This window comes from Myotis daubentonii, chromosome 18 (genome assembly GCF_963259705.1).
Source record: "Myotis daubentonii chromosome 18, mMyoDau2.1, whole genome shotgun sequence".
Classification (NCBI taxonomy): domain Eukaryota; kingdom Metazoa; phylum Chordata; class Mammalia; order Chiroptera; family Vespertilionidae; genus Myotis; species Myotis daubentonii.
In genome coordinates this window covers 25562937-25707115 of record NC_081857.1, presented here as the reverse complement: position 1 = coordinate 25707115, position 144179 = coordinate 25562937, and the positions used below count along the sequence as shown (strand labels likewise).

The window sequence follows — 144179 nt, the reverse complement described above, 5'->3', positions numbered from 1 at the left end:
AATGCGAGGATAGTGTAAGGAGCCTCTGGGACAGCTTCAAGCGTACCAACATCCGAATTATAGGGGTGCCAGAAGATGAGAGAGAGCAAGATATTGAAAACCTATTTGAAGAAATAATGACAGAAAACTTCCCCCACCTGGTGAAAGAAATGGACTTACAGGTCCAAGAAGCGCGGAGAACCCCAAACAAAAGGAATCCAAAGAGGACCACACCAAGACACATCATAATTAAAATGCCAAGAGCAAAAGATAAAGAGAGAATCTTAAAAACAGCAAGAGAAAGAAACTCAGTTACCTACAAGGGAATACCCATACGACTGTCAGCTGATTTCTCAACAGAAACTTTGCAGGCCAGAAGGGAGTGGCAAGAAATATTCAAAGTGATGAATACCAAGAACCTACAACCAAGATTACTTTATCCAGCAAAGCTATCATTCAGAATTGATGGTCAGATAAAGAGCTTCACAGATAAGGAAAAGCTAAAGGAGTTCATCACCACCAAACCAGGATTATATGAAATGCTGAAAGGTATCCTTTAAGAAGAGGAAGAGGAAGAAAAAGGTAAAGATACAAATTATGAACAACAAATATGCATCTATCAACAAGTGAATCTAAGAATCAAGTGAATAAATAATCTGATGAACAGGAAAAAAATAAATAAATAAAAAAAAAAAAATACAGATATTGGTTGAAATTTATTTTTACTTTATTTCTAGTAACTATGAGGTTGCAGTTGTTAAAATTTTTCCTCTGGATTAAATTATAATTAAGATTATTAATAGTATACAATTGATCAAGTAATATGTATAAACAAAATTTTATTGGAAAAAGTATGTTTTAATGAGGTGAATGGAGCTTTAAAAAAAACATAGTTTGTAGCCTTGGCCAGTGTGGCTCAGTTCGTTAGTTATATCATCAGCCTGTGCACCAAAAGGTTGTGGATTCAATTCAGGGCACATACCCAGGTTGTGGGCTGGATCCCCAGATGGGATGTGTATGGGAAGCAACTGATTGATATTTCTCTCTCATGTCAATACTCTCTCTCTCTCTCTCTCTCTCTCTCTCTCTCTCTCTCTCTCTCTCCTCTCTAAAATCAATGAAAAGCATATCTCCTGGTGAAAATTATTTTTTAAAAATAATAACAATAATAATCAATTAAAAAACATAGCTTGTTTATCCTTGGACAGATACTTTATACTAAAATGAGACAAGATCCAGCATCATCTTTATTTCTATTTTAGTTTGTATATATTAAACTGAGAAATCTTATTTGTATAAATAATGGGAATTGGAGGACAATGACTTAGCAATTTATTCAATTCTTTGGACTTTTTCTGAGTTACACCTAAAATCAGATAATAATAATTAAAATCAGATATAATTTCATCAGAAGTTATATTTAATATGCATCATCTGACAACTCACTTTGATCTTATTGTAATTTTGTTGAAAGCAAAGAATGGGAAACCACCTAACTCAGTAAAGAATTTGTTGCCCAGCAATTACAGTTACTCACTCAATTTCTGGGAAGTAAACAAAAAAAAAGGCTTTTACCAATGCTTAACAAATGATTGTTAGTGGTAGCTGTTACTCTCTCCTTTAGTTTGAAACTGGAGCCAGGATGGCCTTTCCAAACTGTTCCAATGGAGGCCAGTGGTGGTGCCTTTAGATGCCGGCCTTGGACCTCCCAGAGAACTGTGAGGTGTCATCGCCCTGGCAAGTCAGTACCTTGGTCCTGAAGGGAGAATCCAAGCTGCCCAGCCACCACTGCGATGGCTGATTGTAGGGATGAATTCAACTGGCCACAGGGTGCCGAGATGGAACATTATTTCTGGTTGTACCTATGAGATGTTTCAGATGAGATAGCATTTGAATCCAGGGACTTTGCAAAGCCTATTGCTCCCCCCACCCCCAGGTGGATGGGCATAATCTAGTGCCTGGGGAGCTGGAATCCAACAAAAGGCCCTCTCTCCCTGTCCTTCAAACAAGGACATCTCCTCTCATCTTCTGTCGGAAGATGGGGATTTACACCAGTCTGCAGGCCTTCAGACTTTCCTACGAACACCAGCTGTCCTGGGTCTCCAGCTTACAGGTGGCAGGTCATGGGACTTCTCAGCCTCCAGAATTTCATGAGCCAGTTCCTCATGATAAATCTCCTTTTATTCACATTATATCAGTTCTGTTTCTCTGGAGAACTTTGGTTAACACACACTATAAAAATGTGTGTTTCACATCTAAATATAAACATTTCATGTTATATAAATATTTAAGTTAATTCTACATATAAATATACTTTCTACCAAACCTTGAAGCTGCAGGATTAACAGTGGTTATTTATGCAAAACCTCTGCCATATAAACTAATGCCCAACGCAGGTCTTCATTGCCAAACCTATCAGTCAAATCTGACCTCTTTCTGACATTATTTTTAATTTTAAAAAGTATATTAATACTCACCCCTATAACACCCAGCTCCCTGATGAATTATAATTCTGAGAAAGAGAAAGAAAAAGGAGGTACTGAAACTTGCTCTAGGTTTTACTGAATGAATTAAGGTTGACCTCCCTAGTTCTTTCTAAAATTCTGCTGTTCACACATGACCCTCCGTCAGGGTCCCTCAGGACCATATTCAGTGACATTAGCTGGGGGAGGAAAGAGGAACAAGTTATTGAGTGAAAATTATCATTATTCTACTGCCCCACTCTACCATGAATTTAAATTTCATAACATCACACTATAAGGAAAAATACCTTATTTCTATGACATGCTTTGCCCATAATGGAAATATATGTAAAGAGAAGTATAAATAAATAAATAAATAAACAAACAAACCTTATGGTACCTTGGCCAAGGGCGACTTCTCTGATGCTGATATTTTATTTTTTAAAATATAAAAGAGGAACGGAGAGGGATAGAGAGTTAGCAACATCGATGAGAGAGAAACACCGATCAGCTGCCTCCTGCACACTCCTCACTGGGGATGTGCCTGCAACCAAGGTACATGCCCTTGACCGGAAATCGAACCTGGGACCCTTGAGTCTGCAGGCTGATGCTGTATCTACTGAGCCAAACCAGTTAGGGCTGATGCTGATATTTTAAATGATCCCTTCATTTAGAACTCCCAGAAGTTTTATACACACACACACACACACACACACACACACACACACACACATACATACACACACCAGGGTAATGTAGGGTAGTGAAATTCAGCATGGCTGAAAGGTCGGACTTTTTTTGTAAAAGAGGAAGAGGCCAGTTGTAAAAAGTGCCTGAGCAAGGAGTTCAGAATATTCCTGTACCAGGTGTTGGAATCTCAGGTTAATTTTAAGAAAGAATATTCTGGACTCCTTGGAAGTTGAGGGTCCTTAAAACTACCCATGACCATATACCTCCAAGTAAGGCTTTACTTATCCTCGTGCCCAGTTTCTATACTGCTGGTCTATTAAGTAGAAAATTAGCAGAGACCCATAGAATCAATAGGAACTAACCCATTAAAGGGACGTGGGGAAAGTCCTGGCAGGCTACCTCTTAGAGTCAGAAACAGCAGATAAGGTGTCTGTGGGAACTATGCTGTATCAGAGGCTGTATAAGTGGACAGGAACGTTTAGATAGAAATTACTTTTTTAGTGCCATCAGCCATCATTCCCACACACAAGCATGTGCTCATATTTCCTGCTTCCTATCTGAATGATTGCCCATTCTGTCCCTTCAAATCCTTTCCACTCCCCAAGGGACAACTCATATCTAACCACATAACTTCCTTCTTCATCTAATGGTTCTGGAACCAATTCCAATGTGGTTGGGTGAAGTGTTTCCCCACACCAGGACTAAACAATACTTGAACACCAGCTGCATGTCCTACAATTCAACTCAGTTCTGACACTATCTACTGGGAGATAGCTTCGGATTCCACAAGTTAAGGACTCAGTCCCTCAGGACTGCCCACTCCCTCTCCCAACTTCAGATGCCGGTCAGAAGCACTTTTGACTAACTAGAGATAGGAAGTTCCAACTAACCCTGCCTTTGTGTGATTAATTTGCTAGAGCAGCTCACAAAACTCAGAAAAGTATTTTACTTACTAGACTATCAGTCCACTATGAAAGGATATGACTCAGGAACAGACAGATAGAAGACATGCATGGGGCAAGGTATGTGGGAAGGGGCTTCCATGCCCTCTCCATACGCACCACTCCCAACTCAGTTCTCCAAACCCTGTCCTTTAGGTTTACATGGATGTTTCATTACAGAGGCATGACTGATTAAATCATTGGCCATTGGCAACTGACTCAACCTCCAGCCCCTTCCCCTCCTCAGGGATGGCGGGGGAGAGAGACTGAAAGTTCTCTGGCAAAACAGCCCATCTTTAGGTGTAAGTCAAAAGTCACCTCTTTAATATAACAAAAGAAACTTTTATCACTCTCTGACACTTAGGAAATTGCAAGGGTTTTAGGAGCTCTGTGCCAGAAACAGGGACAAAAGTCAAAGATATATTTCTTATTTTGAATCACAATGTCACAGTCTCCATCTTCTCAAACTCCCTGGCTACCATTTGTGTCACAGAACTGAGCACTGGTTCTGGCCTACAGTGCTGTCTTATAGCTTCTGTACACTCCTGGTTTCTGTAGCTGAATTCTGAGCAACTGAGATGAAGCACCATTCCATATTATTCTTCTGTATTGTACTGTCCAATTATGTATTTGTCTGCCTCACTCCCAGTCCATGAACTCCTACTAGTAAAAGGGAAAGACTTAGGCTCTAGCATTCTTATTCTCAGCACAAGAGCTAGGCACTCAGAAAATATGTGTTGAATGAGTGAGACTTCCACCTGGCTAAGGGGAACATTAATCAGACCCAGATGAATAACAGCTACTATAAATGAATATTTCTCTATCATAGACTGCAGGGCAGAAAGTATTTTCTCTACTTCACAGATGGGAAAACTCAGAGCAATTAATTTACCCCAAGTCACACAGGAAGTGGTGAAGCAGAATTTTATTCCAACGCCATGTCATGCCCCTTTGGCCACATCATACTTCCTTTAATGACTGCTCTTTCATAAATTGTTTTTCATGTTTAGTTGGCAAAAGATTGTTCTTAGTTGGTGAGACTACCAAGGAAGTGCTGGAAGAAAATGATACCAAGTATTTACTTAATGCAGTGAGTTTTAAAGTCTCACTTTGTCATGAATATCTCATACAAGAAGCTGAAGCTGACCATAAATGATTCTTGAGATGACACATAAAACCAATGCCATCTTCATTCCCTACTACATTCTTAATACCTTTGGATCTGTTTCTAAGTTTTGTATTTATTTTTGTTTCTTATGTTATACAAATGACTAGTTGCTTCTGGAAAAAGCCTTCTGTTTCCTAATAGTGTAATAAATCTTCCAAATGTTACAAATTTCAGAATTCAATCCTCCCACAGTTGAAAAATTCTGAATGCTGGACTCAGTCCCAACTGGACTCCTCTTTCCACACTCCTATAACAATAGCCACCATACAATTTTTCTGAGATGGGAAAGGGAAAGTCAGACTTAGATTCATCCCAAAATATAAAGAATAAGCACTCGAAGCCACACTCAGAATATTTTCCTCTACAAGTTCTGCATTTCGTGTTATGCTTAGCAAAGTCTTCAGCCTTCTAAGATTAAACAGATACTTGGTATCATTTTTCTTCTAGCACTTCCATGACTTCAGTTTTTACATGCGCATCTTTAATTCTTCTAGAATATTTTAATTATTTACAAATGGAGTGAAGTAGGGATTAAAATCTATTTTCCCCCTAATGGTTAATTAATTAGCCGCCTCAACAATCTCCATTGATTGGAATTGCCATCTTTATGGCATACTATGTTCTCATACAGGCATGCCCCTTTTTTATGGTGCTTCACTTTATTGCGCTTTGCAAATGTGTTTCTATCAATATCAATGCAACACCCTCAACTAGCAAAAACGATGCCATCTTCAGCCCTAGCTGGTTTGGCTCAGTGGATAGAGTGTTGGCCTGCGGACTGAAAGGTCCCAGGTTTGATTCTGATCAAGGCCTGGGTTGCAAGCTTAGTCCCCAGTGGAGGGTGGGAGGGCAGAGGGGTGCAAGAGGCAGCTGATCAATGATTCTCTCTCATCATTGATGTTTCTATCTCTCTATTCCTCTCCATTCATCTGAAATCAATAAAAAAAAGATGCCAACTTTGTGAAGGCTTAGATAATGGTTAGCATTTTTAACAATAAAGTTGTTTTTACTTAAGGTATATACATTGTATTTTAGACATAATGCTATTGCATATTTAATAGGGTACAGTATAATGTAAACATAACTTTATATGCACTTCACTAGAAGTGGTAAAATATCAACACCAGTAAGCTGAGAGCTACACATGAATACAGAAATACCTAGAACAACCCTAAGGAAAATATACAATGTGATATAATCAAAACATTATCAATAAATCAGAATGAAACTCCTAAAAAGTGTTATCTATGGAAAGGCAAGCAATGAAGAGGAACAAGAGGCAGAGGGAACAAACAGAAAACAAATAGTAAAATGGCAGGCTTACACACCAACAACAGAAAAGAGCAGGAGAGCAGATTTAAAAACATAATCCAGCTTATACTGTCTACAAGAAATCCACACATCAGGTCATAGACAGGTTGAAAGCAAAAAGGTAGAGGGAAAAGTCAGGTAAATTATCAAAAGAAAAAGCAGGAATAGCTATACTAATACCAGATAAAGTGGACTTCAGAGCAAAGAAAATTACTAGGGACAAAAGGGAACATAACATAATGACATTTTGCTGCTAGTGTATTTGAAATCTTGGGTGATAATGATAAAGGCTGCAGTTGTAAATATACAATCTCAAAAAATGTGTTGAGAAGTCATTGTTCATGCCCTCGATGATACGGCTTTCAGCTCAATCAGAATATGTTTACTCTCCTGATTATAAAATCCATTTTTATATATCAATATACATTATGTGCATACAGCTTGCTAAGGTGGAATAAATTAATATTTACGGGTATTTATAATTTCTAGTCTAAAAAGGTAATTTCCAAAAGCATTATTGAAAAATAATAATAATCAAAGGGGTCTGGGGAGTAGGTGGAGGGATAGATGAAAAAAGAATGGCAAAATGTTGTGGTTTGAGTAAAAGGTTGATTTGATCTGCCATGTCTAACAGGGTCACAGTGGCTGCACTGAGGACAGAGTTTAGGGCTGTGAAGGGGTGAAGCAGAGAGACAGGAGGCTAGTGCAGTACAGAGACGCAGTTGAGAATAATGGTGCCTGAAACCTTATGGTGGCAGAGATACTGAGAAGACCTCAAATTCTGGATATATCCTGAAAGATGTGACAGAGACAAGTCAAGAATGCTTCCATGGTTGTTTTGATTTGAAAATTAGAGGTACTCTAGACTGAGATGGGGAAGGCCATGAGCAGAGGAGGGTTAGAGGAAATATTCAGTTGTTTGATGTGGGGCTTGTTAGGTGTGAGATGTCTGCTATCCCTCAAAGGAAAGATAATTAGCAGATGCTCTGGAGTTCAGAGAAGAGAGCAGGGCGAAGACTATAATTCTGGGAATAATTGGCATCCAATGGCATTGAAAGTCATGAGACTGGAAAAGCTCACCTCTGGAAGAACTAACTATAAATGGAAAAGTCCTGGGTTTTCAAGTGCCTAGAAGTCAGGGACTTGGGGAAGTGGGTCTACAACTGAGAGTGAGGATAGGGAAGAGACTTGAAGAGAGAAGAGAATGTACCAACTATCCATTTGGAGAGTGGGAGAGGAAATCGTCTAGGGAATAGATTGTTGGGCAGCCTACTACTTACGATGAGTGTTCATGAATATTAAATGTCAACTGTAATTGAAAAATAAAATAGTATCAGAAAAAAATAATACACCCAGGAATGCTCAATACTACTAATATAAACATTGAACATTTTGTGAACTAATCAGTTCTAAGACAGAATTTAATTTAAAAAACATTTTTTAAAATTATGGTCTTAACTGATCTTTAAAAATACCTTTCAATAGTTTTTTTAAAAGGTGATTGTTCATGAATTTAAAGTGAGACAGGTCAACATGTTGTACATTTTTTCCCAACTACACAGAATTAGATGGGATTGGGATTAAACCAAGCAAATGAGAAAGTACCGAGGGAGTTGAGAGTATATAAAAGAAAACATAAAGCAAAAACTATTAGAAATGCAATCGTAGCAGATAGTACAGCATATTACAAAGCTGCAATATATGTTGTTAAATGTGGTGCCAGTATCAGACTGCAGAGTTACCAATGGAGCAGAATGGAATTTTCAGAAACATATGTAAGAATTTAGTATATATTAAAAAGTGGCATTTCTAATCATTAGTGTGGCTATTTGATGTGTTATTGGTATAATAGTTAACCAATTGGAAAAAAATGTATATGTTGACTAATCCTCATTTAGCACTGTATACCAAAACAAATTCCAAAGGAATTAAAGATTTAAATGTTTTAAAATTAGAGCATAAAGGGCCTACAAAAAATATTCACAAGTGTATATATAATGTAGGATGAAGATGGACTTTATTCTTTGAGGTATTCATGTGATAAAGGTCACATTTCCAAGAAATTTTTACATTAATGATTTGGGGGGTATGTGGACATAGAATATAGCAAACTGTTAACAGGAAATATGTCTGGAAGCCTGGATTTGAGGTAATCGCATGTGCCTCTGGAAACTTCAGTGTATCTTGCAAACTTTCTTCAATGTTCTGTATTACTTTTGCTTAGCTTTTATAATACTTATTATTTTAAATTAAAGAAGTGATGTATACTCATAACAAAGGTAAAAGTTAAGAGATGTGTAAAGATAAAGTTCCTAATTTCCCTATTTATCACCCCATCTAACTCCATTCCTAGCCACTTGAGATAATAAAATTAACAGCATGGTGTTCATCCTTTTCATATTCACACACACGTACAGATGTATATATACCAGTATACATATACTTTATATAGTTTTGTAATTTTCTTTTCAAAATAGGTTCACATTATTAAATATGCATTACTCAACTACTTGCTTCTTTCTCTTTCCAAATCAATAGGTAAAAATCTAAGTTATTCATATGAAGAATGCTGTGGATAAACCATAATTTATTCATGCAGTCTCCTTTCGATGAAGAATGAGTGTCCAATTAGGGAACTTACAAACTGCAATAAACATATTTGGACTTTTATCCTTAAATGTTAATGTGTTTGTTTCTATAAAATGGAGTTCTAGAAGTAGGAATGCAGAATTAAGAGGTGTGTGGATGCTTAATTGCGAAAGATATTGCCAGATTACTTTCCCAAATTATAACAACTGCGGTAGGCAGAATTCTAAGATGACCACACCATCCTCACCACGTACCTACCCTGCGGACTAATCCTCTGTATTCTGGATATTGCAGATTCCTTAATTATGTTCTATGACCTTCAAATAGGGAGCTTATCCAGGTGGACCTGACCTAATCACATCAGCTCCTTATTTATTTATTTTTTAATTATGGTTGACCTACAATTTTAGATTAGTTTCAGGTATACAACGTAGTGATTCAACATTTATCTACCTTATGAAGTGATCAACCCAATACGTCTAGTACTCATCTGTTATAAAGCAGAGTTTTCTCCAGCTGATAACAGAAAAGGAAGTCAGAGATTCATTCAAAGCACAGGAAGAATTTGGCTTAAAGATGGAGAAGGTCACTTAAGGAATCTGGACATCTACTGATTGCTGAGAGTAGCTATGGCTAACACCCGGCAAGGAAATGGGGACCTCAGTTCTACAACTGTAAAAAAATGAATTCTGCCCTTACCAGTTTGACTCAGTGGATAGAGCATTGGCCTGTGGAATGAAGGGTCCTAGGTTCAATTCCAGTCAAGGACACATGCCTGGGTTGCGGGCTCGTTCCCCAGTGGGGAGCATGCAGGAGGCAGCTGATTAATTCTCTCTCATCATTGATGTTTCTATCTCTCTCTCCCTAAAAAAAAAACAAAAAGAAAAGAAAAGAATTCTGCCAACAACTGGTGAGCTAGAAGGGCCCCAGATAAGAGTTGTGGCCCCAGCAAGCACTTTGATTTCAGCACTATAAGATCCTAAGCAGCAACACTGTCCCTGGACCTCAGACCTACAGACACTGTGAGCTAATATGCTTGTGCTGTTTTGAGCCACGAAATGTATGGTGACATAAGAAATAAATATGGTAAGAATTTACCGCCACAATAGTAATGTGCCAGGTACCTATTTTCTTTGTCTTCTTACCAGTATCCAAAGTTACTATATGTGTTTTTTTAATTGAGTCAAATAATCTAAAGATGATTTAAAGTATATGGGGGGATGTGCATAGGTTATATGCAAATACCGCACCATTTTATAGAAGGGACTTGAGCATCCATGAATTTTGGTACCCACAGGGGAGAGGTAGACCTGGAACCTGTCCCCTGTGGATACTGAGGTTGGACTGCACAGGTTTACAGAAAGACAGAGCCAAATCTACCCTGTCTCTATGACTCTGATGTCCAGTGAAGGAAATTTTCCTTAGGAAGACACCTCTGAGCTCCAGGCTCCAGACTCTCTCCCAACTCACCTAACCTCTACCGATAACAGTCCCAGAGTGTACACAGTGGTTTCCGATTTCCCAGGACTGGGAAAGACTCTCAGACACCATGATGCCACTTCAGTTCACATAATCTTGCCCAGGAGTGTAGCAAATGAAGCTGAAAGTGAATGAAACAGCAGAGAATAGGAGCAGAAAGGGAAGAGGGGTTAATGAGTCAGAGCCTTCAGGCCCCAGGAGAGGAGCTGATGTCTCGCACAGCTGCATCCCTGGTTAGCACATGTGATCGTCATTAATCTATGAACTCAACTTGGCAGAGATTTCCTACTTTATATATTAATTTTTTAAAAAATGACTAAGTGGTATTAACAAGAAAAAAGGACACTCACCAGCATTTTGAGAAAAGGAGAATAAAACAGGCCGCTGAGCGGATGACCATGGGGGGGGATGACAGGCTAGGGGAAAGAAGTGCAGATTAGTAGTTACAGAGAGGTAAATAGCAGAATAGGGAATATAGTCAATAATATTGTAATAAGTATGTATGGGGCCAGGTGGGTCCTGGAAATATTGGGGAAGCATTCTGTAAAGTATATGATTGTTTAACCACTATGCTGTATGCCTGAAACTAATACAGAATAATATTGAATGTAAACTGTAATTAAAATTTTTTAAAGGTCATTGGGTGAATCAAAAGCAGAATCACAGGGAGAACTGGCTTATCTTTGGCCCCTTCATCCCCAAAACCAGGCTCCTGTCTCCCTGGGCCTCTGCCAGCACTGAGCTCGAAGCTTTATTTTCTGCAACTGGATGTGAAGTGTGACATCTGACCACAATGCTGGGACAGGAGGTGACTCCTGAAGGCAGCACTTCCCTCCCTTTCACACAAGGACACACAATTACAGGCCCTAAGAAGAAGAGCCCTAGGTGTTCAGAACAAGTCAGCGCAATAATAATAATGCTTCCAACAGTCCAGGTATTGTGAGGCCATCAGTTAGAGCGAGTGATTCTCTTTGAACCCATTCAACCAGAGTGAAACTGTCTGTGGTAAAAAAAAAAAAAAAAAAAAAAGCAGCCCTTGGTTTCATGGTCTTCACCTTGCCACCTTCCACAGTGACGAGACAGAAACCTGTCTGGGCGAACATGGGGGAATTCATAGCAGTTGTGATCTGTCATAAAAGTAGCTGCTCCGGATGTGTTCTGGCCAACCAGCTTCTGGTGTCCTGACCATGAGAATATCAGAAAGGGGCCTAGAGGCAGAGCTGAGGGAAAGTGGTCTGAAACCTGGAGTCCTGCCATTGCAAGTGTCACCTTTCTAGCTGGTATACTCCCATTTCCAGGGAAGGCTCTGTCTGGGACTAAAATGAGGGGTAAAAGGTGACAAGGAAAAGGAGACACCGTCACCTCATGAGTAAGCTATTCGTATAAAGTGGAGACTTTATTAAGTACTTTATAAATGAATCCATGGTGATTTCAATAATGATTAATACTAAGTAATTAAGCAGACGCTATGTTAAAATCTTTGGGTCTTCATTTCATTGAAAGCATCGCAACAATCCTATGAAGAAAGTACTGTTAATGCCCCCCATTTATCAGACAGAAAAGTGAAATTCAGGGACCTTAAGTCCTCTTCAATGACAAAGTTCATCAATGACAAAACTGGAACTGAGCCCTGGTCAGTCTGATTCCAAGACTCATGTTCTTAACCATTGTTTATATGATTGAGCTCTAAGAAAAGGTTCTTAGCAGAAACAGCATGATGAGTGAAAGAGGGAGGATTATACTAGCGGAAGAATGACCACCAAAAATCCCAAGCGGGAGTCCTTCTTGTATCAGACCTAAATGCTGTACCCAAGGAGACTTATCCATTGAAATCCTCTCAGATAATTTAAGTGGGAGACCCCACGTCTCCTTTTCATTTTCTTTAGCCTTTCCAGACAACCTGAAATTGAGAATGTGTTCTTATGTTCTCCCATCACATGGGTCCCATCACATAGGGTCCTTTTTACTATGGCACCAGTACCTTGCACAGTGCTTGCTAGAGAACAGATATTCAGTTAGTTATGAAACTAATGATGGAGTGAATGGATGAATTTTATATCTCTTATACTCTTCTTTCTGATCCTTCAAAATGATGCATTTCTAAGTAAATACATAATAATAGTAGTATATATGTTAATAGGAACATAGATAGAATTAAAATATTCTAGGTCTTTTTATTCAGAAAAGGTAGAAGGTAGACTTTGACAATTATGATGGTAACATTTCAAATATAATCCCTAAGAGTAATAGAAACAAAGAGGGGAAATTGGAAGAAAATAAACAAAAATTCAATTTATATAAAGGCAAGGAAAAGCATAAAAAGGTGGAAGAAATACAAAGCAAAAGTAAGATGTAAGGGGAAAAGTAAATATATAATAACTTTTAAAATATGATGGCTAAAGTTAATTAAAAGACATATTATTTACTTAACATTTTTTAAAATTCAGTTATATCCCATTTACAGAGAACCCATTATAGGCTAGTTATAAAAGAACCATCTAGGACTGTGGGCAAACCATGGCCTACAGGCTGAGTTAGGCTCGCCGTCTATATTTTTAATAAATAAAGTTTTATTGGAATACAAGCATGCCATTTGTTCACACTATCTATGGCTCTTTCACTCTTCAACAACAGAGCAAAGTGAGTAATTGCAGCAGAGAATATATGGCCTGCAAACCTGAAACTATTTACTCCAGCACTTTATAGGGGAAAAAAAACAACTGTGCTGATAACTGATCTAAAATAAAAAGGCATGGAAAGATTAAAAGATTCAGTTGATCTAGAAGATATTTCTTAAAATTAACTTCTTTGCCACTAACAAAGTAGTCCCAGAAAATAACAAAACATTGCCAAGAGAAATCAAAGAAGACAGCAAAATAGAAGAATATACTATTTCTCCTGGTTCAGGTTTATAGTCCTGAAACTTGTTAAGGTATTTCACTGTAAATTATTCCATAGATTCAGTTCAGTCCTGATCTAAACTCCCAGCACATATTTTGTTTTGTTTGTTTTGCTTGGAATTGGACAAACGAATTCTAAAATTTATATGGAATTTTATGGGAATGTCAAAGACCTAGAGTAGCCAAGGCAATCTTGCAGAAGGAAAATAAAGCTGGAGGGCTTACACTATCTGGCATTAAGACATGAAATTGAAGAAATTAAGACACTCTTATATTGGCACAAGAATAAAGCAGTGGTAAAACATAGAGAACCAGTAATATACACACAGTCATCTGATTTGTGTCAAAGATGCCAATTCAGTGGGGAAAGGATAGGCAATTCAATAAATAGTACTGGATCAATTGGATATCCATTTTTAAAATTAATCTTAACTCCAGCTTTATCATACATGCAAAAACCTATTCCAAGTGGATCACAGACCTAAATATGAAAGCTAAAACAATAAAGATCCTAGTAAAACAAAATAGGCGAATATCTTCTTGAACTTGGAGAAGTCAACGATCTCTTAAATAGGATACAAAAAGTACCAACCAGAAAAGAAAAGAGTGATATATTGGACTTCCTTTACATCAAGAACTTTTGTTCATTAAAAGACACTCTTAAAATAATGAAAAGGCAAGCCACACAGAGAGATATATTTTTTAATCATACATCTGACAAAGAGTTATCTAGAATATACTTTTTAAATTCTATAAATCAATAAGGAAAAAAAGCAGGCAACCCAAAGGGGGGAATATAAGCCAAAATTCATATAGTCACTTAATAAGGAAAAAAAACACAAAACATCCAAATGGCCAATAAACATATGAAACTGTGCTCAACATCATTAGTCATCAGAGAAACGCAAATTTAAAGACCACAATCAGATACTACTACACACCCACCAGAATTACCAAAATTAATATACAAAGAATCCCAAGTATTTGCAAGGATATAGAGCATCTGGAATTCTTCTACAGTATGGTATGGGTAGAAGAGTCAATTGTTACAATTATTTTTATTGAAGATACTGTTTGGCAGTATCTACTAAGTTGAACACATATTCTATAACTTATCAATTCTACTCTTGAGCACTTATCAATACACTAGAAGCCTGGTGCGTGAAATTCATGCACTGGGGGAGGGGGTCCCCCAGCCTGGCCTGTGCCCTCTCACAGTGCGGGAGCCCCACAATTGATCGCCCAAAGATGTAGGCCCCACCCACCCATCTGGGGCTCCTCGATGGATTGCCCCAAAGAGGTAGGCCGGAGTCGGGGGTCCCACCTCCACACCACAAGGAGCCGCGGGACCTTCAGGCCTCGCCACACAGAGCCACGGGACCCACCTCCACGCCGCACATGCAGCATCACCCCCCGCCCACCCGTGCACACAGTGTGAGGGTGTCACGGCATGATGACCACATAGGCCTTTATTAGTAGGATGTGAATGCTTATTCCTTCCACCAAAGTCATTTACAAGAATGTTCATAAAAGGGTGATTCTTATGCCTAAAAACTGGAAATGCCCTAAATGATTGTCAATAATAGAATAAAAAAATATTCACACACTGGAGTACTTCAAAACAATAATTTAAAAAAACAACACACACACACAAAGACCCAAGAACCTTAATAAACCACAAGCAGAATAGACAACACAAAGATAGACCCATTCTGTTACCTACATATATGTGGCCAATTATTTCCAACAAAGGTGCCATGATAATTCATTAGGGAAAGTAAATCCAATCAATGGTGTTGGAACAACACACATCCATTTGTAAAAAAAATAAATAAACTTTGATCCTTTCATACCATACGCAAAAAATAACTCAAAATAGATAATAGACCTAAACATAAAAGCTAAAAGTAAAAAACTTCTAGATGAAAACATCTTTGTGACTTTACGGTAGTCAAAGATTTCTTGCATAGAAAGCAAGACCCATAAAATACAAAGTTGATCAATTTAATTTAAATTAAAATCTTATGTTCTTCAAAAGAGCAGGCAGGGAGAAAAGCCAAAGACAAGGAGAAAATTTGCAATACATACAACTGATAAAAACTTTTGTATCCAGAACATAAAGAACTCTTACAACTGAATACTAAAAATATAATCAACCCAATTTTTTAAATGGCTGAAATATTTGAATACACATATCACAAAAATTACACAAATGTCTGATAAACACATGAAAAGATATTCCACATCATTAGTCATCTGGGAAATGTAACATAAAACCACAGCTACATACTACTACACACCCACTAGAATGGCTCAGATTTAAAAGACTGACAATAAAAAGTATTAATGAGGATGTATGAGAAACTGAAACCCTCATATTTTACTGGTAGAAATTGAAATGACACAACCATTAAAAAAATACTTGGGTCATTTATTATAAAGTTAAGTTTACATTCACTATAATACCTAACAATTACACACCTAAGTAATGACCCAAGAAAAATGAAAACATATCTCCACACCAAGACCTGTACATGCATGTGCTTAGCTTGATCCATAATAGCCAAAAGCTGAAAACAACTCATCAAGAAATAAATGGATAGCCCTAACTGATTTGGCTCAGTGGATAGAGCGTCGGCCTGTGGACTGGAGGATCCCAGGTTTGATTCCGGTCAAGGGCATGTGCCTTGGTTGTGGGTACATCCCCAGTAGGGGGTGTACAGGAGGCAGCTGATTGATGTTTCTCTCTCATCGATGTTTCTAACTCTCTATCCCTCTCCCTTCCTCTCTGTAAAAAATTAATAAAATATATATTAAAAATTAAAAAAAGAAATAGATAAACTACCTAAACCACACCCTAGTGGTCATTTACTCGAAGTTACGTCTGATGTGGTGGCCTTTTTAATAGGCAGGAGAGAAGACTGGAAGGGGACTTAGCGTGAAGTAGGGGGACAGAAGAAGGAAAGAATAAAAGCTTGGGAGGAATCTTGACATCATGGACACACTGCTAAGCAACATTTTTCTTTTTTTACTATGTTAATAGACATGGGGAGACACAAGATAAAGGTGTTATTTACCAGCTGCTCTTTAATTCCTCCTGACCACCTTTAGCCATTGCCGGCCAAGCATCTTCCATGGAGAAGACTGTGCTTGATAATTGAAGGAGAAGCAAGGAGGATGGTCTAGAATTATGAACAAAAGTGATGGAGAGGCAAAGTTACATGTGAGAACCCAGCATTCACTTGCTCTCAGCCCTGCCTCTCCAGCGGCCACAGAGCCCTGGGTAGATGGCACCCAGAAAAGCAGATGTTGCTACTTCTGTTCTTTCTTAGGAAACTGGAAGAGGATCCACATGTTTCAAAGTCCAGTTAATTAGTAAACAGACACATATGGACACTGGGTTCCAGGCTCTGGAGACACAATGATGACCAAGAGATTGTGTGTTTGTGTGTGTGTGTGTGTGTGTGTGTGTGTGTGTGTGTGTGTGTGTGGTTTTGTTTTGTTTTTTGGTCTTCATGTCTACCAGAAGAGAAAGATTCAGAGAATGCATGAGAAAGGCCCTAGCCAGTTTACTCAGTGGTTAGAGCGTTGGCCAATGGACTGAAGGGTTGAGGGTTCAATTCCAGTCAAGGGTACATTACTCGGTCACAAGCTGAACCCCTAGCCCCGGTTGGGGCTCGTGTGGGAGGCAACCACTCAATGTGTTTCTCTCAATTGATGTTTCTCTCTCTGCCTCTCCCCCTCCCTTCCATTCTCTAAAAATATACTCAGATGAGGATTAACAAAGAAAAAAATGCAAGAGAAAGTACAATAGAGTGCATAAGAAGGGTACCTCGTCTATCCTTTTGGGGGGAAGAGGTGAGAGCTGATTTTCATGAGAAAAATGCTTCCCTTATATTCATACACTGTCTCATGACATGCGATATCTTGTTTCCTTTAAGAAGATAAAGGATGCAGGAGAGGTAGCAGGGAGGTGCTAGTTACCTGGTTACACAGGAAAAAGAGCATTGGTATGGAGGCCAGATTGGTCACAGTCCAAGTCAGGTTACCCAGGCATTGGTGTGGTCCCCTTCTAAGGTAACTGACAGATTTTTTTTTTAAGTTGGTGACAAAGCCAGGGTTGAGTGCCAGATTCATCCAAACCACAAATCTGGAAATAACAGGAAATGCAAAATAGGCCTGACCCCAATCTACCCTGCTGCTTTGTTGAAATTACCCTAGTCACCCTGTGATGGTAGGACACCCTGAGTTGCTGGGAGAAGCTCTGGCCACCACTAAACTGGAATCAACGGGTTGGAAAATAACGGTTGAACTCATTTTTATTCATTTTTCTTATGTCTATATAACTCACATTTATTTCACATTTATTAATATCAGAAGTATTTGGGGTATTTATTTAGATGTTTGGTGATGTTTTGGTGGCCAAAAATAAAATGTAGGAACTTAACTCTTGTTTACATCATGTAGCCTCTGGCAAAACTGGTTTCATTATGTGTCGTTTTTATTAAAGTCAAAGTTTCCAATATCTTATCCTGGCCAATCACCAGCTCCCAGGGACAGAGCCAAAGCAGAAAAAATGTGGGTCCCAGGAGCAAGGTATTGAAATTGAAGACAGGGTCCATCCATATCTGCCCCAAGCAAGGAGGCTGCAGAAGAGAATATGAAATATGCAATGCAACCTAAATTGCCCCTTAACCAGAAGGGACGGAGGGAGCTGGATGAATAGATAGATTGAGAGAAGGAAGAATAGGGAGAGAAGACAGAAATGTGACAGAAAACATCTGGGGTAGAAGGGAAAACTAGCCACATATGTGCAACCAGTAGGGAAATGCCTCTGGTTATAAATAAGTCAACTACACCTCCCTGGAGGACCACATGAAATTTTTTCTCTAGTTTTCAACCAAAACTATGGTTGTGCCAATCAGGGTTGAAAAAGCTTAAAACTCAAAGGAAACATTTCCGCTGCTGTGGGTAGTCTGGGGAAGTCCATGCTAACTCTACCCTGACCTGAAGGATGTTCACTCACTTTCAGGACAAGGACTAAGAGAGAAAGATTAAAAATGAGACCAAAGCAACCACGACCACAACAAAAAGAGAGAGAGAGAGAGAGAGACAAAGACAGACTTAGAAATGAACACCCACTTGCTTTCGGATGAACAAGTTGAGTCAAAGTGGTGTTGAGGTGATAGATCCTATAGGGTAGCCAAGAATCCCCAGAACTAAACAAATACAGTGGTTTTCTTCTCCTAATAATTTGATTGCTGCAGCCTCTACCTGGTGAGGACAGGAGGGAGAAACAAGTTCTAAGATGCATAAGGATTTATTTAATGCATATAATTCAATCGAGTGATTACCTGCCTCTTCTGTTTGGTTCTGTTTTGTTGAAGAATTCACTTCAGTTGAACTAGCCTGGGTGAAGTAGGAAGAGGTGGTTTGGGGTATAAGAAGAGGTGGTTTGGGGCATCTCTAGAGAACTCTACCTTCCTTCCTCACCCATTCCTTTGCAATCTCCTCCCCACCTTTCTCTCTTTGTGGACCATCCACACTTGTATCTATACTAGCCTCAAAGCCAGGCTCCTCCTGCTAACCAGGACTCTTCAGCCCAAACCGGCCATTTATAAAGGACTTTGATAAGCATCATTTTTGTCATTGTTCACTACAACCATGTGAAAGAGTTGGCCCAAATGTCATTTTTTGCTGTCTTACAGATGAGAAAACTAAAACAAAGAAACAAAATGACTTGTCCAAGAGGAAGGGGCAGAGTTCTGAAAAGAACCCATGTCTTAAGCTCAAGTCTGAGTTTCTTCAAGCAGGTCACACTGGATACATGAAATGAATTTTATGTCAAATCAAATTCATGCTGAAACCTAGCAGCTATAGCATTAGTAACTAAAAGCGATGCTTCCGAACTAACAGCGAGACATGATATATCCCCAGGTTAACATATTCCACTTTACATATGTGAAATCAGAAACACCAGTCCTTGGAGAACTGGCTGGACTCTAATACCACTTATTTAGTAAGACTTTTCGAGTATTGTAGTGCATGCTGTGGGTGCCACCCAGATCCCTGCATTCAGAACCGAAGCCCATTCAGTGTTCCCCCAGCATTGGGAGTAGGGAGCAGTGGACAGCTCTGTCATTCTCTGCAAACTGCCCTGGCCTGTGACAGTGCTTTGCCTGAGGTCTTGCCTCACTGCAGGGGCCAACCTTTATCCAACCACTAGGGCAGTGATAGTGAACCTATGACACACGTGTCAGAGGTGACACGTGAACTCATTTTTTTGGTTGATTTTTCTTTGTTAAATGGCATTTAAATATATAAAATAAGTATCAAAAATATAAATCTTTGTTTTTTACTATGGTTGCAAACACCAAAAAAATTCTATACGTGACACGCACAGCACCAGAGTTAAGTTAGGGTTTTTCAAAATGCTGACACGCTGAGCTCAAAAGGTTTGCCATCACTGCACTAGGGGGATGAGCAATAAAAGTCCAGTTCTCTTGCCTCAAGGTGGAAGGATTCTAAAGGAGTCATCCCAGCTTTAGAGTTATCCAAAGTGTCTATTGGCTCTTATTTGGCCTTTGTTGTAACTGTTTCACATTTCAGCTCTTCCCTCTGCATGATCCTACTGCCTTCATTCCCCTGTCGATGTTGCTCATGAGAATATCCTATCTCCTGTGGGAGTTTTCCAGTGAAATCTTATCTAAGACAAGCACAGTGAGGCAGGCTCTCTTAGCTGCCTTTGAAATACTTGGCCTAATGAGGGAGGCAAAGAAGCAAAGGAGTGGTTACAGAATAGGGTGGTAAATCCACAATGGAGCCACATATCCTGGGGAAGAACTGGGATAGGGATTTTGATGGTTATAGTAATCCATTTGGGAGAGGAATGTTGTGCAGATATTGAAGAGAAAATGCCAAAGGACTTAGCTGGACAGGATTGAGGCTTGACATGATTTCAGGGAACTGAGGATTTTTCTGCCTATTTCCTTAAAATACTTTTCTACTGGTTTAGAACAGCCTACTTCCTAAATTTCACCATGTTTTAGCAGAAGATTCACAGCAGGTAACTCATAAATGCTTTTTGTATTGACGGCTGTATGAGCCTGGAATTAAGGCTTTTTCTGGAACAATGCTACAATGAATTTGCAAAAATAATCTAAATTTATAATCATGAATGCAGAGTTCATTTGTGTTCTCAGACTTGTGATGACTAGATTAATTGGAATTGCAGCATCTCCCCAAAGTGAGTGGGGGTGTGGGGATGGGGGTAGTGTCATGGCTGAGGGTTTCCTCAACTACAAGGACTATGTGATGCTTAAACCCATCCTCAAATGGCTAAAATTACTATTAGGCTGGTTTCTCCCATTTTCAGGAAGGTGTGTTTTACTAATCTGTTTTACAAGATCAAAAAATTCCTAGGCTCAACAGGTTGTTGGTGGCTGCTCATTATAATCCCCAATCTTTTCCAAAATAGATGACAATGATGATAGACAGATAGATAAAATAAAAACTGAAGTTGGTCTTTAAACCCCCTGGGGAAGACCAAGTAGACTCAGAGTCCACCCATATTAAAGGTTTCTTCAACCAGGAACTTCCTATCAGAAAGAGGAGGAGAGAAGAAGAATAAAGGCAGAAAACCTAGTCATTCAGCAGAAGACAAGAAAGATAGTATCTGCCACATGTGTGAAGATTGCACTTTATCAGCCCTTAGAGAATCTCAAAGGTCCCTGGGGCACTTTATTGTCTTGGAGGAATTTTCTTAGTGTAGGGATTTCCCCAAGAGTCTCGGTCAAGTTTCTCACTCTGTAGTTGCGAGAGCCAACTGTCTCACTGTCCAAATGAACTGGACTTTGTGGATCATTGGATGTGCAATGCTATGTGCATGAACTAAAGTATAAGTAACTGGAATTTTTCACTAACCTTTACTTTCAGGTGGAGAGAAGTTTGCTCCCCCATCCTCAATAAATAAAATCAACATAATTTCCAGTGTCCTGGAATGAGTAAGCACTCCATCCAAACTGCTGTAACTTCTGTGATCAATCTCCAAAATATTTTTACCATGTGTTGATCCTCTTTTTACAGTAGCAGCATGTGTATTGGAGAGTATATTTGACCTTGAGTCCCAGGCCTGCCAATTACTGTCAGTCTGACCTTGAGCAAGTTACTTAGGTCCCTGAGCCTCAGGTGCTTTATCAGTAAAGCAGAGGTTCTAATGTCTATGTCGCTACAGTTCTTATAAAGAGCAAATAAACTGTTTGCAAAACACATGATCCGTGGGCTTAACAAATGACAGCCGTTGTTATGAGAGTTTTACTCCATATACTCCAAAATACAGCCTTTAAAGAGGAAAAAAGGTTCATTTAATTACTTGATGTCTAAGTCTTGATATATATGAAACAGTACTGTTGGATTAGTTGAATTATACCATTGCTTTCAACTCAGATTTTCTGATTCAATTATAATTAGTACTAGAGGCCCAGTGCACAAAAATTTGTGCACTCGGGGGGGAGAGGGGGGACCCTCAGCCCGGCCTGTGCCCTCTCGCAGTCTGGGACCCCTCAGGGGATGACCACCTGCTGGCTTAGGCCCGCTCCCCAGGGGATTGGGCCTAAGATGGCAATCAGACATCCCTCTGGCAGCCCGGCAGCCCTCGGGGGATGCCCACTTGCCAGCAGGGAGCAGACCTAAGCTGCAGTCAGACATCCTTAGCATTGCTGAGGAGGCAGGAGAGGCTCCCACCACCACCACTGTACTGGCAGCCATCAGCCTGGCTTGTGGCTGAGCAGAACTCCTCCCATGTGAGAGCGCCCTGACCACCAGGGGGCAGCTCCTGCATTGAGTGTCTGCCCCCTGGTGGTCAGTGTGTGTCATAGTGACCAGTCATTCCCAGTCTTTGCTGTTAGGGTAAGTTTGCATATTACCCTTTTACTATATAGGATAGAAGCCTGGTGCATGGGTGGGGGCCAGCTGGTTTGCCCTGAAGGGTGTCCCAGATCAGGGTGGGGGTCCCGCTTGGGTGCCTGGCCAGCCTGGATGAGGGGATGATGGCTGTTTGCAGCTGATCACACCCCCTTCAGTGTGGGGGTCCTGCTTGGGTGCCTGGCCAGCCTGGATGAGGGGATGATGGCTATTTGCAGCTGGTCACACCCCCTTCAGGGTGGGGGTCCCCACTGGGGTGCCTGGCCAGTCTGGGTGAGGGGCTGAGGGCCGTTTTCATGCTCGTGGGCGACTGAAGCTCCCAACCTCTCCTTTTTTTTCTTTTGTTTTTATTCTGGGATTTATTTACCTTCTATGGCTGTCACTGGAGCTGAGAGCCGGCTTTAGCTCTGAGGCTCGGCTCCAGCTCTGAGACCTCGGCTGCTGAAAGCAGGTATCTGGGTTTGTTTGGGTTCTATAATTGTAACACTGTTGCGGTCCTGCTCACTCCAGCTCTGACAGCTGAAAGCAGGTTTCTGGGGTTTATTTCCCTTCTATAATTGCAACATTGTTTCTATTTATTTATTTATTTATTTATTTATTTTAATTAAATCTTTATTATTCAGATTATTACATTTGTTCCTCTTTTTCCCCCATAACTCCCCTCCTCCCAGTTCCCGCCCCACCCTCCTCCCTCATTCCCCACCCACTATCCTCATCCATAGGTGCATGATATTTGTCCAGTCTCTTTCCGCATCTCCCACACCCCTTCCCCACCCCAAGAATAGTCAGTCCATTCCCTTTCTATGTCCCTGATTCTATTATGATCACCAGATTATTTATTCACTTGATTCTTAGATTCACTTATTGATAGGTGCATGTTTGTTGTTCATAATTTGTATCTTTACCTTTTTCTTCTTCTTCCTCTTCTTCTTTTTTTTTTTCTGTAGGTGTTTTTGGGGAGAGTAGCCTGGTTTTGAGGGCTATACTGCAAGGAAAATTAAGAAAATGTTAATGGCTTAAGTATTGAGGTTTGAGAAAGAGGTAGATGTCCAAAGGTCTTGAGTTTCTGATCTGTATAGGTAGGTAGATAAATGGTAGTGCCATTCCCTGAAATAGGCAAAGAAGTTTGAAGTCGGAGGAATCATAAATCAGGAGACATCTTGTTTGGGCTTTTTTCATGGTTTTGAAACATCCAGATGGAGATATGAAAATACATTAGAAAATATTTTAGCTAGCACTAAAAATGATAATCACCAGATAATACTAGGCAAGAGAAGCCTACAGGGACTGATTTCTTTTCTATAATACTTAAATCCTGAAGTCTTTTTAATATCTCTTTATTCTGGATAGGTCCTGAATTTTTTTCACCTCTCTTTTCAGGTATCCTAGTCTCATCTTTTTAATATATACATATTAAAAAGGGGCTATTCTGGTGGTTTTGGTGGGGTTTTTTGTTGTTGTTGTTGTTTTGCTACAAACTGGGCTTCATTATTTTATTTTTATTGAGCTTATTGGGGTGAAATCCTATATAATAAAAGCATATTATGCAAATCAACTGAGCAGTGAAATGACCGGTGGGTGGGGGGGTGGGGCCAGCAAGCAGGTGGCGCCAGGCCAGCCAAGGAGCATGCCAGAGGGCAGAGGGATGGGACGGTGATAGAGGGTGGTGGCAACCAGCAGCGGCAGAGGGGTGATTGGGGCTGGGGGGCAGGGCCAACTCTGTCCTCTGATCAGCTTGCCTGGTCGCCTCCCGCAGAGGGAGGCCAGACCTCGGCTTAGGCCTGCTACCTGCAGGGAGAAGGCCTAAGCCGTCAGTTGGACATCTCCTGAGGAGTTCTAGACTGCAAGAGGGCACAGGCCGAGCTGAGGGACCTCCCTGAGTACACAAATTTTTGTGCACCGGGTCTCTAGTTGGTTAATAAAATTATATAGGTTTCAGGTGTACAATTTTATAATGCATCATCTGTATATTGGTTTTTGGTTTTTTGTGTTTTTTTAATTTTATTTTTTTTAATTGCTTAAAGTATTACAAAGGGTATTACATATGTGTCCATTTCCCCCCACCCCCGCCCTAGAGAGTCCCCTAGCCTCCCCTATCCCCCAGTGTCTTATGTCCATTGGTTATGCTTATATGCATGCATACAAGTCCTTTGGTTGATCTCTTACCCCCCTACCTCCTGCCCCCCAACCCTCCCCGGCCTTCCCGCTGCAGTTTGACAATCTGTTTGAGGCAGCTCTGCCTCTGTATCTATTATTGTTCAAAAGTTTATAATGGTCTCTATTATCCATGAATGAGTGAGATCATGTGGTATTTTTCCTTCATTGACTGGCTTATTTCACTTAGCATAATGCTCTCCAGTTCCATCCATGCTGTTGCAAATGGTAAGAGTTCCTTCCTTTTTAGAGCAGCATAGTATTCCATCGTGTAGATGTACCACAGTTTTCTAATCCATTCATCTACTGATGGGCACTTAGGCTGTTTACAGATCTTAGCTATGGTGAATTGTGCTGCTATGAACATAGGGGTGCATATATCCTTTCTGATTGGTGTTTCTGGTTTCTTGGGATATATTCCTAGAAGTGGGATCACAGGGTCAAATGGGAGTTCCATTTTCAGTTTTTTGAGGAAACTCCATACTGTCTTCCATAGTGGCTGCACCAGTCTGCATTCCCACCAGCAGTGCACACGTGTTCCTTTTCCTCCACATCCTCTCCAGCACTTGTCGTTTATTGATTTGTTGATGATAGCCAGCCTGACAGGTGTAAGATGGTACCTCATTGTTGTTTTGATTTGCATCTCTCGGATGATTAGTGACTTTGAGCATGTTTTCATATGTCTCTTGGCTTTCTGAATGACCTCTTTTGAAAGGTGTCTATTTAGGTCCTTTGCCCATTTTTTGATTGGATTGTTTATCTTCCTTTTGTTAAGTTGTATGAGTTCCCTATAAATGTTGGAGATTAAACCCTTATCGGTGATAACATTGGCAAATATGTTCTCCCATGCTGTGGGCTTTCTTGTTGTTTTGTTGATGGTTTCTTTTGCTGTGCAGAAGCTTTTTATTTTGATGTAGTCCCATTTGTTTATTTTCTTTTTAGTTTCCAATGCCCTAGGAGCTGTATTGGTGAAGAAATTGCTTCGGCATATGTCTGAGAATTTGTTGCCTTTGGATTCTTCTAGAATTTTTATGGTTTCCCGTCGTACATTTAAGTCCTTTATCCATTTTGAGTTTATTTTTGTGTATGGTGTAAGTTGGTGGTCTAGTTTCATTTTTTTGCATGTATCTGTCCAATTTTCCCAACACCATTTATTGAAGAGACTATCTTGACTCCATTGTATGTTCTTGCCTCCTTTGTCAAATATTAATTGAGCATATTGGTTCGGGCCAATTTCTGGGCTCTCTATTCTATTCCATTGATCTATTTGCCTATTCTTGTGCCAGTACCAGGCAGTTTTGAGAACAGTGGCTTTGTAATACATCTTGATATCTGGTATTGAGATCCCACCTACTTTGTACTTTTTCAGGATTGCTGCAGCTATTCGGGGTCTTTTTTTATTCCAGATGAATTTTTGGAGAGTTCGTTCTAGATCTATGAAGTATGCCGTTGGTATTTTAATGGGAAGTGCGTTGAATTTACAGATTGCTTTGGGTAGTATGGACATTTTGATGATGTTGATTCTACCAATCCATGAACACGGTATGTTCTTCCATCTGTTTATGTCTTCCTCTATATCTTTTTTCAACGTCCTGTAGTTTTCTGAGTACAGGTCTTTTACCTCTTTAGTTAAGTTTATTCCTAGGTAGCTTAATTTTTTTGGTGCGATGGTAAACGGGGTTGTTTTTATAATCTCTCTTTCTGAAAGTTCACTATTGGTGTATAGAAATGCCTCAGATTTCTTGGGGTTAATTTTGTATCCTGCTACATTGCCAAATTCATGTATTAAGTCTAGTAGCTTTTTGATGGAGTCTCAAGGGTTTTGTATGCATAATATTATGTCGTCTGCAAATAAGTACAGTTTTACTTCCTCTTTTCCAATTTGGATGCCTTTTATTTCTTCTTCTTGCCTAATTGCAATGGCTAACACTTCCCGTACTATGTTGAACAGAAGTGGTGAGAGGGGGCATCCCTGTCTTGTTCCTGTTCTTAGGGGAAATGGTGTTAGTTTTTGTCCATTGAGTATGATGCTGGCTGTGGGCCTGTCATATATGGCTTTTATTATATTGAGGTATGATCCTTCTACTCCCGCCTTACTGAGAGTTTTTATCAAAAATGGGTGTTGAATTTTGTCAAATGCTTTTTCTGCATCAATTGATATGACCATGTGGTTTTTTTCTTTCAATTTGTTTATGCGATGTATTGTTTATTGATTTGCGGATATTGTACCATCCTTGCATCCCTGGGATAAATCCTACTTGGTCATGGTGTATGATCTTTCTGATGTACTGCTGGATCCGATTTGCTAAGATTTTGTTGAGGATTTTGGCATCTATGTTCAGGAGGGATATTGGCCTGTAATTCTCTTTCATTGTGTTGTCTTTACCTGGTTTTGGTATTAGTGTGATGCTGGCTTCATAGAACGAGCTTGGAAGTGTTCCTTCCTCTTGAATTTTTTGTAGTAGTCTGAGGAGGATAGGTTTTTTAGTTCTTCCTTGAATGTTTGGTAAAACTCCCCTGTGAAGCCGTCTGGTCCTGGGCTTTTGTTTGATGGAAGCTTTTTGATGACTGCTTCAATTTCTTCCATAGTTATTGGCCTGTTGAGATTTTTAGATTCTTCCTGATTGAGTTTTGGAATGTTGTATTTTTCTATGAATTTGTCCATTTCCTCCAGGTTTTCTAGTTTGTTGGAGTAGAGCTGTCCATAGTATTTTTTAACAATCATTTGTATTTCTGTGGGGTCTGTTGTTATTTCGCCTCTATCGTTTCTGATTTTGTTTATTTGGGTCCTCTCTCTTTGCTTCTTGGTGAGTCTGGCTAGAGGTTTGTCAATCTTGTTTATCCTTTCAAAGAACCAGCTCTTGGTTTCATTGATTTTCTGTATTGTTTTTTTGGTCTCTATGTCATTTATTTCTGCTCTAATCTTTATTATCTCCTTCCTTCTGCTCACTCTGGGGTTTTCTTGTTGCTGTCTTTCTAATTCTTTGAGTTGTAGAGTTAGATGATTTACTACCATTTTTTCTTGTTTTTTGAGATAGGCCAGTAGAGCTATAAACTTCCCTCTCAGGACTGCTTTCATTGTGTCCCATAGGTTTTGGATTGTTGTGTTTTCATTGTCATTAGTTTCCAGGATGTTTTTAATTTCTTCTTTGATCTCATTGGTAACCCAATCAATATTTAATAGCATGCTATTCAGCTTCCAGGTGTTTGAGTATTTTGGGTTGTTTTTATTGTAGTTTATTTCTAATATTATGCAATCGTGGTCTGCGAAGATGCTTTTTATGATTTCAATCTTCTTGAATTTGGGGATACTTTGTGACCCAATATATGGTCTATTTTTGAATATGTCTTATGAGCATTTGAGTAGAATGTATATTCTCTGGCTTTGGGGTGAAGTGTTCTGAAGATGTCTATTAAGTCCATCTGATCTAGTGAGTCATTTAGGATTGCTGTATCTTCGCTGATTGTTTGTCTAGAGGGCTTATCCAGTGCTGTCAGTGGTGTATTAAAGTCCCCTACTATGATTGTATTGTTGTCGATCTCTCCTTTGATATCTTCCAGGAGTTTTTTTATGAATTTGGATGCTCCTGCATTGGGTGCATATATGTTTACCAGGGTTATATCTTCTTGTTGTATTGATCCCTTTAGTATTATGAAGTGGCCTTCCTTATCTCTTGTTATGGCCTTCACTTTGAGGTCTATTTTGTCCGATATAAGTATTGCTACCCCAGCTTTCTTTTCCTTTCCATTTGCCTGAAAGATATTTTTCCATCCTTTCACTTTCAGTCTGTGTGAGTCCCTTCTAATGAGGTGGGTTTCTTGTAGACAGCAGATGTATGGGTCATGTTTTTTTATCCATTCAGCCACTGGATGTCTTTTGATTGGAGCATTTAGTCCGTTTACGTTTAAAGTTATTATTGAAAGGTACTTGTTTGTAGCCATTTCTTTTTTTGTGTGGCTGTTTTCTTTCTGAGCTTTTTATTTCTTCTTTTTATACCAGACCCTTTAGCATTCCTTGCATTGCTGGCTTGGTGGTGATAAACTCCCTTAGCCTTTTTTTGTCTGTGAAGCTTCTTATTTCCCCTTCAATTTTGAATGTGAGCCTTGCTGGATAGAGTATTCTTGGATTCAGTCCTTTGCTTTGCATCACTTTGTAAATTTCCATCCATTCTTTTCTGGCCTGATGTGTTTCTGTTGAGAAATCATTTGATAATCTAATGGGAGATCCCTTGTATGTCACTTTCCGTCTCTCTCTTGCAGCCTGTAAGATTCTCTCTTTGTCCTGAACATTTGCCATGGTAATTATGATGTGTCTTGGTGTGGGTCTTTTCGGGTTCACCTTGTTTGGGACTCTCTGGGCTTGTGTGACTTTTTTCTTCCCCACCTCAGGGAAGTTTTCTGATATTATTTCTTCGAATAGGTTTTCTAATCATTGTTCATCTTTCTGTTGTTCTGGTACCCCTATTATTTGTATGTTGTTTCGTTTCATGTTGTCCCAAAGCTCCCTTAGGCTCTCCCCTGTCTTTTAATTTTTTTCTCCAATTGCAGTACATTTTGGGTGTGTTTTGCTTCCTTGTCTTCTAATTCAGTAATTTGGGCCTCCGCTTCTCCTAGTCTACTGTTGATACTTTCAATGGTGTTTTTCATTGCAGCTATATTACTCTTCATTTCTTCTTGGGTCTTACTTAAGTTGTTGATTTTTTCATCTGTTTCTTCTAGCTTCTTCCATATGTTATTGATTTTTTTATCTGTTTCTTCTTGCTTCTTGCAGAGGTTGTCGATTTTTTCCTCCATCCGGTTTATGCACCCTAGGACCCTTATTCTGAATTCTTTTTCTGTCATGTTGCATGCCTCTGTATTACTTAGCTGCTTTTCTGGAGAGTCCTCCTTCTCTTTCCTTTGGGGGTTTCTTTGTCTACCCATGTTTGATCTCACTGACATATCTAGACATTGAGTCATTCAGTGGCTGCTCCCTGGGTGGCAGTGACTCCTTGGTCTGTGGTTGCTCTTCGGGCGGTTGTGGTAGCAGCTGCTCCTCAGTTGGCAGCAGCTCCTCTGGTGGGTGCTGTTCACATCTGTGGTGGCTCTTCTGGCTGGTGTGGGGAGGTTTCACATACAGCTGCTGTTCCTCAGCAGAGGGTGTGGTGCTCAGGAGGCTGCTGTTGCTTGGATCTGCTGCATTGATTTAAAGGCACAAAATACAACACAACAAGGCACCGCATACCAGGCACTAAACACAAATATATTCACGATATTAATAACCCCAAACAAAGGTGACCACCCGAATTAAGAGAATTGGGGGATAAGGAAGAAGGAAGATAAAAGAGAAAAAAGAAAAGAAAAGTAGGGACCAAAAAAAGGAGTGCAAAAATGAAATTGTGAAAAAGGAGGGGGGAAAATAAAAGCGAGAAAAGAAAAGAAAAAAAAAGAGTGAAAAGAGAGAATGAAGTGGAATAGGGGAAGAGACTTTTTATATGAGGAGAATACTCCTATAGAACCGCCACTAATCCCAACAAATTCCAGCAACAGCTCCCTGGAGATGGATGCAAACTAGAAACAACCAATAATATAACGATGAAAATAGAATGGAGAACACTAATCCCAAAATAAAATAAAGAGAAAATAAAATGGCACTTTAAAAAATGGTAAAATGGTAGCAGTAATAATACTGGTTAAAAATAAGAAGGTAGTAATTAAAAGGGTAAAATCAGGTGATGGAAAAAGAAGAAGAAAGAAAGACAAAGAAAAAAAAGAAGAAAAAAAAGGAAAAAAAATTGGTTTCTTAGTTAAAAGGTGAAAAAAGAAAAAAAATTGCAGTAGTGAAGGTCCTTCAGTTCTTCTATTCTTCAGTCTGGCTCGCCTTTAGTCCTGCCAGGTATTCAGGAGAGTGTTGAGTTTCCCTGTGATACACTGTTCCTCTGTGTTGTAAACCACAGTCATTATTTTAAAGCAGGCCGTATTTGTGTCCCAGACTGCCTTAATTTGTATTTAGCAAAGAGTCAGTTTGTGGCTCAGCCTCTGGGTGGCAGTGTTTTTGGGTTGGCCTCTGAGGCTATATTGAAAATCCCTCTATAGGCCAGACCCAGTTAACTCCCAGGGACTGATCAGATTATTTTAATCCTTGATCTTGTTCAGGGTGGAATCTGGGTGTGGCTGTGCTCCTTGCCTGGGGGCTGGGGGGAGCAGTCTCACTCTCTGGAGAGAATGGCTGTCAGGATCCTGGGCCCAGGGGTGTCTCAGCACTCAATTCGCTGTCACCTCTCCCGGCACCCCCTCTCTCCTCAGTCTCTCCCCAGATTCCACTCGTCCGCACCTTCTCCCTCTCTTCAGCACAGGTGAGTGTCTGTATCCGAAATGTCTTATGAACAGGATTCAGTGAAAACAAACAAACACCGGCCGCGAGAACGGGGAAGGCTTAGTTTCTGTAAGCGCTTCTCTTACCGGCACTGCATGGTCTGGTCAGCTCTTCAGGCTGCCCCCTTTCGGCTCAGTCCTCCGTGATCACAGAACCCAGCTCTCAAATCCCCCGGAGGCGCCAGGAATCCCGCAGATCTCCTTTCCCCAGTCAGGGGCTGTGCCTGTCCCAAGGGACGCGGCTGTCTGCCACGCGGTCTCCCTCCGACCCTCTGGGCTCAGAGGTCTGGCAAACTTTCCTGCCCAAAACCCTTGTGTGTTTTTTTTTACCTTTCCAGGGGAGTTCTGCCCTTCCCGGCTGCAAACCGTCTCACCAGCTGAGCAATTTCGCCAATTCGGGGTGGGTGTTATTAGTTTCAGCTGCTCACGCCATTTCCTCCGGGACAGACCTGGGACGCGTCTGCCTATATCGCCGCCATCTTCTCTCTCTAGAGCCATCTGTATAGTGTATTGTGTGTTTTCCTTCTTCCTCTTCTTAAAGGATACCTTTCAGCATTTCATATAATACTGGTTTGGTGGTGATGAACTCCTTTAGCTTTTCCTTATCTGTGAAGCTCTTTATCTGACCTTCACTTCTGAATGATAGCTTTGCTGGATAAAGTAATCTTGGTTGTAGGTTCTTGCTGTTCATCACGTTGAATATTTCTTGCCACTCTCTTCTGGCCTGCAAAGTTTCTGTTGAGAAATCAGTTGACAGTCATATGGGTACTCCCTTGTAGGTAACTGAGTTTCTTTCTCTTGCTGCTTTTAAGATTCTCTCTTTGTCTTTTGCTCTTGGCATTTTAATTATGATGTGTCTTGGTGTGGTCCTCTTTGGATTCCTTTTGTTTGGGGTTCTCTGCGCTTCCTGGACCTGTAAGTCTATTTCTTTCACCAGGTGGGGGAAGTTTTCTGTCATTATTTCTTCAAATAGGTTTTCAATATCTTGCTCTCTCTCATCATCTGGCACCCCTATAATTCTGACGTTGGTACGCTTGAAGCTGTCCCAGAGGCTCCTTACACTATCTTCGTATTTTCGGATTCTTTTTTCATTTTTCTTTTCTGGTTGGGTGTTTTTTGCTTCTTCGCATTTCAAATCTTTGCCTTGATTCTTGCGCTCCTCTGGTCTGCTGTTGGGAGTCTGTATAGTACTTGTTATTTCAGTCCGTGTATGCTTGATTTCTAGTTGGTTCTTTATCATAACATCGAGGGTCTCATTAGATTTCTTGAGGATCTCACTACATTTATCGGCAGCTTCTAGACAGTTCTTAAGAGACCTTAAAAGTGTGGTTCTGAACTCAATATCCTCCATTGACAGTTTTGTCCTTTTTCTTTGTCTCCGCATTTTTTATGCTTTCTTGGTGCACCCCCTAGTGGTCTTTGTGCGCAGTCTTGTTGTAGTTAACCCTTGATTGTTGTTGGCAATACCAGGGGTGATTTGACCTCCAGGCTAACTGGCTATGAGAGTCTGCTGTGTCTGCAGTGCGAGAGCTTCTGTGCTGGATCTCTAGGGCGGTGCTAATCTAGTGTTTGCCTGAGGCAATCCAGCAAATGGCTCTGCGCAGAGCTTGCGCGGGGCGGGTCCCCAGGGGATCTACAGGATGGGCCGGAGGGAGCAGTTATGGCTGCTCTCAGTTCCGTCCCTAGGGGCTCTGCCTCACAGAGTCCCAGCAACCGCAGCAAACCTCGGAGAGAAAGCTGCCTTCGAGTTCCGACCAAAGCCAGACAGTCCCGCTTCTCCCGTTTGAGTCTGGGTCCCTAGAGACTCGCCCAGATCAGGAGCTCAGAGTCTGAAACTCCCTCCCGATTGAAAACAACAACCGCGCCCTCCGCCTCCAGCCCGCTCCGTGTGCACTCCGCACCTTAGTATTTCACTTCAGCACTGCGCCTCCTCTGAGTCTGGGTATGATATTCTCTTTCCTCCTAGTTGTAGAATTTCCACTCAGCCAGCCTTCCTATGGTTCTGGATGATGTCCATTCCGTCTTTTAGTTGTTTTTTGAAGTGGTTGTTCGAGGCAGCAATCTCACAACATTGTTTCTTAGACTGCTGCTCAGAGGCCGACAGCGGCAGGCGGGGAACCTTGGCTTCCTCCATCACTGGAGCAAGCAAGCCTCCTGTTCGCTTCAGCTGCCTGGCTGCCGGCCGCCATCTTGGCTGGCAGTTAATTTGCCTATCGCCCTGATTAGCCAATGGGAAGGGTAGCAGACGTATGGCTAATTACCATGTTTCTCTTTTATTAGATAGGATATGAACAAAGCAAATAGAGAAACTATTATTTTATATAGAACTTTAATATGTTTTGATAGAAAATTCAGTGAAACAGAACACTCATTTCCCAGCATTTTGACAAATTAAAATCAGTGAGCAATGAGCTTATACTCAGTGCTCACTGATCCAACCCAACTTGAATAGTAAAATACCAGAGAAGAAAATCATTGTGAAACCAGACCCCCAAAAATCAAGTCCATTACTGCCTGTCACTACTGAACCATAAGCAGAGGCAAGGGGGAATCATTTATGAGCATTTACTTCATATCACCAGCAATATGGAGCAAGCAGCAGGCTTCATGCTCCCCCCTTCTCCTGCCAGCTGTATGATTATATAGGGGAAAGGGAAAATAGCTGTGTGCAGTGCAGCAGGGGGTTTTTAGGGTTTTTGGGTCTGCAGTGTGTGTCTGCCTCCAGGAACTTGAAGTCCCATAACAAGGTAGCTAATCTTTTATGGTGATAAAAACAGCTTAGCCCCTTCCTAGGACCAGAGAGAATGGTCAGTGTTCCTGAGGCAAACTCCTGGAGTGGGTCAGGGTCCAGGCACAGCAACCAAGTTAAAGCATGTCCTGTCATGAGTCTGCTCTCAAAATGTATTTTCTTTTTTGAGTAATAGGCCCATCCGGGCTTAAAGATGGTCTTATCTTTGTAGCTCTGTTTTTCTTCTCGCAACACATTCTCCAGTGTCCCATGATCTATAAGAAAACCTCTTGTCTATAATTAGTGAGGTGAATAATCATTAAACAACTGTGGTTCTATTACGTGCCTTTCCCGTATCAATTGAAACAATTAATTTGCTTCTCTTTGTGGGTTATGTTGAGGTGTGGAATTTATGAAGAAAAGCTTAAAAAGTTGAAATTATCAAATCCATGGGAGAGAAATAAAATTTCAAAGTGGTGTTTATTAATCTAGAAACCTGGGTTCTAGTGCTGTGAGACCATGGTGGAGTCACAGCCTTTCCAACCATGTCCTTGTCTGTATAATGGGATGGATGACAAACCCACTTGTAGGGCTACCATGTGGCAAAACACAAATGCAGCTAATGCCAGTACCCTAGGCTTTACCACATGTTGAACTTGCATTTACCCAGCTGAGTCTTACAAAAGTGATGCTTTGAAGGACAGAAGGGTAGAGACTATTTCCATTCTGTTTTATAGAAGAGGACACTGATCCATAGAGTTCTTCCGACTCTGGTAAGAAAAGAAGCAAGGAAAAGAGAGAAAGAAGGAAGAGAAGGGTCAAGCAGCATATTTGCAAGACACTATTGTTAACCACACTCTCACTTTCGTTAGCTCCTGTGATCCTCTTAGGCACTGTCATCCCATTTTGTTGATGAGGAAACTGAAGTTCAGAGAATTTAAGGTAGTGGTTTACCCACAGGTAGTCTACTGGTAAATGAAGACAACAGACATCAAGCCCCACACTATTCATTTTCACCATATTGCTTCCAAGAAGTGATCAAAGACCAAGAAATTCAGAAGGAGAGAAACATGCTACAAAAGAATATTAAAATCAATCTTTTTTTAAAAAAAATCCTTACCCGAGGATATTTTTCCATTGATTTTTAGAGAGAGTAGAAGAGAGAGGGAAAGACAGAGAGAAATATCGATGTGAAAGAAACACATTTATTGGTTGCCTGCTGCACGAGCCCCAACCAGGGCCCGGGCCAGGGAGGAGCCTGCAACTGAGGTACATGCCTTAACCAGAATTGAATCCAGGACCCTTCAGTCCGCAGGTTGACCCTCTATCCACTGAGCAAACCAGCTATGGCTAAAATAAATCATTTTTAAGCAAAACTCTTTTCTCACAGATTTAACTGAACTCTGGGGGAAAATGTATGTAGGGTAGCATGAGGATTAGGATAAGCTTTGAGGAAGGATTTAGCAACAGATTCAGTGTCCTCACGACTTATGAGGTTTGAAGGACACCATCAGAATATGGTTCAAGAGAGCCGAGGATGGGAGAAGAGCCGAGTGTCTGAGCAGCACTCCCAGCTCCCCCCTTCTCCTCTCTGCACCTCGCTCTCACTGCCTGCCCGCTCTGCCCCCCTGCCGCCTGCTCGCTCCCCAGAGCAACTTCCACCATGTCCACCTCAGCGAGTTCCCACTTGAACAAAGGCATCAAGCAGATGTACATGTCCCTGCCTCAGGGTGATAAAGTCCAAGCTGTGTACATATGGATTGACAGTACTGGAGAAGGACTGTGATGCAAGACCCGGACCCTGGACAGTGAGCCCAAGAGTATAGAAGAGTTGCCCGAGTGGAATTTTGATGGCTCTAGTACTATGCAGTTTGAAGGCTCCAACAGTGACATGTATCTTGTTCCTGCTACCCTGTTTCGGGACCCTTTCCGCAAGGACCCCAACAAGCTGGTGTTCTGTGAAGTCTTAAAATACAACCACAAACCTGCAGAGACCAATTTAAGATATACCTGCAAACGGATAATGGACATGGTGAGCAATCAGCATCCCTGGTTTGGAATGGAATAGGAATATACTCTCATGGGCACAGATGGGCACCCTTTTGGCTGGCCTTCCAATGGCTTCCCTGGACCCCAAGGTCCATACTACTGCGGCGTGGGAGCAGACAGAGCCTATGGCAGGGATATTATGGAGGCTCACTACCAGGCCTGCTTGTACGCTGGCATCAAGATCGCAGGGACAGATGCCGAGGTCATGCCCACCCAGTGAGAATTCCAAATAGGACCCTGTGAAGGCATCGACATGGGAGATCATCTCTGAGTGGCCCGTTTCATCTTGCACCGAGTGTGTGAAGACTTCAGAGTGATTGCAACCTTTGATCCCAAGCCCATTCCTGGCAACTGGAATGGTGCAGGCTGCCACACCAACTTCAGCACCAAGGCCATGCGAGAGGAGAACGGTCTGAAGTACATTGAGGAGTCCATTGAGAGGCTGAGCAAGCGGCACCAGTACCACATCCGAGCCTACGATCCCATGGGAGGCCGGGACAATGCCCGGCGCCTCACCGGATTCAACGAAACCTCCAACATCAACGACTTCTCCGCCGGCGTGGCCAACCGTAGCGCCAGCATCCGCATTCCCCGGTCTGTGGGCCAGGAGCAGAAGGGGTACTTTGAAGACCGGCGCCCCTCTGCCAACTGCGACCCCTTTGCAGTGACAGAAGCCCTCATCCGCACGTGTCTTCTCAACAAAACTGGCGATGAGCCCTTCCAGTACAAAAACTAAGTGGACTAGACTTGCAGCCATCCAGCTCCTTCTAATCACTTCTTCATCCCGCACCCACTCTCGCCCCTCAATTGTCATAACAAATGTAACTCAAAGGGCAGAATATCAAGGTCTTTTTTTATTCCTCCTGCTCAGTTAATATCTCTTGCTTTCTTTGGCCAGGTTAGCGGGGTCAAGTTCTTAGTCTCTTCACACACACACACCCTTTTTCCCCCTATCACTGAAGCTTTCTAGTGTGTTAGTGGGGAGGGGGCGGGGAAACATAACCACTGCTTCACTTAATCAGGTGTTTGTCCAACAGGCGTAGCTATCTGGACAGTGAGCATAGTATTTGTGAAGGGAGGGGAGGGACCTTTTTCTTCTTTGAGGTAGCTGAAGGGGGGTAGGAGTGCTGGGCTTGTTCTGTGACTAGGTTAGAAACTCCCTTTGGTTGGGAAGTTCCATAAAATGTTATAAGCAGCTTTCTAATGAAAGTGAGAATTAGGAAAGCGGGGGGTGGGGGGGGGGGTAGCAGGCAGGAAGCCCTCTTACCTGCCAACTGTGACCCCTTCGCAGTGACCTGCTTCCCTGGCCTAGTGCTGAGTGCCCTCACTGGAAGGCATAAAGGGATGGGATGGGTAGGCCTACCTTCGAAGAAAAAGTTCTCGTTGCTTGGTCCTCCGTTTATAACAAATCAGAGTAGTATTTTTATATTTAAATGCAAAAACAAAAAAAAATTATGTATATGGGTATGCAGATATGTGTGCTTTTTCTAAAGGACAAAAACCATTCTGGTCACTGGGAGCCAAAGTTGAGGCGAGAAGTCTGATTAGAAATAAGGCTCACCTTTTGAGGGGAGAGGGTGAGGGTGGCAGTGCTCAAAAAGTTGGCTCTTAGGGGCTGTTAAACCCTCACTACCATTTAAGGGTTTCTCTGTGCCCTGCCTGCTCTTCTGGACATGGGTTGGCTAACAGGAGCAAATAGCAGTCACCCGAGCCCCTTGGCTTTGGATTATAAAGACACATGTATGCACAGGGGTTTAGAATTATCAGTTGGCTGGTCAATTTGAGCACGTATGTTACTGACAAGGGGGGTATTGGGTTATTTTCTGGGGGACTAGCATGTCACTCAAGCAGGCCTTTTGATATATTAAAAAAAAAAATTTTAAAGCAAAACCAGTTTAGATTTTAATCATATTTGTAGGGATTTGAAGTCTCTTACAGAATTGCTTGTTTGCTTCCACTGTCTCCTTCCTGTCTGCTCCTAGAGGGGAGGGGGACAAGACTAGGGTTAAACACTTGTAATTTTGTATCCTGGTATCTGTTCTGAGTGTGAAATATTCCTTTTTATTCATTAAGATACTGAGGAGTTATTTTTTTCTTTTATAATAAAAAACAAACAAACCCCACCTTCACACACACACACTCATACACAAAAAGAATATGGTTCAAGATCAGCGGTTCTCAACCTGTGGGTTGCAACCCCTTTGGGGGTCGAACGACCCTTTCACAGGGGTCACCTAAGACCATCAGAAAACACATATATAGTTAAATATTGTTTTTGTGATTAATCACTATGCTTTAATTATGGTCAATTTGTAGCAGTGAAATACATCCTGCATATCAGCTATTTACATTATGATTCATAACAGTAGCAAAATTACAGTTATGAAGTAGCAACGAAAATAATTTTATGATTGGGGGTCACCACAACATGAGGATTTGTATTAAAGGGTCATGGCATTAGGAAGGTTGAGAACCACTGTTCAAGATCTTGAAGGGGAGAGTGGATGTTGTCGGAAGCCTGAAAATCCCGGGAATCTACAACAACAATGCCAAGTGAACACCTGTGAACCTGGGAACACCAGTCCCCAAGGGGTGCGAGCACACAGATTTGGAGGAGCCCTGCACCACCTCATGGAAAGGAGAGAGAGAACTACATAACCAGACACTTGTAGAAGAGAGATCATGGGGAGACAAAGAAACAGCCCGCATCTGAAAGAAAAACAGGCATCACCAGAAAAGGAAATAAATGAAATGGAGGCAAGCAACCTGTCAGAGAAAGAATTCAGAGAAATGGTCATAAGGTGGATGAAAAGAATGGAAGACAAATTCAACAATATGTGTAAGAACCAAGAGGAAATGAAGAAGAACCAAGAATACATGAAAAATGACATCGTTGCTATAAAGAACTCAATAGAAAACATCAACAGTAGACTAGAAGAAGCAGAGGACCACATCAGTGAGCTAAAAGACAAGGTAGGAAAATATACCCAAGCAGAGCAGCTTCTAGATAACAAAATTAAAAAGCAGGGGAGAGCCTGAGAACTTTGGGATAACATGAAACGAAACAACATCCACATAATAGGGGTGCCAGAAGGAGAGGAAACTGAGCAAGGAATAGAAAACCTGTTTGAAGAAATAATGACAGAAAACTTCCCTAATATAGAGAAGAAAAAACTCACACAAATCCAGGAAGCTCACAGAGTCCCAAACAAAATGAACCCCAAAAGACCAATGCCAAGGCACATTATAATTAAATTGACAAACACCAATGACAAAGTAAGAATCTTAAAAGCAGCCAGAGAGAGACAGAAAGTTACCTACAAAGGATCCCCCATCAGACTAGCGACTGATTTCTCAACAGAAACACATCAGGCAAGAAGGGAATGGAATGAAATATACAAAGTCATGCAAAGGAAGGGTCTGAATACTATACCCAGCAAGGCTATCAATCAAAATTGAGGGTGAAATCAGGAGCTTCACAGACAAAAAAAGACGGAGTTTATTACCACCAAACCAGCAATGCAAGAAATGCTAAATGTTCTGCTGTAAAAAGAAGAAATAGGAAATGAAGAAGGAACACAAGGGTAAAGAATAAAAATGGTGACAAACAAGTACCTATCAATAATAACTTTAAATGTAAATGGATTAAATGCCCCAATCAAAAGACATAGGGTAACTGAGTGGATAAGAAAACATGACCCATATATCTGCTGTCTACAGGAAACCCACTTCAGAAAAAAAGGATGCACACAGACTGATGGTGAAGGGATGGAAAAAGGTTTTTCAGGCGAATGGAAATGAGAAAAAAGCTGAGGTAGCAATACTTATATCTGACAAATTAGATTTCAAAGTGAAGGACATAAAAAAAGATAAGGAAAGCCACTTCATAATACTAAAGGGAGCAATCCAACAAAAAGAAATAACTCTGGTAAACATATACGCACCCAATACAGGAGCACCCAAATACATAAAAAAACTTCTGGAGCATATCAAGAGAGAGATTGACAGCAATACAATCATAGTAGGGGACTTTAGTACCCCACTATCACCATTGGACAAATCCTCTAAACAAAAAATCAGCAAAGAAACATCAATCCTAAATGATGCACTAGATCAGATGGAATTAATTGACATCTTCAGAACATTTCACCCCAAAGCCACAGAATATACATTCTTCTCAAGTGCAGATGGGTCTTTTCAAAGACAGACCATATATTGGGTCACAGGCAAAGTATCTTCAAATTCAAGAAGATAGAAATCATATCAAGCATCTTCTCAGATCACAATGGCATAAAACTGGAAATCAACTACAATAAAAATAATCCAGGAGAGAACCAAGATGGCGGCATAGGTTAACGCCAGAGTTTGCTGCTTTGAACAACTACTTCAAAAGTGAAACCAAAAAACGGAAGGGACATCACGCAGAACCACAGGAACGCTGGCTGAGTGGAAGTCCTACAACTAGGAGGAAAGAGAAACGCATACGGACACTCAGAGGAGGCGCAGTGCTGAAGTCAAATTCTGAGGTGCGGAGCGAGCGGAGCGGGCTGGCGGTGGAAGGCGCGGTTGTTGTTTTCAATCTGGAGGGAGTCGCAGACTCTGAGCTCCAGATCCGGGCGAGTCTTTAGGGACCCAGACTCAAACGGGAGAAGCGGGACTGTCTGGCTTCGGTCAGAGCGAGTGCAGCTTTCTCTCCGAGGTTTGCAGCCATTGCTGGGACTCAGAGAGGCAGAGCCCCTGGGGACAGGACTGAGAGCCGCCATAACTGCTCTCTCCGGCCCACCCGGTTGATCCTGTGCGACCCACCCTGCCCAAGCCCTGCACAGAGGCATTTGCCGGATAGCCTCAGGCAAAGGCTAGATTAGCACCTCCCTAGAGGACAGAAGTTCTCTCACTGCTGACACAGCTGATTCTCATAGCCACTTGGCCTGGAGGTCAAACCCTCCCTGGAATTAGCTACAACAATCAAGATTTAACTATAAGACTGCGAACAAAGACCACTAGAGGGTGCACCAAGGAAGCATAACAAAATGCGGAGACAAAGAAACAGGACAAAATTGTCAAAGGAAGATATAGAGTTCAGAACCACACTTTTAAGGTCTCTCAAGAACTGTTTAGAAGCCGCCGATAAACTTAATGAGATCTACAAGAAAACTAATGAGACCCTCGATCTTATATTGGGGAACCAACTAGAAATTAAGCATACACGGACTGAAATAACGAATATTATACAGACGCCCGACAGCAGACCAGAGGAGCGCAAGAATCAAGTCAATGATTTGAAATGCGAGGAAGCAAAAAACATCCAACCGGAAAAGCAAAATGAAAAAAGAATCCAAAAATGCGAGGATAGTGTAAGGAGCCTCTGGGACAGCTTCAAGCGTACCAACATCAGAATTATAGGGGTGCCAGAAGATGAGAGAGAGCAAGATATTGAAAACCTATTTGAAGAAATAATGACAGAAAACTTCCCCCACCTGGTGAAAGAAATGGACTTACAGGTCCAAGAAGCGCGGAGAACCCCAAACAAAAGGAATCCAAAGAGGACCACACCAAGACACATCATAATTAAAATGCCAAGAGCAAAAGATAAAGAGAGAATCTTAAAAACAGCAAGGGAAAGAAACTCAGTTACCTACAAGGGAATACCCATACGACTGTCAGCTGATTTCTCAACAGAAACTTTGCAGGCCAGAAGGGAGTGGCAAGAAATATTCAAAGTGATGAATACCAAGAACCTACAACCAAGATTACTTTATCCAGCAAAGCTATCATTCAGAATTGAAGGTCAGATAAAGAGCTTCACAGATAAGGAAAAGCTAAAGGAGTTCATCACCACCAAACCAGGATTATATGAAATGCTGAAAGGTATCCTTTAAGAAGAGGAAGAGGAAGAAAAAGGTAAAGATACAAATTATGAACAACAAATATGCATCTATCAACAAGTGAATCTAAGAATCAAGTGAATAAATAATCTGATGAACAGAATGAACTGGTGATTATAATAGAATCAGGGACATAGAAAGGGAATGGACTGACTATTCTTGGGGGGGAAAAGGGTGTGGGAGATGCGGGAAGAGACTGGACAAAAATCGTGCACCTATGGATGAGGACAGTGGGTGGGGAGTGAGGGCGGAGGGTGGGGCGGGAACTGGGCGGAGGGGAGTTATGGGGGGGCGAAAAAGAGGAACAAATATAATAATCTGAACAATAAAGATTTAATTAATTAAAAAAAATAATCCAAAAAAATTAAACATATGGAGACTAAATAGCATGCTATTAAACAATGACTGGGTTACCAGAGAGATTAAAGACGAAATAAAAAACATCATGGCAATAAATGACAATGAAAACACAACAACCCAAAACCCAAAAGCGAAAACAGTCTTGAGAGGGAAGTTCATAGCTCTACAAGCCTACTGCAAAAAAAAACAAGAAACAATGGTAATAAATTACCTAACCCTACAACTCAAAGAGTTAGAAAGAGAGCAACAAGAAAAGCCCAGTGTAAGCAGAAGGAAGGAAATAATAAAGATCAGAGTGGAGATAAATGACATAGAGACAAAAAAAAATACAAAAGATCAACAAAACCAAGAGCTGGTTCTTTGAAAGGATAAACAAGATTGATGAACCTCTAGCCAGGCTCAGCAAGAAGCAAAGAGAAAGGATCCAAATAAACAAAGTCAGAAATGAAAGAGGCAAAATAACAACAGACCCCACAGAAATACAAAGGATTGTTAAAAAAAATACTATGAACAACTCTATTCCAACAAACTGGATAACCTGGAGGAAATGGACATATTCCTAGAAAAATACAACCTTCCAAAACTGACTCAGGAAGAATCTAAAAATCTCAATAGGCCAATAACTATGGAAGAAATTGAAGCAGTAATCTAAAAGCTTCCAGCAAACAAAAGCCCGGGGCCAGACAGCTTCACATGGGAATTATACCAAACATTCAAGGAAGAACTAAAACCTATCCTCCGCAGACTATTCCAAAAAATTCAAGAGGAAGGAACACTTCCAAGCTCATTCTATGAAGCCAGCATCACCCTAATACCAAAACCAGATAAAGAGAACACAATGAAAGAGAATTATAGGCCAATATTCCTAATGAACATAGATGCCAAAATCCTCAACAAAATCCTAGCAAATCGGATCCAGCAGTACATCAGAAAAATCATACACCATGACCAAGTAGGATTTATCCCAGGGATGCAAGGATGGTACAATATCTGCAAATCAATAAATGTGATACATCACATGAACAAATTGAGAGATAAAAACCACATGGTCATATCAACTGATGCAGAAAAAGCATTTGACAAAATCCAACACCCATTTTTGATAAAATCTCTCAGCAAGGTGGGAATAGAAGGATTATACATCAACATAATAAAAGCCATATATGACAGGCCCACAGCCAGCATCATACTCAATGGACAAAAACTAAAACCATTTCCCCTAAGAACAGGAACAAGACAGGGATGCCCACTCTCACCACTCCTGTTTGACATAGTACTGGAAGTATTAGCCATTGCAATTAGACAAAAAGAAGAAATAAAAGGCATCCAAATTGGAAAAGAAGAAGTAAAACTGTCCTTATTCGGATGACATGATATTGTACATAAAAAACCCTAAAGACTCCATCAAAAAACTATTAGACTTAATAAATGAATTCAGCAATGTAGCAGTATACAAAATTAATGCCAAGAAATCTATGGTATTTCTATACACCAATAGTGAACTTACAGAAAGAGAGACTAAAAAAGCAACCCATTTACAATCATACCAAAAAATTAAGATATCTAGGAATAAACTTAACTAAAGAGGTAAAAGACCTCTACTCAGAAAACTACAGGAGGTTGAAAAAAGAGGTAGAGGAAGATATAAACAGATGGAAGAGCAAACCATGTTCATGGGTTGGTAGAATCAATATCATTAAAATGTCCATACTACCCAAAGCAATCTATAAATTCAACACACTCCCCATTAAAATATCAACGGCATATTTCACAGACCTAGAACAAACTCTCCAAAAATTCATCTGGAATAAAAAAAGACCCAGAATAACTGCAGTGATCCTGAGAAAGAACAAAGTAGGTGGGATCTCAATACCAGATATCAAGCTGTATTACAAAGCCACTGTTCTCAAAACTGCCTGGTACAGGCATAAGAACAGACATATAGATCAATGGAATAGAATAGAGAACCCAGAAATCGACCCAAACCAATATGCTCAATTAATATTTGACAAAGGAGGCAAGAACATACAATGGAGTCAAGACAGTCTCTTCAATAAATGGTGTTGGGAAAATTGGACAGATACTTGCAAAAAAAAAATGAAACTAGACTACCAACTTACACCATACACAAAAATAAACTCAAAATGGATAAAGGACTTAAATGTATGACGGGAAACCATAAAAATACTAGAGGAATCCAAAGGCAACAAAATCTCAGACATATGCCGAAGCAATTTCTTCACCGATACAGCTCCTAGGGCATTGGAAACTAAAGAGAAAATAAACAAATGGGACTACATCAAAATAGAACGCTTCTGCACAGCAAAAGAAACCATCAACAAAACAAGAAGGCCCACTGCATGGGCGAACATATTTGCCAATGTTATCACCGATAAGGGTTTAATCTCCAACATTTACAGGGAACTCATACAACTTTAACAAAAGGAAAATAACCCCATCAAAAAATGGGCAAAGAACCTAAATAGACACTTTTCAAAATAGGACATTCAGAAAACCAAGAGACATATCAAAACATGCTCAAAGTCACTAATCATCCAAAAAATGCAAATCAAAACAACAATGAGGTACCATCTCACACCTGTCTGAATAGCTATCATCAACAAAGAAACAAATGACAAGTGCTGGAGAGGATGTGGAGAAAAAGGAACACTCGTGCACTGCTGGTGGGAATGCAGACTGGTGCAGCCACTATGGAAGACAGTATGGAGTTTCCTCAAAAAGTTAAAAATGGAACTCCTATTTGACCCAGTGATCCCACTCCTAGGAATATATCCCAAGAAACCAGAAACACCAATCAGAAAGGATATATGCATCCCTATGTTCATAGCAGCACAATTTACCATGGCTAAGATTTGGAAACAGCCTAAGTGCCCATCAGTAGATGAATGGATTAGAAAACTGTGGTACATCTACACAATGAAATACTATGCTGCTGTAAAAAAAGAAGGAATTCTTACCATTTGCAACAGCATGGATGGAACTGGAGAGCATCATGCTAAGTGAAATAAGCCAATCAATGAAAGAAAAATACCACATGTTCTCACTCATTTATGGATAATAAAGACCATTATAAACTGATGAACAAAAATAGATACAGAGACAGAGCAGCATCGAACAGACTGTCAAACTACAGCGGGAAGGCCAGGAAGGGTTGAGGGGAGCAGTAAGAGATCAACTGAAGGACTTGTATGCATGCATATAAGCATAACCAATGGACACAAGACACTGGGGGGTAGAGGAGGCCGGGGGAGGGTCAAGGGGGAATAAAAAAGGTGGCATATGTACTACTCTTTGTAACACTTTAAGCAATAAAACAAAATTTAAAAAAAAAAATTTAAGGATACATAGGCCAAAAAAATAAAAATAAAATAAAATCACATAGTCTTTTTTAAAAAAAGAAAAAGAATATGGTTCAAGTTTTGATTAAACCCTGACACCAAAGGTTCCATCATTCCAGAAGGATTCGAATGAGAGTCTGTGTGAAAACAAAGGGATGGATGTTAATTTAAAGTTCCCAGTTGTGATCCTTGATCTTTTTTAAATGGAGCTATCTGTTTAAATTATAAAAGGTTATATATTTTACACATTTTTTAAAATTCAGAAGTAATTAATGTAGAAAGTACCCCCACAAACTCCCCTCATAGCCCCTTCCCCAGTGACAATCATTGTTAACAATTTGATATAGTGCCTTCTCTACTGTATTTGTTTATGCATATATCTACTTTTACCTACATGTGTTCATTGTCTACATACTGTTCTCTAATCATTTTTTCCACTTCATATAGTAGACCAGTGATTTTAAATTCTTTTCATCCTATGGCACACATCAACTAATTTAAAATTCTGTGACACACACCAATATAGATAGATATAGATATAGATATAGATATAGATATAGATATAGATATAGATATAGATTAGATATAGATAGATATATCCAATCTGACCCCCAAAAAAACAGGTATAATTTTGATTCATTCATTCTAGATGACTATTGTTATATTGACTGTTATCATTTTTTTATTTGACAATCTAAGGGAAAAGAGGTTAGTGGCCCTGACTAAATAGTTAGGTATTGCATGTTTAAAAAATTCTTGCAGCACACTGGCTGAAAATCACTGCGGTAGACAATGTTCCAGGTCAGTAAGGTAGATCTACCTTTTTCTTTCAATAGCTGCACAGTGGATATACTATAATTACTATTTTCCTTTTCTTTAAGGATTTAATACAGTACTTTTTTCAGAAGAAAGATATATTGCTCAGCTAACTTTTCATTCTCCTGTCCAGTTTCAACTGCCCATAGAGTTTTAGTTGTTCCCACCAAGTAGGTGTGAAAACAGCCATTTCTGTCTTTCCCATAATCTCTGATCACTGGTCCACTAATTCTGTGTATGTGAGAAATATTGATATGAAATAAGAATTCATTTCTAGAACAAAGTAGTGTCAAGTTAAAGGTATAGTATCTTCTGCTTCACACAGAACTTGTGAAAAATAAAAATTTTATTGCATGACATTCAAAATCAATATCCCATGGTCAGAGAAGTGATCACAATCTCACTTCATGGCAGAGGTCTTATACACCAAGTAAAGGAGTTTTGATTTTCTCCTAAAGGCAATGGGAATTGGTGGGGCATGAATGCATTTGATAGCAGGTATTACCTTATTAAGGTATTTGGAGGGCAAACTGACTCTGGGCCTATAATCACTGCTGATGGAAGTACAAATACAAACTCTGGCCTCTTCTTTTAACTGTCCCTTCTCCTCAATAAATTGCCAAAAGAAACCGCCTCACTTCCAAGGTGGTTTCATGATACGGCCTCAGTCCTCACCACGTGGGCCTCTCTCTAGAGAGCTGCTTGAGTGTCCTCATGACATGGAGGCTAGCTTCCTCCAGAGCAGGTGATTCAAGAGAGGCCAAGGAGGAGGCATGGGCTTTAGGACCTAGTGTCAGGGGTCACACAGTGTCATGTCCACATATTCATTTCATTGGAAGTGAGTCCGTCAGTCCATCCCACATTCAAAGGGAGAAGAAGTAAGTGCCATCTCTTGAAGAGTGTCAAAGAATTTGTGGACATATTTCAAAACCATCACTGGAGTCTAGTGTCTAATCCAGATTGATGCACCTTGAGGGCAGAGGGTATGGGGGACTGGGAGACAAAGTTCTCCAGGAATTCACAAAAGCCAAAGGGAGCTCTTCAGCCCTTCACAGACCATAGAATTGGGAGGATTCCATTTAGTTTATCTAGACATCTGAGAAGCAGGGAGGCCAGATGATATTTTCATTATATTGTTAACCTCCACATGTAATCAAATGTGTTAACTTCCATCACTGAGGATCTCTCCCCTACAGATCCTTTGATATACGCTGTGCCTCCTCCAGTGGGTCACTTACAACTTCCCTTGTAGCTACTGGTTTCTTGTGGTCCATTCCTCTATTGTGTTCAGTCCTCTTGGGTGGTGTCCCATTCAAAACAACCCAATACAGTTTCCTCCTGTGAGGCCTTATGGATTCATGGGAAATCCAAGCACCCTTAATCACACCAGAGGCTAGAAGTTGTGGTGGATTCTAAAGGAGCCACTTTCCCTCCGTCTGCTCCAAATAATGGAGCTCAGGCCACTAGCTCTCACTTTTAAAACAAGCCATGTGGAGGGTAGCATGAAGGTGGTGGTATGTTTATTGGTAATAAGTAGGTCTAGGCCCACAAAGTTTCTCAGCCTCAGCACCATTGGCGTTTTGAGCCAGATAATTCTTTGCTGTGAAGAGTTGTTCTGTGCGCTGTAGAATATTTAGCAGCATCCCTAGCATCTACTAACTAAATGCCAGTAGTTCCCTTCCCAAAAATGTCTCCAGACATTGCTGAGTGTCCCTGGGGGACAAGGTGGGTGGGTGAGGTCAAAATTACCCCTTATTGAAAATCACTGGTCTAAGGTATAACCTTGGGAGTGAGTCTAAAGACAGTGATTCTCAAATTTCTGGAATAGTAAGCTAAAGCGGTGCTTAGAATAAAGCATATCTTTAAATGCGTGGAAAAGAAGAAAGACAGAAGATCAATAATCTAAGTACCTATTTCATAAAGCTAAAAAAAAAAAAAAAAGGAGCCCTAATCAGTTTGGCTCAGTGGATAGAGCATTGGCCTGAGGACTCAAGGGTCCCAGGTTCAATTCTGGTCAAGGGCATGTACCCTGGTTGCAGGCACATCCCCAGTAGGGAGTGTGCAGGAGGCAGCTGAATCGATGTTTCTAACTCTTTATCCCTCTCCCTTCCTCTCTGTAAAAAATCAATAAAATATATATTTTTTTTAAAAAGGAGCATATTCAACCCAAATCAAATATAAGAAAAAAATAGTAAAAATAAAAGCAAAGATCAACAAAATATAAATAAGCATACAATAGAGAAAAACCAACAAAGCCAAAACCTATTCTTTGAAAAAAAATTAATAAAATTTAGATACCCCTAGCTAGAATAATAAAAAAAGGCACAAATTATTAGTATCAAACATGTAAAAAGGGTCAGTACTACAAATCCTACAAACATTAACATCATAAAAAAATGTTAGAAACAACTTTTTGCCAATAAATTTGAAAATTTGTATGAAATGCTTAGGTCTTAGAAAAATGCAAAATATCAAAACTGAAACAAAATTAAATAGAAAAGATGAATAGTAATATATATTTAAATAAATTGAATCTATAATTTAAACATCCCCACAAAGAAATCTTTAGGCCTACATACCTACACCAACGAATTCATTCAAGCATTTAAGGAAAAAATAATCAAACTCTTTCAGAGAATAAAGAAAAATAAAAACACTTCTCAATAGGATTTATAAAGCTAGCATATAAGGATATCTTAAAGGTGGGAGGGAGGAATCATAATTTTTTATGAATAGCAATTCTAAAACAAAATAACTAAATTGAATCAAGAGGCATACAAAAGATAATGCATTATTGACAAGTTGGATTTATTCCAGGAATACAGTGTTTAATATTCAAAAATAGCATGATAACATCAATAAATCCATAAAAAGCATGTAATAAAATTAAACACTCATGACTTTTTAAAACTTAAAAACAGAGAACATTAAATGCTTTCTTTTTTTAATGGCATATACTGTACACAAGTTAGGGCAGCTCACATGCCCAGTTCTGGTAATGCTGGCTAAAGACAAAGCAACAGAATCAGTGGTTGGTACTATGAAACACACTGATAAATTCCCCAGCTCTACCTGAGGCCTGAGGATAGGATGAGTGGGTGGGTATCCAAACGTCTCTGTTTTACCTATTCCCCAGGTTCACACTGTTGATCAAGGAACCACGATATTAAGTGACTGAACTAATCAGGAAAAACCGAGGCTATGCAACAACACCACCAAAATCTCAAGAGCTAAACACAACAAAGGCTTATTTCTAACTCAAAGTTTGCTGCGGCCCAAGGGACTTTGGGGCAACTTCCCTCATGCAGCAGCTAAACAACCCAGAATCTCAGTGCTTCTGCCATCTTCCAGCTGCAACATCTGAAAATGGCAGCATCCCTTGGTTGATTCCACAGATAAAGACAATGCTGGAGGTTCTCAGGCTGGCAATTAAAGATGTTAACCTAGAAATAACATGTTCGTTTTGCTCAGAAGTAGTCACCTGGCCCCACCTACCTGCAAAGAGATAGGGAAGTGAAACATTCTCCTGTTCTTGGAAGAAGAGGGCAGGAGAAGAGGGTATGGAAAAGTTCTAAAGGCTACCGAAATGACTCTCCATCTACCTCAACACTAGACATGAAATCCAGTCTGTTGCCTAGCAGCTCGTTAGAAAAGCACGCCTTCTGGGCACTTCCTATGGTTTTGAAAAACAAAGTCCAAAATCTTGACATGAGCTTGATGTGCTCTCAGAGCCCTATGCTATCTGACCTGCCTACCTCCTGGCCTCACCTCCTTCCTGTTTTTCCCACATCCTGAGCATGCTGGTTACACTTGATTTCCTTCCCAGCATACCGTGGTCACTCAGGGTGTTACCTATTCTGGTCTCACTGCGTGGACTCTTCCTGGTCTGTTTACCTGATTACCACCCATCTTTGTTTTGTAGGACCATAGCACTCTGAATTTCTCTGTTGCAGCATTTCTCTCATTTCTGTAATTATTCAACTATTTTTGTAAACATTTATTTAATGTTCTCATTCCCTCCTAAAGTATGTATAGGGAACATGTCTATCTTTTATTCTGAGAAGATAGCACAGTGCCTAGCTCACAACAGATGCTCAATAAATATTGACTTACTGTATAATTTCCTATTCTGCTGCACCCAATTAGCATAAACCTAGTTTCTTAGAATAGCACATGTATTATTAACTTAGAGTTCTGAAGGTCAGATGTCTGACACTGGTCTCACTGGGCTAAAATTCAGGATCAGGCCAGGTTGCATTCCTACAGGAGGCTCTAGGCTCTGCCTCTTGCCTTTTGCACCTTCCAGAGGCTGCCTGCATTCCTTGGCTCATGGCCCCTTCCAGCAATGGCTTCACTCTGACCTCTGCTTCCAGCATCACTTTGCCTTCTCTGACTCTGACTCTCCTGCCTCCCTTATAAGGATCCTTATGATTACATTGGGCCTACTTGGATGGATAAATCAAGATAATCTCCCCAATTCAAACACCCTGGGGAGCTTTCACATTTGGCAGAGGGCGGGGGGAGGAGGGTGCTGTGACAATAGGATGAAGACGGTGTCTGTGTGGAAGAACAGTGAGATGGGGGTTATTAGGTTCTGAGTAGGGTGAAGAGATCTAGCTGTAGGTTTGGGAGCCGGTGATGATGGCAAGGCAGGGTAGCAGATGGAGCAGACAAGGAGGGTGACCACACAGCTCAGTGCAGGCTGTCAAAGGCTGAGTGGGTAAGGGAGCAAAGGTGGTAACAGTGACCCATCACAAAGCCACTGTGGGGTGAACAGGGCCTCTGAGAAGGTGAGGGGAGCAGAAGAGACAGCCTGGCTGGTGGGGCCTAAGCAGGATGAAGAGGATTAGCACAGTCCCGGGTTGGTGTCAGAGCCTGAGCCATATGGACCAAGGAGGCAGTTTATAACAGTCATGAAAAGGAGTTGCAAATACAGAAAGAGAGAAATCTAGAATGACTCTGTGCTATTAAAATTATCACTATTTGGATGGACTTATACTTTTTAAACCTATAGACAGATATAAAAATACATATAGACATAAAGGTGTGTGTGTGTGTGTGTGTGTGTGTGTGTGTTCCCTAACTCTATCCATTGAGAGGACCTGGGAGCAGTGACATCCTAATGCCAATAAACATACCAATGTCCACATTTTCATCCCTAAATACCATTCTCCACTAAAAAGAACCAGGCTTCTCAAAGGAAATGGCTGGGAAATTACAAGGTGAGCTTGGAATATCTGGGCATTCCAGAAAGTTAGAAAGTACTCAAGGAAGATAGGGACACTGCCAAATCAGGGGCAGATTAGAACCCAATGAATCAAGTAGGAATCCATGAGTCCATACTTACATAAATGAATGGATTAGTTAATTAATTGATTGATTGACTAATAGAGATTGGAGAACATTTTTCCTTACAGCAGAATGCCAAATAGTAAATGAAGAATGAATAATGAAATTAAATTAGAAAATCACTGTCTGGCCACCATCATAATACTATTGATTCAGACAAGACTAATCAATGGATGCTAAAACTAATGGGTGAACATTTGATGCAGACTAGGATATTTAAATAGAATCAAATTCCTCCCGCAAAATAGACATTTTAAAGGGAAAAAGAAAGCTTTTACAGTAAAGAAGCCTGACCCATATTCCTAATCAAATGATCAAAGTGAATGTCACCATTAATAAAACAAATTGAAATTGTGCACCACCTACTGGAGGCAGTGAGAAGATCATCACTTCTGTGATTGATACCCAAGGCAAAAATAAAATTAAAAAAGCATTATCTAAATCTAATGATGAAGAGACATCAGACAGATCAAGTTGAAGTCCATTCCACAAAACACCTAAGCCCTGTAATCATATATGGTGTCAACGTCCTGAATGTCAAGGAAAGACTGAGAAAAACTCTCCTGTGAAGACTAGAGAGACATGACAACTTAATGGAATACGTGATTCTGGACTTGGTGAAACTCCAATGGTGTCTGCAGATTACTGGGTAATAATGTACCAGTGCTATTATGTTTTATGATTGTGTTATCACTATGTAGAAGGATGTCCATGTGAGGGAAATCACTCATTAAAATATCTCTGGGGGCAGGATAGGGCAGGACGGGCGGTGCAGTTGGTGACAAAGCATCAATAGTGGTAACTTCATCTTCAATGGTTCAGAAAAAGAAAAAGTTATTATACCATTCTTGCCAGTATTCTTTAAGTTTGAAATTATTTTAAAATAAGAAAACAACATTAAATTGAAAATCTTTCAACTCTTACAGGTAAAGCCAAGGACTACAGAAGATAAAACTAGAACTATTATTCCCTGAATGACATTTGCTTTTGGTGATTTACAATATTATTTAAATCAAGTTTTTTTCTGACATAAAAATATAGCTCCCAACTGCACGATTCATCTATAGAATGAGAAGGAAGGACTCTGGTTACCCTGGTGGGAGGATAAAGGGGAAGCAGCGAGTAGAAGATAGTGGGGAGGAGCTTCTGCAACTCTAGCATTATCTGTTTCCTGTTCTAGGTTCTGGAACTTGGGTGTGTATCCTTTTTGTATTCCCTCAAGGTGCACATGAAAGGTTTATGCTCTTTTCTGAACACATGTCACACTTCAATAAAATTAAAAACTACATAATCCCTAATCTTAAAAAATTTATCATCCACCAAAAATACTAGCTGATGACAGCTCTGTCAGAACTGCATGTCCAACACTCACAAATCAACAGGGAACCATAAAAAGAGCCCACAATGAAGCTCTGATTCAAGGGGATTCAAGGCAGAAGGTCACAGGGACCCAGAAGAGTCATAAAATCCACTCACCAGCTCTCCATGTCACCTTATGCAAACGCGGTAGATGGATGCCAAGATGCTATTTTACTCCCAGGTTGTTACTGCCTTCCTCTAATAAGGTGAAGAAACAGTCACAGATGTTTATTGTAATGGGACTTAGTTTGACGCCTTAACAGTTATGAGCATGTCTAAGTGAGCCCACAGAGCTGGTGGCAGTACGCCAAAGGGTGTGGGTAGAAATAAGGAGCCCTTCTTCCATGTGCTGGATGGAATAGGGATGTACCTTCTCTGTCAACATCTGTCTAAGTGGACCAGCCCTTTTCCTCCTCAGCATGAGTAATTCTTACCTACAAATTTCAAGTCCCACAATCAGAAAACACTACAGCCATCAGAAAACACTACAGCCATCAGAAAACACTACAACCATCAGAAAACACTACAGCCATCAGAAAACACTACAACTGTGTGAGCACTCAGACCCTGCTCCTCAGGTCAGGCTCTTACAGCACACCATGGTTCTGCTCTTTTTTTTTCCCAATTACATTTGACAGTCAATATTATATTAGTTACAGGTATACAGCATAGTGGTTAGGTTAGACGTTTATATAATTTACAAAGTGATTGTCCCAATAAGTCTAGTACCCACCTAACATCATAGTTTTTACAATATTATTAGCTATATTCCCTAGACTGTATTTTACATCCCTGTGACTATTCTGTAACTAACAGTTTGTACTTCTTAATCCCTCCACCTCTTTCACCCAGTCCCCCAGCCCTCCTCCCCTTTGACAACCATCAGTTTGTTCTGTGTCTATGAGTCAGTTTCTGTTTTGCTTGTTCGTTTATTTTGTTTTTTAGATTCCACAAATAAGTGAAATCATATGGTATTTGTCATTCTCTGTCTGACTTACTTCACTTAGTGTAATACCCTCTAGGTCCATCCATGTTGTCCACTTCTGGATATTTTCCAAAGAAATCCAAAACACTAATTCGAAAAGATATATGCACCCCTATGTTCATTGAAGCATTATTTACAATAGTCAAGATATGGAAGCAACCTAAGTGTCCATCAATAGACAACTAGATAAGGAAGATGTGGTCCATATATAAAATGGAATATTACTCAGCCGCAAAAAGGAATGAAATATTACCATATGCAACAACGTGCATGGTTCTGCCTCTGAATGCTTCCCTGGTGACTTTGTTAAAAATGTGGGTTCAGACTGGAGTTGGGCTTCCACTCGAGTAGAGCCAGTCAGCCTCATTTCATCCATCTGCTTCCCGGGGATAGGGAAGGGGGGAGCTGGCAAACCTTTACGTGGACCAGTGAAGTCATTGAGCTTCTTTACAATGACACAGACACTCTCAAAACATAAGCCATGAAGCCTGAGAGAAGACGTGAGTAGTGTCTCCTCCCACTACTGTGGGTGAATGGTTCTCTCCACTTTGCCCTTCTTGGATGCAGAATCCCACAACCCGCATCTAGACCTGGGCTCTGGCATTTACAAGTTCTGTGATTTGGGTCTATCTCCTCAACTATAAATTCAAAATAGTAACATAAACTTCGTTCTGTTGGTATTAAGTAAAATTGAGTCTGGACGGTTTTATATAACTAAGCAATGTTAATGAGTAGTTAGGGCATAAAATGAAGTCACAATGGAGAGGGGAGGTAATGAGATATACAGGCAGCATAATAATTAATAACAACAACAATAGCAGTGAATATTATTATGGCTCACTGGGTGACAACCCTGTCCTTCAGTTTTCCATGCTGACACTTCATACTACCTCACTCTCTGCATCATAACACTGGGAGGCGAGTATTACTATTACCCCCCATTTTACAGGCAAGAAAACTGATGGCTCAAGAGGTTCTTTGTGTGCAAGAAAATACAGTTGATACGTTGGTGAAACAGAGCCAGAATTGAAATCCAGGTCTGTCACAGCCTTACCTCTAAATAGCAAAATGAGTTTCAGAACCATCTGTTTTATTATAATCACCTGAAGGGCTTGTTAATATCACAGATTCCCAGGCCTGAGTCAAGACCCACCAAAGTGATTCTTACCCAACTGGCCCCAGAGCACCCATCTGAATTTAGGAATCACTGCCCCAATGTGCCACCTTCCGTTAATCATGTGAGGGAACATCAAATGTTTATGTAAACAGACATGATCAGCATAAAGACCCTAATGAACAGTGATGAGCATGTCTAAGAGAGCCACGTGGTGTGGTGAAAGTGGGAGGCGGGAAGAGGAGGTCAGAAAGGCCTCCCAGAGTCACTGTCTTCATGCCCATCACTGTCCAAATGCCCATCATGTCCCCCCTGTGGCCAACGAGAAGACCTTGGTGCTCCTGCAGCTGAGTCTTGGCCCAGGACTTGCTTGGAGCTGTGTGAGTCCAGCATTGAACCCCAGGTGCCTGGGACTGACCACGGCAGAATGGAGCCTGGTATCCTGGGGTAGAAGTCAAGGAGTAGCGGAACCAGGAGAGAGACTAGTCTGGACTAGTCCTTGAGGTGTTGTTTTTTCCTTCATGAAGGTCGTTAATGCTTCTGTCTGTGACAGGAAGGACCTGGGGAAGTCCCTCTGACTTCCCCCTGCTGATACTGGTCTGAGTTAGCCCCTCTACTAGTGTTGGCTTCCTGAAGCCTCTGCCACTGCAGACCAGGGGGGTCAAAACCTTCACCCACCCGAAATGGGCTCAGTCTACCCTAAGCCTGAGGCAGGTCACTTATGGTCACCCCGCAGACCCTCCTTCGCTAGACTGGGAGAGGGTTCAACCCAGGACACCAGCGTTTTAGCTGTGGTTCTGGAGTAGTTGTGGTTCTGCCCTAGGTATGATGACAAGAAGATTACCATGTCCTCACCTTGGGTTTCCTAATCTGGAACATAAAGTGTTTTTTTAATAATTTCCAAACCCTCTCAAGTGTAAGCTCCATGAGAGTATCAGGCTACAGAATAAGCACTCCGTCAATACTTTATCGAGGAATACTTAAAAGAATAATTTTCAGAGACCAGTTGCCCTGCCACACCCTCAGTGGACAGCTGTTGATTCCAGCCACAGCTACAGTGGACAGCTCCTGGGAAGCTCAGAATGGCCTGTTCTGACCATCCCTGCCTCATGGCCTTCCTGACAAATTTATGCCTGATTCAATACCCTTTCAATAGTTCCTTTTGGGCCTAAGTCAACCAGAGTTCATTTATGCTGCTTGAAACCAGGATCCCTAACTGATAACAGCATACTTCCCAGAAAAGTCCCCTTTTATGGTTAATACTGGTTTGCTTGCCACATGGAGAAACCAAGCCTGGACCGAAAGAAGTAGTTTCCATGCCGTCATTTGGTCACAAGGAAGGTATTTAGTGGTAAACAAGCCCTTCACCACCCCACAAATTACATGGCAGGGAGGAAAAGGTAATAAGCTCACTAAGATGTTAGTTACTCGTGGGATGAGGTTGTATTGGTTTGCTAGGGCTGCTATAAGAAAATACCAGACACTGGGTGGCTTAAACAACGGGAACTCACAACTCCGGAGGCAAGAAGTCCAAGATCAAGGTGCTGTAAAATGTGGTTTCTGGTGAAATCTGTCTTCCTGGCATACAGCCAGCCACCTTCCTGCTGTGTCCTCGCATGGCCTTTCCTCTGTGTGTGTAAGAGAGAGAAATCCCTGGTGTCACTTCCTCTTCTTATAGGACACCAGGCCTATTAGGTCAGGGCTCCCTCCTATGACCTCACTTAACCGTAATTACCTCCTTAGAGGCCCTACCTCCAAATAGAGTCACACTGGGGGTCAGGGCGTCAATACATGAATTGTGGAGGACAAAATTCAGTCCATAACAGATATCTTCCCAGTATCGCCGAAGAGGAACATGAGGTTAAAACCCAAGGTCTACATAAAGCCTTTGTACTTTCCAGTCCTGCTTGTGGTGGAAAGGATCAAATCCAAGCAATACGAGCTTGCAGAGCACCAGCCAAGAAGCATGTGGATGTCACAGAGCAGTAAGAAATGAACAAACATGGGATGAAGCCAGCATGACTGTCAGCCCTGAGCCTGTGGCTGGAATATCCCAGAGACACCCACTGGTGCCTCTCTGAGGTCCAGCTGTGTCCGTGGCTGGCACACTGCCCAAACCTGACTCTCTGCATTCAGAGGTCTCACATTCAGGTCCTGACTCTACAATACTTGGTGAGTGCTGGCAAAACCCCCTCCCAGACCAAACTTTAGTCAGGCTCCTTAGATCTCTTTTGTCCACCAGGCCTCCCTTGGCCTGCTGAGCCCATTTTTAGCAAAGAATCCTGCAAGCCAGCCAATCGAGAATCCCCCACCCTTGATAGCCAATCAAGCTCCTTTCTCTGTACCCTGATACTTAAACACGTTCCTCTTAGTAATTTTCCATCCACTCCCTCACCCTGCCCGTTGGCTAAAAGTTCCCACTGTTGCATTGAGAGTCGAGTTCTATTTTCTCACCTACTGCAGTAATTTTGAATAGTCTTCCTTGCCATTTTTAACAAGTGTGAGAATAAGCTTATTAGGGGCAGGACCCACATCTGACATTTCTCTTTCCATGTCTCCACAACACTCAGCGTGTGCTTCAGCTGGTACTTTGTCAAGAGGCAAGTGAGTAGGTAGGTGGCTGAGTGACAGCAATGAACCCCAAGGACTAGCTACAGGGGGAAGCCAAAAGCACCCGATGCCTATGAAGAGTAGCAGGGGGCTCAACCTTGAAACCGAAGGACGGAGTAGAGCAAAGGAAAGAAAGAAGGGGAGCCTTGTCCACGTGTCAAAGTCAATTGGAACCACATATACTGTCACTTTGGACCACTCCAGGAGCAAAGGGCCCCAACCTTGATGGTCCCAATGTCTCCTGAGGGTTCCAGGTCCAAGAGGCAGCATTTGGCAGAGGGACAAACTCTGGATGATTGATCGTTCTGGCGCTGGCTCTGCTGCTCTCAGTTGTATGAGATTGAACCTTCTGGTGCTTAGTCTCTCGGTGTGTGAAATGCGATTAACAAGCCTCCCTCTCAGGAGCAAGGAGAGAATTATGTGATTTCCCCCCCTTTTTTAGTAACACTTGATATTTATCGAAAAGAATGCAAATGCTGTTTCCAAGGGGAAGCAAGGCGCTGGGCTGAGTGCCTGTCTTTGTTTTGTTTTCAGTGTGTTTTATCTCAATGCACACACCCACCGGACTGCTGCAATTATAAAAGAAAAATGGCAGCTGTGCAAAGGCGGTGAAGAAGATAAAAGGAATGTGACGCCTTGGCTGCCAGGAGATCTTGGGAGCAGGGAGGGAACTCAGCAGGTTAGAAGAATGGCCCCTTTGGGAGTTTATGAGCCGATAAAACCATCATCTTTATTGTCAACTCATCCAAAGTACTACTTCATTTTATCAAGGACATTACAGATGCTATTTTTCTAAATATACATTTTTATTCATTTCAGAAAGGAAGGGAGAGGGAGAGAGAGATAGAAACATCAATGATGAGAGAGAATCATTGATTGGCTGCCTCATGCATGCCCCACACTGGGGACCGAGCCCAAAATCCAGGCCTGTGGCCTTGACCGGAATCGAACCTGGGACCCCTCAGTCTGCAGGCCGATGCTCTATCCACTGAGCCAAACCAGCCAGGGCACAAATGCTATTTGTAAACCACACAGATTCCTGGTAGAAGGTATTTCATCTCAGCACACATTTTGTAAAATGTGCTTTAACCATCACAACACTAAGATTGTGTCAGTATCTCTATTTTACGAACAGGGCAAAGTGTTTTCTGGGGCAGCATTTCCTAGTGTTCCATGGAATGATAAGAGTCGTGCTGAGACACAAGGGTCGCACAGTTAAAAAACAATTGTGTGTTTGTTTTCCATTTTATATATTTTTTTCTTTATTGATTAAGGTATTACATATATGTCCTTATCCCTTTCATTGTCCCCCACCACTCATGCCCTCACCCCTTACACACGCACTATTCCACTCCTTACACACACACACACACGTGCACATGCTCACACACTACTTCCTTTCAGGAAGAAAGTCACAAGCTCAACTGAGTAGAAATCCTACTAATCAAGTGTTCTTTCTTCCTCTTCACTCCCTAAACTTCTCCTAAAGGAACCTATTTTCATAAACTTTAAATTATTTGCAATGAGATGTATTACCTTTGTAACTCTCTTTTTAAAGCACTTTTAAAAAATGTTGAAGACTTACCTTAGTCATTACGATTTCCAGAAAGTCTTCCCTGACCATCCCAATTAGACGCCCTGTTCTGAGCTCTGCCTCCCACCCATGCTACAGGATGCACCATGATGCACTGAAATTACCCAAGTGTTTGTGTCCCTTGCCTTAACCAGGCGTAAAGCACCAGGCGTGCAGGGGCCGTGACTTCCTCATCCAGGTACTCCCAGCACTTCGGTCCATAGCTGGCAGGCAGTGCCCTGGCACCAATGGATATATGATTGAACCTGGACATCTTCCCAGGAAAATATTGCTTGGCAAGGCAGAAATGCTACCCCCTGCCCTGTAGGGTGGGCACTCAGCTAGTGCCCCTTCCAAGGCTCAGAGAGGTGTTCTTATTGCATCCCGGAAATCCCCTGGTTGGGGGGCTTTTGGGGTGACATCCAGTATGTAAATACACAGGCCAGGTCCCCACAAGCAGTGGCAACAGTGCCATGTGGGAAAGTTCCACCGGCAGCAGAGGGCTCTTTCATTAGTCATTTCGATGTGCACAGCTGGAAGGAATCTGGCGAAGCTCGATTTGGCTGGGGGGTAGTGCATTTTCCACTCGTGGGCGTCTTGAAAATTCACATTAGAGAGAGAGACCAAAATGGGAAGCCAGAAATGGATGGTGGGGACGCTAAGGCAGCAAATATAATGGAGAGAAGCCTGAACTTAGGTCAAAGAGCCAGGTTGCCCTGCCACTTACAGATATGTGATGGCCTTGGGCAAGTCTACCTTCCACCTGCTCTCATGACCCTAACATGCAAACAGAGATATTAATGCAGTGGTTCTCAACCTTGGCTGCACATTAGAATCACCTGGGAATCTTTTTAAAATCCTGATTTCTGGGCCTCATCCTCCGGAAATTCTGTTTCTTTGTTATGGGGTGCGGCCACAACATTAGTCACAAAGAAACAGAATTTCCGGAGGATGAGGCCCAGAAATCAGGATTTTAAAAAGATTCCCAGGTGATTCTAATGTGCAGCCAAGGTTGAGAACCACTGCATTAATGCCTCCGGGAGGCAGGAAAGGTGGACTGAGTTAGTGCGCGTGGAAGCCTGTGCTGACTGCCAGCCAGAAGTCAAAGGTTAGGCATTATTGGGTGGTACACAGGTGGAAGACAGGGGGTTCATAGAGAGGAAAGGCAGGCGGAGGCTGAGGGAAGAGATGCTGATCACACCAGCTTCAGCCCTCCCTGCAGTGCCTGCAAACGAGCCTTGGGAGAAGAAGAGATCAAAAGGAACCAGCTCTTCTTGTCATGGCTGGGTGAGGGTCAGAGGCCCGGAGTCATGCCACTCATGGCCCTGCTAGCATGGACTTAGGGATTTTTAAACACTTTTTTGAAAATACGTTTACTGGAGAACCAAGATGGCGGCATAGGTTAACGCCGGAGTTTGCTGCTTTGAACAACTACTTCAAAAGTGAAACCAAAAAACGGAAGGGACATCACCCAGAACCACAGGAACGCTGGCTGAGTGGAAGTCCTACAACTAGGAGGAAAGAGAAACGCATACAGACACTCAGAGGAGGCGCAGTGCTGAAGTCAAATTCTGAGGTGCGGAGTGCACGGAGCGGGCTGGCGGCAGAGGGCACGGTTGTTGTTTTCAATCGGGAGGGAGTCGCAGACTCTGAGCACCAGATCCGGGCGAGTCTTTAGGGACCCAGACTCAAACGGGAGAAGCGGGACTGTCTGGCTTCGGTCAGAGCGAGTGCAGCTTTCTCTCTGAGCTTTGCAGCGGGTGCTGGGACTCAGAGAGGCAGAGCCCCTTGGGACAGGACTGAGAGCCGCCATAACTGCTCTCTCCGGCCCACCCTGTTGATCCTGTGCGACCCGCCCCGCCCAAGCCCTGCACAGAACCATTTGCCGGATAGCCTCAGGCAAAGGCTAGATTAGCACCTCCCTAGAGGACAGAAGTTCTCTCACTTCTGACACAGCTGATTCTCATAGCCACTTGGCCTGGAGGTCAAACCCTCCCTGGAATTAGCTACAACAATCAAGATTTATCTATAAGACTGCGAACAAAGATCACTAGGGGGTACACCAAGGAAGCATAACAAAATGCGGAGACAAAGAAACAGGACAAAATTGTCAAAGGAAGATATAGAGTTCAGAACCACACTTTTAAGGTCTCTCAAGAACTGTTTAGAAGCCGTCGATAAACTTAATGAGATCTACACGAAAACTAATAAGACCCTCGATCTTATATTGGGGAACCAACTAGAAATTAAGCACACACAGACTGAAATAACGAATATTATACAGACGCCCGACAGCAGACCAGAGGAGCGCAAGAATCAAGTCAATGATTTGAAATGCGAGGAAGCAAAAAACATCCAACCGGAAAAGCAAAATGAAAAAAGAATCCAAAAATGCGAGGATAGTGTAAGGAGCCTCTGGGACAGCTTCAAGCGTACCAACATCAGAATTATAGGGGTGCCAGAAGATGAGAGAGAGCAAGATACTGAAAACCTATTTGAAGAAATAATGACAGAAAACTTCCCCCACCTGGTGAAAGAAATGGACTTACAGGTCCAAGAAGCTCGGAGAACCCCAAACAAAAGGAATCCAAAGAGGACCACACCAAGACACATCATAATTAAAATGCCAAGAGCAAAAGATAAAGAGAGAATCTTAATAACAGCAAGAGAAAGAAACTCAGTTACCTACAAGGGAATACCCATACGACTGTCAGCTGATTTCTCAACAGAAACTTTGCAGGCCAGAAGGGAGTGGCAAGAAATATTCAAAGTGATGAATACCAAGAACCTACAACCAAGATTACTTTATCCAGCAAAGCTATCATTCAGAATTGAAGGTCAGATAAAGAGCTTCACAGATAAGGAAAAGCTAAAGGAGTTCATCACCACCAAACCAGGATTATATGAAATGCTGAAAGGTATCCTTTAAGAAGAGGAAGAGGAAGAAAAAGGTAAAGATACAAATTATGAACAACAAATATGCATCTATCAACAAGTGAATCTAAGAATCAAGTGAATAAATAATCTGATGAACAAAATGAACTGTTGATTATAATAGAATCAGGGACATAGAAAGGGAATGGACTGACTATTCTTGGGGGGGAAAGGGGTGTGGGAGATGTGGGAAGAGACTGGACAAAAATCGTGCACCTATGGATGAGGACAGTGGGTGGGGAGTGAGGGCAGAGGGTGGGGCGGGAACTGGGAGGAGGGGAGTTATGGGGGGGGAAAAAAAGGAACAAATGTAATAATCTGAACAATAAAGATTTAATTAAAATAAATAAATAAATAAATAAAGTAGGCTAAAAAAAAAAAAAAAAAAAAGAAAATACGTTTACTATGAATCCTGGAGCTGACTCCACTGATCACTTTACTCTGGATTGCCTGCCACCTCTCCTGATGTTGACCTCGGTCTGTTCGGTTTATTCCTGTATAAGATGAGAGGCTGGATCTTTGGGGGCCCCACTGTTTTTCTCCTCACGCTACATTTATGCATTGAGACCTGTGTATTGAATGAGCTGCATGCAACAGGATGCAAATAAAATGCACTTTTTTTTTTCTTTTTTCTCTGTCCCTTCAACACTCCTATCTGCATTTGCACTTTCTCTGCCCTTTGGGTGAAAGCTGAGCAATATCATGGACTCTCTAGCCACTCTCAGCTATGAAACAAAGAGGCCCTTTGTCTTGGTCTTTAAAAGGCCCGACCCAGTTCTCCAGTTCTCAATGCAAAGTTTCCCTCAGTGGCCTTTCACTTCGGGCTTGAAACCACAGTGCTAAGGGGAAGGTCATGGACTTCATATTTTCCCTGCTCCGCCTCCCTTATTCTACAACTCATCCTCAACTTCAAACCTTGGCAAAGAGGAGATTTGGGGGAAGGACACAGTTGTTTGTGGCTCTTAATGTCATGACACTGCCTTAATGTCCTCAGGATTTGGCAAAGGTCAAATGCTGACTTTAGGACAGTGCTTAGGCACATTGCAGTAAGAGGGTGTGGCCACCAGGTGGCAGTAAGGCATTTTTTTTTCCTTGCCAGAAGAGCCTACTACCAGGTTTAACGTGGCCAGACTATTTCCTTAGCTAAATATGCTTTCCCTCCTTTTAAGAATGAAATAAAGTAAAGGGAATACCTAAAACCACAAACACATTAACTTGACTAACATAAACTAAATATAATTTTTAAACAAAGATCCTTTGCTTGACCAAACTTTAGTCAGGCCCCTGAATCCTCTCCTAGGCCACCTGTGCATGTCCTTATAAATTCTAGTTTTAGCAAGAACCCTGCTAAGTCGGTTTAACCAGAACTCCCCCCACACACACTCAATATCTAATCACCTTTGATACCTGCTCAGCTTCCTCACGCTCCAGCATCTCTCAGGTGATGTCCAATTGTAGCCAGACAATCCATGGGTCTGGGCTGCCTGTCACTACTTGAGCCAATTTAGCAGAGAAAGGGTCAAATCATATATGAGAACTCACATTAATAAATCATATTGACTTATTCCAATACTGCAGGGAGTATGGGAGAACAGCAGGGCATCCACAAAAATCTGCTCTGCTCCCCACCATAAGCCAGCCTCCTGTTTTGGGTAGAAGGATGAAGATTACATGGAAAGTAGGCAAAAGGGATAAGAATGGGTATGCAAAATGAGCAGTTTACAGGTAATGCGGGCTGGAGGTTTGCAAAGGCCTATGCCTGCGGGTATGCAAAGGACTGGAGGTCTTCAAAGGGCTGGCGCCTCTGGTTTCTGCAACAAGGTTGCTAATCTTTCCATGATAATAGGCAGCTCCTGGTTGTGGAGGATGGGCCATATTTCCTCCCAGGTCTCCCATGCAACTCCCAGCCAGGTTAGACTGTGCTCTTTTCTTTTTTTTTTTTTTGCAATATGAATTTTTTTTTAATTAAATCTTTATTGTTCCCACCATAACTCCCCTACACCCAGTTCCCACCCCACCCTCCGCCTTCACTCCCCACCCACTGTCCTCATCCATAGGTGCACGATTATTGTCCAATCTCTTCCCTCATCCCCACACCCCTTTCCCCCCCCCAAGAATAGTCAGTCCGTTCCCTTTCTATATCCCTGATTCTATTACGATCACCAGTTCATACTGTTCATCAGATTATTTATTCACTTGATTTTTAGATTCACTTGTTGATAGATGTGTATTTGTTGTTCATAATTTGTATCTTTACCTTTTTCTTCTTCTTCCTCTTCTTAAAGAATACCTTTCAGCATTGCATATAATACTGGTTTGGTGGTGATGAACTCCTTTAGCCTTTTCTTATCTGTGAAGCTCTTTATCTGGCCTTCATTTCTGAATGATAGCTTTGCTGGATAAAGTAGTCTTGGTTGTAGGTTCTTGGTATTCTTCACTTTGAATATTTCTTGCCACTCCCTTCTGGCCTGCAAAGTTTCTGTTGAGAAATCAGCTGACAGTGGTATGGGTATTCCCTTGTAGGTAACTGATTTTCTTTCTCTTGCTGTTTTTAAGATTCTCTCTTTGTCTTTTGCTCTTGGCATTTTAATTATGATGTGTCTTGGTGTGGTTCTCTTTGGATTCCTTTTGTTTGGGGTTCTCTGTGCTTCCTGGACTTGGAAGTCTATTTCTTCCACCAGGTAGGGGAAGTTTTCTGTCATTATTTCTTCAAATAGGTTTTCAATATCTTGCTCTCTCTCTTCTTCTGGCACCCCTATAATTCGAATGTTGGTACACTTGAAGCTGTCCCAGAGGCTCCTTACACTATCTTCGTATTTTTGGATTCTTTTTTCATTTTGCTTTTCCGGCTGGGTATTTTTTGCTTCTTCGTATTTCAAATCTTTGACTTGATTCTTGCGATCCTCTGGTCTGCTATTGGGAGTCTGTATAATATTCTTTATTTCAGTCAGTGTATGCTTAATTTCTAGTTGGTTCTTTATCACAACATCGAGGGTTTCACCAATCTTCTTGAGGATCTCACTACATTTATCGGCGGTCTCACCAGTCTTCTTGAAGATCTCACTACATTTATCGGCGGTCTCACCAGTCTTTTCAAGGGCCTTATTAAATTTATCGGTGGCTTCTAGACAGTTCTTTAAAGACCTTAAAAGTGTGGTTTTGAACTCTATATCCAGCAGTTTGCTTTCCTCCAATTCTGTTGTTTGTGTCCTGTTTCTTTGTCTCGGCATTTTTTATGCTTTGCTGTGTTGATAGAGTGCCTTTCTGTGCTAAGTGTCCCAATTACCTGAGGTAGACACTCTTGGTGCACCCCCTTGTAGGCTTTGTGCACAGTCTTGTTGTAATTAAGCCTTGATTGTTGTAGTTATCACTGTGAGGAATTGACCTCCAGGCCAATTGGCTGTGAGAATCAGCTGTGTCTGCAGTGGGAGAACTTCTGTACTGGAGACACCCCTCTGGGGCTAGACTTGCTTCGATGGGGCTTTGGTGCTCACTGAGTCTGCCCCCTGAGTGTGTCTTTTATGGTTCCACGGAGCTGCAAGCTGGATGGTCCCACTCTCACCTCTGGGCTTCCTGGCTCCTGGATCTCTAAGGAGGTGCTAATCTAGCCTTTGCCTGAGGCTATCCAGCAAAAGTCTCCCTGCAGGGCTTGGGCCGGGCGGGTCCCATGGGATCAACAGGGCGGGGTTAGCAATTATGGCCCTCTCAGTCTTGCCCTCAGAGGCTCTGCTTCTCAGTGTCCCAGTAATAGCTGCAAGCCCCACGGAGAGAAAGCTGCCCTAGGGTTCTGAGCGATGCCAGACAGTCCCGCTTCTCCCATATGAGTCTGGGTCCCTAGAGACTCGCCCGGAACTGGAGCTCAGAGCCTGAGACTCCCTCCCGATTGAAAACGACAACCACACCCTCAGCTGCTAGCCCGCTCCACATGCACTCCGCACCTTAGTATTTTACTTCAGCACTGCGCCTCCTCTAAGTCTCGGTATGCTTTTCTTTTTCCTCCTAGTTGTAGAACTTCCACTCAGCCAGCCTTCCTGTGGTTCTGGATGATGTCCGTTCCGTCTTTTAGTTGTATTTTTGAAGTGGTTGTTCGACTCCGGTGTTTACCTATGCTACCATCTTGGTTTCTCCTCTTTTTTCTTTTTAATATATATTTTTATTGATTTCAGAGAGGAAGGAAGAGGGAGAGAGAGATAGAAGCATCCATGATGAGAGAGAATAGTGGATCGGCTGCCTCCTGCAAGTCTCCTACTGGGGATCGAGCCCACAACCCTGGCATGTGCCCTTGACTGGAATCGAACCTGGGACCTTTCAGTTCACAGGCCAATGCTCTGTCCACTGAGCCGAACTGGCTAGAGCTAGACTGTGCTTTATTTAATCTGAACAATGCAATCACAGTTGACAAAGCATCTATACTAATAAAATGGTAATAGGCTAATTAGACCGGGTCAACCAGCCATCTTCCAGACGTCTGACTTCCTTCTAGACAAAACCATGGTGGTGAGGGCTGAGGCAGAGGCAGTTAGGGACAAGATCAGGCTGGCAAGGGAGAGCAGTTAGAGGCGAGATCAGGCTGGCCGGGAGTTAGGGGCAAGATCAGTCCAGCCGGGGGGGGGGGCAGTTGGGAGCGAGATTAAGCTGACAGGAGAGGGCAGTTGGGGATGACCAGGCCTGCAGGGGAGGGCAGTTGGGGGCATTAGGCAGGCAGGCAGGTGAGTGGTTAGGAGCCAGTGGTCCTGGATTGCGAGAGGGATGTCTGACTGCCGGTTTAGGCCCAATCCCACAGTCAGACATCCCCTGAGGGGTCCCAGATTGGAGAGGGTGCAGGCCGGCTGAGGCACACCAACCCCCCTTCCCCCCCACACACAAATTTCATGCACCGGGTCTCTAATGATTAATATTTCTTATAATTATAGTTGATCACCAATATTCTATTTCTGCCCCTAACACAATCACCCTGGCTTGTCTTCAGCAAGAATCCTGTTAGGACAATTTTACCAGCACCTACCTTAACCCTGATATTTCCTCTTAGTGAATTTTCTTTTTTTTTTTTTTTTCTCCTGCTTTTACTTTTAGTCACATTTATTTTATACTGAATTTAATAAGCATAAATTTATGCCAGGCCATAAGTTTTTGTGTGTTTATCCAAAGGAAATGGAAACAGGATACTAACAAGATATCTACACTTCCATGTTCATGTTCATTGTAGCATTATTCACAATAGCCAGGATCCGAAAACAACCGGTGTTGAACAGATAAATAAGAGTGGTGTATAAACACAATGGAATATTATTCCGCCATGAGAAAAGAAAGAAATCCTGCCATTTGCAACTACGTGGATGGACCTTGAGGGCACTATGCTAAGTGAGGTAAGCCAGAGGTAGACAGACAGTACTGCATGGTATCATTTAGATGTGGGTTTTTTTAAGTCTAACTCATAGAAACAGAGAATACAAAGTGGGAAAGGGTGTGGAAGGGTGGAAGAGAAAGGGGGAGAGGGAAGAGAGGTTGGCAAAAGTGTACAAACTTTCAGCTCTCAGAGGAATAAGACCTGAGGATCTAATGTAAAACATGATAACACTGTATTGTATAATTAAAATTTCCTAACACAGTAGAACTTAAAGGTTCTCACAAAAAGGGGAGGGAAGATAAATATGTGAGATGTTAATTAACTAGTTGGGAGGGGGGAATCCTTTCTAGTTAGATCTGTCAAATTGCCAGGATGTAACTTTAAATATCTTACAATTTTATTTGTCAGTTATACCACAATAAAGCAGAATTTTTTTTACTTAAAATAAGTACCTTTATTAGTATTAACTATTCTAGTAATATCCATTTGTTCAGATTTTGACTAATCACCAGTTATGGAGTTAAGACTTAAATGTGGTATAATTTTATCCTCACAACATACCTAAAAGATAATTATGAATGTTACCCCCCTCTCCCCCACTTAGGGTTGCCAGATAAAATATAGGATGTCCAGTTAAATTTGAACTTCAGATATTTACTGTGAGCTTGTCCACACAATATTCAAGGCATCCTTCTTGCATAGGACACAAATATTTCATGGGCCACATTTATATTAAAAGCATGTTGTTTATGAAATTCAAATTTAACTAGGAATTTTTGTTTGGTACTTTTTATTTGGTAAAACTGTCAACGGTTCCTTTTTTTTATTTGATAAAATTGGCTACCTGACCCCTATGTTCATGGATAAGGAAAATGAGCCTCCAGGAAGACAAGTAACTTGACCAAAGCTCACACCTGGTAAGCAGTGTTGCTGAGCTCTGAACCCCAGGCCCACTGAACCCCATTCCCTCATATTATGTTGCCCCCCTCCTTGTCTGTCCTGGAAGTTTTCATCACCTGCCAGCTGCTTCCATCATCTGGTAAGATAATCCGTGTCACCATCCCACCTACCCAGGAGGAAACCTTTCCTGCCCAGCCAAGGATCCCCTGAAAGGGAGCCCCCTCCACTAAGTTTACCAAGTCTACCTTCCTTGCAAGTTTACCTCTTTTTGAAAAACAGTTAAAACTCCCTCATTGTTTCGTGTGTTTCTTCCCCTGGTATTCATGTTTCTGTAACTCTTTCAAGGCTGCCTCTAAGTAACCAACGTTTAAATACAATAGCCCAGCTCTGCACAGTAGCAGTATCTTAGCCAGTGAGGTTTATCTGAGGCGCAATTATTGCTAATTGAAAAGAAAAGAAAAAAAACAATAGCCCATCCCACGTTGTTCTTCAGGCTTAAATTACCTGAAAGGTAATATAGCGATTTAAACCTAAACATAAAGAGGAAGAAAAAAAACTGTCATGTCTAAGCTATCAGGATATCACGCTTAGTATTTCTTTTTGTTATTGTTTTTTTTTCTAGTCATATCTCCCAATATTTGAATAATAGATTTAAGCAACTGGTGTTTCACTGCTGGGTTTACCAGCTAGAGTGGGACTGTAACCAGAGAGAACACCTCCATTATGTTAAAGGTCATCTCTAGCCAAAAACGTTTGCCACAAAGGAGCACTTAAAGTGCTTGAATTGGTGCCAGGCAAGTATTAAGCACCCAGCAGGTGTGAGCTAGAGTTACCCTTATTTTCAATTCCTGAGGATTGTATTGATGGTAAGATCAGGAATTGAGAGTTTTGTAACTAAGAAACCATAAACAATGCAGAAAGAGAGAGTATGGTGGTGCCTAGAGGGAAAAGGGCCTGGGAGAGAATGGATGAAGTCCTTGCCTTCATTCAACAACCACTTTTTAAATAACTGCCAGCCTTGAAGGGTGGAGAGCCTGTGCAACAAAGAATTACCCAGTCCCACATTAGTCACGTTGGGTTTGAGAAGCCTGCCTGACAGGCTCTGACTACATTCAGGAACAGCAGTGACATTATAAAGGTGCCACGATGAAAGGGAGAGAAAGCTTATCTCACCACTTACGAAGTCATTTTAGCAGAAAATGGAACCTGAATCTGATCAAGCCTCTTGAAATGTATATACAGACTAGATGCGTTATGATATTAAAGAAGTGTTGCTAATTTGGTGAATTGTCTTGCAATTACTATTTTAAAAGTAGTTCTTATCTATTAGAACTACATGTTGAAATGTTCACAGATGAAATAATATGTCAAATTTGCGTCAGAATGATTCAGGTGAGGAACTGTGTGAAACCAGATTAGGCCATGAATTGATCATTGTTGAAGCTGGACAGAGGGCACATGGGGAGTTATTATTCTCTCTCCTTTTATACATGTTTAAATTCTCCCATACGAAAACATTTTTTAAAGAAATATTATGCAAATATCTGTTTCTATGAGAATTTCGTATTTTTCAGAAAGAGGGGCCTTCTCCCCTTTCCTATAGTCCCTCATCTTTCCAAATGACCTGGTCACGTGCGACATGCTTAGAAATGTGAGCCCCATCAAACAGAAAAGAAAGCATGCCCAGAATTTGCTCACTGGTTGTTAAGTGCTAAATAAATAGAAACCAACCCTTTGCTTGTGAAGAGAGAGTAGCTGGGAGGGGCCCTTGGTAACGTAGCCCAAGGAGGAATTGATCCCCCTAAGGCTGACCCAGCACTGGGCACAGGGTGAGCCATCGCCTCTGCCACCCATGAGAAAGAGAACACGTGGCTCCCTGACCTTTGGATCCCCAGCACCTGGCACTGTGCCCGGCAAATAGTGGGTACTCTACCAATGTTTTTTAAAGGCTGGGAGGAGGTTGATGTAGTGGGTTTAGATTTTTAAAGAAAATGAATGAAATGGCTTACAGAGCTTTAGCGATGTTTTCCAGTCCTCCTCAGATATCTTTGTTGCGGATCCGCCACAACTAAAAAGTGACATCACCATGTCACCAAGGCAGAGGAAGGGGCTCCCTGAATTAGCAAGAACTTTCAGGCAGGTGCTGGGCTGAAGCTGTCAGCTGCTGCTTTGCCAAAGAAATCTTATACTTAAATAGCTACTCCTCACGAGCCCACTCAAGTGCGACAGGTTACTTTTAACCTTCATCACAGCCCTCAAGTCAGAGCGTGGAGGGCCTCGCCCACAGTGTTGAGTCAAACCCAAGCCCCCTCCACTCTCCCCACCTTACAGCCTACAGATCACCTGTGCAGCATTGATCTTATGCTCAGTGTTCCTATAAAACACACACACAAATAAATAGAGTGAGAGGGAACTTTTGGAGGAGATGAGCATGTTTGTGGTTATATAGAATTTTTAAAGTTGATGTTCTTCCTATAGGTCCAGCAACTTCTTTGATGACCTCAAGGAAATAAGAAATTGTATGGCCCTTAATGCACATTGCTATATTATCTCCAGAAATTTTCCAGTTTTACCAGAATCAGATAAAACTGAAAATGTCCCCTTGCCAATCTGAGCAGGTAAGAGTATTTATGAATTGAATGTGCACTTCTTTGACTTGCCATGAATTTGAATGATTCCTCATATATTTATTGGCTAGTAATATTTCTTTCTTTGTCAACTGCATTTTTTGCCTATTTTCTATATTAAGAATAATAACACTTTAACTTACTAAGTGGAAGTGTTTTTCCCAGCATGTCATTTGCTTCTTAATTTTGCTTATTACATGTTCTGATATATGGAATTTAAAAGTTTTCCATCTATGCAAATCTATTCCTTATGGTTTCTTCATTTACGCTTGGGGAGTCTTCCAACTCAAAGATTGTACAGTAATTGTGTATATTTTCTTCTAGTCATTTTCACGTTCTATTTGCTTTATATCTCACATTTACATTTTAAGTTCCCAATCCGTATTGGATTTATATCAGTTTATGTTCCAAGTAAAGTGAAGATTGGGTTGTGCTTTGCGTTTTAAGGGTTGGCTTTGTATGGTGAACCATGGCCATCTTCATTTTTGAAGTTATTCTGTGTCCAAGAGATTTGATTCCCTTAGTAATTTTTAAGTACAGAATTTTTTGGCACACCCTCTTCAGTGGAGTAATAACATGTTCTCATTATGAAAGGAATTCAAGCAATTACAGCCGAAGCCTTTTTACTAGTGTCTCTGGCCAGGTCCATTTCAGGGTAAAGAGCATTAACTATCCATCAATGGCCAGCTGCTGTCCCCTGGGGCTTCTGTGAGTGAGTCCTTCGAAGGGCTGCAAAGAGTTGAACGTGGTGTTCTACCAGCAGCATCTGTAAAGGCGTGTTGCTACAACTCCCGAGAAAGGTCAATCCCCCAGGGGTGCACAGGTTTGTCCAAGAGCTTAGCATTCGTACAGGAAAGCTGCTCAACCAAAGGAAAGCATGATTCTCTGAGAAGTTAGACATGTTTAGCTGACCTGACCAACGATTTCCAGCAACCTACTGTCTACACAGCAAAGCCACAGAGCAGGAAAAACCCCTCCCCCAACAAGTATGGAACCACTTAAAGAACATCAACTTGAATGTCTGAACACCTGTCCTTCCTCCATCACTGATGGTTCAACCTTGGGTAAATCACTTAATGAGTGTGTTTCCTCTTCTAAAATGGGTGAGCTCAAAGATTTGTTGCAAGAACTAAATGAGAAAATTCATGTGAATGTCCTGTGTAAACTGTAAAGCTCTGGTCAAATATTGGTAGTGATTAATGAGCTTATGCTTGAACTTATAATATTCTACTTTTCTTGCAATGGATGAAAAGGTAGTGCTGGCTGTACTGATCTGGCCAACCTATCTTGGAAGAGCTCTCTCTCTCTCTCTCTCTCTCTCTCTCTCTCTTTCTCCCTTCCACTCTCTATAAAAAACCAATGGAAAAATATTCTCAGTGAAGATTAAAAATAGACAAACACACTCACTCGTGACCGCCCCAGCCCACCCTCCCCAATCATTCTGGGCCATTCCCTTCCTCTCTGCCCTGTCTCCAGGTTCATCAGCCACCTTCCAGTTCGTTGCTTAGAAGACTTGCTTAGCCTCCGGGGTCTTCTCACATATCAGTTCCCTCAGCCCATCACTTCCCTTATCCCAGCCGAATAAAGACCTAAAGGATGAGAGTGTTACATTTCTACAGTAGGTTTCAGCTCACAAAAAGGAGATTCACATTTTCCATGAATTCTTACATTAAAACATAGTGAAATGGGCAGAGCAGAGATCACTATTCTCTGTACAGATGAGAAAGCTGAAAAGTCATCATCTTTCCCAAGCTCATGGGGCTGACAAGTATAAAACCAGATTTAAGTTCAGATCATCTGCCTCCAAGTTCACAGCTCTTTGCACTATTTCCATTTAGCATGTAGTTTTGTGTACCTACTACGTAACAAATAAATGAGATCATGAGGGAGATGTAAAACACAATTCCTGACCTAAGAGAGTCAAACACTTGAACCTATAAAACAATTTGAGACTGTTCCCACCATCAGAACATGCTGAGCTGACAGACTAGGAACTTGGGGTCAGAGGAGAGCGTGTAGGCGTACAGCCAGGAGAAGCTGGTACAGAAGGTGAATTTGAGTTCTGCAGACCAGTCCTGAGACCCTGTCCATGCGGAGGAGGAGACTTGAGTTCACTGTGTCCCCTCTGAGCTCATCTCCTTGACTTTCGCTGATGAAGATGAAGACATTTCAGAACAAATCAACAACAAGCTGTACATGCAAATATCTGACACTGTTACAACTCAAAGAACTCTTCTTACCCAGTTATTCCAGGATGAGTCTGGCGTCCTCTTGTTTCTTTCTACTGCTCTGCCATTTTTTATCTACAGCATTCAGTTCCTATTGACTCAGTGGCACACAACAGTTTTCTTCTCCTTGTGTGGCCTTGGCACCCTTATCAAAGATTATTTGACCATATACAGAGGGTTTATTTCTGGCCTGTCTTTTTTGTTCCATTGTTCTATATGTCTATCTCTATGCCAGTAGCACACCATTTTAATAGCTGAGCTTTGTAATATGTTTTGAAATCAGAAAAATATAAGACTTCCAACTTTGCTCTTCTTTTTTTCAAGATTATTTTGCCTATTTAGGGTGCCTTGAAATTCCAAATGGATTTTAGAATGGATTTTTCTATTTTGGTAAAAAAAAAACAACAATAATAATTGGAATGTTGATAGGGATTGCATTGAATCTGTAGATTACTTTGGGTATTATTGACATCTTACTAATAAGTCTTCCAATCCATGAACATTGGATGACTTTCCATTAATTTGCGTCTTTAGTTATGTTTTATAGTTTTCAGTGTGAACATGTTTTAAATTTTAAACACAAAAATTCCAAGTAGCCACTCACAATAAAATAATTTAAGTTCTGTTACTTTAACTTTATGATCACTGAGCTATTGTTATTTACTTTGAATCTCTGTTTAAATGCAGGGATTATTCCTCAAGAGTTGGAGACAGAAAGTGCTCTAGAAGACAACTTGAACCACAACCAATTCACTCCCAAAATAAATGAGCTCTGCATATATAGAGAATAAGTGGAGAATTCTCCAAATCAACTTCTATGTAGAATACTTTAAAACTAACGAATAATTAAACTGTGCTCATCTGGACTGTATGTGCATGTGATTAAAACTCAACAGTAGGATACAAAATTAACCCCAAGAAATCTGAGGCATTTCTATACACCAATAGTGAACTTTCAGAAAGAGAGATTATAAAAACAATCCCGTTTACCATTGCACCAAAAAAATTAAGCTACCTAGGAATAAACTTAACTAAAGAGGTAAAAGACCTCTACTCAGAAAACTACAGGAGGTTGAAAAAAGACATAGAGGAAGACATAAACTAATGGAAGAACATACCGTGTTCATGGATTGGTAGAATCAACATCATTAAAATGTCCATACTACCCAAAGCAATCTATAAATTCAACGCACTTCCCATTAAAATACCAACGGCATACTTCAGAGATCTAGAACGAATTTTCCAAAAATTCATCTGGAATAAAAAAAGACCCCGAATAGCTGCAGCAATCCTGAAAAAGAACAAAGTAGGTGGGATCTCAATACCAGATATCAAGTTGTTTTACAAAGCCACTGTTCTCAAAACTGCCTGGTACTGGCACAAGAATAGGCATATAGATCAATGGAATAGAATAGAGAGCCCAGAAATCGGCCCGAACCAATATGCTCAATTAATATTTGACAAAGGAGGCAAGAACATACAATGGAGCCAAGATAGTCTCTTCAATAAATGGTGTTGGGAAAATTGGACAGATATATGCAAGAAAATGAAACTAGACCACCAACTTACACCATACACAAAAATTAACTCAAAATGGATAAAGGACTTAAATGTACGACAGGATACCATAAAAATTCTAGAAGAATCCAAAGGCAACAAAATCTCAGACATATGCCGAAGCAATTTCTTCACTGATACAGCTCCTAGGGCACTTGAAACTAAAGAAAAAATGAACAAATGCGACTACATCAAAATAAAAAGCTTCTGCACAGCAAAAGAAACCATCAACAAAACAACGAGAAAACCCACTGTGTGGGAAAACATATTTGCCAATGACATATCTGATAAGGGCCTAATCTCCAAAATTTATAGGGAACTCATACAACTTAACAAAAGGAAGATAAACAATCCAATCAAAAAATGGGCAAAGGACCTAAATAGACACCTTTCAAAAGAGGACATTCAGAAAGCCAAGAGACATATGAAAACGTGCTCAAAGTCACTAATCATCCGAGAGATGCAAATCAAAACAGCAATGAGGTACCATCTCACCCCTGTCAGACTGGCTATCATCAACAAATCAACAAACGACAAGTGCTGGAGAGGATGTGGAGAAAAAGGAACACTTGTGCACTGCTGGTGGGAATGCAGACTTGTGCAGCCACTATGGAAGACAGTATGGAGCTTCCTTAAAAAACTGAAAATGGAACTCCCATTTGACCCTGTGATCCCACTTCTAGGAATATATCCCAAGAAACCAGAAACACCAATCAGAAAGGATATATGCACCCCTATGTTCATAGCAGCACAATTCACCATAGCTAAGATCTGGAAACAGCCTAAGTGCCCATCAGTAGATGAATGGATTAGAAAACTGTGGTACATCTACACGATGGAATACTATGCTGCTGTAAAAAGGAAGGAACTCTTATCATTTGCAACGTCATGGATGGAACTGGAGAGCATTATGCTAAGTGAAATAAGTCAGTCAATAAAGGAAAAATACCACATGATCTCACTCATTCATGGACAATAGAGACCATTATAAACTTTTGAACAATAATAGATACAGAGGCAGAGCTGCCGCAAACAGATTGTCAAACTGCAGCGGGAAGGCCGGGGAGGGTTGGGGGGCAGGAGGTAGGGGGGGTAAGAGATCAACTAAAGGACTTGTATGCATGCATATAAGCATAACCAATGGACATTAAGACACTGGGGGATAGGGGAGGCTAGGGGACTGTCTAGGGCGGGGGGATAAAATGGATACATATGTAATACCCTTTGTAATACTTTAAGCAATAAAAAAAATAATAATAAAATAAAATAAAAATTAAAAAATAAAAAAACTCAACAGTAACTGCAGCAATGGTTCAGAATTTAGACCAGCATCAAGATTTTTCTGGGGGGAGTATTTTATCACTAATTTTGCTTAGTGATCTTTGCAATAACAACAAATAGACTGATATTATTACCATTATTTTTCAATTTTCAGAAAATGCATGGCTTAATTTCCTGTACATGGGGAGGACTTCTCCCACCACCACCTTTAGTTCTCCCCTGGCATTGGGTCTCAAGGAGTTTGAGTTTGGAAGCTCACAGGCTAATTAGCATTAAGGACTTGGTGGGTTATCTTGCACCCTTCAGCATCAGGCTCCTTTGCTTCTACAGCCCCTGCCACTCTCCACTTTCCACTCTCCTGGCTTCTGCTTACCTAGCCTGACCATCTTTCAGTTTCTACCCCTACTATGAACCACTGACTGAATCTATTGTCTTGCCTTCCAGCCACCAAGAGAGGATCCAGTAATAAAGCACTTAGTGCCAGGCCCCATCACAGGCCGTTAGCCAGTCTGTAGGTTCATTGCTACGGTGCCAGTCCCCACTCCTGTGCAATCTCCAAAGGCCAGCAAGTGGCAGGGCCATTTGCTCAGCTCTTCTTGGGGGGAAGGAGGGAGGGAGCCTGGGCCAGGTGGGCATGCAAATTGGTTCCTCTCAAAAACACTTCCTGTGTTTTTTTTTTCTTCCCTTTCCCCATTTTCATCTCTCTGACAGTCTCTGTATAAATACAGAAATGAAGCTTCAGAAATGTATATTCACCGCCTGCTCTGTAAACATAATAAATTCTTTTCTCGATACGATGGGGGCTCTTTTGCTTAACTAAAAGCAGATGAGAGAAGTGGTTAACCTAACTCGCCGTCTTTCAAACCATTTCAGGTTGGCTTTTGGTCTTTATCTAATTATTATATCATGTTTTTAAATCTAATCCTGTAACCATTTATGAAAAATTTTCTGCTCTTCCCCCACCCCCCAAAGTCATTATTTGTGAAACTTACTAAATAGTCTCTTTCAGAGTACACAGTAAACTTGCAGGGTGCTGAATTTTGGGCAAGAAGTGTTGGAATTTACTACTCAAAGCCCCTCTGTGAGTTACTCATCATCTAACATTTTAACAACTGTTGTCTTTTCATTTTTGCTCCCCCATTTTTTACTCTGATTTCTCTCCAGGTTGTGGATGTCCCGCAGCAGATACAGGAGGGAGGAGAGACCATATTCATTAAACACAATAAAGAAGAGCAGTGGGGAGATTGTCTGCCCTTCTCACATAGCAGGTAGATGGCACTGCCTTGATCAGTATATGTTCCAGTCCTCCTTCTATTTTTTTCTGAAAAGAACATCAAATTTAACAAGAAAGTTTATAAGAATTGGTTTTAAAAACATAACCCCACCTCCCTAAGATTAATTTCAAGTTTCATTTATTTCCTCCCACGTGCATAATAATTTTTGCCTAGCTATAATTCTAACCAGGGACACATTGCTCTTTTATTCCCAGCTGCAGGCAGACATGAAATTGCTATCGTGGCTGCAGGAAGATAGCCAAATGCTCCTCTGGTCCTTTGTACAATCTAGCCCCACGCCCACCCTGTCTAACAGGTCACAAATGCTTACCACTAAAGTAGGGCCAAACCTTTAGGAGTTCCCAACCTAAAGAGCAACATCACAATACACAGCCGTTCTCCCAAATGGCCACTGCCCATCCTTTCACCTTTTACTTTAATCTGTCCAAAGCAGTAAGGACAGAAGAGACTCAGTCAGCCAGGAGTCATGGCCCTCTGAAGGTCCTGCACTCCTTCCAATGGAGTCACGCAGGAGGTGGTTCTAAGGACAGAGAGGCTCTCCCTAACTGGGTCAGCTGCATGGAAACTTCTTTTTCTGATCCCAGAGCCTCCACCCACTCTGCAAAGTAAATGTTTTCCTCATTTCTAAATAGTCTCTTTCACAGTACACAGAAAACCCAGCTTTTCCTTTTCCACATTCTGGTCCCTCTCTCCCTGGAATGCCTCCCTCCCCCTTCTCCTTTCCTCCTTTCCCAATACGCCTCCTGCAGCCCTTGGGAGAGCAGCTTATCTTTCCCCTCTAGAAATGGGGTTCTGCGCACAGAGCACCCACCTCCGGTGGAGTGCAGAGGTTAAACCCAACTACCCACAGGGGCCAAGAAGTACAGAGGTTTCTTCCAACTCTGTTTGCATATTAAGTACACAGGATCATTCTTACTTTTACAAAGAAATATGCTCTACCTTGTTCCTCCTGGAAACACATGGCTGTCAGGCAACCTTTCATTTTCACAGTGTTGACAGAGATAGGGACATGTTAGGGTAGGATTCATTTTCCTCCTAATTCCCCTCTAATAAAAGTAACAGTGTGAGAGGGCAGCTAAAATGACAATAGACAATGTCAGTAAATGTTGGAGAACTTTCTGAACAAACAGGGACAGACAGTGCCAAGGTGGCTACTCCCCAGCCAGCATTTGCCAAATAGAACATGGGCCCAGCGTGGGTAGATCTTGACATTTTAGGCAGGTATCCAGATATTTTTGTGAAAAATCATGTTTTTAAAAAATGTTGACAGCTAATTCAAAAGAATTGAAAACGTTTCAAAGATTAAAGTAGACAAGTTTTGCAAGAAGCAAGAGGATTGCGGGGTGCAGTCTGTGGCACTGTAAATTCTAACAGGCTCTTTCTTATTTCATTGTACTTGCTCAATTTACAACTGTCAGTTCCATAACTATGCCCTTTACAGAGATCAGTAACCTGTTCCTGTATTCATTCTCCATATTTGTGGTAATAGCTTTGTCTTCTAGTCTAGCTCCACAATACTGCTAATAGTGCCTCAAGGTCAAATTACTCTCCTTTTCTTCTCCTTCTCCCCTACAAAAGGAGGTAAGACATAGAGTTTTTAGAACCAAAGATTGGAGTCAAATTAATTTAGAGATTAAATTATAGTAGTGTTACAGTTTTCTTGAGTGGTTAAAAATTTTAGCAAGAATCTTACTGCAAGTCCTTGCTCAGAAGAGAGCTGATCAGCATGCACCCACACACATGAAAACATTACTGTGCTGAAAACCGAAATCACAGTGAGTCACTTCTAACACTGCCATGTACCTCCCTTAAGCCTGAGAATTTTCCCCACTTCTGAACTCCAACCATTTGGAGAACTCCCCCTATCAGCAGTTATTCTGCATTTTTATCATTACTGCATGCATGCCGCCTTCGCTGTAAGAGCAGGGACTGTATCTCCATTGCAGCACCAGGCCTGGCACAGTGCCTTGCCTCTAGCTGACAAAGCAAGAGTTATTGTGTAAATTATCATCATCCAGATAATAGCTACCATTTCCAGATCACTTACTATGTGCTAAGTAGTTCACCTAAATCAGTGATTCTCAACCTTCTGGCCCTTTAAATACAGTTCCTCATGTTGTGACCCAACCATAAAATTATTTTTGTTGGTACTTCATAACTGTAATGTTGCTACTGTTATGAATCGTAATGTAAATATCTGATATGCAGGATGGTCTTAGGCGACTCCTGTGAAAGGGTCGTTTGACCTGCAAAGGGGTCGCGACCCACAGGTTGAGAACCACTGACCTAAATGATCCCGGAGGCTTTCCCAGATCAGACTATCCAATCCAAAGCAGCACCAGTCACCACTAGCACACCTTATTTTATTCCTCTGAATAGGATGTCTGCTACCTAATATACTTTTATTTAATTATGTCTCCCCCCACTAGAATGAAAGCTCCAAGAGAACAGTCATCTTGTCTAAGTCGTGCTTGGACAGAAGATCACAATAAGTATGTTTTAAATTTTACATTTAGATTTCAGAATAATTGTATTATTTTATAGTTCGTAATGAGCTCTGGGAACGGGGAGTGGAATAAAAATGAAAACTTTAGTCACATTCCCTCAAGCACTAACATTGGTGCGAGAATTTCTGCTGCAATCAGAAAGCCACTTCCTCTGACCTAAGGTCCTCCACACATCTGGATCTTGCCACACCCTCCGATATGACACTATTCATGATGGCTAGGCGGGCTGAAGCTGCCCGATTCCAGACGCTCACACTGTCAGAGCCGGGAGTGCAGCTCGTCTGTGGTGGGTGGGTGGGCCCTCCTGCGTGGATTCTGCGCCTCCGGGGTCCTGGGGCGGCTGTGGGATTCTCCGGGTTGGGGCCCTCCAAAGCGCACACACACTGCAGGGTCTAATGCTGCGCACCCCGAGCCTGCCTGGGGCGACCTCACCTAAAGGGACACGCACGCCAGCGCCCACTGGCTCCAGGGATGGTAAGAGAGGTGGCGGCGATCTGGCGAACCAGAGCTGGCCTGGCCCGGCCCCGCCCCGCCCCGCCCCCGCCGACTGAGGCCCCGCCCACCCCGCCCCTCCGAGCCCAGCTCATTCCGCAGTAGCACCTCCTCCCGAACCCGCCTGCCGGTGCGTGTCGCTGCTGCGCCTTCTCCTCCGTCACCGCTGCCGCCATGCCCGGAGGTCTCCTTCTCGGGGACGAGGCTCCCAATTTCGAGGCCAATACGACCGTCGGCCGCATCCGTTTCCACGACTTTCTGGGAGACTCGTAAGTGGCCACCCCGTCGCCCTGCCCTGGCCTCGGGCTGCGCTCCCATCTGAAGGTGTCTCCCCTGCGTCTTCTCCCTTCGTCCTCTGGCCGCTCGGTGCCTGCCCGCCGCCACCTCCCCGCACCGGTTCCTGCACGTGCCTCTCACTGTGCGTCCCCTGCCCCGCGGCGGCCACTGGGTTCCCTCCCGCGTCCCGCCCCAGCATGGCCAGCCTGGCTCCGGGCGGGGAAGGGGGAGGGGAAAGAAATTGGGTTTCCGCAGGTCCCGGGACCCAGAGCGCGGTGCGGAGCAGGGTTTGTTGCTGTTTAACTCGGTTTGTAAATTGTGCAAGCAGCACGTCCAGCCAGGCCCGGTGGGGACTGAAACCGGCGGCCTCGGCGGTCACCTCCCGGGACTCCTGCCTGGACTCGGCCCCCTCCCTCCCTCTGTTCTGGAACTTGCTCCCGGGGGAAGGTGGATGTGAGTCCGGGGACTGCTGCTGGCCGAAGGGCTCTGCCTGCTGCCTGGGATTTGCAGGCTTCTTGGCGCAAAATGTAAAGTTTAAAGCCACCAGCTGCCGGATAAGTGGCCGGAAGACTTTTTGGCCACAGCCTCCTTCAGTGGCCAGGATAAGATTTGATAAGAACTTTGGGAGGAACCAAGAACACTCTGTGCATAGGTGTGTCCTTCATTCCAGAGCTTGCAACACTGTGAGGGAAGGGCTTTCTGAGGCTGTCCAGTTGCAGCGACCTCTTCTTGCCAGGACACATGTACCTCTGCTCACTGTGACCCTTTGTTTCCCAGTGGTGTGCCCCTCCCCCCCCCCCCTCGCCTAACTTCCAGCAGCACATGGCCTGGCTAGAGCGATACAAATTGATGACCTGTTATCTGGCAATCATACCATTATGACTAGGAGTAAATTGCTGTCACCCTGGTTTTATAGCTCCTGGATCTGCAGACGTTTAAGTTGCTCAGTTTCAATCAGAAACTTCCCAGACATGTCTAGTTACATGATGGTTCTGGAGTTGAGGAGCCCTGTGGTCTTCTGAGGCTTAACAATTCCTCCCTGGGTATGAATCCTTTTATATGTGGTATCCAGGTATGTATATAGAGAGAGAAGGAAGTTTTTGAGATTAACCAATGATTGGACAGGGCTGTTCAGAGAACCTGGGAGAGGCTCTCTATACCTTAGGCCCGTGGACAGCAAACTGCGGCTCGCGATCCACATGCGGCTCTTTGGCCCCTTGAGTGTGGCTCTTCCTAAGCCTTAGCAGTACCCTAATTAAGTTAATGACAATGTATCTACCTATATAGTTTAAGTTTAAAAAATTTGGCTCTCAAAAGAAATTTCAATCGTTGTACTGTTGACATTTGGCTCTACTGACTAATGAGTTTGCCAACCACTGCTAGACGTAGGAGTTACCCAACCCCTTACAACTCTAAGTCCATTTTCAGCCTCTCATCAAGGGAACAAACAGTTTGTGGAAGAGAGGGCTCAACTAGAAAATGATGAGAAATGGAACATTCGGACCCTGAAGGCAGGAAAAGGCTTCAGAAACACAGACCAAGGCCAGGCTATACTCAGAATCTAGGTATTAGCATTTCTCCAAAACCCTATGGTGTTTTTCAGAGTATGTTCCTTCCCATTCCGCTCTCAGTCCTCACCCCACACACAGCATAGGAATCTTACCAGAACTCTTAGGCTGTATGAATTAAAGATAAATATTAACATAAAGCATAATTACTATAGCAATAAGTAAAAATGCTGTCACTACCTCAGCTAAGTCCACTTTCTTGGGTTTTGTTGTTGTTGTCATCACCATAGTTTATTGGCCTCTAGATCTCTCTTGATTTGATTAAAAATGGTACCATCTCTGGGAACCACCAGTGGGAAGATGAGAAAAATACCCACATCTATAAAAGACTATATAAGCCCTGGCCAGTATGGCTCAGGTGGTTGAGCATCATCCGGTGCACTGAAAGCTGCTGGTTCGATTCCCAGTCATGGTACATACCTGGGTTGCAGGTTCGAGGTTGGGGTGCCACAGGTCAGGGTGCATTCTGAAGGCAACTGATCAGTATTTCTCTCACATTGATGTTTCTCTCCATCTTCCTCTCTCTCTAAAATCAGTAAAAATATGTATTTTTTTTAAAAGGCTGTACAAGTCGGCCCCACCCCCAAATGACATTTGAGCTCTTTATGTCATTATAGTACATGGATTTTTGCCTAATACAATATTTTCCAAACTCCATTCTGTATGCAATCTCAATTCAGACTGTCAATTTTTGTTCTGGGTGTTGTTTTTTTAGGGGGGGAGAAAAAAATTAAAATAACCATAAAATTTCACAGGCATCTACTCCATCCCCCTCTCCACTCCCCCAGACAATGAGCAACTAAGAGGTTTGGGGGCTGTGTTTGGTGAGTTTATTGAGCCTTAATCACTGTTTCTTTACGTATGTGGTGTAAGCAGCTTCACAGCTTTTTCACTAAACAAAAACGTGTGTTTTCCTGAAGTTTTCTGGGGGGTTAGTGAGAAGGGACTGTTCCCTTAAAGGAGGAAACCTATTGTCTTTTGAAAATGAGGAAGGAAGGAAATGGGATCATGTAATTAACTCTCCCCAGCAGCAGTGGGGAGACTCTCAGGGGAAGGCAGGCCACAGTCAGACATGCCAGAGTTCATTCCTATTCCTAGCTGAGTGGTAAACTGGAGTTTGGCTTCTCCGGAAGGAGAGAGGGTGTGAAGTGATTCAGAGAAATGGTCTCTGGACTGGAAATGGAAGGAAAACGCCTGACTTGCCTAATGCATCACCCCGTTAACATTTCTTCTCAAAAGTCTCGTCTGAACCCTAAACAGACAAATCCTTTTCCATAGAATCTAAGGCCTACATTTTACTCAAAGCTACATTATTACAAAAGATATACATCCCCCTTGTTGCCCTTTTAAAAAAGTAAACCTACCACACACCTCCACAGTGTTAAAGATATTACCTTCCTTCCCAGTCTTTCCATGGCCTCCTCCATCCTTTTTGTAAGAAAGTCTTTTCCTTTCCCGAAGCCTTGGAGTTGAGTGACAGATGTGAGTGGAAGGGGGTACCTTCATTTCTGCTTTGTTCTTTGTGCTTCGGGGAACTTGGCAAACTTGGTGAGCTCAGCTTGGCATCTAAGCTAGACCTAGTAATCTAGGTTAGGGTCCTGCTTTAATTTTGTAAGCCCCTGGGAGTGAGGAAAACCGAGTGTTAAATTTCCCTTTTCAGTAGAGAGTAGTTTCCATGGTCACCAAAGAGAAGGAACTGGGACTCCAAAGATTCTTGGTGGCTCAGCTTAAAGCATGCTTAAAATCTCTACAAGTTTAACTTCAGGCAGTGATGCTCGAGATAATAGTATTTACCTAAAAATCTGTAGTTCTAGAATCTACATTGTAGTTTATCAGGTTTCTACCTACTTGGTCTGAAGCAAGAAGAAAAAGAAACCACAAATGAAGAGATAGGTAAAATTCTCTTTGAGACAGCATGGAGGGACCTGGAGAGTATCATGCTAAGCGAAATAAGCCAGTCAGAGAAAGACAAGTATCCTGTGATCTCACTCATATGTGGGATCTAATGAACAAAATAGATCCAGAGACATAGAAGCTTGGAACAGACTGTCAATCTCAGAGGGAAGGCAGGGGTGGGTGGGAAGAGATTAACCAAAGAACTTGTATGCATATATCATAACCCATGGACACAGACAATAGTGTGGTGAAGGCGGGGGGTGGGGGGGTGGATAGTGGGGGGGAGAGTTAGAAGGGGTCAATGGGGGGGAAAGGGAACATATGTAATACTTTCAACAATAAAGTTTTTTTGTTATTTTTGTTTGTTTTTAAAGCTGTGACAGCTAAAAAAAGAGAGAGAGAGATAGGTAAAACTCTGAGAGTGCTGTTTTGTCAAGGTGCAAATATTGGGTATCCTGTAAATCTGTCTTATAAAAGGTTTCATAGCCATTCACTTCAAAGAAGCCACGTGTCAACTTTAATTTTACATATAAATAGAGGATACCAGCCTATTTATTTTAGATTACATAATCTGTTTATTCTTGTAATCAGCTGTTCCTTTGGATTCAGAGACTTTGGGAACACCCATTATTGGAGCTGAATGTTGGGCTGTAGTTAGGAAAAAAAATAAAGAAGAGGGCAAGAAGAAAATAAGTTATTTTAATAAGCTACTTGGTTTGAGTAGCACAGGTTTTATTAGTTGAAAAGGAGTCAGGATGGCTCAAAAGAGGCAACACCCTTAAATTAGTCTTTTAAAATATTTGTCATCTTGATTGTAAGCATTCATTTTTTGAAAGAACATCATTTTTTACCTCAGATTTGTGACTTCCCATTCTGCATGCTGTTGGTGATAACCTTGTCATTCAGTTGTGACCTTTGCCCCCATTGCAGATGGGGTATCCTCTTCTCCCACCCTCGGGACTTTACCCCTGTGTGCACCACGGAGCTTGGCAGAGCTGCAAAGCTGGCACCTGAATTTGCCAAGAGGAACGTTAAGCTGATTGCCCTTTCAATAGACAGTGTTGAAGACCATCTTGCCTGGAGCAAGGTAACGTTTCTATGGCTGTGCTTTGAGGTTATAAATGGTAGAGTAGCAATAAATGAAGTTTTACTGGAGGGGGTGAAAGAGAGGACGGCAAGTACATCCTTGTCCCTTCGTTCAGACTTGAAATGCTTTGTTTTCTATGTAGATTTCACTCTAGTCATTTACCTTTGACTTGTCCTTGAAGTTGGTGTTCAACTCTCCATTCTTATATTTCCTTTGAGTTTTGTGTTCTGTTCTGTTTTGTTTTTGTGTTTTTAATATCTCTCTTCTGGTAGCTTAATGTCTGAGTCAGGGTGTTTTTGAGGCAGGGATCAGATCTATAAAATTGTCTTTGCATGTGGCGTTGTTTCCAGATGTGATGGACTTAAGGAATGCATTATTTCTGATGGTTTTTATATTTGGAAACCCAGAGGTACCTTGGATTGGTATCTGATACTATACTATTCGGCTTTTAAAGAGGTTATTGCTGCTTTCTTAAAGCAGTAAAAACAAGCTGCATTTTAACAGACTTGGGCATGAAAAGAGTCAATGCTTGGCCATGGCCAAGTGGCTCAGCTCATTGGGCGTCATCCCATATATTGAAAGGCTGCAAATTTGATTCCTGGTCAGGGCACATACCTAGATTACAGGTTCAATACCCAGTCAGGGCTTGTGCAGAAAGTAAAGGATTGATGTTTCTCACATCAGAGTTCCCCCCCACCCACCCCCTTTAAAATCACTAAACATATCCTCGGGTGAGGATTTAAAAGGAAGAAAGAAAAGGGGCTATGCTTACAACCTAAATATAGTACCCTATTGTTCTTCCTATCAATGAATAATTGGGATGGGGAGTGTTCGTTCATTTATTAAAATTGCTTAGAGAAATTACTATGATTATGGTCCTCTTCCCTGTCTTGCAATAGGATGGCTTGCAACAGATTGAATTCAGAGGATGTGCCTGGTTTAGATTTCTCTTTCCCCTTTGACCTGCATTTTAGGATATCAATGCTTACAACTGTGAGGAGCCCACAGAAAAGTTACCTTTTCCCATCATCGATGACCGGAATCGGGACCTCGCCATCCTGTTGGGCATGCTGGACCCAGCAGAGAAGGACGAGAAAGGCATGCCTGTGACGGCGCGTGTGGTGAGTTATCGAAGTCCATATGGAGTCCTCATGACTGGCCAGGCTGTATGTCCATGTAACTGCTTGGAGCACCTAGAGCAGCGGTTCTCAACCTGTGGGTCGCGACCCCTTTGGGAGTCGAACGACCCTTTCACAGGGGTCGCCTAAGACCATCGGAAAACACATGTATAATTACATATTGTTTTTGTGATTAATCACTATGCTTTAATTCTGTTCAATTTGTAACAATGAAATTGGGGGTCACCACAACATGAGGAACTGTATTAAAGGGTCGCGGCATTAGGAAGGTTGAGAACCACTGACCTAGAGGAAATAGGCGAATATATGTTAATGTCTACAGATTTCCTCAGGGAAATAACTGTACTGGTAGCAATCTCACTGATTATGTGTAATGCTCATGCTAAATCTTCAGCTAAAATTTTAAACTGGGTAATTCATAGCTTATGGAAACCTACTTCTAGAATTGAGTAATCTTTCCTATATCTCTCCTGACAACCTCTCTTTAATGGGATGGGTCATGTCCTTCGTCCTTGGGCAGCTCTGGTTTTGAATTCTGGTTAGTTCTGTCCTGAAAACAAACTTAGTCCCTCATCTGCAAAAAGTACAGCTACGTGAGGGCCAGTATCCACTCCCTTTAGTATTATTTTTATGATAATCACCCCTATTTAACATAGTACCAGCCGGAGCCCTTTCCTGGATTCAGTTTGCAGGTCAGTTTTTCTTCAACCAGAACCAAATATAATCTCCTTTTAAGTGCAGAAAAATAACATGAACACTGATGTATACCTGAGGCTAATACAATACTATAGGTCATTGTAATCTGAAAGTTAAAAAAAATATATTTTTATAAAAAGGGAAATGACATGGAGAAGAAAAGTGTCTGGGTTCCTGCCCCCCAATGACGTTTGGTGTGCCATTTTAGATATTGGGGAATTTTTTCGTTCGCTTTGTGTTTATACCTTTGAACATTTGTCATGACAGGCAAGCATTCCAAGAGGCTTTCATATCAAAGAACTTGTCCTATTTAAGTGTCTGTGTGTTTACAGGTGTTTGTTTTTGGCCCTGATAAGAAACTGAAGCTGTCCCTCCTCTACCCCGCGACCACCGGCAGGAACTTTGACGAGATTCTCAGAGTAGTTATCTCTCTCCAGCTGACAGCAGAAAAGAGGGTTGCCACCCCGGTTGATTGGAAGGTAAAGATGCTAAAGGGCAGGTCCCCAGCGCACCTGAAAGGCCTGTGTGGCTAATGTCCAGTGGCCACCCTCGGGCTCTCTGTTTCCAGCGCGCAAGTCCACTGGGAGGATTTTTCCTCATGGCTGAGTTTAAGATTTGCTGTTCAAGGTCTTTAACACTTTTATATGAAACACAAACTCCCATGTTGCTTTCTAGCTTTTAGCTTATTTGGGCAGATTAATTGGTCAGAATGATTCCCTTTCCTAATAAAAGGATTTTTTTTAAAAACTTTAATCCTTCCCTGATGGCAAAATATTTACAATAAAACTTAGATTGGCCACTTAAGTCCTGGCTGTAAAACTTTTTGGTGTCTTACTGTCCTGAAGTATTTTCTTCTCTTAAGCTTCATTAAACCTCCGTAGAATTCTGACACTTGTTTTCAAGCTTACAATCTTCTAGGATGTCTGCAATATGTAAGACATGGATAATATCACAAGAATATTTTAACGTCGCTACATTTTTAAAAATATGCTAACCTGAATACCAGTTTTTGTTTTTCTGATAAGTATATCAGATAAAATGCTGTGTCCATTCCCTGAGCATACATTTATTGAGCCCAGATATAGCCATGAACAATAAAGTTCCAGACCTCTTAGACTCACGTTCCAGTGGTAGAGACAGACAATAAACTAGTTTATGGTGTATTAGGTACGCGGAACAATGGGGAGCGGAGGGGAGAAGGGGAGTACCGTGGTGGGAAGGCTGGCTTTCTGCCTGGCTGTCAGGGGGCCTAGTGCAGGAAGCTTTACCTGAGGGTGAGCGTGGCATGTTGGAGGACCATGGTAAGTCAGAGAACCTGGGGATCTAAGTTCATTCTCGCCTTCAGGCTTTACCATTGGATTTCACCATTCTCCATGTCTGTCCGTAGGTTGGAGATAGCGTGATGGTCCTCCCAACAATCCCTGAAGAGGAAGCCAAGAAACTCTTCCCTAAAGGAGTCTTCACCAAAGACCTCCCATCTGGCAAGAAATACCTACGCTACACGCCCCAGCCGTAGGTCTCACCCTGCACAGTGAGACAGCGGGTGCCAGCTGCCAGTCATGTGTCCTACAGCGATTCCATAGAAACATCCCACTATGATCACAGCCACGGCCTCTAGGTTGCTGTCCTCCTGGCTTATTAAATGAAAATGGCACTAAACACCCCGTGGGATTCTTTGCTTCGTGCCTTCACCAGCGTTCTGTTCTGTTCCCATGCCTCAGCCCTCTCTCCTGGCTCTCTGAAATACAGTCTGTATTTGAGACTCACATCATAGCGGATCTCTGCAGGTTTGTGATCAGCAACGTAGGATCCACTGATAGTTGAAAAGCTGCTTTGCTCCAGCCTGGAATGACCATCAGGTTTTTTAGCTGTTCTAATCAAATCCTCTCTTCCATTACACATTTTGGGGAGCAGCAGAACTTGAGGTTCAGTTTCCTCTGTCAATCTGTAAGTATATAACCCTAGCAGTTAAAAGTAACCGGATATTCTTCAGTACTCAGTGTTTTGATCACAACTAAGGGAAAAGATTTCCATTCTGTACTTTTACAGGAGAGAACTGAAATGGGATGAGCAGGGGGAGGGATCTTTACATTTTTAAAAAAATATATTTTATTGATTTTTCACAGAGAGGAAGGGAGAGGGATAGAGAGCCAAAAACATCGATGAGAGAGAAACACCGATCAGCTGCCTCCTGCACACTCCCTACTGGGGATGTGCCCGCAACCAAGGTACATGCCCTTGATCGGAATCGAACCTGGGACCTTTGAGCCAAACCGGTTAGGGCTAAATATTTTGCTAAGAAAAATTTTCAATACATTTCTACCAAAAGAGGGAGAAAAGGCTCCACTTACCTGCTGGAGGTGTGAGCAGAGCAACAGCGCCACCTGCCTCTCACAGCAGGTATTTTCGTGTCAGTGCTCTGCCTTGATAACCCCGAAAAGGCTCGCCCTGGGGAGGAAGGGAGGAGAGGATGACTGAAGTTGTTTGTAGAACTATTCTTGCTGAGGGTGGGGCAGTACTTTCTGAATGTTGCTTTTTGGGGAATCTAGCAAATAAATCCGTTGTTAAAACTAGATCAGAGAATTCTGTTGTCACATTTTGAAATACTTGGTTAGACCCGTGTCCTGAGGGCAGAGGTTTCCTCACTGGGATCGATCGGCATTGATGCTTTTCTCCGGAGACAGATATATAAAATTTCTAATGACCATGGAGGTGCAGCTGGCCTCATGTGACTTCACCACAGCACCTGGCCCACTTTGCTTCTTCGTGGTACCTGCGTGGGTCCTATAGTCCCTTGAGTTTGTGACCCCCAGGTGTAACACACCTAATGCCTTAATGGGATTGCTGAGCTTCACAATTTGAATCTTGAGGATAATGATGCATATAGGTATGCTTTTCTGGAAAGTACTAGTTACTCTGAATTCACAGTCTCTTGGACTTATGCTGTGCTAATAAGGCCTCAGTTTGGGAAAAAGTGTCACACACCTGGTACAGTCTCTTGCACGTAGCCCTCTATATTTTTATTGAGTAAAATATGATCCCTGGTGCCATGTGTCAGAGAAGTCATTAGTTTCCTTTAAAAGGTGGATGACACTAAGAAGGTTGAGAATGAAGGTAAAAATTCCAAGTTTTCACAGTATCCTGGGGAATGCTGGTCTGAAGGAGACCTGTAATGACTGGCATCCTGTTTCTCATCTCTTCTCCAAGTCACAATATATTTTGCCTTCAAAGAACTAATACTATCTGGTACATCTACTCTACCCGTAATGATGACATCAGTATAAAAACGCTTTAAAAGCTCAAAGGAAAGGGGCTCGTGCTGTCCGATTTAGTTCTGGCTCTACCACTAAGCAACCATGAAGTCATGAAATGGAACAAGTTTCTTTCCAAGTCAATGTTACATAATAAATATGCATTTCTAGGTAGAAGTGATCCTAAGCATATTTTTATTTTTGTTTTTTTTTTTAACATTTTATTGATTTTTACAGAGAGGAAGGGAGAGAGATAGAGAGTTAGAAACATCAATGAGAGAGAAACAGCTGCCTCCTGCACATCTCCCACTGGGGATGTGCCCACAACCCAGGTACATGCCCTTGACCGGAATCGAACCTGGGACCCCTCATTCCGCAGGCTGACGCTCTATCCATTGAGCCAAACCGGTTTCGGCAGCCTAAGCATATTTTTAACACCCTTGGGCATGAAGAGTAGGGTTCCCCGATAAAGAACTGTTGCCCTCAATTTTCATTGGAAGAACAGAATAAATTGCATTATGCATCCAAAGATTTAATTGAAAGGTAATATATGACCATGGTGGCTATGAGAGAAGCATAAGGAATTTGAAAGTCCATGCGACTTCAAAGAATAAGCACAGACTAATCTACGTTAGTAAAATGATTAACTTGTGGCTCCTGTGTGGTCTTGCCACACATCTGGTTTCACCTCTAACCTCCACCCTCAGGGTAGGAATTTGCATTGAGAAGCTCAGTGAAGGGTTAAGGAGCCAGAGTGGTCGTGCCTAAATGGCCAGCTCAAGATGCCAATTTGGGTGCAGTGAACTGGTGTTAGTGATTTACTCCATTAAACCATGCCCCTTTGGGGCAATGCAAATTGAGGCAATATAACTGATTCTAGCTTAGTCATGGTGCATGGACTGGGTAAAAGGTCATTACCACCTTCTCGTCAGTGATTGGTCCAAAAATGAGCATGTGACTCAGTTCTTGGGGAGGAGACAAATACAGGATTATCATCATTTCTAGAATAAGTCTCACTATTGGAAGCCATTCTTTTTGGTCTTGTATTGAATATGAACAAGAAAACGTGGAAGCCTGGATTGCTGCTGGGAGAGGGAACCAGCCATGGAGTAAGACAAAAAGTCAGTAGGGTAAAGAGAGAGAAAAAATCTGATATCACCGAGTCTACTGCCCACAAACCATGCTACCTCTTGACTTACTTAAGATATTTCTGTAGTGTTTAAGCCTAATGGATGTGCATGGTGAGGTGCCTCCTAAGTGACCTGGAGGGCAGGCATCTGTTTTCTGCTAGTTTATTCCCTGCACTGTAGATCTCAGGCTTCAAAATGCACTAAATGATATGAGGAACATGTTAAAATCCAGGACCCACCCCAACACTGACTCTATAGGTGACCAGAAGTTCTTCATTAGTAACAACCCAGGTGACTGATGCCGAGGACAGCAGACACCCAACATCCATTTCCCATTCTTTACTAAAAACAGTAGGTTCTGTTAAGGTTGGCAAGGTGAGGTGCCAGTTAAAGTTCATTTAATAGGTGTGGGCATGTGACTGTGCTTCCCTCAGTGGGGTCCCTTCCTGACTAAAAGGCAAGGCCACCTACAGAGAAAGCTCCTTGTCTGACTGAAACGCCCACCGGATACCTGGAGTGACCGATGATTTGCCATCTGAGAAAGTTACTGGCCAAGGATGGAGGAGAAGGCTGCAAGGAGCCTGGGTCCGTGCTTATTCCTCAAGCCGCAGCACCAGCCCTGTGCTGCCTGTTGCCAGGTCTCTGGTTACATCAGAAAAATGAAGCCACGTAGGTTTCTGTAATGTGCGGCTACACCCACAGCTGCTGACGCGAGTGCTCCACAGCCACTCTGAGAAATACTGCCTACGTGCTCGGTGGCCAGAAAGTTCTTCATAAATGGTTACCCTTGACTTTTTCTCTTGTTTCTTTCTGTTATGATTTTCCCTAGAGTCGAGATTCTTACATTCTTTCAAAGTTTTGTTGAAATGAAAAAGACAATGGAATCTAATAAGTACACCATGAAAATCAACTTTATTTGACTTTTAAAAATAAAATGAAAATAGTATCAAACAGTACAATGCAAGGTAAGATTGTTAACTTCTCAACTTTGCTTTCAGTAACTAAGATTATGGAACATAGATCTATTTTTCAAGAGTTACTAAATTGGGGAGGGACAATAACTTTGGAAAATGTTACGGGAGCACTACTTATAGCAATATCACAAATCAGAGTTTAGATTCTGTGCTTTAGATAGTAATATATTGTACAATGCTTTTAATAATTTGTAAGACACTGTAACGTGCTCTCAGCTGGAGCAGGGTTCCGTTTGGTGGGCCATGAGTCTTGAGACAATCTTAACCTGAAAATTTTTTGAACCACTCAGGTTCAAAATGCATCTACTTAAAACTGGAGCTTTTGCAACAGCCCATCAATTGCTTATAAAATCAATGCAGCAATAAATTGTTTCAGCAACTTCTAAGTAAACTTCTCATCAGATGACCCTTCCGCACGTGAGCCAGGGTATTGGCTCAGTCTGAAACCTCACTTCTCATATCGTGTTGGCACCATTAGTGTCCTTTTCTATAATGAGATCCAGTGTCCACCTACAAAAGGAAGTCCAAAGTAAAATATTAGACTTGTGTGCATTTCAGAAAAAAACTAATCAACTTAAGCACAACCAGAAAACTTACAAAAAGTTTCCATTTTATTATCTGGAACCTTCCCTCCAAGGACTTGGAGTGATACATTGTCAGTAAGTACATGTACATCTCTATACCATCCAACCTCAGCTTGTAAAGAGATACTACATTAATTCAATTACAGTAGTCAATCTCTTAAGGAAAAGAGAAATATTAGGAGCATTGAATTCCAATTAACGTGGTGACCGATTATAAGGTAACAGGAAACTTTTTTCCTAAATCAGAATGAGAATTTTTTAAAATAATGGAGGTGGACCAAAACAGTGACAAATGAGGAACCCAATTACTTGGCTCCCGGTTAGGTTTTCGGTTTGTGAAATAGGGTTTCTATAAGAAAGAGGAGAGGATGATGCCAGCCTGACTGCCTAAAAAGAACTACGTTGCTTTGTTTAAAAGGACTATTAACCATAAGTTTTGTCAATGCAACTTTCTGTCCCCAAACACACACTGCAAACCACCTGGGTTGTCAGAAATGGCAATGGCAGGACCAGAACTTCTTAGGGTAGCTGTCTGGTTGGGATATGGTGGGCTTGAAGCTGCATTTGTACAGCTCACCATATTCAAGGGCATGTTTATTTGGCACCATCTTTGACACCATTACTGCCGATTTCTGCATTGGCCGAGTGCCCTATTGTTTTGTCAGAGCAGCCTTCCTCTCCACTCAACAGTGGGCTCGTGCCCAGATGAGCTTTGTTAGGTGCCTAACAGACCCCTTGAGTAATGTGGCTACCCCTCCTCCCCACCAGACTGGCCTCTGTCTGTCCTGGCCCAGTGTGAGCAGCCCTCTCCCTCCCCAACTCTAGGCATGACTTCCAGCACATCTTGGACTTTTCTAAATTAGCCCTGATTGCTGAGGAAAGTAGGAAAAGATGCTGGGGCCAAACGTAAGTGACTCTGTAATAAGATGTTTTGGGGTCTCTTGTTTTATCTTAAAAATTCATGCAAATTTGTCATCCTATTCCAGAATATGTTTGTTTTTATATAAAAATGTTTTAAATAATCTAACAGTGAAATGAGTTAACTTTTTCTTTTAAAAGATCATCAATTAAAATTGACACTCTAGGAAGGTACCCATGATCAGCTGTGGCCCCATGTGTCCCCAGCACAGCATCCACACATCCATGGGAAAGGCACACTCCCAAGGAGGAGCATCAACACTTAGATGTTAATGGCCCTTCCCGCCCCTAATCCCAGAGACCTCTACTTTTGAACTAAATATCAGGGGAAAGGGGTGGAGGGTGGAAAGTGGGAAAGGTGGCGGGGGGGGGGGGGGGGGGGGGCAGGGCAAAATGGCAGCTTCTAAAAATATTCTATAATTTTCATTATTAATTAACTTAGGTGAGCTTGATCCTGTATTTTCCAATTCAGTGAGTTTCCACTAAGAGTCTCTTTTTCACCACCTACATTTTGCTATTTGGCTTCAGCTGTGTAGTTTCATATTCACACTAAGAAAAGTCTGACTCAAGTACCAAGTTTATTACCTCATCTTTTCTCTTCCAGGTTTGATCTCTGCTGGTCACTTGAGGACCATTGTTGACTGAGCCTGTTCAAACACATGCATCAAACAGAAATTAAATCCGGAGTTTAAGGATAAAAGTAGCAGAAGAATATTTTAAAATACCATTTGCTTTCTCCCTCTAGGTCTCCCTTTCCCTTCCCTTTTAAATGGGCTCTTCCTCCCCACAGGGAGATTTGTTAATAGGCTCCCAAAAGTCCAATAGGGGACTGAGAAACTCAAATGACAGCAGGCAGGTCACACACGTGATTAAAGTGGGCTGGATATAAGACAAGAAGGAGTGGTGTGGACAGCACCTGCTTCCCCAGTGGGAGCCAGCTGGTACTCAGCTCTGATTGTTGCCACATACAGAAATGGGGACTGAGTGTTGGCAGATGTTCTGATATTTTCAAGAGAAGCTCAAAATCTGGATTTTTTTTTTTTAATGTGAAATTTCTGGATGTTTGTACTTGGCAACTAATTTTAAAATTGTAAAAGAAAACGTGTGCAGGTCAAATGCAGTGTACCAGCTGCATCAGTCCACGGGTTTAGCATATGTGACTTCTGTCTCAAATTCACTGGGGAATACAGAATGATATATTTCCCTCAGTGTCTCTGGAATCATTCAAGGAAGGAGAGAGGCCTGCAGTCCCCGGAAGGATAGGGACCTACTTCCACGTCATATCTCTGACTCAACAGCCCTCAGGGTGTCCTGAGGCTTGCCATACACCTCTGTGTCCCATGAGTAATGTGGAGCAGCTGAGCTAGAGACTCAAGGGTGCAGTAATGGTCATCTCAGTGTTAGCCAGCTCGGGCAGGAGCAGAGGGAGCTCCCAAAATCAGATGCTGCATATAACCCCAGAACAGGGCATGGAAGGTGAGCCCTAAGAATGTCTGAGTTGAACTTGCTTCTAGGGGAGAAGTGAAATTACATGTTGAATGTCTGTCTCTCCTCCCCACAGGGGTAGACACCTTGTTTGGCTCACTCAGCGACTAGTGCCTGGCACAGTGACCAGCACACATTGGGGTTGCATTTTATAAGAATTTTGCAGATGAGAAATAATGAGATATAAACTAATAGAATGTCACTTTCGGCACAAAATTTAAGTCATATATACCGCCCACCCCCCAATTAACAATTCATTAACGATTGCATCATGTCTAAGTTAGCAGGGTCACACGAATTGTGAACACTGGAAATGGTGCTAAGTAGAGGAGTAAATTAAGGAGGACTCTTCGAGCTGGGGCAGCTGGGAGAATGATTATGGGGCTCTGTAAGGGGAGGGGGGAATGCTGAGCATTGAATGAGATATCGTGAATGTATTTTCTCTAGAGCAAGGCCTTCCTATCTAGTCTTTGTTTACTGCTTAGTACCGGGATACATAAAATTGGGTACTAATACCCATTCAGTGACTATAGTTACTTAGTGACTATCAAAGTGCACCTCAAAGCAGGTTATCTGAGTTGTAGCAGTGACCATGGTTTGGAATTCTCATTGGAGAAGGATAAGGTCCCAAATTCCCTTAGGTTGTTGGGAGCAAACCAGCTCCCCACACCAGGGCCCACTGAAACCTTCCCCATGCCCACTCTTCCCCAATGGTGCTGTGTGGCTCCAGCTTCCCAGGGCAGAGAGTGAAACATAAAAGCTGCTCCCCGCACCTAGCAAGGGTTTGAAGGGAAGGTCATAGAGCAGAGGAGCCACCTGATTTCAGCATCTAGAAGTCTGATATGTGCCCTCCCAGAAGCAATGTGGCTGTCAGGGTGGGCCCAAGAATGGAGGTTGATGATAAACCCATACAATACCCTCAACTCATTTACATTTATCAAAATTCCTTCCCAATGCTTTTCCAACCACTAAAGGGATACCCCTTACCTATGATCTTGGAATCACTGGAAACTTTGACAGGCTCAGTTGCTTGGATAATCAATAGCTTGCTTAAATCTGAAGTTCCCTGAACCTAAAGGAGAAAAGTCCAAATTGGTCAAAAGTGCATTCTTTGATCTCTAAGCTGGCTGCTTCCTAAACTTTCCAAAGAATATTAGAAATAAGCCAAAAACCTTCAACCTAAACTCTTTCTCATTTCAAATCCTCTTTAACGTTGCTTCAAAAAGCCTTGTACCAGCAAATTATTTTTGGCATATTTATAGACATCAGGAATTTTCTGCACATTACTTGTAACTGGACTGGAAATTCTCAGTTTAAAACAGAAAACCCATAATCCACTGAGTTACTTTTACTCCTTTGAAATACAAGGGCTCAGGACCCAGCCTTCCCACGTAGCAGGATGGTCTTCTTAGAGTTTTTGCCCACAAAATCTGCCCTCCCAGAATGCAAGTAGTGGAAAAGTAACAATAACTATCATTTCTAGGGAGAACCAAGATGGTGGTGTAGGCAAATGCCTGTACTCGCTGCCTCCCACAACCACATCAAAATTGCAACTAAAATACAGAACAACCATCATCCAGAACTGCCGGAAAGCTGGCTGAATGGAAGGCCTACAACTAGAGAAGTAAAGAAGAAAGCACACGGAGACTGGTAGGAGGTGCGGAGGTGCTGAGCGGCAGGTCCAGCACCCACGTGCCGCTTTTTTAATTGGGAGGGAGATTGCCTCTGCGGAGGCCGCCCATGAGGAGCAGGAGGTCCCAACTCCACACCAGATGTCCAGCCCAGGGTCCCAGAGCTGGGGAAAGAAGTCCCTATGGGCTATAAAATCCAGTGGGGATTAGGGCTCAGTGACACAGAGGCTGCTGGAGACGCAGCTGCTCCTCTTAAAAGGCCGGCACCACGAACTTAATTTATAAGCTCCCGCTTCTCTGAGTGCCAGTGCTGGGTGAGGCTCTGGGGGACCCAGACACATACTAGGAGAAACCAGACTGTCTGGCATTGGGGCAGGAACTCGGGGGCGGCTTTCTTCCAGACAGAGGTGCTCGCAGGGGCCATTGTTCCTATGCTGGGACCTCCCTAGTTGCAGGGATGACTGGCAGCCATTTCTATTTGCTCAGCCCTGGTGATTGATTCCCTGAGACCTCGCCCCACCCTGTTCCTTTCTCTGGGGAGGTACAGCCCCACACCAAGGCAGACAGCATGGTGAGCAGAGAGCAGGCTGATCCCAGCTCTTACCTGCCCCTCAATCACAGCCTTGTGCAGGGCACAACCTGCATGCAGTACACAGAAGTCCTGGGTATGTTTTCACCATTTTGTTAAGGGCAGGTGAGACCTGCAGAATCTTTCCAGGTTAAATTTATTTTTAAGGTGGTCAGTTGAGTGAGTATTAAAGCCACTTATGCAGCACCGTGGAATGCAAATGACTCTAGAAATGATCCTTCTTACCTGCTCACAGGTTTTAGATAAGATGCAAGGTGCAAGGAATGGTGCCTCTGTCTTTGTATCCATCACACTGCCATACACAACAATCACCAACTTCATGGTTGCCCAGTCAATAGTCATCTCGTTACAGTTTGATAAAGTCTCCACGTATGCCACATTGAGTGCCACACACCTCTGGAATGTTATGTCCTACAAAAAAATTACAATTTTCTATAAGTCATACACAAGGTCATACACAATGACACAAGGTATCAAAACGAGAAAATTCAACAGCAATACCGTCATAATATGGGACTTTAACACCCCACTGTCATCAATGGATAGATCTTCCACACGAAAAAATCAAAAAGGAGACAGCAATCTTAAAAGACACACTAGATCATATGGATTTGATATTTACAGATTATTTCATCCCAAAGCAGCCGAATATACATTCTTCTCAAGTGCACATGGGATATTCTAAAAGGTAGATCACATATTAGGACACAAAAATAAGTCTTAACAAATTCAAGATTGAAATCATACCAAGCATCTTCTCAGATCACAATGGCATGAAACTAAAAATTAACCACAATAAAAAAAAACACCTCAAAAAACATTCAAACACATGGAAGCTAAATAACATACTATTGAACAATGACTGTGTTACCAATGAGATCAGGAAGAAAGCAAAAATTACCTGGAAACAAATGAAAATGAATACACAACAACCCAAAATCATAGCATTATAGGCACCTCAAGAAACAAGACAAATCTCAAATAAACAATCTAACCCTACACCTAAAAGAACTAGAAAAAGAACAACAGGAAAAGTAAGTAGAAGGAATGAAATAATAAAGATATCAAAGCAGAAATAAATGTCATAGAAACTAAAAAACAATATAAAAGATCAATTAAACCAAGAATGGCTCTTTGAAAAGATAAACAAGATTGATGAACCTTTTACCAGACTCGTCCAGAAACAAAAAAGATCCATATAAAATCAGAAATGAAAGAGGATAAGAAACAACTGACATCACATAAATAAAAAAGATTGTAAGAAAATATTATGACTAATTATAGGCCAACCTGGGTAAAATGGACAAATTTCTAGAAACATACAATCTTTCTAAACTGAATCAGGAAGAAACAGAAAACTTGAATAGACCAATAACTAATGAAATTGAAGCAGTAATAAAAAGACTTCCAACAAACAAAAGTCTTAGACCAGATAGCTTCAAATCATAGGCAAATTTTGCCAAACATTCAAAAAGCACATATCCTTAAACTACTCCAAAAAATTCAAGAGGAGGGAAGACTTCTAGGCTCTTTTAACAAGACATTCAATAAAATCTAGCACTGATTTATGATTAAAACTCTCAGCAAAGTGGGAATAGAGGGATCATACCTCAACATATTAAAGGCCATATATGAAAAACCTCCTGAAAAAATCATACTCAACGGGCGAAAACTAAAAGCATTTCTCTTAAGATCAGGAACAAGACAGGGATGTCCACTTTCACTACTCTTATTCAACACAGTTCTGGAAGTTCTAGTCACAGTGACCAGACAAATAAAAGGCATCCAACTTGGAAAGAAGAAGTAAAACTCATTATTTGCATATGACATGATACACATAGAAAACATTAAAGATTCCACCAAAAAACTACTAGATCTAATAAATGAATTCAGCAAAGTAACAGGATACAAAATCAGTATCCAGAAATTGATGGCATTTTTATACACCAATAATGAACTATTAGAAAGAGACTTAAACCCTTAATCACTGAGGCACCAAAAACATAAGAAAATTAACAAATATCTGGACTTTTGCAACCTGAGAACTGTTCAAAATCTGGAATCTAAACTTGTACTCTTGAAACTTATAGAGTCTTATTAATGAATGTCACCCCAGGACATTTAATTAAAATAAATAAATAAGTAAATAAATTCTGGAATCTCCAAAAGAGAGATTCTTCTTTAGAAGATCAGACATAATTGTCCTCTCTGTCTTTGTCACAAAAATATGAAGTGCATTTTGTAAACAAAACAGTCAATCACTTATATTTTAATCTTGTCACTTACCTCATCGACAAGAGCTGATTCAAAATACTGATAGGCGGTGCTGAGAGCAAGCTTTAGCCATATTTTGTATTCCAGGGACGGCCAGAAGACATCAAAGCCCTCATATAAATCCTCCAGGGAGATGAAGCAGGCCTGAAATGACAAGATGTCATGCAGCAAGCTCAGTTTGGAACTAAATTACAAGACCATCAGAAAACAAGATGCCTGTCACTTTCATCTTTATCAAACTCCACCATTTAAAAGCACTGTATTATTGGAGAGGTTGTTTTTTTATGTATAAGGCAATACAATTTATAGTCCAATTAAAGCTATGGACTTACTAGTAGGCCAGGAAAATCAATACCAGTCAATAGCTAAGATAAGGATATGGCTCATGAGCCCAGGATCCAGGAACTAAGCCACATGAGTTACCTATTTTTATTGCCACAGTAGATAAAGTGGGCTCATGTAAAGTCTGTTTCCAGAGGCGAAAGGCTTCCCTGCATAAGGAAGACTACACTTCCAGAATTCACGCTACATGAACTTCAGTCAATTCAATTCAGTTTTGTGACTAAATTCATGCCTCCTATCCTCTTCCAGAAATGAAATGGTATGAAACTGATACAGCAACACTCCCTCTATGCCACACACCCCTGGGACTGGTCCCTCTCGATTGCATCAGAGTCCCAAAAGCTTGAGAATTCTGTGTAAGCAGAAACTTTGGCTCTCTTCTATTTGAAACACCCGCCACACCCTCAGCTAGTAGAATACCAGGCGACTTATTTGTTGAATAGATAACGTCCTACGTAGCAAGTGAAAAATGAAAGAAAGGGAGATTCAGAACAAGCATTCTTTAAAAACACTGCTTTCGTATGATGGTCTATACATGCCAGGCACTTCACATAGGTGTTTTCCGAATCTTGGTAACATCGGAAGTGAGATCTACTCTCTTTTAATGAACGAGGACACAAAGGCTCACAGAGGTTAAAAATACCGCACTCCGGATGCCACAGCCAGGCATTCAGAGGGCAAATGTGCCTTCCCAGTTGCTGGTTGAGGGACTAAATAATATATCAGAATGCCAAGGAAGCGAACATGCTAGCATTCGTCATTTACTTGAGGAAGTGTTCATGAGTAACCTACAATGTAGACAGAACCAGGGCCTTACCTGTAAAATAGTTTCACAGATGGCAGTATATTCAATTTCACGCTTAAGCAGACAGCTCAACTCTCCAATTATGTCCCCACAAGTACAGTACTCTGTAAATAGGGTTTGGGACTGTCTAGTCATCCTATGGACACTGTCGACTCCAAAGGTAGGAGGTGAACTATGCAGCTGCAAAGGGAAATCCCAAGTTAAAAACCCTTGACCAGACTATAGGGGCTCCCACTCTTTCTTGCATTCATTACAATGGAAGGTAAAGAAAGGTGCTTTATGAATCCTCTCGGGTGTGAATTGGGCTTCACAAAAATCACGGTTTCTTTCACATTTAAACTCTCGGAGGCATGGATTATTTCTGATCTTTAGCTTTACAATTTTCTCCTTAAACCTTCCTTATGTAAAATCTCACACAAAGTAGTTATTGCCATCTGCAACTAATGTCACTCCCCCTGATTCCATTAGATATTCTTATTGTCACAAGCCAGGGCCTCAAGTGAAAAAAAAACAAAAACAAAAACAAAAAAACCCACACCTTTTGATTCCATAAATGCATAAATCAGACATCTGAATTAATTCACCTCCGAACCAAGCAGTTCAGTAAAAGCCTGTCTCCCTTTAAGGTGCTTAAGAATAGCTACCAGGAAACAGCAGAAGAAAACGTTTTTAGGGTGAACACAAGATGGTTGAGTTCCCCCCAGGAAAAGAACTGGTAGGCACAAGTGGGGGAAGAAGAAAGGCATCAGACTTTGGGAGGAGACTGCAAGAATCAACCAGAAGGATTACAGAATTTCCCGGAAAGTTTAGCTGTAAACATCAAAGACAAAGGTTATTTTTCCAGACACAGGAAATAGGAAACAAAGGGTCACTGAAGAAGTTGCTGTAACAACTGTACCCTCTCTGAGAGATCCCCATTCAGACTCCACAGAGCTTGGACATTTTTTACATTTAATTTTGAATGCAGTTCAAAGGCCCCTTGAGAAGTGAGGAATGTCCCTGCTCTTTACAAACCAAGGAAAGAAGATAGCATCTGTGGTAGGCAGAATTCTAAAAAGCCAATTATACTTGAGTCTAGGTACCGCTATGAAGGGATTTTGGAAATGGAGTTAAGATTACTGACCACCTGATCATAGAGATGATTCTGGATTGTCCTGGTGAGCCCAGTATAATCACATACGCCCTCAAAAGTAGAAAAGGAAGTAGTCATTCCAAGAGATGTGACTGTCATCTAAGATCTGGAAATTATTGGGGTCAGGAGCTAGGGCTCACCCATGCATTCAGCTAGTAGTAATTTGGATTCTAAAGGATTCCTGTCCCCATCACTCTACTGACATCTTTCTTTTTCTTTGGTCACCACAGCCTCCTACTGGTCAGATTGAAAGTTGTATTTTCTATTCTCGTCCTATTTGACGTCTGAGGGGATGTGACAATGTGGTCCATTTCCTTAATCCTGACTCTCATTTTCTTTAGGTGAGTAACTCCACCACTCCAAGTACTGGGTTCCTTAATCGAACATCATGGAAAAGACTGCTTCCTCCCAGGATGGTTGTGAGGAATAAGTAACGGTTATAAAAACAATCTGTAAAATGAGAAGCACCTTTCAGATGTTAGGTATTAGCATCATCTCTCAGCTGTGGTGCTCACACTGGGAGAGATGGTTTCATTTGGTAAAGAGACTATGTTAAAATTTTGAAACTTTCTTGATTCCTAAATTTCTCCTTATGCTATAATTACATATTGCAAATACATTTTAAATAAAAAATAAACAAATAGTCCCTTACAATTGCCATTCCTGAAATAATTAGGTAGATTCCTTGTGGCATTTCACCTTCTTTACAGATAACATCTCCATAGTCAAAATAGGCAAGTTTGGCTCGTTCCTGAAGTAAAAAAGAAAAGAAAAAGTCAACACAAAAGCTTCATAGTCGACTTTTCTCAGTAGAAATATTTTAAAGCAAAAATGTCTTCCAAGCTGCATGAAACCACAAGTTATATTATTTGGTTTGTTAATGAATTATAATAATGTGCTGACATAATGCATTAACCTTTAGGAAAAAAGGGAGAAGCAAGCAAACCATAGACTTTGTGATTAGTAATCAGCACAGTGACTGATAGAAAACCCAATAAATTCGAGGTTGGGTAGATGTTTACAATAAAGTGTGATAAGAAGACAGAGACAGGACGCCCTGGGAAAATCCAGAAAGGCCACAGGACTGTGTCTTGAGTGTCCAGGGAAGACTTTACAGAGGAAAGAACAGCTAAGTGAGACCTGATGGAAGAGTTACACATGGCCAAGATTCGGTGAGCCGAAGACCGTTCGGGCAGAGGGTTCAGGATACGCAGAGAACAGAAGCAGAGTATCTGCTTGGGGTGAGCAGAGACTCAGTATGTCTCAGGCAGGGAGCGGTGGTCACCTGGACTCAGTTATCCATTAGGCCTCAAGAGGCACAGTGACTAGGGTTCACAATCGTTTTAGGGACTCAGCAATACTTTCGTTTCTTTTAAAATCAGAAGGAATGAAAGAACTTTTAAATAGAAGAGAATATTTTAACACTAAAACAGTACTTGTCAGTACTAATAGTCATCTTCATGTGAATACAGTCAGAAAGTATAATTTTGGGAACTTTTTTATGGAGGAAGAGACCCACTGAGGCAAAAGAGTGCAGGGCCCATGAAGAGTCATGATGCAGCCTGGGCGAGGCAGGACTGGGTGCTGAGCCAGAGCCAGGTCTTGCAGGATCTGGGAGGCCCATTAAAGAGTCCGGTTTTTTCCGAAATCAGGGGGAAACCACTGAAGGGTTTGTAACAGGAGAATTATGGTGACAGATTTGCATTTTACAAAGATGTGTGAGAAACGTATTTCCAAGTCATTCATAGTGGTTATCACTAAGTGTGGGATGGAAGAGTGAACAGTCCTCTCTTTTCAGTTTACTTCTGGGTTATTTGAAAATAAGCATGGATGACTTAACGATTTTTTTTTTTTTAAGTTCACCTAAAGCCAATTACCCAGAGTATGGATTATTCAGACCTTGTTTTTCTACCATTGTCTTCTGGCTTACCTCTATAGAGTATGGGCTTTTAGTACACCACACCTGTTGGAGGATGAAAGAAGGGAGGAGTGGTGAAAATTAACGATGGGGGCTGTGATGGAGACCAAGATTGAACTTACAGTCTTCATTAAGAGGTGTTTTATGTTTCTTTTCTCTGTGGATTTCAGTCATCCACACAATCCCTGGGCTGTTTCTAATGAGAATAACGCCCCTGTGCTCCCAGCTCATTACCATTTTTATCCAGTTGAAATCAGATTTAAGTGGCTATCAAGAGCCAGCATAGGAAAAGGGCCACTTAAAGAGAGAGGTACCTGAAAGGGATAGAGAAAGCCCAACAGCTTCGCATAGGATGGAGGGGAGGAAGATTGTGCCCTGCTCATAGATTCACCTCAGTGTCTGTGAATCATTAATTTATGGAGTTTTCTTCTCACCCCATTGTTCCCCATTCACCATTGGATCGTCAGTTATAATTATACTTGTGAAAATTATTACCTATAAAGAACCAAATTCTAACTTTATCTTAAAATTGGATTTTTGAAAAACTAAACAGTTTCCATAAAAGCAAGGACTTCATTTATTTTGTTCACTGCCATATCCCCAAACATAGAATAGTTTCTGGCACATAGAATAGCTTCTGATAAATGTTAGTTGGAAGAGCCCCAATTCCTAAAGCAACACTCAGTTGACTTTAGACAACACACGAACTCTAGAATATACCAGAGTCCTCACTATTCCCTATTACACTACACCCAGCTGGTTTTACTTTTTAATTTATTTTAAAAAAAGTTTAAATTGATTTCAGAGAGGAAGGGAGAAGGAGAGAGAAATAGAAATATCAAGGATGAGAGAGAATCATTGATCAGCTGCCTCCTACATGACCCCTACTGGGGATGGAGCCTGCAACCTGGATGTATGCCCTAACTGGGAATCGAACCATGACCTCCTGGTTCATAGGTCAACGTTCAACCACTGAGCCATACCGGCTGGGCTAGTTTTACTTTTATATTATCTTCCTGACCTGTATAGTCATTTAAATTTGAGGACCTTGTTCTAAAAAGTCTTTTCCAGAGTGGTCATCTGGAAGTCCAGACTCTACAACATAAAATAAGATGGGATTGCTAATGATCAGGTAACAGAGAGAGCTCATCCTGAGCAGATAATCCATTGTAAGAAAACAATCATTGCTTTTTAGGCTTAAAATGAAATCTACTCTTCTAGGTTTTGCTAGGCCTCCATTTGACTTATCCTTTATTGGCCATTACAGGAATCTTGCTTTAAATTTTGTAGTTGTTAATCTTATATTAGGGAGTGGGAAAAACTAAAAATAATGATTAAACCTGAGCCAGAACAGAAGACAGAAGCTTTACCTTGAAGAACTCAATGAGAACATCTTTATTTTCCAGCCAAACAATATTATGAAGATATTTGTCAGGAGTAGGGGGCGGGATTGACATTGGAAAGTTATTCAGTGCTTTTATTTTTGAAAGAAGTACCTAAAAACAAACAATCAAAACAAGGGTGATCAGATCCTATAACAGAAAAGGTACACTTGGTTAAAACTGAGGAAATCTAAACAAACAACTGTTATGCAAACTGAATCTTGATTTTTGACTCAGAGCTTCTCTCACCGTATTTAAATTGTCCTCTAACTTTTTTGTCCCTATTCTCCCCTCATTATTATTTTCACTGATGTCTTATCTCATATTCAATTTATCATCCTTATAATCCAATTAACACTTACATTCTACCCTGCCTTAATCTTAAATTATCTAAACTTCAAGGTTGATTACTATATGATTTAATGACATGTTCTCTCCATTATCTTCATGTGTATGATTTGCTTCTCTAAACCCTTCTAGTGGAGGATACCCTGAGAAGCCCTCTCTGGCTTCCCCCACCAAGTAAGAGATAACCACTTATCTCCATAATCCCAAGGCATCTACAGGTCTCCCTTATGGAACTCATTGCAATATAGTAGTTGTAGTAGTTGTACTTCCGTGTTTCACCCTCCATATTATGTCACTTTTGTTGATTGGATGAACAAGTGACTGAGTGAAAGAATGAGGAAGAGCCCATGGACCTTAGGAGACAGTGTAGTATCCATTAACTATCCCCATCTCCTCAAGAGTCCATAACAGATAGTAAGTATCCCATATATATTTACTTAATTAAATCAAATAGACTTACCTGCCTCCTTATGACCTGGGATTGATAATTATATCTCTTTGGCTGACAATTTGACACTTAGCAGGCATTCAATTAGTAACTGTGGAATGACTGTTTACCCGCTACCTTTCTAACCAAATCGACAGGAAAAAATAAGTCTCTCTCCCCATAAGGGTTATTATTTATGGGTATCAAGCATTCAGTTGAATCTCATATAGCCTTCAAAGTGATAAATGGAAAAAAAAAATACAAAACACAATGCGTGCAGAGGTGTAATTTGAAGAATACTCTAAAGTAGCCCTTCCACTCTCTCTAAAAATCAATGGAAAAATATCCTTGGGTGAGGATTGAAAACAAACAAATAAGTAAATAAAGTCACAGTACAGGTTGGGGTGTCAGGCTAATGGAATCAAGCAACATAAAAATTGCTCCGTTACCTTATTCATCTCGATGCCCTCGTGCTTATCGATAATGCCTCTGGAGCAAAGGAAGGCGAGGTGTTTCAGAGACTTGGCAATCACGGTCTGGATTGCCTGCCTGGTCTTCAAAGCAATGACCACATCACGATCCTCGTGCTCTATGAGTCCTGATGCGAATAAACCTCTCAGTAAGCAAACCATGCAATAGCCGCAATGACTAATATTTGTGTAATAAATAGTTTGTGATTTCCAAAGTATTTACACAACAGCCTTTTTGTTCCTGTCTCAGACAGGACTGGTGAGGCTGGTAGAACCAGAGTTATTTTCATCTCCATTTTATGGGTGAAAAAACTGAAAAACGGCTTTTCCCACTGGCGAGGAGAAAAATCACTCGTGCTGCCTATTCCCATGGCACTCCTACCTGGCCCATTATGAAACTCGTTCCATTGCAATATTATTCTTTTCACCTGTCTCATGGATAATTTTATATAAATTACATATTGTTTGTTGGCTAGTTGAATAAATGACTTGAGATCAAAGAGCCCCTGGACTTTGGCTGGTGAGTCTTTCTGAGATCAAATCCCTTTTTTCCCCCCCCCTCTTTCATGAACATGAGGAAGTATGGACAGGACCGGGAGTCAAGGCTAAAACTGTGTCTATTCCATCTTTGTAATCCTAGCATCCAGCGCAATGCCTGACACCTGGGAGGTACTGGAGTCATTTTTCTAACTAAAATGAGAAGAGCAGTCAAATGATGGATACGATGATCAAGAGCGGGTTCTAGTGTCAGACACGCCTGGGCCTGAGGTCTAGCTCACCACTTACCAGGCAAGTTAACTTCTAAGCCTCAGTTTCACCAGCTATACATGAAGATGACAACAGTATTTGCCTCATAGAATAATTATAAGCGTTAAATGAGATAATGTATATAAAGCCACTAACACAGTTCCTGGCATAATTAGTATTCAACAATCGGTTGCAGTAATCATATGGGAACAGGCACTCCCTCTTATAGGACTGAATCAAGGAAACTTTGTAATATTCTGTATTAACCTAAAACATAATGTAAGACAGCAGCTCCTAGGCCCCTAATCTTTCAAAGCACAGAAGTAAAAATCTATCGACATGAAAATGGCAGCAATGGGCCCTGGATTTTCTGAGACAGCTCCCAAATATTGAGCTATTATCTCCGAAGTTCAAATTTCAGTCATTAGACCACATTCTTTCTGTTTTGATTTGGAAAGTCTGATCTTTAGGAGCCCCCGTGGCGTCTTACACTGTGATTATAAATGCAAAGTGGTTTTACTTGATTACTTTTATAATAACTTCCATGTATTAGGGGCCCACAATTTTCCAGGCTCTCTACCAGCTCTCTACTTTTCACACACCGGAAGCCTGGTCCACAGCCCCCTCAGGAGGAAAGCAGACCCAGGAAGCTTTGTATAGGATCCTAGCCGTGTGTTGTGATTCAAGCAGAGCGACCACAGATGCTCAAGAAGTGGCATCCCGTGCGGTCTCACACTCCTGAGTAGCCTTGCAAAGTAAAACAAAGCCAAACACCCTCTGTGAAACAAAGGGAATTTTCAAATGTCTTTTTCTTACAACCTTAAAGAATCTGATCCTTAGTACACTTCCCACACTTCTCATTCTTTCCTCTGGGCTCCCACAGCAAATAATAGAACTCTAACTTTCTGCAGTTAGCTACTCATAGGTGCATGTCTGCACTGTTTGCATACCTGGCCCATTCCATGTGTTCAGTAAGTGCTTGTTGGATGAGTAAATGGGTGATTGCAGAATTGAATGAAAGCATGAATTTGTCTTCATTTGGTTAAATTATGGGATGGTGGGCCCTAGAGCAAATTAAGCCTGAAACATTGCTGGAGGCAAAAATGACAAAACTGAAGCTGTCCTACTTAGGGCACATCATGAGAAGGCAGGGTTCTTTGGAAAAGACAATAATGCCGGGAAAAAACAGAAGGCAGCAGCAAAAGAGGAAGATCAAACATGAGATGGATTGACTCCATAAAAGAAGCCATAGGCGTGAGTCTACAGGAGGTGAGCAAGCAGGGCTGTTGAGGATAGGACATCACTCATGAGTAGTAGGGTCACCAGGAGTTGAAGCCAACTCAATGGCACGTAACACACACAGGGAATCAGATACTCCAACGACCTACCTAGTTCTTTGATAGCATCTCGTTTGTTGGTTTCTAAAATTTCATACAATTTCTGTAAGAAGTTAGGAAAAAAACATTAATTTCTTATTATACCAAGTGCATTTCTAACTTTAAAATCTGAGGGGGCCCTAGCTGGTTTGGCTCAGTGGATAGAGCATCAGCCTGTGGACTGAAAGGTCCCAGGTTCGATTTCAGCCAAGGGCATGTACCTTGGTTGCGGGCACATCCCCAGTAAGAGGTGTGCAAGAGGCAGCTGATAGATGTTTCTCTTTCATCGATGTTTCTAACTCTCTATCCCTCTCTCTTCCTCTCTGTAAAAAATCAATAAAATATATATTTAAAAAATCTGGGGGGGGAAGTACAGTAGTCAAAATCTCACTCAGTTTATGATTTGGGGGAGATATTTGGCTCAGTTCTGCCCTCTGTGTGATTCTGCTGCCTTCCCCACGCTCACGCTCATGTTACAATGAATGCTGTGCTTGCCTAACTAATATTTCTCAGAAAAGATTGTTGTGCACCACACACACACCCAGGAGAATTCTCAGAGATAGAGCCCCACTAGGGGAGAGCCAACTGAGCAGTCGTTTGGGGAGCCAGTCTATTGGGAGCACAAAAACAGTGGAATTAATGAGAAGAATGTGCTGTCAATTAGTTCATGCTTCCTACTGATAATTCCTGACACGCATAGCTCCACCCCGGGGTCACCGATCTCTGTTCAGTCATACAGTAGGCGTTCGTCAAATGTCCCAGCCAGCACTCTTCATGGAACTACTCTCTGGCTTTGAGTCTTTCAGGAGCTTGCACTTGGCCACACCAAAACCCCTGTGACCTAACAACTGAAGTTTCCTCAGACTGCCAGGCACAGGTGACTGAATTTCTGCACCCAGGCAATGCGTGGCATGGTGCTCGTTACAGAGAACAGCTGTTGGTCATCTCAAGTTTAATCAGTGTCAGTAATGAGAATATGCTGTGATTGTGTTGGTTTTAGAAAAACACATGTAATAAATCCCTCATTTTGAATATGAGAGTAAGGTATACAATTTTTATTAGGTTTTTCTCCTCTCCTGACAACATTGAGTCAATATTGGGAAGATGTCAAACTACTGGCCTGACCAGGGCAGCCACATACTGTGGTCCAACCCCCTTCACACCAAACAGGGCCCACAGCAAACCGTAAGATGGCTGCAGAACGACCCTGCGCAGGAGCCTGTTGGAACCAATTCTGCCTACAAAGAGAATATAACCGTGAGAGCCTGGACACAATGTGACTTCTCTAAAGGTGAGTGGCCATGGCCTGGTTTCTTGAACACGTAAGTAGTTAGGTTTCGTTGTTTGGGTTTTGATGTGTTTTTTTTTCCCATAAGACCAGTACTAGTCTCTTACCCATGGTCGGCAAACTGCAGCTCGCGAGCCACATGCGGCTCTTTGGCCCCTTGAGTGTGGCTCTTCCTAAGCCTTAGGAGTACCCTAATTAAGTTAATAACAATGTACCTACCTATATAGTTTAAGTTTAAAAAATTTGGCTCTCAAAAGAAATTTCAATCGTTGTCCTGTTGATATTTGGCTCTGTTGACTAATGAGTTTGCCGACCACTGCTCTTACCTGATATATTGATTCTCTGCTAGAAATCTGTTTTATCAAAAATTTGGCATCCTCTTGGCTTTTGACATAGCCTTTGGTGATACTATACATCAAGCTGAGGCGCCTCTTGATCTGCACATCCACAATGTTGATCAGCGTTGGGATTAATAACTGCAATAATGGAGAGGGGGAAACCTGAAAACGTGACGAGGCGAAGCATGCTCAGCAAATCTTTATGCTAGGCTTCATTCAAGAATTGTAAGGTCATATCAATGACAACAACGAAGACTGCTACCTAGCAGAGAGTACATTGAACATACAGAAAAAGGTGATAATGCTGTGAGGAAAAAATAAACTTAAGCAGGTAGAGAGGGATCAGGAAGATGGGTTGGGAGACTAGGCATACAGGGCGGGCGTGGGGCATGTTGCCATTCTATGTAGGTGGCCAGGGAAGATCTGTGTAAAAAAGAGAGATTTGAGCAATGACTTGAAGGAGGTGAAACTGTGAACCAATCAGTTACCCATAGAGTGTTCTAAGGGAAGACACAGCTCCTTCCCTCATTTATTTCAAAATAGTGAGGTTTCTGCCTGGCTGGTGTTGCTCAGTAGTTGAGTATCACCCTATGAACCAGGAGGTCATGGCTTGATTCCCAGTCAAGACATATGCCCAGGTTTTGGGCTCAATCCCCAGTAGGGGGTGTGCAATGATTCTCTCTTATCATTGATGTTTCTATCTCTCCCTCTCCCTTCCTCTCTGAAATCAATAAGAAAATATGTAAAAATAATTCAGTGAGGTTTCTGAACATATTTAACAAACAGTGTAGGAAAAAAAGACCCAATATTTTAAAATGTGAAGTTTTACCTTGATCAGAGGAATAAATCTAATTATTCTTGTATACCCTAATATTATTGTAAACTGAATAAGAACCAAGTTTTCCGGTCTCAATTTGACAAAGTATACACAAAAGCTATCAGTAATTCCAATAATCAGGATACAAAATTCCAGAGTATTCCAATGTTGATGAAAATATTTCCTTTTCAAAATTATTATCTGTTTAGAAAACAAATAGAACATATGTCATTTCATAGAACCTATACAATGTTGTATGTGAAGGGTAGGGGGGAATCTTAAAAATTAACAGTTACATTCTCAACAAATGAGTTATATTCCAAAAGTTGGGTTTTAAGTTATTCATTTGGGGAATTCCAAAAAATTATTTTTAATTTTCAACATAAAAAATCATAATTTAATTCAAACTATATAATTCTCTAATTAATCTGAAGTACCCAGAACAAACCATGAAAAATATCAATAAACAGGTTCTTTGTGAGACTATTGATAATAATTAAAGTGTGAAAACAATCTTATCTTTTGAAGTAAAACATAGTTCTCCTACTGAGGACCTAGCAAACCAGTTTGTTTTTATTTGCTCATTTACTTTTTTGCATCATTACAGAGAGAAATTGAGGGAAACATCCTGTCTGAACATTCAATTCTTGTCACTTGACCTTTGAGCGTCTGTTCACTTTATGATAGTTGCTGTATCTGATATCCAAAACTGTGGCTATTATACTGATTTCATTATTAAACCCAGAAAATTAAAAAAGATTAAAATTCTAGGATTCTATCAACTGTTAGAGCAAGTGGCTTCTAGTATCAAGTTATTTCAAAAATGTGACAAAAATAAATTTACAATATCTGAATTTTTTTATGGGATATATTTCTATTTAAAGCAGTACCTTTAATGTTGACTGTAATACATATAAAAATATAAAATAGTAGTTTACTAATGTCAGAGACATCTCATTTAACTTTCTTGGCACTGAAGTTAGATGAATTATCAGAGGATAAATGTACATTAATGATATAATATGTCCTGCATAGTCAAATTCTTCTGAAAATACAATGTGATATATAAATATCAGAAATTTATTATTCCTGAAAAAAAGAGAGATCAAGTGAAATGTTAGATCACTTTAAAAGTATAACAAGATGGAAAGTTCAACATTTATTTTTTTTTTTAAAGTATATTTTATTGATTTTTTACAGAGAGGAAGGGAGAGGGACAGAGAGCTAGAAACATTGATGAGAGAGATCAATCAGCTGCCTCCTGCACACCCCCCACTGGGGACGCGCCCGCAACCAGGATACATGCCCTTGACCGGAATCGAACCCGGGACCCTTGAGTCCGCAGGCCGACGCTCTATCCACTGAGCCAAACCGGTTTGGCAGTTCAACATTTATTTAAACAAATCATTAACAGTAATTTGAAGAAAGTGTAATATAAAATAATAGATAAGAAAAATCTAAAACATACTTTCTATACATAAAAATCATAGTGCAGAAATAAAAATTTGGCTCTGTGAATCTATGTCAGGCAAAGACAGTATTTTTAAAAATCAAGGTGAATGTACATAGGAAACAGTGAAAAGATTTATAGATTGAAAGCAAGAAACAAATTTAGAGAAAAAAGTAGCATTGTTTAAAATTAAGGACAGGGCCTAGTTGAGGTGGCTCAGTGGTTGAGCATTGGCCTATGAACCAGGAGGTCACAGTTTGATTCCTGATCAGGGCACATGCCAGGTTGCAGGCTCAATCCCCAGTGTGGGGCGTGCAAGCAGCAGCCCATCAATGATTCTCTCTCATCATTAATGTTTTTATCTCTCTCTCCCTCTCCCTTCCTCTCTGAAATCAATAAATATCTACACTAATAAAAGACAAAGATGCTAATTGACCATACCTTCGCTACGCCCTAAGCCACGCCCACCATCCAATCAGAGCGACTGTATGCAAATTAACCCAACCAAGATGGTGGCCAGCAGCCACAGAGCTGGAGCAAGCAGGAGGCTTGGTTGCCCAGGTGATGGAGGAAGCCAAGCTTCCCACCTGCTCTGAGCCAGCTGTGACCTCCACTCATGGCAACAAAGTTTCAATTATAGAAGACAAATAAACCCCAGATACCTGCTTCCAGACAGCCTCCACTGGGAGCTTGGGTGGCTGGGGGTTGTGGCCAGCCTGCAAACAGCCATCAGCCCCTCACCCAGACTGGCTACACCCTCATGGGGTGAGGGTCCCTGCTGGGGGGCTTAGCCAGCCTAAAAACAGCTCTCAGTCCCTCACCCAGACTGGCCAGGCACCCCAGCAGGACCCCCCCACCCTGAAGGGGCTGTGGCCAGCCTGTAAATGGCCCTCAGCCCCTCACCCAGGCTGGCCAGGCACCCCAGTGGGGACCCCCACACTGAAGGGGCTGTGGCCAGCCTGCAAACAGCCATCAGCCCCTCACCCAGGCTGGCTAGGCACTCCTATATAATAAAGGGGTAATATGCAAATTGACCCTAACAGCAGAAGGACTGGGAATGACTGGTCACTATGACACACACTGACCACCAAGGGGCAGATGCTCAATGCAGGAACTGCCCCCTGGTGGTCAGTGCGCTCCCACAGGGAGAGCTCTGCTCAGCCACAAGCCAGGCTGATGGCTGCCAGTACAGCGGTGGTGGTGAGAGCCTCTTCTGCCTCCCAAGCAACGCTAAGGATGTCTGATTGCAGCTTAGGCCTGCTCCCCGCTGGCAAGTGGACATCCCCCGAGGGCTCCCGGGCTGCCAGAGGGATGTTGACTGCCAGCTTAGGCCCAATCCCCCAGGGAGCAGGCCTAAGCCAGCAGGTGGTCATCCCCTGAGGGGCCCCAGACTGCGAGAGGGCACAGGCCGGGCTGAGGGACTACCCCCCCCCCTCCGCAGAGTGCACAAATTTTTGTGCACTGGGCCTCTAGTCCTATATAATAAAAGGCTAATATGCAAATTGACCCAAGACATGGCAAATAAAACTTGAAGAAGCCAAATCTGACCATCATCTGCTTCTTCCTACCCCTCTCTCCTGGAGAAGTCAGGATCTGCTGAAACACAATGGCAACAGGCAAGCAAGCACTCTGCTCAGTCGCCACTAAGCCAGTAACAGTTGATCATAATGTCAGTGGGTGTGTTTTAAATAAGAAAAACCAAAGTAAAGTATTCTGACGGTGTAAAAAGGTCAGATTGTCAAGTATATTGCTATGAAAGGTTCACAATACTTACCCATATGGAATAAAAAATCCCGTATCTTTATGATATTCCAAGAGAGTTAAAATTTTTTTAAACTTTATAAGCCAACTTCTAGCTTTTACATAAGTTGAAACATCATAAATACTCATGAATCTAAGAGAGAAACATATGCATATGTTAGGAGAAAGAGCGAGCACTAGCTGTCCTTGGGGGCAATCTAAAAGGAAAAGTTACACTCCATGTAATGTTGGTTTATTACGCATGCTGAGTGCCGAGCCTCTGTATCCATCCACTGACCACTCATGGTCATGGGACAGGAACATACTTAGCATCAGACTCCTGCTGTGTCTGTTCCTGGAACCATTCCTGACCTGAGTACAACAGAATTAAGACTTCTCCAGACTCATTCTTTGGGGTTCGGAACCAAGCTCCCCTTTGTCATGCCTTGCTAGCCCAAACCTCTCCAGGTCCTTCAGGCCCTAGCTTTCCCCCAACTTTATCCAGGAACTGATGCCAGATCTCCCAGATAGATTACCAGGCTGCTAAACCATCAGCTGTCACCCAGATGGGATCCCCTATCATTGTTGCCCTGCAGCCGTGTCTTGAACCATCCATTGCTTCTGTTTGCCAGTACTGTGACCAGGTATCAATGTATCTCTGAGATTCTGAGCCTTTCCCACCAGGTTTGATTGCATCTATCAGCTAGGTCAATTCCTCCAGAGCCTGCTCTACCTCATGGAGTGTCTAATAGCAGGCTCCAGGCTTTCCTACCTCTCATAGACAGTAATTTAGTGAATTTGATATAAAGACAAAATAATTATAATAGCAATTGAAACTATCTGGGTGCTCTTTCATGACTCTCTTAGCCTGTAATTTAATTACATTGTAGTCAGATCTTCCTCCCAAATCTCCTAATGTCACCAACCTTCAGGGAGGGAACTGTAAACAACTCAAATAGGAAATAGACAAATGGATGGATGGATGGATGGATGGATGGGTGGACAGGTAGATGGATGAGATAAATAGATTGATCAATCAGGACATTTAACTCTCAGTTCATTTATTCCTTATCACAAATTAATTCAATTTTGGAAATATCAATTAAATAAATACTATACTTACTTTCCTTGGATGGGACAATAGCTTTTGGTTGCACCAATTAATATTCGGGCTGCCTCTGTATCAAGGATTCCATCTTGACACTGTTTTTCAAAGCTACTCTAAACATACAATTTTAAATAAAAATTACAAAGGACCAAAACATAAATGCAGTGAATTCTGCTTAATCTTTATATAGCCCTCACTATTATTATTGAACTCATTACAATTAAAGTATTCTTTTACCAAAAAATGCTATAGCGGGAAATACATTTTATTCAATTTAAATATTTACTGAATATTCAGTTTTGCAAAGTACTGTTCAGGATGTTTTAAAAGATACAAAGGTTTCTAGCTTCAGGAAACTCAAAATTTGTACTATTCAAAGAGTTTACTTTAGTAATACAAACAGCTTCAGTAGCATCATCTTTGTTTAAAAATATATTTTATTGATTTTTTTACAGAGAGGAAGGGAGAGGGATAGAGAGTTAGAAACATCGATGAGAGAGAAACATCGATCACCTGCCTCCTGCATACCCCCTACTGGGGATGTACCCACAAACCAAGGTACATGCCCTTGCCTAGAATCGAACCTAGGACCCTTCAGTCCGCAGGCCGACGCTCTGTCCACTGAGCCAAACAGTTAGGGCAGTAGTTTGCCCACGGCTGCTTTAAGCAATAAAAATAAAAAAAAATAAAAAAGAAATATTTTTTTTTAAAAAAGTTACCTCCTGGGACTACGTCCTTCCTCACTACACTTCCTCATATGCTGATCACGCACTCCTGCCTTAAAAATGTACCCATCGCTCCTACTCATTGTTCAGAATGGATTCGTTGTAGAGGCTGCAAATATTCCCAAGGCCTAGGCTTCAGAACGTTCCCAATATCACTTTCCCCGCATTTTATTGGTCAAAACGAGTGACAACAGCAGCCCAAATTCAACTGAGGGAAGTTACTAGATAAGAGACTTCCCAACTCTGAGAAGGACATACCCATTAATTGCAATGTGTGAACTTTATTGGAATCCAATTTAAAAATATAAACTAAAAATATGCATTGGTCATATTTATCAGACAATTGGAAATCATTGACTTGATATTTGATGCTATTAAGATCTTACTAATTTTAGGTCAATATATTATTTTTTACAATACTTTTTAAAAGATTTTAAAATTTAGAGATACATATTAAAATATTTACAGATGAAATGACATGATATCAAAATACTATGGAAGGTGGGGGAGTGAAAGAAGGTGGGAATGGGTTAGGGTTGGTCCTGTGTGGATGGGTTTTTAAAGATTGGTACATGGGGGTTCATTACACTATCATACCTACTTTTGTATATGTTAGAATTTTTCATAATAATACGTTTTAAAATAAAAGTAAAAAGGACTCTATAAATAATGAGTATTTTAAATACTTGTAATATTGACTAACATTTGTCTTATTTAGAATGTAGCCCCAATTTAAAATGTGCAATTTGATAAGTTGATTTAACTTGATTTTACCTAGAAATCTTCCTATGTTTATTGTAGAACATTTAAATATTAAATTAGAAATATTTTAGGAGAATTTTTGATTCACTAGATTTATTTTACCTTATTAGATTTATAAGAATTAAACGATTACTTGAAATAATTTTCTATAGCCCTAACCGGTTTGGCTTAGTGGATAGAGCATCAACCTGCGGACCTAAGGGTCCCAGGTTTGATTCCGGTCAAGGGCATGTACCTTGGCTGTGGGCACATCCCCAGTAGGGGGTGTGCAGGAGGCAGCTGATCCATGTTTCTCTCTCATCGATGTTTCTAACTCTCTATCCCTCTCCCTTCCTCTCTGTAAAAAAATCAATAAAAAAATATATTTTTTAAAAAAATTTTCTATAAAAGATACTCAAATATTTGAGGATATTTACTTTACTAAATATGTAAATTACATCAAGCATCATTCAGATCCCCAAAAAGTGAACTATTAAAATCCACTAGATTTAGAAACAGAATGAGATTTGTTACTTGAACTTTAAAGCCTAAAGAGATTTTTAATTTTTATTTTTAACTTTCATAAATAAAGCATAAATTTAACAACCAATAGACTATCAAATGATGAAAAAAATGCTTCTCTAGTCACCTGTAAACCATAAGTAAGAATGAAAAGCATTGCAAGAATAAAAACCAACTTAAAAGCAGATTATGTGAATAATACCAACCATTTGTATGATGGCTACATGCAATCTGGCTTCTTCTATTAAAACTTCATCAGTTGGGGATTCCTGCTCTTTTTCGCCAGTCGAAATGTGGTGAAACTGAACAGCATTAGACTGTTTTAAAAGCATACAGAGGTAAAGTTAAAAGTAAGTGAAAATGGCCGGAACCGGTGTGGCTCAGTGGATAGAGCGTCGGCCTGCGGACTGAGGGGTCCCAGGTTCGATTCGGGTCAGGGGCATGTGCCTGGGTTGCAGGCACATCCCCAGTGGGAGGTGTGCAGGAGGCAGCTGATCGATGTTTCTCTCTCATCGATGTTTCTAACTCTCTATCTCTCTCCCTTCCTCTCTGTAAAAAATCAATATATTAAAAAAAAAAAAGTAAGTGAAAATGATTAGTCACTCAGAGATTTCAATACTCAATCAGAATTGCTCAAATGAAGGACCATGTGCATGTGGATAACCTTCTACATATTGTGGCAAAGTAACTATTTATTTGGGGAGATTTAGAAGTGAAATTCTTCCCCCAAATGGCCTATGCTTGACTGTTCTTTTGTTTTTTCTAATACTAATCTGGGGGGAGATCTCTCAGTTCCTGAACTGGTTGGAAGCATCAGCTTGAAAGTCCATTCATAATTATTCAATCAGCCAATTGGTGAAAACACTAATTCTCACATATTTGCCAAATGGGTTTAGATCACCAAGACAAAATTCAAAGAAGTCTTCTCACCAAGATAGCAAAGCTAGTAAACATACCCCCTCCCAAGTTTTCTGACATTTCATTAGCAGAATTAAGTTTCTTATAATAAACTAAAGCAAGAGAGGCAGACCCAGGAAGGGAAAGAAGCCAGGCATCAACTCACAGAAATTCTGTATTTAATCTTCGATTTTTCTTCTACTAAGGTCCAATTAACATTTGTCAAAATTTTCTCTGTTTTAAATAAAGTTATTGTGTTCTGTATTATCTCCTGGATGTGGTCAATGGCATTTTGCATGGCCATCTGTCTTGGAAGAGAGATTACACACAAACCTGTAACAGAGAAAGCGAGAGCTTTATAGAATTCACTGATGGCTGCCAGGGGAAGCAGGAACATTGCATGATGTGGTGAAATCTTGGCATCGCCTGCATAGCTTAAGGCAAAGACAAGGTTTGGTCCAGAACTTTCCAGAAAATCACCCAACTATTTGTTTCCTTTTGGCTGTGTAGCTTAACTTAATCTGACTCAAGTGCTAAAGAATGTTTTATTAGTTTCCTTTCATTCCCTATAGCTATAGACGTGACTCACTATTTCAAGGCACCAATGGATATTTCTCGAAGTGTGGAGAACTCCATGTGTCTTCTGTAGGCAGAAGGGCTGCTTAAAATATGCAAATTCCTGGGCTCCATTCCATACCAGCAGAAGCGGACTGGCCTGGGAATATGCATTTTAACAAGTTATGAGTCTTATAAATAATAAAGTTTAAAGGCCACTCCAAAAGACATCTCTCAAATTTAACATCTCTGTTTCCTTGGCCAGCAAATCTAATGTCCAAAACTTGTAGCAGCTTGTATTTGCTTAAGGTATGAATGTGAAGTTATAGGTATGAGGCCCACTTACCAAAACGATGAATGTAATTAAGTGAGCTTAGCCTGCTTGCTCGAAGGTCCATCTCAGTAAAACAATTTTTTCTTCCTAATTGCATATGAAATGCCTCATAAATGGTTTCACAATGTTTCTGTTTAACTTTATGCCTCCTCTATGGGCACTGTGTTCAACTGTAGTGTTTGAAATTCTGGGGATTCAAAAAGGTCTGGAGGCATATCCCTGTCGGTTCTCTATAGTCCCAACAAAGATGCGTTTGACTATAGTTAGAAGCTTTGGATTTAAAATACCCCTGGCTCAGACCACACTGGACGAATTTATTCATGTGCCTAATTACATCCTACCCATGTGATGGCGCCACAGCCCCATCTGGGAAAGTTGCTCTGGGGAAGCATGAGTATATGGGGGAGCAATAAGTTTGAATGAATGAACATGTTGAAGATGATCTCTGTCACTGGTTCCATGCTTTCTAAGAAACCTTATGGATGACTAACTTGGTTTATCAAGGGAAATTGGTATTATAAGCCCTAGCCAGTTTGACTCAGTGGATAGAATGTCGGGCCCACAGACTAAAGCATCCTGGGTTAGATTCCTCTAGTCAAGGGCAGATACCTCAGTTGCAGGCTCAATTCCCAGCCCTGGTGGGGGCGCATGCAGGAGGCAACCACTCTCACATCGAAGTTTCTCTCTCTCTCTGTCTCTCCCCCTCCCTTGCACTCTCTCTAAAAACTCAATGGAAAAATATCCTCGGGTAAGGATTAACAACAACAACAACAACAAAAACCTGTCCCTACAACCCCAACAATAATCTGTTTACATTATTTTCCCCAATTAATTAATGAAATATAGATATACGTTACCTAATGTCCTGGCTAAATGAATCATCATGTATGAATTTATTCCCATCGTCATTAATGATAGTACTTGTACATAAAATATAATCTAAAAAAACAAACAAAACACAAAAATACTTAGAGCCAAAACGTTAGTAAGTTCTCCAAAGGGAAACATTGTTCAGTTAACCACCAACAAAATGCTATCTTAATCCACATTTTTAATCCTGCCTCTGATAGGTAAATTGAGGCTAAGGGTTGTTTTGTGAGCACTGCATGAATACAATATACTAGGGCAGAAATTAGCTTTCAATCTGAAGGAGAAAACAAAAGATGTCATAGTTTCTGGGAGAGAGAAGAACCCTGGGAGGCAGCAGCCAGGAAACCAGCACAGACCAGGTGGGGGAGAGACCCCAGCAACAGCAGGCGGTGGGGACCACAGGTGGGACAGGGCAGTGTGCCTACCACCAGCATTTCCTGCAACTGGACAGGTGACTCTGCAGGAGGCAGCTGTGCTGGGGTCTGGAGAGGGGCCGTGCAGAAGCAGAAACACAACCACATTTGTAGTTCTTGGCTCTGCTATTTTTCCCCCATGTACTTTGGGGCCAGTTAAGCACTCTGAGCCTCAGTGTCCTTCACTGAAAAATGGAGTTAATAGCAATATATCCTTCAGGGAGCATGTCCCAAGCTTGACTGGTAACAACAGAGCTCCTGACGTGCTGGTTAAAGACACCAGCTCCCCTTCTTCCATGCAGACTCTATTCTGTAGGTGGGGGTGGAGGGGCACAAAAGGGATTCTTAACATCAGACAGATTTGGGAAACACTGTAAATGATGATACTCAAATGTGAGTTAACATGTCATTGAACTTGCTCTGAGGCCAATTTCTTGCACAAAAGAAAACTGAAGGATTTCAGATGTTGGTTATTATACTTTTCCTTTGGAGCGTGGAAAGGTCCAAAGTCTTGGCAAAGCCACAGGCTTGTTTGAACTCCAAATGAATTCCCAGACCATTCCCGCAGATCTGAAGTGCGAACCCTCAGGAAAGAAGGTGAGGAATATGATACTCCCTTAAAAAAAAGCACTTCCCCCTTTGGGAGTTAGGGACCTGAGTTCTTTCCCTAAAATGCTCTTCTCTGTTTTGAATTCTCCACATGCAAGATGGAGAGGGTGAACATTGCTCACAGAATGAAGATATCTGAAAAGCACTGCAGTCCGGGGGCTTCCAGGACAGGAGCGAAATAGCTAAGAGGAGGAAATCCGGAGCTGGGAAGTAGATGACAGCAGGAGACTGTCTATCTCCCTCCAGAGTCACGTTCCTTAGGCAGGTGTTCTTAATTCATATTATTCAAGTGCTTTTCTCCCTCCTAGGGGCAGGTTTGAAATTCATCTGACTGGGAGGTGCCAAGGGTGTCCTGGAGATTTCTAGAATCTTCTAGCAACTTTTCCAGCTAGCCCACACAGTACTGTCACAAATGACGAGGTGCCTTAACGTGGTCAGCAGATGCACTAAGATCTTTTGATCTTCATATAGATGCTGCCACCACCAGGTTGCCCATTGGCTAGGCCCGTGGTCGGCAAACTGCGGCTCGCGAGCCACATGCGGCTCTTTGGCCTCTTGAGTGTGGCTCTTCCTAAGCCTTAGGAGTGCCCTAATTAAGTTCATAACAATGTACCTACCTATATAGTTTAAGTTTAAAAAATTTGGCTCTCAAAAGAAATTTCAATCGTTGTACTGTTGATATTTGGCTCTGTTGACTAATGAGTTTGCCGACCGCTGCTAGTACATATTCAAGTAACATTTCAGGTTTTACTCTAATGGCTATAGGGATTGGACTGCTCTAGACAGGGTATTTTTTTATGCTTTCTGACATCTATTAAAAAATAGCATTTATATGCTCAATAACATTTATTGAGCATTTACTAAACATCCTCAACTGGAAATGGAGGCTCCACCAGTTTAGGGAACTTGCCCCAGGTCACTCAGTCTGTGAATGGCGGGCCAGGATTCGATCCCAAGTCCATCTGTCTCCCATGCCCATAATCTGTATTTGACTGTTGGTCCCTTTCACATTGCCAACATCAGTCAAGTTTCCTCTGCAGGTTTCTTTCTACTTGAAAGAATGTATTTTTCAAATCTAATTTTTAAAAGGGTTAACTTTATTATTGGGTACAATGACAAGTGCTACAAAATTAATAAATATGAATAATCAGGAGACATGATTTTCCTACCATTTCTGGCGACTCCACTTTTTTATTAGACAGATTATAAATATCAGGAGCCAAGAGCAAGTTAAAAACACCTTTGATACCAGACCATGCTATCACAACTCCCCATCTCCAATTATATTCATAACTCGAACGCATCAGAATAGGGCTCACCAACACAATAGTAAGCAATCTGGGGAAAGAAAACACATTTTTAAGTCACACCTTATGTATTGTTATTCATAGTTGAAACTATGTACTAAGTACTAAATTTCATATAAAAATTTTCAGGAAAGAGAAGACAATCCACTTTATTAATAAATTGTTCAAAACTTTCTGGAGCTAACCAAATCTACTATCTTGCACATAATAATCTTGAAAAGTAATGCTAGAAGTTCTATACAATGTGAGGAATTATCATTTACACTAGTGTGTACTGTTTCGATTTTGGTAGTAAATTCCTATAGTGAAACTTCTTCCAATAACATCAACGAGTTCATATATTCCCTGAAAGGCATTGTCTGGATTCAGAAATTAGCCTGGAGGACATACAATCATGGCCAAAAAGTAACATTATTATAGACACATTAATAAACTTGGCTCAACCACATTTTTCTTGTGTTCTCACAAGAATCATACACTAAATGCCACATATATCATTTCAATTTGCGCCTTATTTCTCTATGGATAATTTTTCTATAGGACCCCGTGCCAAAATTTAGAATCCGTCTTCAGGGAATCTGCACCAAAAGGATATCAGTATTGTCCTTCAAATCAGGTTTCAGTAGAAACAAAATTGATATGTTCTCAGACTCAAAAAAATACACTGTGTCTCACTTGCTAAGCTGGGAATTTCACAACACAATTTAGACAGTTTCTGTCACTGAGAAACAGAAAAATCTACAATTACCATTTATAATGTCTGTAATTAATTTGGGCAAACTCCTTGGCCTTGCATTTAAGCTGTTTGCAAAGTAATTCTTACCAGTCTTACTAAACAATCTTTCTCTAAAATACCAGTGAGTCCAGCCAAGATAGAACAATGTGTGCTGTGTCCTGGTAACAAACACAGAGAGGCAGCATAGCAAAGCTCTGGAGTAGGTCTACCAGGTTCACATTTAGGCTTCTTTCACTAACTCTATAAAGCTCAGCATGTTACTTAACCTCTCTGAGCCTCAGTTTCTCCTTCTAAGGGTGTCCCAAAATTCATGCAAGATTTGAATTTTATGCCATTTATGCTGTAAAGTGTTGCCAGAGAAAAAAAAGGATAGCATGACAGCTGACAGTTCAGGGTTATTAAAAATGGAGCACTACATGAAAGAACAATGAGTTTTCATTGTTGAGCAATATTTTAAAAATAATGAAGGTTTGGCAGCTACAGTTCGCAATTTTCGTGCAAAATATGGTCGGAATAGTGATTTAACTTCATCAACTGTGAAGAGATTAATTAAAAAATTTAGGGAGACTGGATCAGTTAGTGATCTTAAACACTCTGGTCGTCCTTCAACAAGTCGTTCGACACAAAACATCGAAGCAGTTCGTGAGAGTGCTGCTGAGAGTCCAGGGACATCCATTCGGCACCGTGGTCAAGAATTGGACATTTCGAGAAGCTCTCTACAGCGTATTCTCACGAAAGATTTGCATCTTCATGCTTACAAAGTTCACTTGACTCAAGAACTGAAGCCTACTGACCACGCACAGCGAATAGAGTTCGTTGAATGGATTATGGAACAACAAGCGGATGCTGATTTTTCGAACAAGATCATCTTCAGCGATGAGGCTCATTTTCATCTTGATGGCTTGGTTAATCGACAAAATTGTCGCATTTGGGGTTCAGGAAATCCACGAGTGATTGTTGAGAAACAAATGCATCCACAATGTGTCACTGTTTGGTGCGGATTTTGGGCTGGAGACATCATCGGACCATTCTTTGAAAATGCGGCTGCTCAGGCAATAAGAGTTAATGGTGCTCACTATCGCGACATGATAATCCAGTTTGCTATTCCATACATAACCCTATACTGTATACTTTATGAATCAATAAAAAATATACAATTTTTAATGATAAACCTGTGTTTTCTATCAAAATTACTTCTTGCGTGAATTTTGGGACACCCTTATAAAAATGGAGATGATGGGGATGATAATTATACTTGCCTCAAAGGATTATTATGAAGGTTCAATTACATGGGACAGCATGCATAGCGCTAGAATGACACCTTGAATGTGGCCAGTGCTCATTGCGTTAGCAATGATGATTATGCCCTGGCCTTAGTTTGACTCATTCTCTCTGAAATGTTCCTCTCAACAAGTCTCTTACGGAAAGCCCACCCATTTACTGAGGCCTCTTCGGATGACCTCTCCATTGAAGCCTTTCGTCTAAGGTGGAACCGTAAGTTCCCATAGTATCTCTGAAACTCACTAGCCATTCGACCTTGGACAAGATGCTTTGCCTTTCTTTAGCCGGTGCCTTCATCTATAATACAGAGATAATAGTTCATATCTCCTAGTGCTGTAAGGAAGACGAAATGAGATCATGGACATGTAGCTGAGACAATGTGCAAAAAGCCATGTGTCTTTCCTCAACTCTCTGACCACTCTCCACCTGCACATGAGAGAAAGGTGGAAAGGTGAGCTGTATCCACTACCTCCTGAGTGACAGTGACTATCTGAGTGGCATGAAGAAGCCACATTCCAAGAGAACATCCTGTAAAGTGAGTACCCTTGGCCAGGCCTATCCTGAATGGAAATAACAATGTTTCAAAGACACTGTCATAAATTCTTATGGTAGACACGACTACCAGGAGTGGACTACCATGAGTGGGCCATGGCAGTCTAGAAAAAGCATGCTTGCGGGGGTCAAGTTTAAATCCCAACTCTGCCTTTACCAGTTGGGTGACTCTGAGCGAGTTTTTAACCTCTGTGTCATCTGTGAAATGATGAAGTGACACCTACCTCATTGGATTGTATTCAAATTAGTGGCCTAATTTACATGGTAACTGCTTAATAAATGGCTTTATCCTAGCTATGGTGATAATAAGTGATGGTGAAAGTCAACGAAAACGTTAGGAGCCATTAATCTGGTCCAGCGATGCTCAAACTTTTAACGAGCATGTTGAAACAGCTTCCTGAATCTCATCTCCAGAGATTCAACTCTGGATGATGATTGGGCTGGGCCCGTCAATTTGCATTCCTACCCAGCTCATGGGTTATGCGGAGGCTGCTGTTCTGCCTTGCCCCTTCTGTTACAGGTGGAATCTTGACCAGTGAATAGACACCCACACCCCTCGTGGCTCAGCAAGCTATCGCCAGGACCTTGACCACGATACAGGCTTCCCGGCTGCACATCCAGAGCTTTTCTGTGCTGGAACCCCCTGCTTCCCAATTGTAATTATGAGCTTGGAAGACCAGGAAGCGAACTTTAAAACACAATTCTTACCTTACAAAGTTCACTGTGATAAATAAGACCAACGTGAAATTTAGTGTGTGAAACTTAAAATAGTTGTTTTCTCCACATCCAATTACAATGCCAAAGAAAGTGTATATTAATTGTTGGAACACAGATGTAAACATTATTAAGAACCTAGGGTGAATGGAAAGGAAATCATGTTTCAGTAGTGTGTTTTTTAAATAGCTTCCTTCTCACAAAGCAGCAGGTGTCATGTATCTGCCACGCCTGTCTTGGGAAAGTTCCTTGCCTCTGTCATAGTCACAAGCAGTATCAAAAGTATCTGTGGGAACTGGAACCGCCCAGTTCCATGTTCCCCCGTGGCTCTCATCGCACCAACACCCGTAGGCCACCTCTCTCAGCAACGTAATAAAAGCAAGGCAGAAAGATAAGGATACCGACCCCCTGCCCCCACCCTCAGGTCAGTGCTGTGGCAGTTTTGCGGAGATCAGCTGGCAGCATATCAACTGGGGGCCTGCCACAGCCACACCTGGGTCACCTTGACTTTGTGAAAGCTGACTGGACCCACCTCCATGCCCACTGCATAACTTCTTCCTTTGTGATCCGCATGGAAGAGCCTTACCTTGAGGGTCTCCTGTCCGCTTCTACTGAATTCCTAACTTCCTGCACCGCTAACTCTACTTCTGTGTTCTTCACAAAGCCATGCTAAGCACTATCTCTGGAGGTGATCCTCCTCTGAATCCCTCCAGTGCCCATGACCTACTCCATTTGTAAGCAGAGAAGAGCAGTAAGGATCACCCAGATTGCTTTCCAAAAACCTACATGCGGCTCCACCCACTTTCAAAGACTCTTACTGAGTAGACCAGAGCACAGAGGTTAGGGCCTGGGGCTGGGCGGTGTCCATGTGGTGACACGGCTGGGGTCAGGGCCAGGTCGGACCTCTACAGGCAGATCTCAGATCTCACCTCCTCTTGGACCCTCTAATGGGACTTTCCCCTTCAGCTGACTGGGTGAGACCCACCTACAGGGAGACCAGCCTCCCTGTAGGTGAGTCTCAGTTTCCACACTTAGGAAGCCTCCTGTTAGCGGCAGGTATAAGCCCTGTGCTCTGATCCAGCTTTACTCCAATTAAGCAGACAGTCTGGTTCTCTGTCTGAATCCAATCTTTTGATTCAGTTGATTCAGAACTCCTAGAAGGGCCCTAGCCGGTCTGGCTCAGTGGATAGAGCGTCGGCCTGCAGACTGAAGGGTCCCAGATTCGGTTCCAGTCAAGAGTGCACGTACCTAGGTTGCAGGCTTCATACCCGGCCCTGGTTGGGGTGCATGCAGAAGGCAACCAATCAATGTGTCTCTCTCAACATTAATGTTTCTATCTCTCTCCCTCTTCCTTCCTCTCTGAAATCAATACAAATATATTTTTAAAAGAACTAGAAGGGAAGGGTATGAGTGGCACTGCAAATCCCAATGCTTAATTTTCTGAAAATTTAGAAATGAAGAAATAACTGAGTAGAATGCTTTTTGAAATGTCTCTACAGGACCTTAAAAATACATACCTTATATATAGTAGGATCCCAATGAACATATAATTATTTTCACTTATTATTAGTTTCTTACATCAACACACCCACCACTTAACAATGAGTGTCTTCTGAGAAGGACTTATTTTCACAGCCCAAACCTAAGATACAATGTTTGGGTCATAGCAGACATTAAACCAGCGGTTCTCAACCTGTGGGTCACGACCCCTTTGCAGGTCGAACAACACTTTCACAGGGGTCGCCTAAGACCATCCTGCATATCAGATATGTACATTACAATTCATAACAGTAGCAACAGTACAGTTATGAAGTAGCAACGAGAATAATTTTATGGTTGGGTCACAACATGAGGAACTGTATTTAAAGGGCCAGAAGGTTGAGAACCACTGCATTAAACAATGATTGGTTAAATAGGTGAAAGAATAAACAATTAAATCAAGAGAATAATTTATAATGATGCTGACAGACAGCACAACTGAGCTCAGAAATTGTCCAAATTCAGACAAAAAGTATATGTTTTATGAATTAGTTATTCCCAAGCTTCTGGACTTTAAAGGCCAATTTAAAAAATTTGCCAACTAGAGCTATTAAAAAAGTACAATCTTTTATCACAGGACTTTCATAAAAGAAAGAACATTTTAAATACCGAAAAGGTAGGAAGGCTATAATTTCAGAACAATGCATAGTCTTTACATTAAAAAAATAAATCTTGCCCAGCTGGCATGGCTTAGTGGTTGAGCGTCAAGCTATGAATCAGGAGGTCACAGTTCGATTCCCAATCAGGGCATATGCCCAAGTTGCGGGTTCAATCACCATTTGGGGCACATAGAAGAGGCAACTGATAGATGTTTCTCACATCGATGTTTCTCTCTCTCCCTCTCTCTCTCTCTTTCTCTTCCTCTCTCTCTAAAAATCATGCAAACATATCCTCTGGTGAGGATTTTTTTTTTTTTTAATGAAAAGGTAGAAAAAAAGTTATAAAAAGGGAGTTTTATTAGTATCCAGGAAGTGCAGGGCCACTTAAGCACTAAATTTCTATGAGATCTATACCAAGCACACAATAGGAGACTTACTTAGTTATTATTATCTCCATCCTCGGTTTAAAGCTTAAGGAATCTAAATTCAGTCCTACAGTGATTAAAGCGACCATCCCTGACAATTTTAAAAATTCCACTAGGAGAAAAAAATAAATAAAATTAGTTGCATTCAAATCTGCACATTGAGGTACTTTATCTTGAGTAAAGGACTGGTGCGGAACATAAGAGTAATATTTCTTGGAAAGTTGCTTCAAGGGATTGGCCCAGGGGTGGGCAAACTTTTTGACTCGCGGGCCACAATGGGTTCTCAAACTGGACCGGAGGGCCGGAACAAAAGCATGGATGGAGTGTTCGTGTGAACTAATATAAATTCAAAGTAAACATCATTACATAAAAGGATACGGTCTTTTTTTGTTTGTTGGTTTTATTCATTTCAAGGGCCGGATCCGGCCCGCGGGCTGTAGTTTGCCCACGGCTGGATGCCTAATCCTGTAGCTCAAGGGTATCGCTTCTGCTAATGACCAGATGATAAGTAGTCTTGGTGGGCCAAGTGGTCCCTGTTGAAACTACTCAACTCAGCTGTTGTAGTACATAAACTACCACAGGGAACATGTAAATGAGTGAGCGTCCAATAAATCATGACACAGGAACTTGAATTTGAAATAATTTTCCCATGCCACAATATATTTTTCTTTTGAGGTTTTTTTTTCTTTTTTTTTAACCATTGTAAAATGTAAAAACTAGTCTTGGCTCATGGGCTGTGCAAAAATAGGAATATTTGATCCACGAGCTGTAGTGCCAACCCCTGCTGTAGATGGTCATTGAGGATAGGGCCAATAGAAAAATAGTGTAACAGCCTCTGCCCAGCACCTCAGGGGTGTCCTAGGGGTCGTGGTCCAAGTGGCTGCAGGTCCTGAAGCTGGCAGTTCTTTTGCGTGATACAGACTCCCCTGTAACTGTCATTCCTTGGGCTCTAAACAGCTGTGTAAGTATAGTCTAGGGCAGGAAAAGCAGCTACAAAGGACGTTTGAATACCATAAATGACAACAGTTCTAGGCTGTAGAGCAGTGATGGCGAACCTTTTGAGCTCGGCGTGTCAGCATTTTGAAAAACCCTAACTTAACTCTGGTGCTGTGTCACATATAGAAATGTTTTGAAATTTGCAACCATAGTAAAACAAAGACTTATATTTTTGATATTTATTTTATATATTTAAATGCCATTTAACAAAGAAAAATCAACCAAAGAATGAGTTCGCGTGTCACCTCTGACACGCGTGTCCTAGGTTTGCCATCACTGCTGCAGAGCCTTCGGCTGGAACCTTATAAACATCAGGCAGAAAGAAAGAAAAGGAAGTGCTTTGGAGCAGGGCAGAGCTGGTTGCTCTGGGAAGGTGACCGCCCCACTTTCTCCATCCTGCATCTGTAAGAGAACAATACCTCATAGACCTGCCGTGAGCATTAAATTCGCTAATGTGAAAAGTGCTCGGCGCACTTTTAAGAGAATGAACAAATGATCATCATTATTCTTATTATGCTATCTGTTTTTACATCCTGGCTTTACTGCTGAGTAAACCAACACCGTTCACTAATTGGAACAGGATTTTATTTTTCCTTTGTTTTATCGCATCCCTTAAATCCGCTTTGGATTTCTTTTTACATACTTTTAAACGGAATTTAATATAAGTAACAACGGCAGTAAAACCAGTTGTGCTGGGAACTGTGATGATAGGGAAAATGTCTCTCAAATTCTTATTTCCAATTTCCTATAATTAGAATTACTAGATTTTAAAGCTCATCATAGTCTTTTTCAGTAACAGTCACTGCTTAGAGACAGCATCTGCAATGAGGGAACCACTGAACAACTTTATCTTAAAACTGATGTCATCTTATTTAAGTGTAATTCCATTGCTATAGAAATATATGGCACGAATGCCTACATTAATATAAGCATGTACATTTATTAAATGTATTTTAAAGGCGGAGGTGCGTGCACTCAGCTCTCAAACAGGTCAGAGCTACCTCCAACACTCCAGCATGAGCGAGCCACATGGCACACATTATCTCATTACTGCCTGCAATCCTCCTACGAAGGTAGTGCTACTGTATCCCTTTTATAGATGAGGGAATTAACTCAAGTTTAGAGAGGTTAAGAAAAACTCCAAAGTCACAAGCTAATAAATGGCGAAGCTGGGATTCGAACTCCAATCCGCCTAACTCCAAAGCTCTTCACAGACTAGCATTTGTGTATTCAACCAGCATGTGTTCAATTACTAATGGACATATGGCAAGCGCTGGGCGTGGCTGGGGGAACATAGAAAAGAGAATAAATAAAGAGGAATGAGAGACAGCCTCCACCTCAAAGAACTCCTGGTCTAGGGGAAACACTGGATACATTAAATTAAAAATACTTCCTTCAGACATTTAAGGCATCCATAAAGGAGTCACAGGGGAGGGGAAAATGAAGGAAGTTGAAGGAAATGCCCCTCCAGTGAATGTGTTCTGTAAGTTTTACTGACTGATTCAGGGCAGTGAGCAACACCCAGGGGCGCTTCTTCGGTGTAGAGCAGCGGTTCTCAACCTGTGGGTCGCGACCCTTTTGGCGATCGAACGGCCCTTTCACAGGGGTCGCCTAAGACCATCCTGCATATCAGATATTTACATTACGATTCATAACAGTAACAACATGACAGTTATGAAGTAGCACCGAGAATAATTGTATGGTTGGGTCACAACATGAGGAACTGTATTTAAAGGGCCAGAAGGTTGAGAACCACTGGTGTAGAGGAAGTCGTGTTTAGGTAACAGGATACTAGTTATCCTCTTAATACCAAGGCCTTTTGTGCATGGAGTCTGTCCCGCTGTGTGAAGTGAGGGAGGGCAGCCGAATTTGCCTGTGTCACCAGAGTCGCTATGGCTCTCTGGGTCTGGTGACCTGGGTGAGGCCAGTATACTAGGAAACTCTCCCACTCTCACTGGACTAGACTGGCAGGTGATGGTGGGAGGTGGGCCGATGTGATTACTCCACTCTGTCAGACACACACGTGCCTGATTCCTCCCTCTCCTTTCCTGCCCTCTCGCTTCAGGTGAGGGGCGCCACTTCTACAGTCCCCATCGGTCTGGTGCTTGTTGAATTAAAGACTTGAGCACCTCCCGCAACGTTCTCCTTTGAGAGGTGGGTTGCTGAGGGTCAGAGCAGGAATCGGGCAGAGCTGATCCCTCTGCAGGGACTGCCGATGACTAATGTAAGGTCCAACGGGGCTCAGAAAGAATAAGAGAGTCACCACACAGAGAATGTGGAGGGAAGGGACGAGGAGTTGAAATTGAGGGGATGTTAAGAGAGACCAGGGAAGAGCTGGAGGTGGCAGGAAGATAAGATGACAAGATGCACAGAAGGGCCACAACAAGGGGGAAGCGGCTGGGGAAAAGGCAACTGGATTCAAGGTCCAGGGAAAATAGAGAAGTATGAAGTTCACACTGAGGACAGCACTTTTTGTATTTGGTTCTGCCTTACCAATGTAGAAAGTCATGTACACCATCGAAACGCAAAGAATGATGCTAGTCAGCGTGTTGCTAAATAGGTCGGTCAGAATGAACTGAATGATTCTCGCACTCCAATATCCAACTAGTATGCTCCCGAAAATGTGGAAGATAAAGTCCAGGAGTACATGGAACTCTAAAAAGAAAGGAAAATGAGAAAAAACAAAGTTGAACTATAACTTTTGTTCCTTTTGTTGATGGCATTTGGGTCTACCCACTTTGGTTTGCTCATTTTTTGAGTGGAGACCTTGATCTTCAGCAGATGGGAGTTTCCCATGAAAGGCTGACAAGGGAGACTCTCTGGAGATATTCCCTCGCCCTCTGCAGCCTGAGGTTTGTTCATCCAAGGACAGCCCCCCGGAGCCAGTCTGGGAGAATTCTGTGAAAAGCCTATGACAAGCTGGAAAGTGAATGTCCATCCAAAAGATACTGGAATGTCTATCCAAATTCAAATGTTTTACAAACTATGTCAGGGCCAAGCAAACCTTGTCCAGGACCCTCACCAACCTGCAGTCCCTTTGTGGCCCCTGCCCCCAGCCCGGGTGGCATCTGAGAACTAGAGAGAGAAATTTCCTAAAGTCACAATAACTGGGGACAGTAGTGACAGTTGGTCAGCAGGTTTCAGGCAATGCCACGGGCAGTTCTAAACAACAAAGATTGCCTCATCCTAAGTGCCTGTCAAGAAGCACTACCAACGCCTCTGTATCCCCAGCATTTCTTTCTCCTCCTAGCCCTCTCTCTTCCTACATTTCAGGAGGATGGATGCCTTCTGCTTCTTCATGCTGTGATTGTTTTCCCTTTCTACTCTGCTCTGACCATATCTGGAAACCTCACGAGACCATGTGCTCCACAGCCCAGTGAACTTGAATCACATGAATCTGACTATTAGCGCTTCAAGGCCCTGACACTCCAGTACTGCGCTGAGCCATTCTGCTTTCACCAGCGCCACGCCAGACCTTCACATCCAGCCTCTGAGATCTGGGTTGATCCAGGAAAGAAGGAAATCTGAGCCAGGCGGGAAAATGTGTGTGTTTGTGTGTGGGTGTGCACCCACACATGTACATGTGTACATGCATATTGAGGGAGATGAAAAAATTTAACATTCTTTCCCCCCTAGTGTCCAAGAAAAGACTGAGCTGGCCTGTAGTTATTTTCTTGTTGCCCGATATACTATTTTAATTGGTCCAAGAGTAAGTATAGAAAAAGAGGTAAAGACATCTCAAATGTGTTTTAATTTCAGTATGAACTGAAATGCACCTGGTAAGCACAATTTTAAGAAAATAGACCAAAAAAATAAATAAATAAATGTTCCTACCCCTAAACACGAACATGTGAACTAAGTTGTTCCGAAGAATTCCAAAAAAAATGCTTGTGACGCCACAGATGATCATGGATTCTCCTCGGATGATATCAGTATACATTTTGGAAATGCCTGGAAAAGGAAATATGGTCCATGAAAATGATGCTCTTGCACAAGAAACACAAAGACAGAAGAGAAAGCATATGCTAGAAACAAAAGAAGGCAGCCATGCCTGGGATAGGTCTGTAAGTCAGTCACAGTCACCAGTTTTGTTTTGTTTTTTTAATATATTTTATTGACTTTTTACAGAGAGGAAGGGAGAGGGATAGAGAGCCAGAAACATCGATCAGCCGCCTCCTGCACACCCCCCACTGGGGATATGCCCGCAACCAAGGTACATGCCCTTTGACTTGAATTGAACCTGGGACCCTTCAGTCCACAGGCTGATGCTCTATCCACTGAGCCAGACCGGTTAGGGCAGTCACCAGTTTTTAATTCCTTCACTGTGCCTTCTATATCCCTAATGCCAAAGGGACACAGCCATGGTGCTCCTTGAAGTGTCCATGGACTCAAGCCAGGTTTGAGCTTCAGACTGAGACAAGACACTTCTCAGGACACTACATTTGGCTTGAGTAAACATGAATAATTCGACTCAAAAGAATCACGTCTTAGAAATAAGTACAACATGCAACCCAGCTATTCTACTCTTATACATGCATTGAAGAGAATTGAATGTGTCCACACAAAAATCTGTACATGAATGTTCACAGCAGCATTACTCATAATAATAATAAAAAGTAGAAACAACCCATAGCCCATCAGCTGATGAATGGATAAACATCTGTGGTCTCTCCCTACAATGGAATATCATTCAGCCACCAAAAGGAATGAAGTTCTGACTGATACATGTTTGCAGTTATAAGGATGAACCTTATAAACATTACACTAAGTGAAAGAAGCCAGACACAAAAATCACACATTGGTTTGATTTATATGAAATGGTTTGATTTATATGAAATGGCCAGAATAGGCAAATTTGTCTTACTAGGAAAAAAGGTTATTGGATCCAGAACCCATGTACCACCTGAGCATTTTTGACACAAAGAAAATACCAGCTAAAAGCCAAATACTTTTGCTAGTTTTCTTTTCAAGAAATAGAAGGCTTTCTATTCTACTCCTTTGCTGAAAACATTTCTTAATATGGAAGCTGCAATAACTAATTATAGTATATAGTTTATTATAGCCACTTAGAGTCAAGAGACTGCTAAGAAGGGAGCAGGAAGAGAAGGAGTTGAGTAAAACAAGGGGGAAATGCCAATGACTAAAAGAGAAGGACAGATGAAGAAAAGATAGAAAAAAAATGTACTTGGAAAATAAAGAGAAAGAAAAGAGGACAGGACCAGATTCTTTGAGGATTTAGAATATTACCATCACAAGTGTCTTAAAACCTCCTATGTTTTCCCAACTGTAAGGATAAATGGGTGTAAAAATGGGAATATCACTTGCTAGAAAGCTTGGAGGCCTCCCACTCCAATCATAACGCAATATATTTCCACAAAATAGAACCACGGCCTGAAAATTGGTTAGGGACATATTTCTGAGTCCGAAACCAAAACCATAGCATCTAACCATTTCATGTGTGTATTGCTGAGTTAATAAAATGTGACAAAAGGGAGATATTTCAGCGTGAAATCATCTTTTACCAAATAAGATAAGATGGGATGCTTGTATTGAATAACATAGTTACCAGACTATATTCTTACCCCGTTTCCTTTAAATCAACCACAGCCACCTGCCCAAGGTTAGCTCATCCAAAATGGAGTTCCAACAAGAGGTAGCAAGGCCTTGAAAACGTTTCAGTGGCATAAAGCCCAGTCTCTATAGCTTAGAATTCAGTAGAACGGTAGAAGAATGCTAATTTTTATCACCTTCTTTTTGGGGAAAAAAAATCCTTTGAGATTAGAATTGGTGTTATTTAACTCAGATCCTGAGTGGCCTTATTTGCATTGTGTCCTTCAAGTCAACCAAGGCCCCAAGAATAGCAGCCTAAACCTCTACTCCGCTGGATGCACAATTTGTGCAAGAAAAATATAATCAGAAGCAGACAATTTATCATCATTTCTTTAAGATATCAGAGAGCAGTACATCCTACATACCGATCGTTTTTAGTGTATTCACAGAGTGAATAGGGTCTATGATGCCAAGGGTCATGCTGAAGAGCAGGCAGCATTGCAGATCCCACGAAGCCTTATTGAATTTTATAACCACATACCCAACTATGATGAATGCCGTAGAGAAGCTAATAAATCCAGTTAATAAGACCTGTGGAACCAATTCATTACATAGTATTAGTTTCAACATCTAAAAATAGCATGACTTCCATGTACTTACGTAAGAATCAGATCTTGGTTACATATTTTTTGTTGTTATTGTTAATCCTCACCAGAGGATTTTTTTTTTTCATTGATTTCTAGAGAGAGTAGAAGGGAAGGGGAGAGACAGAGAGAGAGAAAGAGACATTGACATGAGAGAGACATATCTACCAGCTGCCTCCTGCACGCACCCCGACTGGGGCCAGGGATCAAACCGGCAACCAAGACACATGCCTTTAACTGGAATTGAACCCCTGGCCCCTCAGTCCACGGGCCAACACTCTAACCATTGAGCCACTAGCTAGGGCTGGTTACATCCTATATAATAAAAGCATAATATGCTAAGTGTCCGACTGATCAGTTGACTATTCATTGGACCACCCAACCAGTTGCTATGATGCACACTGACCACCAGGGGGCAGACGCTCTGACCGGTAGGTTAGTTTGCTGCTAGGGTCTGCCCGACTGGGACTGGGCAAGAGGGCCAGACACACCCTGGAGCCCTCCCGAGGTCCCTCCCTGGCTGGCCAGCCTCCGTCGGCGCCAATTGGCCCCGATTGCCAGCCAGGCCGAAGGACCCCACCTGTCCATGAATTTGTGCACTGGGCCTCTAGTATTTTATACAATTCCTCTGGAAGATCACTTCAAAAGGTAATCTAGTTTACCCACCTCAAAGAAACCATCCCTTCCAAACAAGTGAGAGTCTATCTTATTGTGAAAAGATCAATTCCCTAATATTTCTTGTTCTTCCAGCTCAAGAGTTCTCAATATCAAAATGATCTCAAAATGGAATGCAAACTTCTCCTGCGGCTGTGTAAATCATTTCCTGGTTTCCTCAGTATCGCCATCTGCTGGGCTCCAGGTAGAAAGAGAAGGACAGCAAAGGGCCAAAAGTACATGCCAGCTGACCGAGGTCCCTGGTTAAGGACATTCTAGAAGAAACCTTATTTAGCAAACCTCTATATAGTACATTCCAATGGCCAAACTCTTCTAAGGCTACCACATATGTCAGAGATGCTAGATAATGTGATATTTTACAGTGGGCCCACTACCATACCAAACAAACAGTAGTAAGTTCCTCTTAGTGAGGGGAAAGGGATAATACATACCAAACAGGCAATCGGCAGTAGCTGCCTCAGAAACAGAAATAGAATGGAAATAGAAGAGACAAAAATATATAAAGAAAAGTGAATCAACTTGATTGAGAAGAGAAGAGAAGCATGAGAAAAAGCAAAGGGAAAACATGTTCACTGCAGAGTACAAAAACTATCTGGGAGAAATAAAGCCAAATCTATTTCCGTTGATTTTTAAAATTTTATCTTTAATTCAAAAACAGTAAAATTCATTCTTTTGGGGGTACTGTTACATGAGTTTTGACAACCGCATGCAGTCACTTAGCCACGACCACAGTTAAAAACAGAGCAGAGCCCTGGCCGGGTGGCACAGTTGGTAGGAGCATCGTCCCAGGCACCTTGAAAAGGTGGGTTCAGTTCCTGGTCAAGGCACATACCTAGGTTGCAGGTTTGGTCCCCAGTCCGAGCATGTGCAAGAGGCAACCGATTAATGTTTCTCTCTCTCTCCCTTTTCCTCACTCTACAATCAATTTTAAAAAATCTTTTTAAAAATAAACCAGATCCATCACTCTCAAAAATATCCCACACTGCTTTGTAGTCAATTTCTTCCCTCATCCCCAGTCCCTGGAAACCAGTGATCTGTTCTCCAAACCTATAGTGTTGCCGTTACTAGAAGGAAGGCGTATGAACGGAATTGTACAGCATGTGGCCTTTGAGTCTGGGTTTCTTTCTCTAGCATTTGAAATTCTTCCATGTCGTTCCTGTCAATTGTTGTTTTTTTGTTGCTGAGTGATTTGATTACCATACCAAACTTCATAAGTAACAAAACAATCTACTGAATAAATTCAGGCCCTGTACTCAACAATTAGAGAATATACATTTTTGGAAAACAAACAGAACATTTTGGAAAACTGATCAGGTACTAGGCCCCAAAGCAAATCTCCACAAATCACAAGAGTTGATATACAAAGCACATTCTCTGGCTACACTGTGGGGAAAGAAATCATAATAAAAAGCCATATTTGGAAATTTTTAAATAATTTCAAAATGATTAACAGGTTAAGGAAAAGTGTATAATAAAAGGTAGGATTTGTATGATAATAAAAATACTAATAATCAAATCATGTGGGATTACACTAAAAGAGTAGTTATAGGAAAATTTAAAACCTTAAATGTACAAAGTACAAAAATAAGTAAGCTAAAAATCAAACAACTACTATCTAACTCAAGATGTTAGGGGAGGGGATCAAAACCAAACCAAAGAAAATAAAATGTTATTTGAAAGGAAAAATAAATTAGTCTGGCAAGTATGGTTAAGAAAAAAAAGAGAGAAGGCACATAAAAAAAAAACAGTCTTAGCAACAAAAGCTGTATCTACAGATACAGTTGAGATTAAGTCAGCTGTGAATCCAGGTTCTGCCATTTCTCGGCCTGGTTTGTGACCTCTGAACCGCAGTCTGTTTATACATCAAATAGAGATGATATTTACTCAATCACAGTGGTCACTCAGCAAATAGCCATCCCTTCTCCCTCCCCTCAACTCTCTCTAATTACTGGTTCTGCAGAATGAGGAAAGCACAACAACTAAAAGTGTGGGATTTGTGACTTAGTACCTTTCTTTACAGACAATCATATTCTCTGTCAACATGAATAAGAATTGACCATAATTTCTTTTTATTTTTTTATATATTTTTATTGATTTCAGAGAGGAAGGGAGAGGGAGAGGGAGATAAAAACATTAATGATGAGAGAGAATCACTGATTGGCTGCCTTCTGCAGGCCCCACACTGGGGATGGAGCCCACAACCCAGTCATGTGCCCTTGACCGGGAATTGAACTGTGACCTCCTGGTTCATAGGTCAACGCTCAACCACTGAGCCATGCTGGCTGAGCGACTTATAACTTCTTTTAAAAATGTGTTCTTACCTGCCAAAGCACATTCTTGAGGATATAAAAGTCCACGTCCAAGGCAGCCATAAATATAATTAAAGGTGAAACATAACAATAAAGTGAAAAACTTGGAGTTCTTAGAAGAGAATAGACAACTTGGTGCATCTAAATCAACAAAAGCAAACAAATTAGTTTGCTGCCATTTTGAAGTATTAGAAAGTGGGTTGAAGGTATGTCAATCAACATATTTTAGGATAACCCGATTTGCAATTTATGAGGGATGATCTGCAAGGCCAGTCCTGGAGGCCCAGGGGTGAGATTTCTTGATCTGTTATGTGTGTTACCCTATTCAGCGGAGAATTGTGTGGGCTTGGGCTGCACGCATACTGCTTATTTAAGTAATCAGTGTTTTCAAAAGCGAAACCCCTACCATTGGTGATGTCTGAGATGATTTTAGGTGGTCCACAGATAAGTATTTTTTATTAGAGATTTATTCTAATTTGCATTAAGGGGGGGGGAACCCTTGCACAGACATTTGCTCAGGATTTAAAAATCTTTCAGGGTATCTATAGTGTATACGATGTGTGTCATATATATTTCTATTATACTATGTTACACATGAAGCTGGCAGTTAGAAAAGAGGAACCATGCTTCGTCATAGCTGCTGCTTTTTATAACCAGAGTCTCCACAGGTGTTGGAGACAACAGCCCGGAAGAAGCCAGTCTATGTCCAGGGCAAGAGCCAGGGCAGGGCTCCAAAGGAAGACGATGAAGAACCCAAGAATGCAGTCACATTGTCCACACTTACAGATCGGTGCTTTTTCTCAAGCACCTCTAATGTGTGTCTCCTTTACTGAATAGTATTTCATTTTTAAAGACGTTACTACCAGATGATTGTTTTTCAGCAGCTGTTCACATAAAAAAAATCCATGCATTCAGAATGGGCGGGAGTGGACCTTGTTTTGTGTCTCTGTTCTTTTATTTACTCTCTAGCTTCTGGTACATACATCACCTGAATAAAACTGTAGGCCAGGTGTCCTATCACAAATCCTGTTAGAGAGAGAACTGCTAAGACGATGACTTCAGAATTCTTTATAAAGGACCTCAGGAATCCTAAAGAAATAAATAGATGTGTTATTTAGACATCATATATAGTTTCAAAACGGTTTCATATCCCCTCGCTCTAGTTATTTCATTTTAAAGTTACTCTGAGTGTCATATAATTATGAATAAATAATTAACAGGGGGGGAAAAAACTTCCTCTGAATGTCATTTCATTACAAATGCTGCCTCTTAAATATAAGATACACATAATGAGGTATCTCTTACAGGTGAATTTGGAAAATACTGGAGTGCCAAAAACCTCCTATTTGCGCACCCCGTGTCACTTACCTATGGATCTACTGATGAGAAATTACGAAAAGTCAAACTCCCTATCTACAGAGTACACTATATATTAATAATTACTCATCCTGAGCTACAGCCACATATATTCTATAATTTTCCTAAAAGCCAGAAGTACTATTAAACTGAGTTCTAACCACAGTGAAAACTGCCTTCACCAGGTAAGTAACAAAAAATACTTGTTAACTCTGTCTGTGTGCATTTTCGTGCCTTGAAACTCCACTCTAAGATTCACTGCCTCCAGACATAAAATATAGGCTATAATCCAATTAATGTGTGCCTCAGGTGACATTCACTGGCATCCCAGCTCCTGCATTTATTGACAGTGGGAACTACAGGTCAAGCCAAATCAGTAAATATTATTGGCTGCTTCTTACTTGTAAGGCCAGAGGAAGATATGTTCCTCGAACTATTTCTGCAATGCCCTTTACTGGTGGAGCACTTATCTCTTTGGGTTTATCGAAGATCTAGGACTAATGAAATTCATGTTCAGCGGACCTCCCGGTAGCAACAGGAAACCAGGTCATTAGTGAATATCTTTTTTTTTTTTTTTTAATATATTTTATTGATTTTTTACAGAGAGGAAGGGAGAGGGATAGAAAGTTAGAAACATCGATGAGAGAGAAACATCGATCAGCTGCCTCCTGCACATCTCCCACTGGGGATGTGCCCGCAACCCTGGTACATGCCCTTGACCGGAATCGAACCTGGGACCTTTCAGTCCGCAGGCCGTCGCTCTACCCACTGAGCCAAACCGGTTTCGGCGTGAATATCTTAAAGACCTAATACAATGAGTAAAATGGAAGGTGTTTTAGGTGCGTTTGCTTCATTGTTTGCTTCTTTATAGTCTTCCTAGTTCCAGAAAGGATTTTTTAAAATTCTTTATTGTTTAAAGTATTACATGAATCTCCTTTTTCCCTCCATTGACCTCTCCCCTGCCACCCCTTCCCCCAAGCACAAGCCCTCATCCCCCCTACTGTCTGTGTCCATTGGTTTTGCTCATATGCATGCGTACAAGTCCTTTGGTTGATCTCTTACCCCCTAACCCCCAACTCCCACCCCCGACCCCCTGCCTTCTCTCATGGGTTGTACAGTCTGTTGGATGCTTCTGTATCTCTGGTTTTATTTTTGTTCTTCAGTTTATGTTGTTCATTATATTCCACAAATGAGTGAGATCATGTGACATTTATCTTTCTCTGACTGGCTTATTTCGCTTAGCATAATGCTCTTTAGTTCCATCCATCCAAAAAGGATTTTAAGGTGGTTGACATTTTCACCAAATAAACATTTTTAAAGGGAACTAGAAACTTCTCTAATCACTAGCATTGAATGACGGAACCAAGCACCTGCGTTTTTGAATGCTGTTTTATGTGAATGAATATCGCTCACCATACCTGCTGAACTCTTAATCACTGTTTAAGAGGCCCTTCCCCCGGGAAGCCTTTCCTAATTCCTCAGCAGGGTTAGGATGGGTGGTGCATCTTCCCACTCCATCCATGCAAATTGTGAACCGTATGTCTAGGTTCTATTTGTCCCAATTGCCCTCTCCTCATGCCATCTATTTTGGTCAGGTGTAGGCAGGCAGTGTAAGGCCTCCTGCAGAGAGGTGGTCCACCATGCCCTTTATTACACGGAGCACATTGCAGTGTGATGATCTGCTTGACCACTGCCCCAGGAAAGGGCTCCGTAAGGTTAAGGGCTGTCTTCTTCTCCTGTGCCTACCACACTACTGTGTTCAGCCAACGTCACCAAGTAAAGGAACACAGTGTAGATGCTACTGTAGTTACAGGGAGCTAGACTGACAGCATTCACTCACATTTAATGATTGCATGGGACCCTTCTTTTGATGTAGTTGTGCATACTTTCTGCACGGACCAAGGCTGAAAGGGCAGAGGAAAGATGAGATTTAAAAGCTGCTACCTAGCCCTAGCTGGCTTGGCTCGGTAGATAGAGCATCGGCCTGTGGACTGAAAGGTCCCAGGTTTGATTCCAGTCAGGGGCACAGGCCAGGGTTGCAGACTCGATCCCCAGTAGGGGGCCTCCAGGAAGCAGCAGATCAATGATTTTCTCTCATCATTGATGTTTCTCTCTCCCTCTCCTTCTCCCTTCCTCTCTGAAATCAATAAAAATATGTTTAAAAAAATAATAATAAATAAAAGCCACTACCTACCTCCCAAAACAGTAATGAAACACACAAGCATCGGAAAATACCCATGCACAAAAGTGTAGTCAGCCGACCTTCCGCAGAGTAAATCTGCTGTGTTACCACTTCCTGTCCCCAAGAAGGTAGAATTCATCTTTGCCACCGCTTTTTCAGTTCTTCCTTGAGGAATTCATAGGTGAGTTATTACTGATACTTGCGCGACGACAGACCAGCCTGTGGTAATATGCAAAAAGGAGAAAGTGAGACTTGCCAGGAGCCCACGCACACACATTCTTTCCACCAAAGATTGGCCCTCACTCAGATCCGAGCTCATTTCTCGCCACAGGGCGCTCAGCACACCTCCTGTTGCAGCTTGTGCTCCGGGACATCGTGCAGGAAACAGGCAGCAGTGTTGGCTTCGCAGACGCTGTGTGTCCCTAGGGGAGGGCTCGTGTGGATTTCTGCACTTCCCACTGTTTGCTATGGTAATGTCATACCGAGCTTCCCCTCTGGACACACAAGGGCTAGGGCTGAATATTAATTTTTCTTAAGGCTGTAGACACAGCTCATGGCACACAATAGGCTCTCCCTGAATAGGTGATGAACTGAACTCGGTGAGGGGCACTTCCTCCATGGGTACCAATCATTCTGGAATTCCCTTCTCCTACTGCAATCCCATGGCCCCTTTTCCTCTCTAGGACCCTCCAAAACCAAAATGGCAAATGGGAAACAAGGTCAAAGTTGAGTCATACCAGTTAGATGGGGGTGGTGAGGTCTATGAATAGCCCGAAAACAAAGGAAAAAACTAAAGTATGTGGTGTCTTCGAGTGAATTAGAAAAAGTCCCCTCTCCTGACCCCAGGGCACATGGCTTGGCATCTGAACAACAAACAGCCTGGGTTTCAGCCTCCACCCCCGTGTGCTGGTTCCCTTGTGTGGCACAGAGCCTGCATGGCGGTCCTGAGAAGGACTCATTCTGTTTTATTTTTCCTTGTGGCTAGTCTTAACCTGAAAATTCCTGGAGGTTCCTGAAGTATCCCCAATAATATCTAGAGCTGCTCTACAAACCACAATGATTCCCGTTGGAAGTAGAGAGTGGGCCAGAAATGAGAATCAAAATGCTACATCTTCAAATCACTTCACCTGTCTTCAGGTCCTTGTCATCTTCACATCCCGCTGTCGCTCCAGCCTCACTCTCAAATCAAGTTCTTCAAAACTACCAAGACCAGTGGTCTCTTCTGCCAAGGCTCAGCGGTTCTGAACTGAAACCAGAGGGAGGCTGTCAAAAACCACGAAGAGCACGGCTCACTCAGCTCTGCGTCTGTTTGCCAGGGTCAGTACTGCCAACCGATACCACCCTGAAAGCCATTTCCATGCCCGATTCCTATTGGTTTCTTGCCAACTCACTTTCATTCTGATTGGCTACCTACACCATCCCCACCCCCAATCCAGAAGCAGCTAAGTGATCCAATTCCACGGAAGCTTGCACTGCTTACTGCTCAAGCGGTGTCTGTCCCAACAACTGTCTTAACTGATTTTCCTTACCTGACATAATAGCTGAAATGGTCATTGACCATGAACCTCCTCCTAAATTTTTAAAAATATACACTCTGTTGGTTAAGGTATTACAAATGTGTCGTAATACCTTAACCAATAAAGAAATTAGAAAATAATAATAAATAAATATGTATATATATATATATATATATATATTCTGTTTTTCTTTGTTCAACCCTAACCCTTTCCAGCACTGCCTTGCTCCCCTCTGACTTTTTCATTCATCCTTTTACATTTTCTTTTTCTATCATTCCTTCCTTTTCAATGGGAGTGTCTCTCTCCCATTTTCCTCCTTGACTCCTATTTTTCATTGGCTTTTGGTCCTTAATTTGAAGAAACAATCTCACCTGCTTTCACTGGAGGAAAAAAATACACCCCAAGCTCTGTGATGCCTAACTTATACCTTTTTGCCTCAACCCTAATCACTGAAAACAAATTCAGTATAAATTTAACCCAATGAACATTAATTTGTAGTTTACTTTCAAGGAAGTTACTCTGTCACAATGAAATTCTGCTCTCTCGTTCCTATGTCACACCTAATGAACCCCTCCCATGTTCACATGCTTAAACAGTCACGTGGCATCCAAGGTGAACGTCCCAGAAGAAACGAGATACAC

General features: G+C 41.7%; 3 protein-coding genes, 2 long non-coding RNA genes and 1 pseudogene across 5 annotated transcripts; 4 read left to right on the top strand and 2 right to left on the bottom strand.

Moving 5' to 3' along the window:
- The first annotated feature begins 35209 nt into the window (after positions 1 to 35209).
- Positions 35210 to 37855, top strand: LOC132220976 (glutamine synthetase-like). Its single transcript, XM_059674794.1, has one exon. The coding sequence runs from the start codon at positions 36121 to 36123 to the stop codon at positions 36460 to 36462; it is 342 nt and encodes a 113-aa protein (XP_059530777.1). The 5' UTR covers positions 35210 to 36120; the 3' UTR covers positions 36463 to 37855.
- A 30845-nt stretch (positions 37856 to 68700) lies between these two features.
- LOC132221484 (U4 spliceosomal RNA) lies at positions 68701 to 68852 on the top strand (annotated as a pseudogene).
- Positions 68853 to 80389: 11537 nt separating this feature from the next.
- On the top strand, positions 80390 to 89541 carry PRDX6 (peroxiredoxin 6). Its single transcript, XM_059674228.1, has 5 exons — positions 80390 to 80573; positions 84975 to 85131; positions 86106 to 86252; positions 87299 to 87445; positions 88354 to 89541. Exons 1-5 carry the CDS (start codon positions 80479 to 80481, stop codon positions 88480 to 88482), a joined length of 675 nt encoding a protein of 224 aa, XP_059530211.1. The 5' UTR covers positions 80390 to 80478; the 3' UTR covers positions 88483 to 89541.
- Positions 86164 to 86647, bottom strand: LOC132220739 (uncharacterized). Its single transcript, XR_009449850.1, has 2 exons — positions 86556 to 86647; positions 86164 to 86324 (listed from the first exon to the last, which is right to left on the bottom strand). It is a non-coding gene; the product is annotated as an uncharacterized LOC132220739 (long non-coding RNA).
- A 3182-nt stretch (positions 89542 to 92723) lies between the features above and the next one.
- On the bottom strand, positions 92724 to 142219 carry SLC9C2 (solute carrier family 9 member C2 (putative)). The gene is made up of 27 exons (XM_059674229.1): positions 142034 to 142219; positions 139472 to 139572; positions 138496 to 138624; positions 135281 to 135446; positions 133140 to 133256; positions 131799 to 131960; positions 128322 to 128421; positions 125741 to 125884; positions 122326 to 122494; positions 120122 to 120203; positions 118542 to 118708; positions 117685 to 117780; positions 115506 to 115603; positions 114417 to 114536; positions 112083 to 112281; positions 111205 to 111393; positions 110364 to 110513; positions 108762 to 108813; positions 106606 to 106754; positions 105370 to 105495; positions 102734 to 102832; positions 100962 to 101129; positions 99815 to 99946; positions 97754 to 97939; positions 96296 to 96380; positions 94409 to 94470; positions 92724 to 92831 (listed from the first exon to the last, which is right to left on the bottom strand). Exons 1-27 carry the CDS (start codon positions 142158 to 142160, stop codon positions 92796 to 92798), a joined length of 3411 nt encoding a protein of 1136 aa, XP_059530212.1. The 5' UTR covers positions 142161 to 142219; the 3' UTR covers positions 92724 to 92795.
- Positions 92744 to 100532, top strand: LOC132220738 (uncharacterized). Its single transcript, XR_009449849.1, has 3 exons — positions 92744 to 93811; positions 94428 to 96965; positions 99890 to 100532. It is a non-coding gene; the product is annotated as an uncharacterized LOC132220738 (long non-coding RNA).
- Positions 142220 to 144179: the final 1960 nt, after the last annotated feature.

Coding starts and splice junctions, on each gene's coding strand:
- LOC132220976 (XM_059674794.1), top strand. CDS start 36,121: ATGCGAGAGGAGAACGGTCTGAAGTACATTGAGGAGTCCATTGAGAGG.
- PRDX6 (XM_059674228.1), top strand. CDS start 80,479: ATGCCCGGAGGTCTCCTTCTCGGGGACGAGGCTCCCAATTTCGAGGCC. Junction 80,574..84,974: donor CACGACTTTCTGGGAGACTC/GTAAGTGGCCAC, acceptor CCCCCATTGCAG/ATGGGGTATCCTCTTCTCCC. Junction 86,253..87,298: donor TGCCTGTGACGGCGCGTGTG/GTGAGTTATCGA, acceptor GTGTGTTTACAG/GTGTTTGTTTTTGGCCCTGA.
- SLC9C2 (XM_059674229.1), bottom strand. CDS start 142,160: ATGAATTCTACCTTCTTGGGGACAGGAAGTGGTAACACAGCAGATTTA. Junction 133,257..135,280: donor GAATACACTAAAAACGATCG/GTATGTAGGATG, acceptor TTCCTTTTCCAG/GCATTTCCAAAATGTATACT. Junction 120,204..122,325: donor AAGTGGAGTCGCCAGAAATG/GTAGGAAAATCA, acceptor TTGTTTTTTTAG/ATTATATTTTATGTACAAGT.